At 53.9% G+C, this 138,726-nt stretch overlaps 4 protein-coding genes and 1 long non-coding RNA gene across 7 annotated transcripts in view; 4 read left to right on the top strand and 1 right to left on the bottom strand.

Annotated features, from left to right (window-relative positions):
- Nucleotides 1-2,195, top strand: part of PAM16 (presequence translocase associated motor 16) — a 7,525-nt gene extending 5,330 nt beyond the window's left edge. Inside the window, exons 2-5 of the mRNA XM_028498873.2 lie at nucleotides 154-238; nucleotides 1,046-1,182; nucleotides 1,539-1,604; nucleotides 2,030-2,195. Of these exons, the coding sequence (XP_028354674.1) occupies nucleotides 154-238; nucleotides 1,046-1,182; nucleotides 1,539-1,604; nucleotides 2,030-2,116 (375 nt within the window). The 3' untranslated portion in view covers nucleotides 2,117-2,195. The remainder of the gene's footprint in view (nucleotides 1-153; nucleotides 239-1,045; nucleotides 1,183-1,538; nucleotides 1,605-2,029) is intronic.
- A 52-nt stretch (nucleotides 2,196-2,247) lies between these two features.
- Nucleotides 2,248-24,026, bottom strand: GLIS2 (GLIS family zinc finger 2). The gene is made up of 7 exons (XM_007126502.4): nucleotides 23,947-24,026; nucleotides 9,557-9,801; nucleotides 8,506-8,678; nucleotides 7,791-7,967; nucleotides 7,574-7,707; nucleotides 7,371-7,489; nucleotides 2,248-6,102 (listed from the first exon to the last, which is right to left on the bottom strand). Exons 2-7 carry the CDS (start codon nucleotides 9,726-9,728, stop codon nucleotides 5,303-5,305), a joined length of 1,575 nt encoding a protein of 524 aa, XP_007126564.1. The 5' UTR covers nucleotides 9,729-9,801; nucleotides 23,947-24,026; the 3' UTR covers nucleotides 2,248-5,302.
- A 28,019-nt stretch (nucleotides 24,027-52,045) lies between these two features.
- On the top strand, nucleotides 52,046-63,813 carry TFAP4 (transcription factor AP-4). 3 transcript variants are annotated; one of them, XM_024123571.3, is made up of 7 exons: nucleotides 52,046-52,325; nucleotides 59,526-59,691; nucleotides 59,802-59,900; nucleotides 60,326-60,496; nucleotides 61,100-61,240; nucleotides 61,885-62,040; nucleotides 62,851-63,813. In XM_024123571.3, the coding sequence occupies exons 1-7, from the start codon at nucleotides 52,237-52,239 to the stop codon at nucleotides 63,043-63,045; spliced, it is 1,017 nt and encodes a 338-aa protein (XP_023979339.1). In that variant the 5' UTR covers nucleotides 52,046-52,236; the 3' UTR covers nucleotides 63,046-63,813. The 3 variants fall into 3 exon arrangements, with proteins under 3 accessions (XP_023979339.1, XP_028355190.1, XP_054946435.1); XM_028499389.2 differs by lacking the exon at nucleotides 52,046-52,325 and adding an exon at nucleotides 58,241-58,924; XM_055090460.1 differs by lacking the exon at nucleotides 52,046-52,325 and adding an exon at nucleotides 59,165-59,376.
- A 9,317-nt stretch (nucleotides 63,814-73,130) lies between these two features.
- On the top strand, nucleotides 73,131-109,163 carry SRL (sarcalumenin). Its single transcript, XM_024123702.3, has 8 exons — nucleotides 73,131-73,387; nucleotides 85,737-85,808; nucleotides 96,273-97,253; nucleotides 98,940-99,041; nucleotides 100,151-100,246; nucleotides 102,663-102,779; nucleotides 103,772-104,005; nucleotides 105,911-109,163. The coding sequence occupies exons 1-8, from the start codon at nucleotides 73,327-73,329 to the stop codon at nucleotides 106,720-106,722; spliced, it is 2,475 nt and encodes an 824-aa protein (XP_023979470.2). The 5' UTR covers nucleotides 73,131-73,326; the 3' UTR covers nucleotides 106,723-109,163.
- Nucleotides 109,164-115,163: 6,000 nt separating this feature from the next.
- Nucleotides 115,164-123,852, top strand: LOC114487644 (uncharacterized). The gene is made up of 3 exons (XR_008619424.1): nucleotides 115,164-115,508; nucleotides 116,982-117,224; nucleotides 119,704-123,852. It is a non-coding gene; the product is annotated as an uncharacterized lncRNA (long non-coding RNA).
- The last annotated feature ends 14,874 nt before the right edge of the window (nucleotides 123,853-138,726 follow it).

Here is a 138,726-nt window from a genome sequence, read left to right as displayed (position 1 = left end):
AGGGTGCTTTGGAGGGAAGTGGTCTATGGCTGCTGCTCTGAGCTTCCTTACCTCAGCAATCCAGAAGTCTTGTTGCACAGCCACCACTTCCAGGGTCCATCACTGGGGGCTCTGAGAATGCAGCCTGCTAATAGGTGCCTGCTTTGCTCACAGGCCAAGTACCTGGCCCAGATCATTGTGATGGGTGTACAGGTGGTGGGCAGGGCCTTTGCCCGGGCCCTGCAGCAGGAGTTTGCAGGTAAGCTTGGGCCTCTGTCTCCTTGGGCTGGGAGATCCTGCCTGGCTCAGATTTTCCCCGTAGCTCTGGGCCAATTGTGAATGCAAGGGCCCTCTGTGGGGTGGGGTTCTGGCAGCTCAGGTGGCCTGGGGCACTTCCTGTTGGGGGGCAGTGCTACTGGATCTTGGGACAGTCCCATAAAAGGGAGACCTGATGGGCGTGAGCATCCGGCCAGAAATAGGCACACTGGCCCTCCTGGCTGCCTGTTTTTGTAAATAAAGTTTTATTGGAACAGCCATACCTCTGGCTGTTTTCGAGGCAGAGTCCAGTAATTGCAACACAGACTAATTGGCCCGCAGAACCTAGAATACTTATTTTCTGACCCTTTAAGAAAAAATGTACTGGCTCCTGAATCTAGAGGCTTTGAAAGGGAAGAAGTCACCCAAGGCAGCCTGCTTTGGTGGCCTAGGTAACTGTAGGGCAGAGCCATGCTGCCTCCCGCTGCTTGCAGCTTCACTCTGTTCCCCATAGTAACCTAAACTCCTCAACTTGCGATGCACCCAGGAGGTAGAGGCCAGGGGAGAGAAGAGGGACAGGGTCATCTCATGGTCTAGGTTGGGGACCTGATGCCAGGCTTGACCAGCCCCTGCTCCTGTCCTCACTTTACTACCCCCCACCCCCCAAAAATCCACTCCTGGAGAAGAGATGCCCTCTGGCCCGGCTTGTCTCCTCCCCCACGCCACCTGGCAGCGGTGAGCTGCCCACGTGGAAGGCCCGGGGGAGCTCCGGGCTGCTGAGGGCCAAGTGCTCACCCGTGTGTCCACACAGCCAGCCGGGCAGCAGCTGACGCTCGGGGACGCGCGGGACACCAGTCTGCAGCCGCCTCCAACCTCTCCGGCCTCAGCCTCCAGGAGGCACAGCAGATTCTCAACGTCTCTAAGCTGAGCCCTGAGGAGATCCAGAAGGTGAGGCCACCAGGCCAGCTCTGAGACAAGCAGACCAGAAGTGGGGAAGGGGTGGCAGGCCACCAGCGTTCGGAGGGGGGACGGGGGCAGCAGAAATGGGCAGGAGCCGGGGCTCTGGCTGCGGCCAGCTGGGATTCGAAGAAGCCACTGTCACTTGTCAGTGTTTAGGCCACAGGCAGCGGTGGCAGAGGCGTGGGCCTCCCTCAGTGGGCACCTGTCCGCTTCTCCGCCCCTCAACGGCTCCAGGTGCCGTAGCGCGGCGGAGGGGGCGAGCCCTTTCGCTTTCCTTTTTGTCATCTCCTAGCTTCCCCCACCTCTGTAACCCAGGGACCCTCACCGTCTCCCCTCCTCTGCAGAACTACGAACACCTATTCAAGGTGAACGATAAATCCGTGGGTGGCTCCTTCTACCTTCAGTCAAAGGTGAGTGCTGGGAGGAGGGCAGGCCGCGGGGCCGCTTCTCACTGGGCCTCCCTCATTTCCGGGCAGTTCAGAGCTTGGCAGGAGAAAGGTCCCTGGGGCGCAGGGAGCCCCTTGAACTGCCAGTCCCTCAGGGCTGCCAGCTCCATGTGGCCCAGCCAGTGGGGCTGTGTTGGCCTGGGCCCTGTGTCACCCTGAACAGTGGTGCCCCCAGCAGCCGAGGCTTTGAAGGGCCAGGACTGCTAGCTGGTGGAGTGCTGGAACCAGCTCTCAGCTCCCAGACTCAGTCAGTGTGTCCCCAGGCCCCTCTGTTTATATTCCACTCAGGCTGTTAACCTCTGACCTGCCCACTGCTCTCCAGGAAGCTGGAGCTGGACCGGGGGAGGGAAGGGGCCATCCTGCCTAACTGTTTGTGACTCCCTCCCCAGGTGGTGCGAGCGAAGGAGCGCCTTGAGGAGGAACTTAGAATCCAGGCCCAGGAGGACAGAGAGCGAGAGCAGCCGCCCAAAACGTGACCACTTGGCACCTCCCACCGTGCCCTCCCGCCCCTCCACCCACCTCTAATTTATAAGTCGGTAATAAATGTCTTTTCCGAAAAACAACCCCCAAAACTGATATTTTATGTTTATTATTTGAACTTCTAAGCGCCTTGAGGAGGAACTTAGAATCCAGGCCCAGGAGGACAGAGAGCGAGAGCAGCCGCCCAAAACGTGACCACTCAGTGCCTCACACCCCACCGCCCACCTCTAATTTATAGCTTGGTAATAAATGTCTTTTCCGCATTTCTTGAGTGCACACGTCCAGATTCCAGAAGGCAGGCTGCTCTTCCCGCCAGCCGTGGGGCTGTGCGTGCAGGGGACGGGAAGCAGTGGCATCTGCCTGCCCGTTATTGGGCCTGTGACACCCAGCGGGGCCAGTGTGGGCAAGGTTGGTGAGAAGCCAGCCAGCCTGGCCCTGCTCGTCCAAGGAAGCTGGTAGCGTTCTGTAAAGTACCGGACACAGCCACTCCAAACACAGCCACTCCTGCTGTCGCAGTCCCAATGCCAGGCCCTCCCTCGGCATCACCGCCCTCAGGTCTGCCCCGCCCACTCCGCTGGTGGATGGAGCTCAGGCCCCCGGGGTCTGTCACAGGCCGCCTTTCCCTGACCTGGGTTGGGCTCTAACACCTCAGTAATATGGGGGGAAAGCTCCAGGGTGCGGCCGGGAAAGAGGAGCTTTTGCCAGCCTCTCATTGCACCGAGGCCAGGGAGCCAGGCTTCCCCAGAGCTAAGGCACTCAACAAAGTCATGGCAGGCAGTGGCGGATGAGGACCTGAACCTGCGATGTCTTGTCCAGAACCTTCCGTCTCAGCACCTCCCCCTGCCGCCCTTCCCTTCCAGCTCCCAACAGCAGATAGAGAGCTTGTGTCCCCCGCAGGGTTGGGAGAAAACCCCAGAGCAGGGCCTCGGCACTGCAGTCTGGGTGGGGGACCCCAGAGCCAGGCACGGGCGGTCAGAGGTGGTCTCCTGTGCATGGCCCAGCTCCTGGCACATCCAAGACAAACCGTGTTTGTAACTCACTTTTATTGTTTCTTTATAAACTTCCTCTCACATGGAGGAATATATTGTTATAGTCATTAGCTTATCTCTTTTCTTTTTTTAAAACTCTATGCTAACAGCAATGGAGCCAAGAGGAGGAAAAACATAAGCTACGATAGAAAGGCACTTAGAACCTGTTAGAATACTGATATCCTGGAATGTGCAACAACAAACCGACAACAACGACACGTACACCGGCCCCTTCAGGCCTGGTCTATCACCGAGTCACATGCTGAGCTAATGTCACCTTCCAGTGCCCTGTTCCTCCGCTCCCGGGGCTTGAGTCTCAAACCCCTCACCCCAATGGGGACTTAAGGCCTGGGGCCCTTAGTGGGGGTGGGGGTACCTGGGTCCTGGGTGGGGCGCGAGGGAAGGAGACCAGCTCCCTCCTGCTTTGCTCACAGCCCCTTCAAGGGGCAAAGCCAGTGCTGCCGGGCCCTGTCAGTGGGCCGGGTCAGGGTGACCCCTCTGGGACAGAAGGGCAGTCCAGGAAAGGGCAGGATCAGCAGAGCTGCTCAGAGGAGGGAAACTGCAGGGCTGCTAAGGACCCCCCTGCAGTCCCATAGCTCCCTTGTTCTGCAGCCAGTGACACAGAGGGCTTGGTCACTGTGGCCAAGGGCAGGGCAGGCCTAGGAGCCAGACAGAGCTCCTGACTGCTGGGCCAGCACCTCCCAGACCGAACCAGGCCCCCTACGGGGAGGGAACATGAGGGCTCAGGGCGGGGAATGAGACATGTGCTGCACTGCCAGGGCCTGTGGGAGAGCCCAGCTCCCTGGGCTTGGGCAGCAGTGTGGGCTCTGGGGCACATGGAGCCCCAGCATCCTTCGCTTATTCTGGCCCCCTCCATGGGGGAGCAGAGCAGGGACACCTAGGGCAGGAGCTCAGCTCAGAAAAGCCAAAGGAAGCAGCCAGGTCGCCAAGTCCAGGCTTTTTCGTCTGGCTTTCCCTTCCCAGGCAGAGGGGCGGGGCCCTCCCAAGGGCATCCTTGGCTGCTTCGTGGCCCCACTTCCCCTCCTCAAGCCCAGGTCCTTTCATCCGTGGCCTCTGGAAGCTCCCGTGCCCAGCACCGGCCTGGAACCCTCCCTCACCTGTGCTGGCCTTGACTTGGTGCCCCCAGGACAGGAGCTATATCCCAGCCCAGGGTTGTGCCTAGCCAGCCTCCCCTCCCAACAACACCCTGCAGGCTTCCACAGCCCCTTGTGCAGGGTGGCACCACCCCAGGCCAGGCCAGGCCCAGCCCCACCTATTCCCTGAGCTGGGCCGGCCCCAGGTCCTGGCACCTCTCCCCGCTCAGGGCTCCCTGAGAGTAGAGGGAGGCCCAGTGGTGAAGGGGCAGATGAGTAGTCAGCCAGCCCCCTCAACCTGGAGTGTCAGCCAATCCAGAGGAGGGACTGACCCTCGGGCAGCGTGCTGGCTGCTGCAGATGGTGGGCAGTGAGGGGCAGCTGGCAGAGCGGGCCTCCCTCTCCAAGCTGGGAGGCGCCTTGTCATAAGGTAAGGTGGCTTCTTCCTGTGGCTTTGCCAGGGCCTGCGTCTGTCTTGCTCTCCCTCTGGGGGGTAGACCAGAGGGAAAGGGGTCAGGAGCCCCCAGAGCAGGGGCCCAGTGAGGCTAGGCAGGATGGGGTGGGGCCTCGATCCCAGGGGGTCCTCACAGCTCACCATCAAAGGGGGTAGGGAGGGAGCCTGGCGCTAGTCAGGAGGGCAGATGCCACCCCACCACCCCCACTGCTGGGACAGGGCTGGCAGGTGGGCAAGGGAGGGAGGGTGACCTGCCCGGTTGACCACTGGATGAGGGTGGCACTAGAGTTGGGGGACGGGGGGACTGAGGGCTAGGTGGAGGGTGGGGTGGGGTGGGGCAGAGGTGAGCCAGGCCTCAGCACCCAGGAGCACAGCTCTCCCTAGCTGGCAGACCCAGTTCCTCCCGCCTGGGGTGCCAGCAATGCCCTTCTAGCACCATCCTTGCTGCCCAGCTTATCTGGGGCTGGGTCTGCCCAGGGGACACAGCCAACTGGGCCCTGGGGCAGGAGAACATTATTGCTATTTCGCAGAAGAGTTTCCGTTCGTCGGGGGGCAGGGCTGGGAGCCGCCGGCTGGGCTACAGGTGGTCGGCGTCCACTGAGTGGGTTCAGTTCACCACAGCCGGTTTGAGCAGCACGGAGCCCGGCGGGATGACCACCCAGCCAGGAGTGAGCGCCTCTGGGCTGCTGGCCGCTGAGTTGACGCCTGTGGACAGGTCCAGCACGGTGCCCGGCAGCAGGGGGAGGCCATCGGGACTTGGCCGGGAGCGGCCGCTCTCAGTCCTCTCCAGGGGGGTCTTACGGCCCTCCATGCCCAGGGCCCTGGCCGGCACCGCCCCACGCCCCTTCTCCCCCTCGGCCTTGCCGCCAGCGGAGCCAGCGAGGAGGGAGACCACGGGCAGGCCCAGTCCACCAGCCCCAAAGGGCGAGGGCAGCAGCGGGTTCTTGGCCAGATTGAGGGGCAGGACGGGGCCGGGCAGCCCAGGGCCCATGCCCCCTGCACCCCCACCGCTCCCGCCATTGCCACAGGCTAGGGCGCTGAGGTCAAGGGGGCCGGGGGCCAGGGGCAGAGGCAGGCCGGGCAGGCCGGGGCCTCCGAAGAGGGCAGCCGGGTTGGGGATGATGATCTGGGCCCCACTGACATAGGGGCTGCCGTCAGGGGCGGGCAGCGGTGGTTTGGGGGGCGGGCGAAGTTGCAGCAGCTCTTGCTGCTCGTGCGACACGAAGTGGCCGTGGGCCTTGATATGTTTGCGCAGCGAGCTGGGGTCCGTGTAGCGCTTGTGGCAGCCGGGCATCTTGCAGTAGTAGGGCTTGTCCACGTAGTGGGTACGTGTGTGCTTGAAGCGGTCACTGGAGTTGGAGTAGCGCTTGTTGCAGCCCTCGTAGGGGCACACGTAGGGCTTCTCGCCTGTGGGCGGCACCGGTGCCGGTGTGAGGGGCTCCCGCCGCCCAGGCCATCCCAGCCCGGTTTCCCACCACCCACCACCCACTCGACAGTCCCCAGGCCCCTCACCCCAGACTGAGACCTCCCTGAGAGCAGAGGCTGTCTGATTTGGGGGGCGGTGTCCTCAGCACCGGCAGGAGCTCTGACTCCAGTGGGGACGGCAGGTCGTGGCCGCTGAGAAGCCAGCCTGTGGCCTGGCTGTGTGTGCCCTTGGCCTCAGGCCTGTGCTTCAGACTTTGATGACAGCGACCACTTCCACAGGTAATTGCTTAAAGACCCTGCTAGGGCCTGGCTCACAGTGAGCGCTGCGTGGATGCCCTTGGCCCTGACTCAACACAGTTCCTCCAGATTTACGAAAGGGCTGCTCCCACTGACCAGGGCCGGCCGGAGCCCCGTGAAGCTGTGATCCTTTAAGATGTGCCTCTAGTGTAAAATATACACCGGAGTCCACAGACTTTGTAGGAAATGAAGAATTTCAGTGTCTCCTTGATGTGTGTGGGGTTTTTTTGTTTGTTTGTTTTTTGGCCACGCAGCGCAGGCATTCGGGATCTTAGTCCCCTGACCAGGGATCGAACCTGCGCCCCCTGCATTGGAAGCACAGTCTTAACCACTGGACCGCCAGGGAAGTCCCTCCCTGATGTTTTAATATTGAATTGACAACATTTTGAAGATACTGAGTTCAAGAAAATTTATCATTGTAATTCACCTCACCGTGTATTTCTTTGTACTTTTTTCAATGTGGGCGATTAGGAAATTTAAAATTAAGGGGCTTCCCTGGCGATCCAGTGGCTAAGACTCCACACTCCCAATGCAGGGGCCCCGGGTTTGATCTCTGGTCAGGGAACCAGATCGCACATGCTACAACTAAGAGTTCGTGTGCCGCAACTAAGATCCAGCGCAGCCAAATAAATAAATAAATATTTTTAAAATAAATAATTTAAGTGTGTGGCTCTGCTGGCCAGTGCTGGCCCTATTGTGTGCTGGGGTCCATGAGAAGCAAGCAGACACACTGCAGTCACAGGTGGCATGAGTCGACGATCATACGAACACAATGCCGAGTGTGACACAGGAAGACGAGTCTGTGTCCCGAGAGCACGTGGCAAGGGTCTGACCCACGGGAGAGGATTCCCCAGCAAGTGGCACTCGGAAAGGTACTGCCAAACAGTTGGGGTATGCACCTGTCTCTTGGCTGCGGGGATGGCCCGGCGCCTGCGCTCCAGCCCCGCCCTCACCTGTGTGTGACCGGTTGTGGATCTTCAGGTTCTCCAGGCGGGAGAAGCTCTTGCTGCAGGTGGGGCAGCGGTGCGGCTTCTCGTTGGTGTGTGTGCGGATGTGGATGAGCATCTTGTATCTGCTCCAGGGAGGGCACAGGAGGAGCAAAGCTCAGCCACTGGACACCCAGGCCCCCCTTCCCACCCACCTCGCCCTCCCTCACCTGGCGTTGAAGCCGCGCCCGTGGCGGGCACAGCCCTCCCAGTGGCAGCAGTAGCCTGCGTCCTTTTCGGGCTTGACGTGGTAGTCGTTGACGTGGTCCACCAGGTCTTGTAGAAGCTCGAAGGGCTGGTTACACTGCAGGGCCAAGAGTGTGCTGAGCCCGAGGGGGGCCACCACCTGCCCCGGACCCTGCCCCATTCTTCCCAACCCCCACTCACCTTGGCCCAGCGACACACCAGCTGCTTGGGCAGGGGCAGCTCTGGCGAGAGGCACTTGTCCTTGGGGGCGGTGAGGAATGAGGAAGCAGGCAGGTGCAGGGCCCCCCCGGAGCCTAGAGGCAGGAAGAACTGGAAGGAGCTGGGGACGCTGTCCAGGTAGCGCAGTGGCTGGAGGTCCTGGGGTAGGGCACGGGGCAGAGCTGGTCAGCACCTGCCCATGGGCCAGTGGGCCCAAACCCCACCCCCACACCCCCGGTCTCCCTCTGTCTGGGGGTTGAGCTGTGTCCCACATGAGGACATGTTCCAGCCCCAGCCCCTGGTACCTGTGTGCATGATCTTGTATAGAAATAGGGTCTTTGCAGATGTAAGTTAAGAGGTCAGACTGGACAGGGGCCCTAAACCCAGTCACCATTGTCTCCATAAGAGAAAGGGAGATTTGGACACAGACACACAGCGGGGGGAGACCACGTGATGACAGAGGCAGAGGATGGAGTGACATGGCTAGAAGGCAAGGAGCACCTGGAGCCGCCAGAAGCTGGGAAAGGTAAGGGAGGACTCCCCCTAGAGCCTTCGGAGAGAGCATGGCCCTGTCAACACCTTGATTTTGGACTTTAGCTTCCACAATAATACATTTCTGTTTTAAACTACCCGGTTTGTGGTCCTTTGTTACAGTGGCCCCAGGAATACACCTCTAGAACAGACATCCCCTCCTTACCGGGCCGGTGGGCACTGCAGGCAGGTCCCCATTGCCCTGGCGCTCAGGGGACAGCGAGCTGCTGCCATTGGGCGAGTCCAGCCCGGAGGGCGGCGACAAGCTGAGGTCCACCAGGGGGGCTGCCGAAAAGCGTCCCTCTACCTTCTCGGGGAACTTGGGATTCAGCAGGAAGCCTAAGGGAAAGGCATGATTCAGGGATACTGGAGCCAGGAGTTCTGACGGGCCAGGCCCTCCTGCCCACGACTCCTCCACTGTGACTCTGGAAGCAGACACCAGCCACGCCCTGCCCGCCCCCCTGCACCACCCTGGGACCCAGGAGTCTGAGTAGCAGCCTGTACAGCTGACAAATGTGACCTCTGCCGTGGTGAGAGCTCAGCCACTGGTTAAGATGGGAAGTACCCATTTTACAGATGGGAATGGGCTGGCACACAGGGTAAGTAACTGAATAGGGACTGGAACCCAGGGCCCCTGGTTCCCCATCACAATGTCAGGTAGGGACCTTTCTCACTTCTCTCCGGTCCCTTTCTGCCCCCTTCTGTAACATGAAAGGTTTGGGCTGGGCTTCTTCCAGAGCCTTCCAGCTCAGACGTGGTAGATCTGGTTTTCAGGGTCCACTGGAGATGGAGCAGAAGACCTGAGCCCCACGCACCCCCTGAGAAGCACTTGCTGGGCTCAGTCCCCAGTCTCAGTTGGTCTGGCTGACCAACCACTCTGCCTCAGAGCCCAGACACTGGGCCACGGGGCCTTTTGTTACTACCCATGAATCCCCCGTGCCCCTTACCAGCTCCTCCAAATTCTCCCAGAGGCCTCAGTCTGAATCCTGGCTCTGCTGTGCCAGCTTCAGAAGCTGGGCAAGTCAGATCCCTCCTCCCAGGGACAGTGTCACCTCCAAAGATAAAGTGCTGGGAGGATGGATGGACAGTGTGGAGGGTGCTCTAAGTGAGGCTGTGAGGGGCTGTGACTATGTCCTGGTGGATACACCTGGGACGTTTTTCCTATCGCCAGGGCTCCATCAGGGCTCAGAGACTTCGGCCCTGCCCGGGCACCATACCTGAGGGCGGGGAGCCCGGGGAGCCCGGGGTGGGGCTGTCATCCACCAGGCCGAGCTCCCTGTGCAGAGCTCGGTGCCGCACTGCACTCAGTGTCCTCTCCCGCTTCTCTCTCGCCGCCCGGAGCTTCGTGATGCTCAGCTTCAGGTCGAGCGGTTCGTCCAAGGAGTGCATGGTGATGGGGGCTCGGGGGTGGGGGTTGGCAGCAGGCAGCAAGGGGGTCCCAAGCTGGTATTCAGGCAGGAACCTGGGAGAGGACAGGACCTGTGTTGTGACACTGTGACCCCAGACTCCTCCTCGGGCTGAGCCCATTAAAGCCCACAGGAGCGGAGAGGCAGTGGGTGTTGGGCAGTGTGAAGGCTGTCTCCCCGGGTAGAGAGACCCTCTGAGTGGCTCTGGACAGCAGGTATCATGGTGAGCCAACCACCAACCCACAGCTAACTCCTCCACTTCCCACGAGACTTTTCTGGGAAGCAAAGCTCACAGGGTCCATTCTGCCATGAATGGAGTTTTAGCGACACTGTCTCAGGTTGCAGAGCTAGGAAGTAGCAGAACCATCAGATTCAAGGCCACATCTTCTCCCTGGAACTGGCCAGGCAAGTCCCAAAGTTCATTTCTGACTGAGTGGGAAGTCACGCCTGGGACATATGCCTGGTATGAGCTGGGAGACCCAGAACCAGGCCAGGAGGGCAATGAGTGTCCTCCCAGGTGGCCCTCAGAGGTGCTAGTTACTGACCGCTAGCACCTAGGCAGCTGTGGTCACCTCCAAGGGAATGAGGCTGAGAGCTTGTCCCAGGCAAGCTGTGCGAAGCCTGGCCTAGCCCCAAGGGTTGGGCAGACAGACAGGTGGCCTTGCCTCCCAGGGGCAGTCCAAGGAGAGGGTCCCACAGGCGTGGGGAGCCCGAGGGCTCTGGGCCACCACCAGGGGGCAGCTGGGGACTGTGGCCCAGCCAGGGGCAGGGTAGTGGGAAGTGATCGGCTGTCTAATGGTTAGTAAAACACATACATACATAATTTTTTTTAAATGGTGATGATATTCTTTTATTTTGAGTGGTGAATTTTCACCACTTTGAATTTCTCAATGGTGTAATTTTCTTCACATATAAGTGACCCAAGAGCAAGGGTCCTTTATTCCAAATTCAAACATCATTTTTTACAGCAGCAATCTTTTCACATGCTGGGAAATGGTGTTTCCTTGTGTTTGTTAATTGAGATGATCACACACTGAAAATCTATCTGCCAAACAAGATACTTACTCTCTGTCGTTCACGGAATCTAGCTCTTCACAATTTAATAGGGAACATCCCCGAGACTACCACATGGTTCGTAAAAGACTTTGTGTATTTCACCAGTGTTATGTTTGTAGAGCTGCCTGGAGCTCTCATCACGGAGCAGGACGGGGACCCCACATCCTCACTCATCTTCTCCAGACCAAGCCCCTCAGCAACTTGGAGCTTGCCCCAGCTCCAAGCCCGGGCTCATCCGTCTCCCCAACAAGCTCCACTTCTGCCAAGACCCTCCACACACACAGGTAATAGTGGTCCCCTCCCTCACTTAGGACCCTCTGCTTCTGGGGACACATCCCAAGACCCCAGCACATGGCTAACATTGGAGTCTCTGAGCCTGGGGAGGGGGCAGCATTATCAGAGAATGGGTGGCCACACTTGGCTGTGGGACCGAGATCTGTGACTTTACTTTTCCCTGGTAAACTCCATCAGGTGGGAGCTGGCAGATCTGTTTGGATTAACCCGCAGGCCATGCATGGGCCAGGGGCTCCCAGTGATGCCGGGGGCTGGGACCAGACTGCCACCCTGTCCCCTTAGGAGCTCCAGACCCAGGTGGGCAGGTGACAGTGATGGATGGACCTGGGCCCCCTCCACTCTTCCTCTGGCTGGGCAGGGAGCTGCCCTCTGCCTGACCCACCCCCCCAGTTATGTCTGCCTGTCTGTGTGTCTGCCTGTCCCTCCACCTGTTTATTTTTAGACACAGGCCCAGTCCAACCTCCCTGAAGCTCCTCTGTGCTCGGAGCCTGGAAGGGGAGGAAGGAAGTAAATATTTATGCTGATTAAGAATTCAGGAGCCAGGAAGGGCTGGTGGACTGGTCCTTCAGCTGGCCTAGAGCCACAGGCCTCCCCACAGCCTCTGTCCCCCACCCCCCTACCCGACCTTCTGGAGAAGGGGACCACGAGGGCAGGATGGTTTGGGAACTGGGGATTCAGACTGACACTCTCATTGGCAACACTGCCCAAGTAACATCATTTGGCACCTGCCCGATGCCCTCTCCTAAGGCCAGAGGGGAGCCAGGGAGGAGCCATGGGTCACCTTGTTTTGAAGACTTGTAGGAGATACTGCCTCAGCCCAGAACTAGGGAGGACCCCAAAAGGAGCTTGTCTCCCAGGGTGAGGCTGGGACTACAGCACCCCCCTTAATCAGCAGACCCAGTCCCCAGAGACCCCCCCACACTTCCTGCCACTGGGTACTGCCCTGGGAACAGGGGTTCATTCTGATGAAAGCCAGAGCCCAGCCTGGAGGCCCAGCCTCCCCACTCCTGGGAAAGGAGGAAGGAGCCGCCCCCAAAAGCCCACAGCTCCCCACCCTGGGCTGTCCCCACCGACGGGGAGACGCCTGTGACCCCCACTCCTGCTCTGACCTTGGCCAACCTCAAAGTGTCCCCTTCCACCCCCCCACCCCCAGCCAGCAGTGGCCAGTTCTGGGCTCGGGCTCTGCTCTTTGTTCCTGGGCTGGGTGATGGGGGCAGTCCAGAGCCAGGGTCACATTCTCCTGCGCCTTAGAGGCCCAGAGTGGGTACGCAGCCGGGCCTGGAACCCTGGGACTTGTGCTGTGATCACCTCCGGAGGCCGGCAGCCAGCCATCACCCGATCGATTTGGGGGTGGGGAGGTGGACACTCGGTGTCTGTTTCCCAGAGAAGGAGAGGGACGCTCCGAAGGGTGACCCGCCTCGCTGAGAGTAGAGGCGAGTCTCTTAGCGCGGAGCCTGGTTGCGGAACCCTGGCCTCAGTTTCCCGCTGATCGCGAGGTGACACGACAAGCGCCCCGCTAGCGCGGGGTCATGCGGTCCCCGAGCGCGGGGGTTGGGCGGGGAGGCGGCGCCGAGGTGGCCGCGCAGCCGGGCGCCGCTGCTCCAGCTGCGAAAGGAACTAATTAGGGCGGAGGGAGCGGGAGGAAGCGGCGCGGGTGGGAGCGCGCGGGGGTGGCGCGGGGACCACCGGGGCGGCGGGGGCGGGGCGGGGTCACCCCGAGGGTGGGCCGCGGTGGCCCTCGGGGGCCCGGCCCCCGCCCCGCCGCGCCCGCCTGCTGGCCGAGCGCAGACAATGGCCGCTATTGTGCGCCCTCCGGCCGCGCGCAGACAGCCCCCAGCTGCTGCGCCCGCAGCGCCCTCCCGGCCCTACCTGGCAGCCCGGCCCACCCCAGCGGGTGGCGGGGCCGGCCCCTCGGGGAAACTAAGGCCGGGACAAGTCACCGCCTCCGCCAGGGTCCTGCGGCGTGGGGTGGAACGCACACCCGAAAGCGGGGGTCATTATCCATTAAGCACCTACCATGTGCCAGGAGCCGGCTGTGCACGAATTCTCTGGACCCTCTAAAGTCGCTCTTGTGAGTGACGCCGTTGGTTTCCCTGTGGCACAGATGGGGAAACTGAGGCTCAAGGTCACCAGACTAATGGGAGCCCCCAGCAGGAATCTGCTCTGGAGAAAGCCCCTCGTCCTTGCTTGGGAGAGGGCGGCTGGCTGGGCCTGAGCCGGGAGAGTGGCCTGTGTGGATGGAGGCGGCGGGCTTAGCACGACCCCTGAGAAGCGCTCAGGGTCTCCTTGGCAGAAACATAGGACAGGGCCCCTGTAAGAGGGGCCTCCCTGCCCACCCCACAGCAGCGTGGGACCAGGTGAGCGAGCACCAGGGTAGCAGTGTTGTCAGGGCAACGAGAGGCACACCCCTTATTCCCAGGGGTTGTCCTGAAACTGCCCTTTGAGCAGCCGTGACCCGTCCAGCCTAGGACTTGGGGACCAGGACCCAGGAGGTACCTCTCAAAAGCCCATGTGACTTTCTTGTTATGGAATGGAAAGCAGAAGCAAGTCCCTGGCTTCCCCACATCTGGAAGGGTGCCCCTGCATCTGGTACAGGGACCATCATTGTCAGCACGTGGGTCTTACAGAGGGGGAAGCTGAGGGCTGGGAGGGGAGACCTCTGGCCCAGGTTGCATGAGTGGGTGGCATGCCCACTGTTTAAGGCAGGTGGTGTTTCATCCACATTTACAGATGCAAAAACTGAAGCTCAGGGAGATTAAGTGATCTGTCCAGGGTCACACAGCTTGTCTGTGGCAGAGCTGCGTTTCAAGCCCACGTGAGCCCAGAAGCTGTGTTCACCATTATCCCCTCCTGGGCTCATGCACGTGGGAAGGGGCAGGCAAAGGGGGTCTGGCTTCCCACCCCCTCCCTGCCCAGGGGTTTGTGGGAGCTAGGTGCAGAGCCCAGGAGGGACAGCAGCCTGTGAGTGGATGCTGGAGGGGCTGACTATTGGGGGGGCCCACAGGGAGGCCTGGGGAGCTGAGAGCAGATATGCTACCAAAGCAAACGGCCCCACAGCCCTGCATTCCTGGGAACTGCTGTGGTGCCCTGCTCTGGCCAAGAGCTCCACCCTCCTCAGCCGCGCAGTGGCGGGGGCCGTGGGGCAGGGGCAGGCCTCATCTTCTCAGGGCCCCCCTTTCTGACCAGGCCACAGAGCAGGGCTCCAGTATGGGTCAGACCACCTGGGTCTCCAACTTGGCTCTGCCACTTCCTGCCCATTTGACTTAGGGAAAGTCACCTCCCAGTCTGAGCCTCATTGTTGTCATGTCTAAAACAGGACGATAATCATAGTATAAGACATACACCTCGGGCTTCCCTGGTGGCACAGTGGTTAAGAATCCACCTGCCAATGCAGGGGACACGGGTTCGAGCCCTGATCCAGGAAGATCCCACATGCCGCGGAGCAACTAAGCCCGTGCGCCACAGCTACCGAGCCTGCGCTCTAGGGCCTGCGAGCCACAGCTACTGAAGCCCACATGCCTAGAGCCTGTGCTCCGCAACGAGAAGCCCTAGCACTGCAACAAAGAGTAGCCCCCACTCGCCGCAACTAGAGGAAAGCCTGCGCCCAGCAACAAAGACCCAACTCAGCCATAAATAAATAAATAAATAAATAAATAAATAAATAAATAAATTTAAAGACATACCCCTCATTGGATTTTGGGGAGAAATCAATAAAATGGTGCACATCCAATGATTAGTGTTTCCCGTTAGTACGTAATGTTAAGCACCTAGAACACTGCTGGGCGCATAGTAGGTGCTTAATCAAACTTGTGAATGAATTGTCACCAGCGCTGCTGAGTCCCCCAGTCTTTGGCCAGTTTGGGGCTGCGAAGACAGCTGAGAGGGGACCGGCCCTCCCACTGTAATCACAGACATAGTCTCACCCTCAGCTGGGAGTACCTGTACTTCAGTTGAGGGTGTAACTAAACAAGCTTGTGCCCCTCGGAGGGCCGCAGTCTCTGCTATCCAGTGGAGTGGCCACAGCTAACCCAAGCCACCTTCCAGAGCCCGACTGCATTAAAGAAAGAGCACTGGGAGGCCCTGGAGAGGCTCTAAGCAGCCCTGGAAGAAGGAGGCCTCCTCCCAGGACCCAGGGGGCTTATCCTGAGGCTTCGACCCAAGCAGGTCCCAGGAGAGGGGTGAGTGCCGGCAGCATTTCCTGGAAGAGCGTGGGGTTCGCCTTCCCCAGGAACCTCTTGCTTGACAAGCAGACCCCGCCCCCACCCCAAGATGGGCACTCAGCCAGCATGGGGGTGAGGGTGGGGGGCTTCCCCAGGTCCCCTGGAGGGCAGACCCTGCCCAGGTGAGAGCTCAAGGGCCTCCAGGTGACGCAACCAGGACTGAGCTCTCTGCTTAGCCATGGGGGCCCAGGGAAAGCTCCCAGCTGGGCACCTCCTGAGCAGGGGTGCATGCCGGAACCCCCACTTGGGTACATTTAGAAAGCGCTACCCAGAGTCAGGCTACCAGGTCCCAGTCCCCTGTCACACCTTTGAAACTTGGTTTCCTCATCAGGAATACAGGCCCCATGGATAATGTGCCAGCTCACGGGACACTCCACAGGGTGAGCTTGCCAGGCACCTGGCACACAGGAGGTGCCAGCAACTGGTAGCCCTGAAGATTCTTGTTTCCAGCCCTGAGGTGGGGGTGCCCCACACAGTAACTCAGCCTCCAAGGTCACCCAGATGGTTCAGGCAGCACTGATGCTGGAAGGCAAGCAGCTGGCTTCCCTATGCCCCTCCCCAGCTCCAGCTTCCCAGGAGCTACATTTCCTTCCCCAATGCCAGCAGGGTGACACCAGGCTCAAGCTCAGGGGGTCGGGGGGGAGCAGCTCACACATGGGCCAGGCCTGCATATGCACACTCACATAGACACACACACCCATCCAGCTGCAAGGGCCAGCCTGGCACAGAGGCCTCCCCTAGCCTGGTGGCTCCAGGACCATCAAGGCGGGCTCCCACCCCCTGCTGCCTGCCTGCCTGCAGCCACCTTTGCACAACTATGTCTGGTATTTTCCTGTCTGCCCAGCTTGGTGGGGGGGGTGCGTGGGGCTATGAGCACTGCCTGCACCTGGGCCTCAGCCAGAGGCAAGCCCGCCAAGCAGCCCCCACGCCCAGGTGGCGGGTGGAGAGGGAAGGGCTGGGCCCCCAGGCCGCCCAAATCCCTGGGAGGGGCCAGCACCAGGGGAGCCAGACAGGGACACACACCAGCAAGGCTTAGGCACAGCAGCCCAGGCCCTGCCAGGCAGCACTGCCCCTCGGAGTGGGCGGGCAGGGCTGGGCACTCCGCCAGTGAGTGCTCTCTAGGGCCTGCAGAGGCGTTGGCCAGTGTCCCACAGGACACGGATGGGCATCCATGGCACCCCCAGACATATAGGCACATGCATATGTGTCACACCTGTGCACACACACGCCACACACAGGACACGGCAGGTAACCAGGGTCAGGGTCCTGGACCCAGGAGCCTCGGCTTACGGGTGGGAGCAGGGATGAGGCCCAGTCCCCACAGAGAAGGAAACACTGTGCTTCCCACACTGAGCCTGGCTGCAGGACGAGCCCAGGAGTGCCACCCAAGTCCTGGGGGCCCCTCCTCACAGCCCAACTCTCCCACCACCCCGGGACAGGGACCAGGCCCAATGCGAACAGCCGCTGCCAACTCAAGAAGGCAGGAGGCGGCCAGGCAGGCTCTGGACTTTGGCCCTTCCCTCCACCTCATTTACCAACCACTCAGTTATGCATTCCAACACCAGGCCCTCCGCTCGGTCCTGGGGGCCCACAGATGAATGAGAATGAAGGGCGCCCAGACTCACAGAGGTGAACAATGTTAGGGGTGGAGTGCTCCTGTGTGTGTGTGTGTGTGTGTGTGTGTGTGTGTGTGTGTGTGTGTGTGTGTGTGTGTGTGTGTTGTGGGGGGTTGGATCCAAGTTGGCCACGTGGACATGGGGTGAAGTGTTGGGGTCCTCACAACGAGTGCTGTGGGCCATCTCCATTCATCCTCAGGACCCTGTGAATTCGGTGCTATTCTCCCCACTTTCCAGATGGGGAAGCTGAAGCTCACAGTGGTTCAGTTACCTGCCAAAGTCACAGAGCTTATAAATAGCACAGCTGGGATTCACCTCCAGGATCCAAAGCCCACATTCTTTCTGCGCCCAACACTGCAGAGGCCTGGGAGTGTGGCCCCAACTGACCCACAATGAACCTGCCTGTCATTCAGCAGAGGAGGAAGCCCAAGAAAGAGGCTGGGCCAGGACCTGGAGGGTACTGGGGAGCCATGGACTGCTCTACACAGAAGACTGCCATCTTCCTTTCCAGCCCAATCTCCTGTTCCCAGGCTCTCCCCTTCAGCACCTCCTTTCTCAGGACTCCCTGCCTCCTGCTCACCTGATGCTCTTGGGTGCTAGCTCCTGCCTCACAACCTTCTGCGCTTCCATATTCTCCTCCAGCTGCCACTCCCCTCCGATCTCCTCCTCCAGAGAGTCTCCCCTGATTCACTCTTTGCCTCTTGCAGCCATACATGGCTGTTCTTCCGTGCCTGGGAGCCGAGCAGAGGACCTGTCTCTGTCCCCACACCGCTGAGGGCAGCATCCCTAGCCCTGCAGTGGCCCCTTGCTGCCTGCCACACTCACCCTGGGTCCAGGTCCTCACAAGTGCATCACTAATGCCACTCCTTCCACCACAGTGAACTGAGCAGCAATGGGAAGTGCTGGGGACTCAGAGCCAGACAACCAGGCCTGCTCCGATTTGATGTGAGCAAGGCTCTGGGCCTCAGTTTCCCCATCGGTGAAAGGAGGGGGCTGGCCCAGAGTAGGACCAGAGCTTGAACATCCAAACCACTCCCCTAACGGCACCATCACACCTGCCCTTCCCTTCTCACTCTCTCTCTCTCTTTTTTTTGGCCATGCTGCAAGGCATGTATCTTAGTTCCCCAACCAGGGATCAAACCCGGGCCCCCTGCAGCGGAAGCACGGAGTCTTAACAACTGGAGTGCCACGGAAGTCCCCAGCCCTTCACTTTTCTCAAACACTTGGTACTCAGTGAATGTTTGTTGAATGAATGAGAGAATGAATCCATTGGTGGTACCTACCAGCAGGGGAGGTATGGAGGGGCTTAAGGCCCAAAGAGGGAAGTGGCTTGCCCACGAGGCAGGGCCCTGACACAGATGTCTCCTCCTCCCTGTCTGGGGCAAGGGACCCAGGAGCAGACCTGGGCGGTGAGGGTAAGGCAGTCAGCATCACCCTGATTGGTTGGGATGACCGGAAGGGCGCAGTTCCCCCAGCTTCATCTCCTGCCACTCCCACCCAGCCCTGACACAGAGCCGCCCCAGAACAGCTGGTCTAGACCAGGCCCAGCAGGAGCTCCAGCACAAACTCTGGACTCCACCCCCATGCCCTCTTCCCAGCCACCCCTGCCCCTCCCCTGCTCCCACTCTGGGCAGCAAAGCAAGTCCAGAAGCCAGGGGCATGAACCCAAAGGAAACACCCACTGGGTGGGGCCGTGCCAGGCCTGGCCTGTTTCAGGCCCTTGGGGCCCAGGACCCACGGGACCACTCAGGGTGTCCACTAGGTATCCTGAAGGGGGTGTTGGGGGCCTGGCCTGGAGGAGGTTGGGGCTGGCAGGCAGACAGCCAGCAGCACTGGAGTGGGGGGGTACTTTACAACAGGCAGGATGATGGAGGGTCCCAAAGCCTTGGGGGGAGGTGGACATCGCAGCTCTGGGTCAGTCAGCCCGGAAGTGTGGTGATGGGGGTTGCCGGGGGTCTGGACGCGGGAAGGAGTGGCCCTGGGGAGAAATGGCTCAGGCAGGCTGGGACTTGCCAGGCAGACCCAGGTGGACGATGAGGGGGAGGGAGGGAGGCTTCCTCCAGACACAGTTGTCCCCACATGATGCCCATGCAGAGGATGGGGGGCAGCAGAGAAGCTGAGGGGATTCCCAGGCTGAACTGACATTTCAGGGGCCAGGACCACACAATCCTAGGCTCTGGTTCCCCTCTGACCCTCCCTGATCCCAAGTGACCCTGGGCCAAGCCCTCAAGTCTCTGAGCCTCAGTTTCCTCCCCACCCGCCTCCTTACTCCCAGGGTCCCAGTGGGATGCTACCCTGTGAGTGTGTCAGACAAACAAGACCCTCGGTCAGCCAGGCAGGATTGTCTTCCTGGAGGCTCCCGGGGGCTGACTCAGGCAGCTCAGCAGTCTTCTGGGGCCTCAGCAGGTTCCCACCCACCCTTGGCCATGACTGGAGGAGGGGGCCAGGGGCCGGGTCTGAGTCCTTCTGCAGATAGCCATCTGCCATGACAGGGGTACGTGTACACATGCATGTCATACATGCTCACGTCGGGCCCTCGCTGTGGAGGTACGACCTGGCTTCTCTAGCAGTGAAGACAAAGGACCTGAGGAAGCTCCAGCCACCCCCCAGTTATGGCTCTCGAAGATTCTCAGACCCCCTGCCCATCCCCCACCAGGGGCAACTGGAGCAAATGGGAAGTCCTCCCCCATTGGAATCACCTCCCATCTCTGTGGCCCCCAGGCCCCTCCAGTTACCCAGACCCTCCATCCCATCTGAGAGGGGGAAGGGAGTGGAGAGCCAGAGCACCCTGCCCCCCAAGATGCCCAGAGCACGGCCTCTACCCTGCCCAGCCTGATGGAGCTTGAAGAGACATGTCCCAGGCAGGAGGCAGGTCAGACCTCTGGGGCTCCCGGAGCACCTGGGAGGGGTCCCACAGCCCCAGAGCTGGAATGGGAAAGAGGACCAAGGACCCCTGCAGACCTGAGCCAGGCCTCATCTCCCCCGTGGAGAAGTCTGGAGTTGAGGCCAGGAGGATCAGTGCCAGGGAAAGGATGGAGGCTCAGGGCCCAGTACACACAGCTGCTAGGGCCAGCTCGGGCCCCCCTTAAGAGCAGGCTCCTCTCTTGTGCCAGGCCACCAGACCCCAACCCCATCCTCCCGAGCCATAGCAGACCCAGGAACTCAGGCCCAGATGCCCATCGGCCCTCTTCCACCCTGTGCCTCAGTTTCCTCGTTTGTCAAATAGGGATCAATGAGTCTCTCTCATGAGGCTAATGTAGCAATTTCAGGTGACAGATGTCAGTGCCTGTGATGGCCACTGGAAGGCATCCTTTTGATTTTCTCAGGGAGCTGTTAGAGGCGTTCCTCCCCTGCTGCTCCATCTCCTGACCCACTTCACCACCCCAACCCACCCCCAGCCCCCGGGACCTGAGCTGATATTTTTATTAGTTGGAGAGACAGCAGGGGTTTATAGGGCTAAGTTGGATCTTGGAGAGAAACCTGGGTCTACTCCAGACCATGCCCCTGCATAAAACACCCCCCACCCACTCAGCAAGTCCATTCCTGTCCAGGTGTCAGGGTCACCCCAACCCTGGCTGATCAGCAAAGCACTAGAGGTCCTGGGTGAAAGTGCAGAGTCCCTGCCCCCAGGGTGGGGCTGAAGCGGCCACCCTGGAAACCACTAGGGCAGATGTGTCCCAAGGGCCTTGCAAAAGCTGTGGTGTCTCCCACCCAGGGCTGGAGGCAGGCTGGGGCAAGGCTGGGTATCCCATCCCCGCCTGGCCCTGGCATTCTCAGAGAGGTGAACCCCCAGACTCATGTCTGGACTGTGGCCCATCTCTAGGACCCTTTCCCAGGCCCTGGAAGGAGAGGCAATTTGGGTTGGGGGGAGATCCACATCTTTTGGCTGGCCCCAAAGACCCCCTCGCCAGCCAGGGACACCCCCACCTCTGAGAAGGGTGCTTATAGAGGTGAAGGGAGGACCACCCAGCACCTTCCACGGGTCAGCCCTCTGGCCTCAGTCATCTGTGTGAAATATAAAATGACAATAACCCCGAATAGAGGAGGGCTTCTCAAAGCCTCGAAAAAGGCAGACCCACCCCCGACCTCCCCATTCCACTCAGCTCAGGGCCTCCCCACTGCAATCCGAATTTCCCACTTGGGTGAGGGGCCTCTTCAGCCCTGCCTGGAACACGGGAACCTGGGGAGGCCTCCTGCGCGGGAGAGAGCCAGCAGCAGCCCCCGCCCCAACCCCTGGCGTGCCTCTCAGCGCCAGGGGCCCCACCCCAAACGCCTCCCAGAGAGCTCAACTGCACGCCCCAGCCCCACATCTGGTCCCCCAGCCACAGCTGTCGCCACCCTCCCTCATCCTGGGATTGCCCCAAACTCTGCCTGGCGCCCATCCCCGCCCCCTCGCCCAAGTGGGAAATTCGGATTCCAGGCAAGTCAAGTTGGGGTAGATGGAAATACACATAGGAAAATGTCAGGAAAACACATTCTGCCTTCTATAAGGCAGCTCAGACCCCGGGAGGATTAGGTGGCAGATGACACTCCCACTGCCTGGGCCAAGGCCAGAAAAGGAGGGGAGAAGGGAGAGGGGTCCACACGATGGGGCTGAGAGGGATCCAGGCCCTCTGACAAGCTCCAGAGAGAGGCCCTGGCAGAGCTCTGTCCCCAGACCAGTTTGCCCTTTTGCCCGGCACTCCCAGCAAGGAGGGGAGCCCAGGCAGGAGAAGACATCGCTGGGGCTACCCATTTGCAGCTGGGCTTTTCAGAAACAACAAAAGCTTTGGGGGGGGACTCAGTTCACAGGATTGTTTAAAATGAGGTTTCTGGATGTCTGTGGCATTCAGTTATTCATAGTGGCTCCACCCACGGATAATTGAGAGTTGGCTTTTGTTGGCTTTAGCCCCCTCTTGGCACCCCCCACCCCCAGGTCTTCTCATGGACTCTGCAGGTCAGGAAGCTCACCTTGTCTGACCCCTTGGTTTTACAGAAGAGGAAACTGAGACCCAGAAGGGGGAAGAGCCTGGCCCAAGGACCCTCTGGAGTTGGTGGCACCGCCAAATGTCGAATCCAGGACATCAGACTCCCAGGCCAGGGGCTTTTCCCACTCACCCTCCAGGCTGTGGCCCAGCTCCAGCGAATCCCCCAAAGCCACTGACCCCAAAAGCAGTGGTGCCTGGAAGTGGGGTGACTCACTGTCTGGCTTCCTGGGGCACCTCCTCCCCATCAGTGAGGGAAGGACTGGCAGGTGTCCCTGTGTAGAGAGCCAGGAGCAGGGAGAGGCCCCCCAGGGGTCCTGCATCAGGGTCACTCAGGGGCCAAAGAGCCCCAGCTGGAGGGATTTAACATCAAAGGTCAAAGGTCACAGACAGGGAAGGACAAGCAGGCATAGGGGTCAGAGGGTCAGCGCTAATGGCAGCTCCGGAAAGGAGGGGGAAGGGAAGGGGCTAAGAAAAATGGGGCCGCTTTCAAGGGGTCTTCAACCCCCATAAATGGTGCCCAAGCCCCTGGCACTGCCTCCTGCTTGGCTGACTGCAGACAGGGCCAAGCCAAGCTGGGCTGGGCTGTGAAATGAGCTGGGCTGGAGCTCAGAAAGGGGTGTCCTGGGAGGGGCCCCCAGGTGCAGCCCCTCCCCCAGTGCCAGCAAGGGCCAGCTGGGAGGCCCAGCCTGGGCCCAGTGGGGAGAAGGAGGAGCAGAGGGGAGGTGCAGAGGAGGTCGTGGAGAGGGTTGTGTGAGCTGGGCTGGAACAGCTGTGGCACCGTGGCACTGGTGTGGGGATTGGGGAGGGCTGGGTGGGTGGGCACACTGAAGGGGCCAGTTTTCCCTTCCCTGGGCCAGTCTTCCGTAGCTGCTAGTTAAGCCCCACCTTCCCTCCAGGATGTCAAGACAAGGCATGTAGGACCTTCAGATGGCTGCCTCCAAGGACCACAGCTCAGGCCCTGTCCCTGGCCCAGACCAAGAACCATGGGAGCCCAGGCCTTGGCCAGGTCCCCAGCTGGCCTGGCTGCCCCCTCAGTGTCAAGCGTTCCCTTCAGAGCCAAGATCCTGGGCTGTGATGGCTGGGGGCCCAGGGCTCCTCCCAGGATCCCTTCCCGCTTCCCAGGCCCCAGGGCAGGGCTGGGCAGCTCCCTGCAACCATCACTGCGCAGGGTGGCCGGCCAGGCGGGCCCTCCTGGAGAGGCGGACAGGCCGCATGCTGCCCTGCTGTGGCCTGAGTACCCGGCTGGGCAGGGCAGTGTGCCAAGGCCTCCAGGTGCCAGCCTGGATTCCAGCCCCATCCCAGGGGGCCTTCGGGGAAGCAGGGCGCAGGCATCTCCCTCCTTCGGGATGCACCTGCCTTGCCCCCCTCCTTCCGCCCCCTCCAGACCCTCCCTCAGGCGGGTTGGAAACGCCTGCCCTCCGCACTCTGCCAGACCCTTCTGCTTGCACCCAGACAGCAGGGGAGGAACAAATGTTGGACAGGACACCAGCTCCCAGTCCTGACCCCCGGGGACGCCTCCCTTCCCTGGCCCGAGGAAGGTCGGGGCTAGCCAGGGGCAGCAGGGGGAGACTTTCCTGGACCAGGGAGGAGACACCTTTCAGCCCTCATCCTAGAAACAGCCCCGCCGTGTGAAGGGGCGGCTGCCCGGCTGCCCCAGACAAGTTCGTGCCCGGGCTCGGGGGTAGGGGTGGGGGCCCCTCTCACCCCGCAGCACGCCCCCACCGCGGCCGCCCAACTTCCCCGCCGAAGTTTGCTCCCGCCCGGGGCTCGGCCGCAGCTCGACCCGGCCTCCGGACAGAGGGAGGTAAGGAGGGAGGAGAAAGACAGAGAGACGGAGGGACGGGGCCGGGGAGCCGGCGAGGGAGGGAGCGCGCGAGCCAGCGAGCTAGGGAGCAAGCGCGGGGGCCCCGGCGAGGGCTCACAATGGCCCGGGGCGAGGCGCGGACGAGGGAGGGGGAGGCGACCCTCGGGTCCCGCAGCCCCCGCGCGGCCAGCCCCACCCCCCGCCGGTCCCCGTCCCCACGGAGCGATGCCTGGGGGCTTCCTACCTCGGCGGCGGGGGCGGTCGGGCTCCCGGCTGCGGGCTCCGGCGGTCTGGGGGCGGCGGGAGAGCGAGCGGGGGAGGGGGCCGGGCGGGCGGGGGCCAGGGCCCGAGGCTCACGGGGCGCAGGCTCCCCTGGCACGGCCGCCCGGCGCCCGGCCGCTCCGCCACATCTGCAGCTCCGGCAGGGAAGGTGGCCGCGGCGGCCGGGCCGTGCGGGGATGTCTTAGAGAGGGAGGGAGGAGGGAGGCGGCGGGAGGAGGGACAGGCGGGCCGCGGAGGAGGGGTAGGAGGAGGGGCGCGGGGGGCGGCCTCCCTCCCTCCTCCCTCCCCCGCTGCTTCCCTCACTCCCGCCCTCCCCGCCAACCCCTCTCCCGGCGGGAGGAGGGACAGGCGGGCCGCGGAGGAGGGGTAGGAGGAGGGGCGCGGGGGGCGGCCTCCCTCCCTCCTCCCTCCCCCGCTGCTTCCCTCACTCCCGCCCTCCCAGCAAACCCCTCTCGCCGCCGCGGCCCCAAGTCCGGGGCGCCAGCTGCCAGGCGGGGCGTGCGTGTCGGGGGGAGGGGGCGGCCGGGAGCCGGCGCTGGGCCGGGGGAGGGGAGGAAGGGAGGGCGGCGCGGCCGGAGGAGCGGGCACCGGGAGGGAGGGGGCGCCGGGCCGCGGCCGAGCCGCGCGCGTCCTCCGCGGCCCCATCCTCGGGTACCCCCCCGAGGCCCCGCCCCCGGCCCGAGGGCAGCTCTAGGACAAGGCCCAGGAGGTGGCCTGGGGGTGGCGGGGTGGGGAGGGACGTCCGGCCCTCGGGGAAGCCCGGAGAGGGGGCGGCGCGCGGAGGAGGACCGGAGAGAGGGCGTGCGGGCCCAGAGGAAAAGCCTCAAGACCGGGAAGATGGAGGAGGTCGCGGCGGCCGAGGGGGTGGGGGCCCCTCGCCTCCCTCTCGCGGGGTCACCTTGGCCTGGCCCCCTGCGGCCCCGGGCGGCGGGGAGGGCGGCAGGAATGCTTCTTCGCAGGCCCTGATTTCTCCGCCCAGCTCAGTTCCAGGAACGCGCGGGCAGCGCCCGGCAGGCAGAGGCCCTGGCTCCGGATTCGGGGCGGCGCAAGCCAGGGTTCGAGGTGGGCCTCAGCCCCTCCTTCCCGTCGGACGTCGGGCGGGTCCTCGCCCTGCCCTCGGCCTCAGTTTCCCGTGGAATAAGGAGGAGGCCCCACCGCGGTCTTGGTCCCAGCAGTTGGGACAACCTGCATTGTCTGGCCGAGCGCCGCTGGGGTCCTTGATCGCTCCTGGACCCTCAGCTCCCAGCGCAGTGCCAACGGTTAGGAAGTGAAAGGAGTGGGTACACGCGAATGAGAAAGCCCCGCACCCGCACACGGCTAAGTTGATTTCTACCTCCTGAGATTTAACCCCAGACACGCATTCTTAAGTGTGTTTTGTTTGGGCCAACCCAGAGCCCCCGCCCAATTATCTTCTTGCTGTCTGGTGGCAAATCTTGGTTCAAAAACAACCCTCCTGCTGTTGGCCAACCCTACCAGTTGGCCTTGAGGGGTCCAGGAGAGGAAAAGCATCCTCCATAGGTGAGGCATCTGACTCTGGGCGTAATTTTGCTTTCATTCGTGTAGTTGATGCTGCGGTGCCCCGCCAGAGCCTGGGACAGGTGGGTCTTCATCACGCAGCAACCTCAGTGTGTGGCACTGTGCTTGGAACATAGTAGTTGCTCAGGACATGTTGCTCGTATGGACACAGCATAGGTGCTCATTCCATCTTAACTGAATGTACATATGGTAGTGCTCATGACTTTTGCATGAATGGACACATAATAGGTGCTGTGAGCTGTTATGTGGACACATAGTAGATGGTCATTATATTTCGGGCAAATGGATACATAGTAGATTGCATGAATGGACACGTAATAGGTACTCACGACTGTTGCGTGAATAGACTGAGTAGGCGCTCATGAACTGTTGGGTGATACATGAAAGGCCAGTAGGCCTGGAAGGCAGCAATTTGGGGGTAACCTCCCCTGCCCCCACCCCACCCCAGTTCCCCTCGTGTGGATAATGTGGAGTGAGGCCGGGTTAAACTAGCCGGCAGATGATCCCTGGGGAAGGCCAGCTTCGGGACCTAGCGCCTTCTGGAAGGGGCTGTTAAGGGCCCACTCTCTGGGTCAGCCGACCTACCAGTGCGTGGGGAGGGGTGGAGACCCAAGGCCACAGAGCGCCCCCTTCCGGCATCCCTGATAGCAGAGATTTAGCCCGCAGCGCGGCCGTGAAGCCTGGGGCCTCACTTAGTCCCCCGTTGGCGGCGCTGGGCTCCAGCCCCGAGGGAATGCAGGTGTATGGAAAAGAGGTACACAAGGGGCTAGTTTTATATTTGTTAAAAATGCTTATGGAATGCTTACAGGATGCCAGGCACTGTGCGACAGTAGGGACAGAGAGTGAACAACCCCAGCCATCCTTGCCTTCCTGGGTCTCACAGTTCAGCGGGAACGGATTCAAGTGAAATCCAAAGGTCTCTGCCCCACGAGGGGACCTGACCATAAGAAGCCTTAACCCGGAGGGCCTTTCTTATTTGTTTTTCTACTCCCGTTTGTTTTCATGGACAAGCATGTTGCTCCCAGTGAGAAATCTGACTTGGGATTCCCATGTTTGGATAGTGAATAATAGTATCTCCTTTCTGAGGTTGATGTGAAGATTAAATGAGGTACATTCTCAATACACATTAGTGGTCACTACCAGGTTTCAAGCCTGACCCACTGCTTTTTAATTCCAGGACCCAGCTGGGGTCCCCTTAGCTGCAAATAAACCCCTAAATTTGGCACCTACAAATCCAACAAGAATAAGGAACTTTATATATATTAGCTTGGTGGAGTTGACCCAACCAGAAACCCCTGATTCTCAGCCAGACTAGTTCTTCCTCTGTATGAGATGCTTTACTTTCATTATACTCACAACAACCCTGAGGGTGGGTCCTATTATTATTCCCATTTTGCAGAGAAAGAAACTGAGGCAGAGATTAAGTAATTTGGCTAAGGTCTTAGAAGCTAGTAGGAGGCATAGAACAGATTGCAGTCTCAGTCAATCTGATTCCAAAGCTGTGTTATAACCCGCTACCTCCCTGGGGCATCAGATAAGTGGCAGGATAGGGGTATGGAACATTTCAGAGGGCCAGTCTCTGAGAGGGTTTTTCATGGTATGCTTTTCTGGGAGGCAGCACCTGCTATAGTAGTTAGGCCAGGCGTGGCTTCCTCCTTCTTAGTGAAAGGTGGGTGAAGAGGGATGTCCTCTTCATAAATGCTTCATAAATATTGCTGTTATAGACTGAATGTTTGTGTCCTCCCCCAAATTCATATGTTGAAGCTCTACACACACACACCCCAAGTGTGATAATATTTGCACATGGGGCCTTTGGGAGGTAATTAGGTTTAAATAAGGTCATGAGGGTGGGGTCCTCATGATGGGATCAGTGCCCTTACAAGAAAAGGAAGAAAGATTGGATCTCTTTCTCACTCTCTCTCTCCCTCCCATGTGAGGACACAGCAAGAAGGTGGCTGTCTGCAAGCAAGGAAGAGAGTCCTCACCAGGAACTGAATCTGTCAGCACTTCGATCTTGGACTTCCAGCCTTTAGAACTGTGAGGAATAACATGTTGTTTAAGCTACCCAGTTTTTGGTACTTTGTTATAGCAGCCTGAGCTAAGATAATTGCTAATATATTTGGGGGCTGAATCTGGTCCCCTAATCTTTCATCAATAAACTTTTTTTTTTTTTTTTTTTTTTTTGGTGGTATGCAGGCCTCTCACTGTTGTGGCCTCTCCCGTTCTCCCATTGCGGAGCACAGGCTCCAGACGCACAGGCTCAGCGGGCCATGGCTCACAGGCCCAGCCGCTCCATGGCACGTGGGATCCTCCCGGACCGGGGCACGAACCCGCGTCCCCTGCATCGGCAGGCGGACTCCCAACCACTGCGCCACCAGGGAAGCCCTAGCCGCACGAACCCGCGTCCCCTGCATCGGCAGGCGGACTCTCAACCACTGCGCCACCAGGGAAGCCCCATTTTTTTTTTTTTGGCCACTCTATGCAGCTTGTGGGATCTTAGTTCCCCAACCAGGGATTGAACCTGGGCCCCAGCAGTGAAAGCACCGAGTCCTAACCATTGGACTGCCAGGGAATTCCCAATAAACATTTATTGAACATCTCCTAGGTTCCCATTCATTCAACAGATGCTTATTAAATTGTTATCATGTGGTCATTCAACAACATTTATTGAGGGCCTATTGTGTGCTGGGCTAGCAAACCCAGCCAGGTCTTCAGGGAGATCTGTCAGTCTAGTGGGGACTCCTTACATCAGTACCCAGAGGGGACATGGCTTACTCATTCACACATACATACCTGCCCACTGCAAGGAGGGTTTCCTGCACAACATGATGCTTAGTAAGTAGCTTTTCAATTAACACACGATGCAAGGTCCAGCAGAAACTCAGCTGTATAAGTACGGTTCCTGTCTTTCCAGAGCCTTTAATCTATTCTAGGGGCAGGAAGTGAATAACACAAGACAACACAAAGAAGCGAGCCTGAAGACCTGTGTTACAGATGTATGAGAGATGATAGGAACCGGGACAGATGAATGGCAGCAAATCCCAAACTCTAGTTCTTGACCTTAGCCAAGTCATCGCATCTCTCTTAGTTTCCCTGTGAAATGGTGATCCTCATGCCTGTTATGGAGCTATGTGAGGCTCTACTGAGAGGGCACACAAAGGGCTCCCACCAATGCCGGGAGGGGAGAAAAAGAGTGCAGCAAATGGTAGCTATTATTGTTATTAATGAAGCCTGCAACCCACTGTGAGTGGGGGCCCAGGCACAAGGATGGAGCGATGGCAGGAGTGAGATCAGGGTGACTTATTAACCTTGAGCAGGCAGCCTGGGGAGATCTCTCCCTGTTGGTGCTGGCTTGCTGTGGCTGAGGGCTGGGGCTGACTATGGGTGGAGTGTTTATTCTGGGAATCAGCCCTGACTGTTCCTCACTCCCTGCTCCAGTGAGAAAGAAGGGCTTTGAGTCAGAACTGAGGGCCCTGCTGGGCCCAGCATGTATGACCCAGCCCACCTGCCAGCAGGGCCCCTGGCTGAGAATGCCCAGAGACCAGCAGGGTCATTTGGGTTTGAGACACCCTCTCCCCGTGGGGACTCACCTGACCCCTAGAGGGCCTGAAGTGCTCAGCTTTTGGAGTTCTGGAGGCTGAACTCTGGATGCCAGCCTGGAGTGAGTCTCCTGGGTTGAGGGGGTGAGGGAGGGGGAGATATTGGAGGTGGGGGTGTCTATGCTGTCTTCTCAGCCCCTAGAAGAGCCCCTGGCTCCTTCATCAGGGCCAGCTTCATGGACGTTCACCTGTGCAGTCGCACGAGCCTGACATTTAGCAGGGCCCATGTTTCGCTGAATGTTCTGCCGACGCTATCTTGAGATTCTTAATTATTTTTGAACACACTGTTCAAAACTGAACCAGTGCATTTTCAGTTTGCACTGGGTCCGGCAAATTGTGCAGCCTGTCCTGCCCTCATGCTTTGGTTTCCCCCAGTCTGTAGCTTTTCCCTCGAATGAGGCGTTCAGACCCACCCCTCAGCCACGCCCAGCCAGCCAGGAGTGACTTAAGTAAGCCCATTTCCTGCAAGGCGGGGGAGGGAGGGGACAAGCACCTGCCCTTGCAACCTATTGGTACCTACCTTTCCGGAAAAAGCCCAAGGCCGGCTGTGTGGTGGTGGGTAAGTTACTCAACTTTCTGACCTTCTGGTTCTGACAATACTGTACTTAGCTGAGTTGGACTGTTGGGAGGGTTAAAATAGGTAGTTCATATAACATGCACAGTGCCTGGCACAGAGTAAGCGCTCAATAAATTAGAACTATTATTATGTTTTAAAAATGAAGATTATTACAGGCGCTAACTTGGAGGGAAGGGTTAGCCCCTTCCCTACGGACCTGCCCCAGGAAGGAGGAGCCGCCCCTCCCCTGACCCCGCCCCGTTGTCTTCCGAGGGAGGAGACCCCCCCCCCATCCCAGGCAGGGACGAGGGGGCGGAGGAGCGGGAGCGACACATTTTTGAGTCGTGACCAAGTGGAAACTCCCTCCCCAAGGCGGAAGCCGGGGGCGCCCCACTGGGGCTGGAGCCTCCGCCGAGGCGGGATCCGCAGCTTGGGGGGGGGGTGGGCAGGGCGCCGCTGGGGACCCGGTCCCCTCCCCTCACAGCCTCATGAATATGAATGAGCCGGCGGGGGAGAGCAGCAGTGCTAGGCGGCCCCGACCCGGCTGGCTCCGCCCCCGCCTCGGGCCCGTGACCGGGGGCGTGGCCATGCCGCAGACGCCCCGCCCCTCACCCCGCGAGGGGCCTCCTTCCGGCCGGCGCGCCCCGGACGTGACCTCGCGGGCACGCGCCGGAGCCGCCCTGGGGGAGGTACTCGCACCCCTCTCGCAGGTAGGGCCGCCCTTTGTTCCCGGCGCCGCCCCCCGGAGTCCTGGTTCCCGCCACCCACCCCGGCCCGCGGCCCCAGCGCGCGCTGCTCCTCTTGCTCCGGCCCGGCCTGGAGGCCCCCAGGGCGAAATCTGGCCCCTGAACCAGGCTCCCAGGCGCGCCCGCAGCCGGGTAGACGTGATAGGAACCCTTCGTTCACTCCAGCGCGGGCACCCGGGGTGGAGAGAGCTGTAAAAGCCCTGCCCTCACAGGGCTTGTGCTCCAGGGCGAGAGGCCGGCGGGTGAATCAGTAGAATGTCCACTATGTTGGATGAGTGTCAGGGTGAGGACAAAAGCGGGGGACGGACAGCCACCAGGCGGCTAGGAGGGTCCTTGAGAAGGTGACTTTTGAGCGAAGTCCCGGAGGAAGTGAGGGAACAACCGGTGCCTGGGGGTGTTGGGGGCAGCCGGGCATTGAGGCCGGTGTGGCTGGAGTGGAGAGAGGGGCAGAAAGAAAGGACGGAATCATGACAGCAATGGCTCAGTGTTGAGCAGGTGCCTGGCAAAGTGTTAGGTGCTGTATGCATATTATTTCTTTTAAGTCTCAGGACAGCCCAGACGTGGGCGCTACCATTGTGTGAGAGGAAATCAGGCTCAGGCAGGCTAAATAACTTGCCCATGGTCACACAGCATTGGAGCCCAAGGAGACTGGCGTCATTGCCTGAAACACCCAGGAGGCCCAGGGCAGGGTGACCTTGACCAAGTCCGTTCCTCTGTGCCGCGCCTCAGTTTCCTCCCAGAGTGCTAGAGGGAGAGGGTGTGACTGACCTCCTGAAGTGAAAGATGGGTGGGCAGGGTCCTTTTGATGACCATCTGCCCAAAAGCCAGCTGGCTGTAATTCATACCCAGGAAATGGGGCCCTGAAACCGAGCCTGAAATCAGTGCACTGAACAAGGGCGTAGCAGGAGCCTTCGAGGATGTCTTTTCTCTTGGGAGAGGCTTTTGTTGTCTGGGAAGCACTTGTCCCCCTTTTGGCTCTGGTGCAGGTACAAGTGGCTTTGGGGAGAGAGGGCAGAAGGCCCAGAGCCTGGAAGAGGCTGCTTCTGGGGGTGTTTGGGGGGAGCCCGGTGCGGCTGAGTGCTCCGAGCAGTAACAAAGGTGGAGTCAGCCAGGCAGGCTGTGTGCCGGCCAGCAAGTGCAGAACAAGAAGAATCCCCCAAACATCCCTGTGAGTCTGGAGAGATTCACACACGCACACACAAACACAAAACACACGAAACCCGCCCATGTCTGCACCTGCAGCACATTCTCTGACCGCTGCACAGACCAGAGGGTAAGAGCCTCAGGGCTACCAATCTGGCTCTGCTGGCCATGCTGACCGGTTCTCTGCTTTGGGAAGGGGGAGGAAATGTTTTTGTGCTCCTGTGAAGATCTGCTTGTGCCTCTGATCCCGAGAAGGGCTGCGGGTTTCTAATGGGGCAAGGATGGCGAGTCTTCTGCAATTTGCCCCTTCTCCAGCCTGGCACAGCCTCCAGCCTTGGCCTTTGGGCTGTGGTGTGAAATGTGGCCCTGGGAGGGTTAGGGGTGCGACCCAGCCCCCTGTGTTGGAGTCTCTGGTCACCAGTCAGAGGTCCTGGTGGTACAGGACCACAGCAGAACTTACCGTCAGGCCTGTTTGGTAGATGCTCAGAAAGGTTAAGTGGTTTGCCTGAGCATGCACAGCTGTAAAAGAGCAGAGATGGGATCCTAGTCCAAACCGTTTGACTGCAGAGCCCAAGCCCTGCCCCTCTGGGAACTGATTCACCCCTGTAGAGGGGATACATTTTGTGTTTGGCTTGAAGACCCCCCCCACACACACATACTCTGTGGGGTTGTAGGGGTGGCAGACGGGATGATGACCAAAGGGGATGGAGACACTTTCTGCTTTTCTTCTCAGCCACACCGTCCCCAGACCTTGTCACCAGGCCTTTGTGTCTGGGTCAAATAGGTCAGTCCTTTCTCACAGTGGGACTGGTGCAGGTGGGGCCAGAGGCACCTTGGGGGGCGCCGGCAGAGGGCTTCCTCTTCATGAAGTTTGGGGGTCAGGTGAATGACTCTCACTCTACCTGGGCGCCTAGGACCTCCCGTACACCCTGTCCTTTAACTAACGGGGCAGCTGGAGTTCTGGTCACTGACCAGGTGGGCCAAGAGTGTGGGAGTGTCCAGGTGGAGGTCTAGAGGTCTGAGGCGGCACATGTGAGTCCTGAGACTCATTTGGATAAATGTGGATAGAATGCCGGAAAGAGGTGAGGGCTGGTCTCCTCAGGTGAGTCTCCGTGCATGGTCGCTTACTGAGCTGGTGATAATTCTGAGCCTTACAGCCCCAGTGGATTCTCAAACTGAGAGACTTACAGAACCGGTAAGTCCAGGGTGGGGCCTGGGTATCTGCATTTTTAACAAGCTCCAGATGCATGTGGGCCTCTGACTAAACCTGGAAAACTACTGTCCTGGACTTCCCAGCCAGGCAGCTGTGAGAAACCCTTTCTAGCAAATCAGGAGCCTGGTGTGTGTAAATGCTTTCCACGACTGAATTTAAATGCATTCCACTCTCCGTTGGGGTGCTGTCATCAGCTGAGCTTCTCCCCTGTTGAAAATAAATGATGGACTCTCAAGCGATAGCCCTGCCTCCATCCCTCCCCAGCCAAGTTTCCCCAGAGCGCAGGCCATCCCGATAACCTGCTCAGTGCTGAGCTGTCCCCTCAGCAGCAGTTCCTGTGGAGACCTCCTCTCAGCCGCCTCTCCGCAACAGCCTGTGCTCCTGCTCACCTGAATCTCTCTGGGGTCTGCACTGCCTCCCTTGCCTGTGGCCCCCTAAAACAAGGTATTCCCTAGGGTTCTATCCTTGGGCCTTCTCGGCTTGATGCCTTTGCTCAGTTGCAGAGGCAAAAGTGAGAGGGACCCCATCTCTATTCAGGAGAGTGCCCCAAACTTAACACCCAGCCTTCAGGGTGCACCAGGCCTACATTTTTAGGGGCTAGCTTGATATCTCCCCTCAGCTAGCGCCCTGGAGCTCTTCGACGTAGGCTCTTTGACTTGAGGGGAGTCTGGCCGCACCTGTCACCCTAGAGTGGTCCGGCTGCTGTGGGTTCTGCCAGGCTCCTTCTATGCCGCACACGCTGGTAGAGGAAAGAGTGCCCCTCTCAGTAGCCCGGCTTCTCTTCTGGACACTTCTGACTTCTTTTTGCTTTCCCTGATAAAACTCTTAGTATCGCCTCATCTTCCTGACTCCCCTCATTGGTGTCTGTCCTAGTGCCCCAGGCTTGAAGCCTAGGGGTCTCTTTGCACCTTTTCTTCTCCCCCCGCCCCCACCCCCAGGCACGGTCAACTTCTGCTTTGGCAGCATCTCTGGTGTCCCTCCATCCGTCCACCCGCTGTTAGGGGCCTCTGAACTCCCCAGTGGCCTGCCCACTTTCTGAGAACCAGACTTGGAGCCCAGGGGCATCAGTTGAACAGGCAGGTCCGCCTCCAGACCAGCCCATCTGTCACCTGCTCGGAAGCTGCCCGGCTTCCCTCCATCTGTGTCAGGGGCCACGTGGCATTGGGTCAGTGTCCCTGCCTGGAGTCAGAGGTCTTGGTTCAGATCCTGTTTTTTTGTTTTTTGGCCACGCTGCCTGGCTTTTGGGATCTTAGTTCCCCTGCCAGGGATGGAACCCAGGACCCGGCAGCTGAAGCGTGGAGCCCCAACCACTGGTCCACCAGGGGATTCCCCAGATCCTGGTTTTGCCATTCCCAACATTCTAACTGGACAGATTCCTTGAGCCCCCGGAGTTCCTGTTTCCTGTCTATAATGTCAAAGCTGGTAATAATAGTCCTATCTCACAAAGTTCTTGTGAGGATTGACGTTACATGACCTCGTCTCTAGAAGTCCTTGGCATGGAATACTGCTTGATCTTTATCACCAGTTTAATTCTCAAAACCATGCTATCACGTAGGAAGTCACTGTCAGGCCCATTTTGTAGATGAGGCGGGGGAGGGTCAGAGAAGCCAAGTGATTGGCCCAAGGGCACACAGCTACAAAGTAGCAGAGGTGGGATTCAAGTGCAAACCAGTTCACCCAAGAGCCTGAGCTTCTAACCACTAATCCCCTCTTTGGGTTCTCTTTCTTCATCTTCTGTTTATTCATTCACTCATTCGGCAAATTTTTTTTTTTAAGTTTTTTTTTTTTTTTTTTTTTTTGGCTGCCATGGGTCTTCGTTGCTGCGCGCAGGCTTTTCTCTAGTTGCGGCGAGCGGGGGCTACTCTTCACTGCAGTGTGTGGGCTTCTCATTGGGGTGGCTTCTCTTGTTGTGGAGCACGGGCTCTAGGCGTGCGAGCTTCAGTAGTCGTGGCTCGCGGGCTCTAGGCACAGGCTCAGTATTTGTGGCGCACAGGGCTTAGTTGCTCCTCGGCATGTGGGATCTTCGTGGACCAGGGCTCGAACCTGTGTCCCCTGCATTGGCAGGCAGATTCTAAACAACTGTGCCACCAGGGAAGCCCTTGGCAATTATTTATGCTGAATGAGTGAATGAATGTGTGCCTACTGTCTAGGGCAGTGAAGGAACAGAAGAAGCCCTGCCCTGTCTGTGAAGGCACAGATAGGCTGAGATGCATAGGAACTCCTGTAGGAAATTACCCAAGGCCCTCTTCCTCACTCTGCCCTGGGGTCACAGACCAGGACACCCCACCCCCCATCTCGCCTCCCCACTGCTCCTTGTACCTAAAGGCCTGCAGGCATTGGACTGGATTTGGATCTGACCCTTGTGAAGGAGGAGGTGGATCATAGCAGGACCTGCTGTAGGGCTTGTAAGCCTTGGAATCTCCAGAGGGTGGGGGCAGTGCCGTCATGAAAGGAATCGGGGTGCAGTTGGGTACCCCATGAGATACCACTTCAACCCAGCAGATGGCAGTGACAAAAAAGGAGGGGCAATAACAAGTGTTGAGGAGAAGAGGGAGGAATTGGAACCCTCTCCCACTGCCGGTGGGCATGTCAGGTGGTACAGGCGCTGGCAGTTCTTCAACATAGTCACCATTTGACCTGGCGATTCCACTCCCAGGTGTGCACCCCAGAGAAATGAAAACACATGTCCATGCAAAAACTCGTACACGGATGTTCACAGCAGCATTATTCACAACAGCCAAAAGGTGGAAACAACCCAAAGGTCCATCAACGGATGAATGGATAAACAAATTGTGGTTTGTCCACACAATGGAATATTACTCAGGCATGAAAAGGAATGAAGTACTGACACAGGCTACCATGTGGATGAACTTTGCAAATGTGATGCTCAGTGAAAGAAGCCAGACACAAAAGGCCACATATTGTATGATTCCATTTCTAGGAAATGTTCAGAATAGGCCAATCCATAGACAGAAAGTAGATGTGTGGTTGCCAGGGGCTGGGGGCAGAGGGGTGTGGATGTACCTGCTAAGCAGTGCTTCTTAGCAGTGCTAAGCAGGGTTTCTTTGAGGGTGGTAAAAATATTCTAAAATTGATTGTGGTGAGGGTTGCACTACATTGAAATACTGAAAACCATTGAATTGTATACATTAAAATGGTAAATTGTATACTATGTGAATTATATCTCAATAAAGCTTTTATTAAAAAAAATATTAGCCAGACACCCCTGCATTAATGCTGACAGAAGGCGTGAGCACAAGGACTCAAAAACTTGCTGAGCGATCGGGGATCGGGGGACATTATTTGGGGTTGCTTTGCTGTGGTTCTCGCGACAAGATCGCTGAGAAGTGACCCTGTAGATAAGGTTTCCGTTCATCCTTTAGGTCTCAGCTTCCATGTGACTCCTGAGAGAGGCCCCCACAGCCCTCCCTTTGTCCCTTGTCATCTGTCTCAGTCCCTTCTTTCTTTCCTTTAGAGCTGTGCCCGCACTTGGAATTATTTTCTGTCTGTGGACCTGATTCTGTCTGACTCTTTTGCTGGGCTGAGTTCCGTGAGGTCAGGGACTTGTCTCTATCTTGCTTGCCGCATAGTAGGTGCTCAGTAAATTCCTGCTGTGTGAATGAGCCACATATACTGACAACAGCTGGGGGCGCCCAGGCTGGGGTCCATGCTCGCTGCAGGGGACAGAGTCAGCAGGGTGGATCAGGGTGTCTCCCGGCCCCAGCGGCATTCTTTTTCCAGAATGTCTCTGGAAAGGAAGCCCAAAGCCTGGTCTGGCTGGGAAGAGGCGATTGGGGAAGGGGGCGGAGCAGGAGCTGGGGCCGGGCGGGCCTGGGGAGGAAGTCTGCAGCCCCAGGCTGCCGAGGGCGCGGTGTCTGTGTTTGCACCTTTGGAATGTGGCTGATTCACTCTGGGGGGAGCCAGGCAGCCACCGCTGCCGCCTCGGATCCGACATCTGGAGGCTAAATTCCAGGAGGAGAGACCGAGTCCTGGAAGCAGATGTCAACTTTGAAGGTCAAACTGAGCGATGAGCCAGGGAGGAGAAGGCTGAGAGGGTCCCACACTCCCTGCTCCCCCACCCCAGGATTCTGGGAGAGAGTTGAGGCCCCATCCCCAGCCTTGTCCCAGCTCCTAAGCTAGCAGAGCCCTGACGGGGACAGCGTGGGGCAGGGAAACAGCGTGAGCTCTGCAGTCAGACCTTCCTTCAGAGAGCTCATATAACTGCAAAGGCCGAGGGCCTAGCTGGTCCAGTGCTCAGCAATGGCCCTGGGACACTGGCTTGCATCTCCTGGCCCAGTGTCCTCTGTGTGGGTTTACTCTCAGGCCTTCGCTCCCCAAGGCCTGCGAACTCCTAGCTTGCCTCTCCCTGGGGCTCAAGCAAGACCCTAGGCTTGCCTCTTTTTGGCCCAGTTGGGGCCCAGCTCATCCTGGACACTGATGGGACAGGTCTGGGTCAGGAGCTCGCTGCAGTGCAGGACCGATGCCCCAAGAGCCACACGGAGAAAGTGGGAGTGGGAGGGGTCCCCCAAAAGAGCCAGTACCAGGGGGTGAGCAGAAACAGCACTCTGCTGAGCTGCTCCCACAGAACTGCCTCCTGGGGCTTGTGCCAGGCACTGTGCTTGGCTTTAGGGCTGTTACCTACTGGGGTGTCCCGCTGGCTAAATTCCTTAAGCTCTCAGAAGCTCAATTTCTTCATCTGTGAAATCTCATAGGTTTCTTTTTGGGTTTGACTGAGACAATGCTTGCAAATCCCTTGGCACCTGCCTGGCCTGGAGAAGGCTCTATGCTAACTAGCCTAGGTCCCTTTCTCTTCCCTGTATCTAGGTGCTGTGTGATCTGCCCTGTGGGGTGAAAGGATGATGCGTGTGTGTGTGTATGCGTGCGTGTGTGCACGCTTGCGTGTGTGCAGGCCCCTTTCTCTCCTCCAAGGAGCTTCTCCCAGGAGAGAGTTAGGGACTACATGGGACAGAGGATGGAGGCAGGAGGGACAGGAAAGGGGTAGAGGGAGCAGCGGGTGGGCCTCACCTGTGAGCCTGCAGGCTCAGGCCTGCCTCTGGGAGGCACCTCCATGTGCCCTCAGCTCTACCTGGAGCTGGAGGAGGGGCCCAGGCTCTACTCCTGGGAGTGGCTGCCTCTTTCCCTCCCGTGCCACAGCATAAGCCTGGTCATTTGACATGGGTGTGTGTGTGGGGGGGTGGTTAGGTGGTGAAGGGCCTGACCCAGGCATGCCCATCTCCTATATTCTCTCTCTTGGAACCCTGGAACCTGGGGGGTGGCTCAGAAGAGGAAACTCGGTGCCCAGAGTGGTCCGAACCTCCTGGACACCTCCTGGAAACCTAGAGCTTCTGGGAGGGTGGAGGGCCAGCCTCCTGTAAGCTTTCTGCAACCATTTGTGAACTGAGGTAAAGCCCCTCCCAGAATCTGCTCGGGGCACAGGGAGTGCTCCAAGGAGTGTCCCCCGCCTTCCCCCAGGGCTCAGCACCCTCCACTCCTGCCAGCCCTGCCTGCCAGCATCCCTCTGGGATGCCACACATCTGTGGGTGCCTGCTCATCCCTACCAAACAACCCACATCCTCTGACTCGTAGCCCAAATGCCACCTCCTTGGATTCCTGACAAGACTCCCGCACTCACGGTTATTCTCCTCTGGACGTGGTGGGGTCAGTACCTCTGTGCGGGGCTTATCTCCAGATCCGCCAGCGTGGCGACTGGGGGCTCCTGCATCGGTCACTCGTCCACGTCCTGCACGCCCTGATCGCGACTCTACGACAGTTGTCCCAGGCTGCTGGGACCAGCCTGCCTGGCTCTCTTCTGGGTGTCAAACATTTTTTGATGTGTTCATCTGGTCTCTTCCATTAAATGACAGACTCTCTGAAGTTGAAGGACATAGTAACGAGAGCTACGTTTTCTGAGCTCTTACTAAGTGCTTTTTAAAAATTGAGGTAAAATTCACATCCCGTAAAATTCACCCCTTTAAAGTAATGCAATTCAGTGGGTTTTAGTATATTCACAGAGTTGTGCATCCATCTCCACCATCTAATTCCAGAACGTTTTCATCATCCCCCAAAAGGAACCCCAGCAGATTCATCAATTGTAAGAAATGTACCATTTACATGGGGGATTTGATAGTGTGGGGAGGGGGTGTATGGAAAATCTCTGAACCTTTGCTCAGTATTGCTTAAAAACTTAAAACTGGGACTTCTCTGGTGGTGCAGTGGTTAAGAATCCACCTGCCAATGCAGGGGACTCGGGTTCGATCCCTGGTCCGGGAAGATCCCACATGCCGCGGAGAAACTAGGCCCGTGGGCCACAACTACTCTAGAGCCTGAGAGCCACAACTACTGAAGCCCGCATGCCTAGAGCCCGTGCTTTGCAACAAGAGAAGCCACTGCAGTGAGAAGCCCACGCACCGCAACGAAGAGTAGCCCCCGCTCACTGCAACTAGAGAAAGTCCGCGTGCAGCAACGAAGACCCAACGCGGCCAGAAATAAATAAATTTAAAAAATAAAACAAAACAAAACTTATAACTACTGAACTTAGGGAATTCCCTGGCGGTCATGTGGTTAAGACTCCGTGCTTCCACTGCAGGCAGCGCGGGATCGATCCCTGGTCAAGGAGCTAAGAGGTGTGGCCAAAAAACAACAAAAAAAAAAACTACTGAACTTAAAAACTGCTTTAAAAAATAAAATCGATTTTGGGAATTCCCTGGCGGTCCAGTGGTTGGGACTCCGCGCTTTCACTGCCAAGGGCCTGAGTTCAATCCCTGGTCGGGGAACTAAGCTCCCAAAAGACATGCGGTACGGCCAAAAAAAAAAAAAAAATTGATTTAGAAACAAAACAAAACAAAACAGAACCCTGAACCCATTAGTAATCACTCCCCGTTCCTCCCCTCCCCACCACAGCCACTGGCAATCACCCGTCTGCTTTCTGACCCTACAGATTTGCCTGTTCTGGACATTTCATATATTGGGTTGGCTAAAAAGCTCATTTGGTTTTAAGTAGAAATAAAAGACATTTTTCATTTCCACTAAGAACTTTATTGAACAGCGTATTCATTAACTAAACGAACTTTTTGGCCACCCCAATACATAGAGTCCCACAATATGTGGTCCTTTGTGTCTGTCTTCACCGAGCATCATGTTTTCAAGGTTCATCCATGTTGTAGCCTGTGTCAGTGCTTCATTCCGTTTTATGGGTGAATAATATTCCACTGTATGGATGGATCAGCATTTGTTTATCCATCCATCCATCAAAGGACATTTGGGTTGTTTCTACTTTTCGTGAGTAACGCTGCTATGAACATGCGTGTACAAGTTTTTGCGAAGGTGAAGTTTTTCAATCTAAGTGCTTTTTGACAAATGACCCATTTAATCTTCACAGCAGCCCTCCGTGTCAGTGCTGGCATGATCCCCCTTCTGCAGGTGAGGAAAGCAAGGCTCAGAGAAGTGAGTCAGGGTCACACAAGGTCACAGCTGGAAGCTGTGGAGCTGGGACTTTCCTGCCTCCTGGCCAACAGGCCCCAGTGGGGCCTACTACGGTGCTTCTGTACATTTTTAGCAGAGCCTTGCCCAACGCTCTTAGTTGAAGCATGCAGGATCTTCAATCTTCCTTGTGGCATGCGGGAACTTCAGTTGCAGCATGAGTGCTCTTAGTTGCGGCATGCGGGCTCTTAGTTGCAGCATGTGGCATCCAGTTCCCCGACCAGGGATTGAACCCGGAGCACGGAGCCCCAGCCACTGGACCACCAGGGAAGTCCCTCCCACAGTAAATGTTGCTAACTCTTCAAACAAGGGCCATGCAAACCTCAAGCCCCAGAAGTGCTCTGTGATCTGTCAAGGTGAGTGGTCACCTGCTCAGTGGTGATCCTGTGGCTCCAGGGGATGCATCTTAAGGGGTTACAGGTGGTCTCTACCACCATAGAATCATCATCCACAGATCCAGGCAGGACCAGGCCTTTCCCCTGCTTCCTCTGGATGCCGTTCTCACCACCTCACGGGGTACTAAGACCCAAACATTACTGCCCCTTTTGTTCATCTGCAGCCTCTTTCCTGAGGTTCCTGGGCTGCCTTTCATCTCTTGCCTTCTTGGATTTGGCGCGTAGCCCCGGGTCACCTCCCGGTAGACTTTGTTCCTTTAGCCTTCCTGGGAGCATGGCATGGTGGGTAATTGCTGTCAGACAAGCCCAGGTTCACGTTCACTCTGGCTGTGTGGATTTGGGCAAATTTCTGAACTTCTCTGAGCTTCTGTTTGCTCATCTGTATTGGGGGGCAGATCACACACACACACCCGCCGAAACTCTGATACGGCGGGTGTGGGACTGACTAAGGGCAGGGAGATGAGGGGCTCCCGCAGTGCCCAGCACCTCGCACACACTTGGGAAGTTGAGGTCCGTCCTCACGGCAGAGGCAGGCTGGCAGCGGGCCCAGGGAAGGGGCGGGGAGATTTGTGTCTCCCTGCCTTTGGAGCAGCGAGAGGCTCCCATGACTCAGTTCTGCCCGAGGAGGGGGAAGTCAAGGCCAGACCTCTGAGGTCGGGGCCCGAGGGACCTCCCATCCTCCTCCCCACTCTGCCCTCTGCCTGTCTCCCCACCCAGTGCTTCCGGCAGTGCTGGGCAGGGCCCCACACATACATTCTCTGCTGGTCGCCTGGGCACTCCCTCCGTCCCTTCCCCAGATCTGCAGCCCCGACTTGCTGCTCCATGGCCCAAAGGCTCAGACGCTGGTTGTGACCGTGACCATGGACCACCTTGAGTGGGTACCACAGCCCATGGCCTGAGGCAGGAGGGGCCGTGATGTGGAGGGGACGTGGGCCGAGGATGGGAGGGCCTCCTCTGGCCGCTGGAGCCGAGCTGCAGGCTCCTGCCAGGGAAACCCTCTCTCCTTGCTGCTGCTGCGGTGGCTCAGCTTTTCCCAGCCCTGCCCCTCTCCTCCTGCTTCTCACATTTCAGCTTCTGAGTTACTGGCATCACAGCCTGCTGCCACTGCTGCTGTGGTCACTACACCAGACAGATGTTAACCCCCAGTGTGCTGGCGGGAGCAGCACAGCCACAAATGGGTGCAAGGTCCGGAGGTGTCGAGGGAGGAGAAAGCCGTCCTCAAACTGTAGTTTGCACCAGTCAGATTGCCCTCTGGAGAGCTTCTCTTACCTCCTTCTTCCCTGTCCGCCCAAACTTGAATCCAAAGCCTTCCCTGATCCCTAGGAGTTGCTCCTTCGCTTGACTGTCTGGGCACTGACAGTCAACCACAGAACATGGGTTCCATATCACCGTGAACTTGACCTTGTCATTTCAGCAGACAGGGTTTTCTCCCTCCACATCCCTCAGCTCCCCTCTTGCACCTGGCCATACCTGGGCAGGGCCAGGCCACCGGGACCAGGGGAGCTCTCAGCATGGAGGCTATTCTAGGGGCAGCACACAGGCTGTTGAAGGAGCCAGGTGCTGGCACAGACTGGTCAGGTGACCTTGACAAGTCCCCAGGGTATAACAGGACTTAGGGGCCTGTAGTGAGGATAAAACGGGGAATGCAGGTAAAGCCGCCAGAGCAGCATCTGGCACACAGTGGCCCAGACCGCTCGTGCCCACATACACACGTGCCTCCTGACACGCTAGGGTTCTGAGCTTCCCTCCTCAGGGAGAGCTACTCCCACTTCCTGGCAGCCTCCCCACTCACAGCCCACCCAGGTCTGCTTTCTCATCAGAGAAGGCCTGTGTCCCTCCCCTGGCCTGGCTGGTCCCAGCCCACCCTTTTCCATCCTCAAATGGGACTGGATGTCCCGCCTTGTCTGCCCGCCCCCGTCCACTCCTCCAGTGGGAGGAGAGCCCGCTGCCCAGAGGCACACTGGACAACCTCTCGAGCTCAGCAGCTCCCCAGCTGTCCTCTTCCCGATTTCTCTCCTTCCTGCCTTTCTCCTGAACCCCAAATGCTCCCTCCCGGTTTCTCATGGCGCCTCTGCTGACCCTTTGTCCTATCCAGCAACACCTCCTTGGTGCCTTGGCTGACTTACTCTCTTTTTATGTTGACCAGAGCCTCGGTCCTCCCCTTCCCCCTGCACCCCTGGTTAAAGGGCCCAGGCTGGGCATCATTAGGTCCCCCTTTACTGCTATGCTGTGCCCCAGGCTACTGGGCTGCCTGGTGGGATTGTTATAACCGCCTTGTCAGCTTACAATCAACTGAGGAAGTGGTCACTCAGCCATTTCTGTCTAAAACTGAAAGTCCAGCCAGGGTGGCCATTCGCTGAGTTGTTGTTTTTGTTTTTTGTTTTTTTTTGCTTTTAGTTTTTTGCCACACCCAGTGGCTTGCGGGATCTTAGTTCCCCGACCAGGGATTGAACCCGGGCCACGGCAGTGGGAGTGCCGAGTCCTAACCACTGGACTGCTGGGGAATTCCCTCACTGAGTTTTTATAAAACTCAGTGGGATGCACCCAATCGAAGCAGATAGCCTGGTTCCTCCTTGTCCATGTGTTGAAAATCAGAGGGGCATTTCCCTGGGGGGACTCAATACAGGGCGAGATGGTGGAGGAAGAGGAGAGGGGAAGGCAGGAGCTCCCCCGCCATGGGCTGCAGTGTCAGGTCTGGAAACATGGGGGGCAGGACTAAAGGGGGGAACGGGAGACACGCCACAGGTGGACTCCAGTCCCCTTTCCAAGGGCTCGCTTATGAGCAAAGTGAACCAGATTGGGCTGTTAGAAGGAAGCGGGCATCCAGAGGTCAGGGCCTTTGGGCACCTGACAAGCCTGGTGCCCCAGGATCTGCAGGGCCTTGGGGGTGTGGGGAGCTGGGCGGTCAGTCCTTCCACCCCGGTACCTGCCTTGGGTTCCCCCAATGTGCTCAGGCTCAGCTTGCACAAAAGCATTGTGTGTGCCAGGCTCCCCCTAGTGGTTGGGGGACCCCAGCCTTGTCAGCCCAGAGGTCTCCCTGTGACTAGGGTAAGAAAGGGGACCAGGGCATTGGGGGATATTGGGGTTTGCTCCAATCCACAACAGAAGCATCTGACCCCCATTCTGCCTTCCTGGGAGCATTCAGGATCCTCTCCCAGGCAGGGGCCTTTTGCTTCCCTGGGGCCTCATCCCTGCTCCAATGGCTGTTATCCACAACCCCCCACCACCCTGCCCCCCCTCAAGCAGGCTGGGGTTCCCCATATGCACCAGAGTATGCTGGAACCTTAGAGGTCAACGGGGCCCCTAAAGGCCATCTGGTCCTTCCATCCACCACGCCTGGCATATTTGTGTAGAGGATAAAGCCTCAAATTAGGGTTGGGGCCCTAGATTCTTCTTCAGGCTCCATCTCCAATTCTCTGTACATCCTGAGGGACGTTCCTTAACTTTCTGTGCTTCTCCTTCATGGTCCCCCCTAGGTGGTAGCAGAATTCTTCAATGACCCCCAATGACCTTTGCCCTCGTATACTCCTTCCCCTTGAGTGTGGGCGGAACCTGTGACTATGGCATCACTCCCGTGATTAGGTTATGTTATATGGCACAGTTGCCCTTGAGATAGATTATCCAGGTGGGCCTGACGTAAGCACACAAGACCTTTAAAAGCAGAGTCTTCTCCAGCTGCTTGTGGAAGAGGAAATTAGATTCAAAGCGAGAGAGGGAATCAACGTGTGGGACCCTCTCTGTTCCTCAGATGGTGGGGCCACGGGACAAGGTCCTGAGGATGGTCTCCAGGAGCTGACAGTCCACAAGACAACGGGACGTCAGTCCTACAGCTGCAAGGAACTGAATCCTGCCAACAAACAGTGACTTTGGAAGGGCATCCTAGCCCCTGATGAGATTGCAGCCCCGCTGACACCTCGATTTCACCCGGCAGGACTCAGCCGAGAGCCCAGCCATGCCACACCTGGCGATGATAAACTGTACTTTTTCAAGCCAATAAATTTATGGAAATTTGTTACACAGAAGCAGGAAATGAATACATCATCTATCCAAGGAGAAGAACAGTATTCTTGACACACATGTAGGATAAAAGTTTAAAACTGAGAAAAATGCATCCCCCCTCCCCACGGGGGCTATGTAGAGTGGAAACCTGCCTCGGCCTCTGTGCTGACGGTCTTCCTGGCTGCAGTTTCTTTTTTTTTTTTTTTTTTTTTGCGGTACGCGGGCCTCTCACTGTTGTGGAGCACAGGCTCCAGACGCGCAGGCTCAGCGGCCATGGCTCACGGGCCCAGCCGCTCCGCGGCATGTGGGATCTTCCTGGACCAGGGCACGAACACATGTCCCCTGCATCGGCAGGCGTATTCTCAACCACTGCGCCACGAGGGAAGCCCCTGGCTGCAGTTTAAATCCACATTCTCAGGGTTCCCATCTCTCACCTGAACCTCCAACCAGCCTCAGAGGAAGGCAGGTGTGTTCTGAGAAGGGCAGTGCTGATCGCACCATCAGGGCAGCCAGATCCCACTTTGGCTGAAGAAAGAAGCTCTGGAACCCTCTGCTGCAGGGGATCCTTGTGATTTCTGGGGCTCCCGGGACTTCTGGACATCTTTAGGGTCAATAAAGCTGTTTTTAACCTAACAGCTTTATTTGGCCTTCCCTGGTGGCACAGTGGTTAAAATCCGCCTGCCAATGCAGGGGATGTGGGTCCCAGCCCTGGTCCAGAAAGATCCCACATGCCACGGGGCAACTAAGCCCAGGCACAACTACTGAGCCTGCGCTCTAGAGCCTACGAGCCACAACTACTGAAGCCCTGCGAGCCTAGAGCCCGTGCTCCGCAACAAGAGAAGCCACCACAATGAGAAGCCCGCGCACCGCAACGAAGAGTAGCCCCTGCTCGCTGCAACTAGAGAAAGCCAGTGTGCAGCAACGAAGACCCAGAGCAGCCAAAGACAAAAAACAAACAAAAAAACCCAACATAACAGCTTTATTAGATATAATTCACATACCATATAATTCACCCATCTAAAGTGTAAAAAGTGGGTTTTTTTTGTACAATCAATTTTGTAACCATCACCACAATCAATTTGAGAACATTTTTATCACCCCCTCAAAAGAAACCCCATACCCACTAGCACCCACTCCCCATTTCCCTCTGAACTACCCCTCATTCCTTGGCAACCACTAATCTACTTTCTACCTCTGTGGATTTGCCTATTCTGGACATTTTATAGAAACGGAATCATACAATATGTAGCCTTTTGTGTTTGGCTTCTTTCACTGAGCATCGTGTTGTCAAGGTTCATCCACGTTGTGCCATGTATTAGTACTTCATCTGTTTTTATGCTAAGTAATACTCCATTGGACGGATAGACCATGTTTTTTTGATAGACCAGTCATCAATAAAGCTTACTGCTGATTCTCATTCACTCCTCCCACCTGGAATTTGGGGGTGGGGTTAGGGGAAGGGGAGCAATGGGGAATTTTGAGGAGGGGGGCTGATTGGTCTTGGGTTTGACAACATAGAGGAAGGAAAGCTGTGTTTTCAGGTGTCTGAGGCCACGCTGCCGTCCCTGGCTCTTTCCCCCAGGCCGAGCCAGCCCCTTCTCCACACCCGTTTTCCAAAGCAGTGTCTGACCAGGGTCTCCAGCCTCAGAGTCCTGCTGCAGGTGGGCCAGCTCTCTGCCAACTCAGTACATGATAATCTGCATTTCTAACACCGATCATCCACGGGCAGTTATTTGATGACAGTCTTCACAGAGATTCCCCTTTTAAAGGGCAAACTGTCTGCAGTCTGATTTTCACACCATCGGATCCTACCTGGGAGTGTCTTTACTGTAAAGGAGGGGAGCCCCACATTCAACAGAAAAGAACCTTACAACACGCCTGCTTCCTTTCACTGTGACAAGTTTTTGGGTTTTTTGTTTTTTTAAAAAAAATTTTTGGCTGCGCCACACAGCATATGCAATCTTAGTTCCCCGACCAGGGATCGAACCCATGCCCCCTGCATTGGAAGGTGGATTCTTAACCACTGGGCTGCCAGGGAAGTCCGATCACTGTGACAAGTTTGAGCAGGGAAGGGGGAAAGCTTGGCTTCTCCTGTGCCCCTCCCCTGCATATCACCAAACCCTGTCATTCTCCCTGGGCCCACTCAGATGTCTCTGGCCACTGCTGCCTGTGGCAACTCAGTACCAGTGATAATAGGAAATACCACTTAATGCTACGACATGCCAGGCGTGTCGGCGACTTCTCGTGACAGCCTGCAAGCTAGGTGCTATATGGCCTCTGTTTTACACACCGGGAAGCTGAGTCAGGTCAAGGAACTCGCCCGCAGTCACCCTGATAACACCTGGAGCTGGGGTTCGGGCAGAACCTAGATTCTGAATCATACTGCATGGCCTCAAGTCCTTTCTGGAAGTCTGTTGTCCGAAGAGCAGGGAGTGTGTGTAGACAGAGACAGAGGGCTAAGGACTGTGGCCCTGGGATATCTCGGATGCCAAGCAGAAAAGAACTTCAAGAAGTTCAGGTAGGAAACTCCGTGGTGGTCCAGTGGTTAGGATTCCGAGCTTCCACTGCTAGGGGAATTAAACCGGGTTTAATCCCTGGTTGGCGAACTAAAAAAGAAAAAGATCAGATACAGTGAAGACAGAAAACAGAGCTCCTTGGAGTCACCAGCGAGAGCAGTTTTCATGGAGTCCTGGCTCCAGATGGAGTGAGCAGGATGGGAGAGTGAGGGTAAGTACCCGCTTCTGGGACAGGGAATTTTGCAGTCAAGGAGAGCAGCGTAAGAGTGGTAGCTGGAAGGGGATGTATGACTGTGCCTTTTTTTTTTGGTCGTGCCGAGGGGCTTGCCGGACCAGGATCGAACCTGCGCCCTCGTCAGTGAAAGCGTGTCGTCTCAAACACTGGACCGCCAGGGAATTCCCTTTTGTTATTGTTATTGTTTTTAAATGGGAATAAAGACAGCTTGTTCTCGGTGTGGGAACGACCCAGTAGAGGGCACGAGGTAAGGATGCGGGGGCGGGGGTTGGACAGCCGCTGGAGAGACATCTTTGAAGAATTCACATGGAAGGTTTCTCCGCGCACAGACAGAGCGCGGACACGCATCCAGACACAGGAGACAGATTTCAGGTACAAGGAGGGAGGCAGAGGCGGTGACTGGGAGCCTTTGGGAGGGAGGCAGGATGGACCAGGGCAACATGAAGGGATCGCCAGCTGCACAAATGAGCATCTTGTTCTGGCATTTAAAAGTGAGATTGGTGGGATTTCCTTTTCCCAGCGCTGTTCAGCTCCAGGGGGCAGGGCTGGGGCAAGGCAGGTGGGGGTTAGACTCACAAGGGAGCATGCATGCAAGATGATTATATTGGTGGGCTGTGAAATCTAAGCTGGCAAAGGAGCAAAGTGAGAAGATAAGGGGCTTGCAGCACCCCCGGGATCAATGGGGTCAGGCAAACTACAGCACGGCTCAAATCCAGCCCACTGACCATTTTTTTTTAATACTTAAAAAAAAAGAAAATTTATTTATTTATTTGGCTGCACCGGGTCTTAGTTGCGGCACGCAGGATCTTTTTAGTTGTGGCATGTGAGATCTTTTAGTTGCGGCATGGGAGCTCTTAGTTGTGGCATGTGGGATCTAATTCCCTGACCAGGGATCAAACCTGGGCCCCCTGCATTGGGAGTGCAGAGTCTTACCGCCGGCTCAGCGGCCATGGTTCACGGGCCCAGCCGCTCTGCGGCATGTGGGATCTTCCCGGACCGGGGCACGAACCCGTGTCCCCTGCATCGGCAGGCGGACTCAACCACCGCACCACCAGGGAAGCCCACTGACCATTTTTTTAAAACTTTTTTTATTGTGGGCAAAAACATATAAAATTTGCCATTTTAAAGTGCACAATTCAGTTGCATTAATTACATTCACAGTGTTGTGCAACCATCACCACTATTTCCAAAAGTTTCCATCACCCGAAACAGAAACTCCATACCCATTAAGCAATAACTCTCCATCTCCCCTCCCCGCAGCCCTTGGTAACCTCTAAGCTACTTTCTGTCTCAATGAATTTGCCTATTAGATATTTCATGTAAGTGGAATCATACAACATGTGACTTTTTGTATCTGGCTTTTTTCACTTAGCATCGTGTTTTCAAGGTTCAGCCATCCTGTAGTATATATCAGAACTTCATTCCTTTTTTAAAAAAATATTTATAATTTATTTGGTTTTGCCGGGTCTTGGTTGTGGCAGGCTCCTTAGTTGCGGCAGGGAAATCTTAGTTGCGGCATGCATGTGGGATCTAGTTCCCTGACCAGGGAAGGAACCCGGGACCCCTGCATTGGGAGCACGGAATCTTAACCACTGCGCCACCAAGGAAGCCCCAGAACTTCATTCATTTTTAAGGCTGAATAATATTCCCTTGTTTGAATAGACCACATTTTGTTTATCCATTTATCCATTGATGGACCCTGGGTTGTTTTCACCCTTGGCTATTGTGAATCATGCTGATGTGAATACTGGTATATGATCATCTGTTTGAGTCCTGTTTTCATTCTTTTGGATGTGTACCTAGGAGTGGAATAGATGGAGCATATTGTAACCTCTGCCACGTTTTGTATGGCTCATGAACTAAGAATGGTATGGTAGACAGAAAAATGACCTCCCCAAGATGTTCATGTCCTAATCTCTGGAACCTGTGAATAAGTTACCTTACATGGCAAAAGGGGCTTTGAAGATATAATTAAGTTAAGGATATTGAGATGGGGAAATTATTCTGGATTATCTGCTTGGGCCCAAGGTCATCATATAAGGGTGGGTGGGGGGTCAGGGTCAGAGAAGGAGATGTGATGACCGAAGAAGTTGGAGTGATGCACTCTGAAGATGAAGGGGCGAGGAGCCAAGAAATGTGGGCAGGCTCTAGAAGTTGGAAAAGGTGAGGAAATGGATTCTCCCCTAGAGCCTTCAGAAGCAGTGCAGCCCTGCTGACACCTTGATTTCAGACAAATACAACCCATTTGGACTTCTGACCTCCGGAGAATAATTTTTTTTAATTGGCTGCACTGCGCAGCTTTCGGGATCTTAGTTCCCTGACCAGGGATTGAACCCTGGCCCATGGCAGTGAAAGCACCGAGTCCTAACCACTGGACAGCCAGGGAATTCCCTTGTGTTGTTTTAAGTCACTAAGTTTGTGGTAATTTGTTATAGTGGCAATAGGAAGCTAACACAAATATTAAAAAAAAATTTTATTGAAGTACAGTTGATTTACAATGAGTTAATTTTTGCTGTACAGCAAAGTGATTCAGTTATATATATATATATTTCATATTCTTTTCCATTATGGTTTATCACAGGATATTGAATATAGTTCCCTGTGCTATACAGTGGGACCTTGTCGTTTATCCATCCTATATATAATAGTTTGCATCTCCTAATCCCAAACTCTCAGTCCTTCCCTCCCCATCCCCGCTCCTTTGGCAACCACAAGTCTTTTCTCTATGTCTGTGAGTGTGTTCGTTTCTTAGATATGGTCACTTGTGTCATATTTTAGATTCCACATGCAAATAACTTTTACACGCCCTTCATAGAAAAAGTATGCTGACACCTAACTTAGAGCAAGAAGGTGAGGGGTAAAGTCAGGGACCAAGGATAAAAGCAGAGGGCTCTAGATGAGAAGATGCCTTTGGCAGAAATGGGGAGGCCAGTCTGAGTGACAGTGTGCTCGCAGGAACCGGGCTCAGGCTGGGTCAAGACATTTCTGTAGAAGACAGAGCAAAGGGTGGACACACTTATCCCAGCTCTCGTTCATTCATTCACCCAGGCACTGTGGATGCTGCTCAGTGTACACAGTTATGTGACCCTGTATCCTATGTTGTCCCCAGATGTCATCCTTCCTGTACCCACAGTGAAGCCTCCCAGGGACTGTGATGTTACACGGTCCGGGATCTGTACTTACAGAAACAGCCTGACAGCTTACTTTAAGGATTGGAAAATATTCACGCAAAACTGCCAGGCATCTACAAGGTGCTCCGAATATCTAATAACAATAACATTCCCTAATAATAACAGTAATCCTTGTTACAAGTAGCAGTATTTCAATTAGGAGGCGCGATTTGGTCGGAACCTGGAAGGCGGATGGGATTGGGAAAGGCGGTGGGCAGGAGGGAGGACATTCCAAGGCAAGCGCGGTCTTCCTGAGCCAGGGGCCAACCTCCAGGAGCCAGGGGAGGGGACGCGGGAAGGGCGGACGGAAGCTCGCCGCCAAGGCGTCCCTCCCTCACCCGCTCCAGGCCTTCACCCCTAGTAGAGAGCGCACCCTGACGGGGGAGCAAGTCTCGCACTGGCTTCGCCCTGAATGGGAAGATGCAGCCTTCGCCTGCCCAGGCCAAGCTAGGGCGTGCCTTCTGCTGTCCAGCCTCCCAGCGGAGGGGTAAAGCGAGGGGGGGATAGGAGGCGACCCGGCAGCATCCACCAAACCTCCCAGCCGCGCTGGCAGCCCGCCTCCGGGTCCGCTGCTGTCCTGGCCCGCCTCCACCCTTCCCTCCCCGCCGGGGCCCCTGCTTCCTAAGGCAGCCCCAGGATCCGAGGCGCCCGGCGCGCACCCCTTTGCCCTCCCCTCCCCGGCTCCGGGATTCCCAGGCTCCGGAGCCCAGGCCGGGCGGGCAGTTGCGGGCAGCTAGGCAAGGAGCGAGTGAGGGAGGGGGTTGGCCGGCCTCTGAAGTCGGCCCCAAGTTACATGTGGGAAGCGGTGGCTATGACGCAAGTTTCCAGGGGGCCCTGGGCTCGGAGGGAGCGCGCCAGAGCAGCTCCTCTCTGTGCAGTTGCAACCGAAGAAGAAAAAAGCCCGGAGCAGCACCTCAGGCCGCCTTCGCCTTCGCCGGGCCCAGCTGCGCACCCCCGACCCCCGACGGCTGCCAAGCGCGCAGACCCTGCACGGAGCAGTCCCCACCGGACCCCGGGCGCGCGGGCTGGGTTTCCTCGCTGTGGCTGGCCTTTTTTTTTTTTTTTTTTTTTTTTTTTTTTGGCTACGCTTGCCAACCTGTCAGCTGATGGACCTCATCACCCATAGTGGCGCATGTAGCTCGGCCGCAGCTCGCTCCATTCACGCCGCGCCCTTCAAGTCCGCCCGCGGCCCCCGCACCCGGAGCTCGTGGGGAGGCGCGCAGACCCTGGCCACCACTCGCCCCCGGGGGCCAGCGCCCCTCTCACCCGGGCCTCGCGCCACCCTGGGGGGCGCTGCAAATAGTCCTTTGTTTACATGCAATTCCTTACTCCGCGGAAGGAGGCCGGGGGAGTGCTGAGTTTTCACCAGCTGTTTCCCGCCTTGAAACAGACATCTGATCAGCTGCAAACACACACACACATACACACACACACACACACACACACACACACACACACATATACACACGCCCGGGGAGGCAGGCCGGAGAGACCTCCCTCCCGCCCCTCCCGCCACCTCCCTCCCCTCGCCGCCGCCGCAGCCAGCATCTGGGACCGGCCGATTCTGCACCTCCGTCCGGCGCTGCCCTTTGATTCGGATTTCCATCTTGTATTCTCCGGCGGACCGCGGGACCTGGCTCGTGCAGAGGAGGGGGGCCGATCGCTATGGAGTATTTCATGGTGCCCACTCAGAAGGTGCCCTCTTTGCAACATTTCAGGAAAACAGAGAAAGAAGTGATAGGAGGGCTCTGTAGGTGTGTACTCCTCCTCCCCCTCACCCCCTTCCCACGATTGCAGCCCCCGGCTAGTCCGCCCCGGCGGGCGCGCGTGTGCGCACGCATGGCCCGCGCCGCGGACCCTCTCGCCTTTCTTAGCCGCCGGGGTGGCTGCAGCCCTGCGCGCCAGGCTCGGGCCGCTCGGGGACCCTCCTCCTTCGGAACGTGGGGGCCCCGAGCGGCCCCGGTCACTTTTGTCCGCTGCAGGCGGGCGAGTCGCGACGTTTGTAAATTGCAAACAGACCCACGTGGTTCTGCAGCAGTCCCGGCCATGCTTGGTGCTGGTGGCTTTCCCCCCCCTTCGCTTCCTCCTCCCCCCTCCCGCGGCGGCTTCCTTCCTCTCCCTCCTTCATCGCTCTCTCTGGGCGCCCCCTGCAAGGGGGTCTGGGGGGCCCGGGGCGCGCGTGGGGCCGCGGCGCGGACGGCTACAATGCAGCTAAGCCGTGGCTCCGAGCGCGGGGGGGCGGGCGGGGAGCCGGGTGGTGTGAGTGTTTGCAGGGAGCGGCTGCAGCGGGGTCGGGGGGGCGTGCTGGAGTCGGGGTGCGGGAGTGGGCGGGACCCGAGGGGCCGGCGCGGCCCGCCGGGAGCGCCGTGGACCCGGGCACGTTGGCGGCCACTCGCTAGCTTGCCGCCCGCGCCCGGGCGCTGTTTACTAGCGAGGCCTGGACGTGACTCTGCAGCCCTCTTGGAGTAGGCGGACCTCAGCGCGCTGCCTCGCGGGAGTAGTAGTTCTCCGCGCCGCGTCGGTGCGGCATTGTGGGAGTTGTAGGCGCGCCTGAGCCACGCTTTACCCGCACAAAGCTCTGACCCCGCGGGCGGGATGGGCGAGGCAGGCCGGGTGCAGGGCTTTTTGGAGAAGGGGCAACAGAGGTCGCCCCTAGCCTCACCAGGCCGCTGCCCGCCGCACGTGGGTCTCCGCTGCAAACTTTCCGGTCTCGTGCCCCTCCCCCCAGCCATAAACCGAAAGCGTCCGGTTGCCCAGCAGGCTGAGTGGGTGGATGGGTGGTCCGAGATCCGTAGCCTTCCCCAGGAGGCACTTTCTTAGTTTGGCCCGGGTTGCTCCAGATCTACCCTTTACCGAAGAGTTATGGGTTAGCGGAATCGCCCTGGACAGTTGTTAAAATGCACACGCCCGCAATTCCGATCGCTAGGAGAAGGGCCTGGGCATCTGCATATTGAACACAACCTGCGGGACGGCGATACTGCGTGGGTTGTCCTCTGCGGGTGCAAGTTTGGGACCTGTGGCCCCTTTCCTGCCGTGTTACTTTAGGAGCGAAATGGCTCCCCAGGGCTGGGGCCACGTGCTCTGCGGTCCTGGGCAGGCAAGGCGGGGATTGAGGGAGGAGGAGCCGCAGGCGGTGTGGCCCAGGCTGGTCGACACCAGGGGCTGCAGAAACCAGGTTGGGGGAAGGTTGCTGCACACGTATACACCCCCTACCCCCCCCCCGCCGCATACACCAGGGCTCCCACCTTAACTACTCTTAAGTTCAAGGTGGTGGGCAGTCAGCAGCACCACCCTGAGTGTTGGCCCTTCCCTAAGGACCACCTGGAGGGCGAGATTTTTCTCACTGAATTGTCACAATCTTCCTCTGAGTAAAGTGGCTTTATGATTTCTGTGTGGGCGGAGGATAGGTTTGGGAAGGAACAGGTAGGGCAAGTGGTGGGGCTGGGACTTGAACTCTGATCCTAGACCCCTGCTCTTACCCTGAGCTGCTGATTGCTCAGAGGGGGCCTGGGCAGTGAGGAGGTGGGTTGAGCTGCCCCAGATGCTGGAGTGGACCTTCCGGGCCTGATCCCAGGCAGGCTTGGTACCATAGGACCCTCTGGTTGCCAGGCCTGATCCTTGGCTGCGTCCTCTCTGGGCCCCCTAGGACTCTGGCTTGACCTGTTCCTCTTCCAAGCCCCCCTTCAGAGGAGTCCAGCAGTCCCTTAGGGACCAAGTGCCCCAGGGTTGGGCACGGGGACTACTCAGCTTGTCCAGCTGTGAGGCAGTTGTTGGCCCATGCACTGGGTGTGGATTTGGGGCCTCTGGGTTTTTTCATTTTCAAGAGGAGCTGCCAGGTGAGGTAGGATTGAGTGTGGGTTGGGCGGGGCCTTCTAGCCCCATATACTCGCTTCTCAGGCTGGTGGACTTTGCTCCATCCCTCAGTGACTAGCAGGGCTCCCTGCTTCTCTCCTCAGTCTCCCAGAGGGGACGGTACCGTACAGCGGGGGGCCATACTTGACAGCGGCACGCATATAAGCTGTGTGGTTTTGGACATGTTGCCTAACTGCTCTCAGCTTCCGTAAAATGGAGCACCTGTGAAGTTTGGCCATGTGTGTAGAAAGTGCCTGGTAGCTATTAAGTGGCACTCAGAGTCTTAGAAGCGGGAGCATGGTGGTCTTAAAGAATTTACCTACTGCCTGCCATAGGGGGGAAAGAGACCAGCTTCCCTCAGAAGGAGTTAGAGAACAATTAGGGACTTTGGAGTGTGTTGGGTCCCTGATCTGGTATTTACGAGGCACCTACTTCGTGCTGGGATTGAGGACACCACAACGAATGAGAACTTGCTCCTGTTCTAAGAGCTGGAAGTCTGATGGTGCTACAGGACAAGTCAGTTTCCTTAGAGCCACGGGTTCTCCTGGGATCCTGGGTACAAGGCATCCTGTTTTCCTCAATCTGTCTCCCTTTTTTTTTTTTTCCTCCATCTCTTTTAAACTTCACCACGACCCTATGAAGTGAGGCAGTATTCCCCTGTTTTATAGATGGGGAAACTGAGGCTTTGAGAGACGAAGTGGCTAAGCTTGGGGTTCCACAGCTAGTAAGTGGCAGGGCTGGAATTTCCACTTGAACCCAGTGCAGGGCTCCCTCTGAGGGGCTGGAGAAGCTGTGGGGAGGGGGTGTTTCTGATGGGAACAACCTGGATGTGGTTTGTTCTGGGACTGAGGGCAGGGTGTATGGATAGAAGCAGCGGGGATGGGTGAGGGCCCTGGGCTGCTTCAGTACCTGCTGCAGAGAGAAGGGTGGGGGCCTTGGGCATCCTTGATGAGAGGGTTGTCTTCCTCCTGTCCTCCTTTTGGGGTATGGGAGAAACCCTGCGTGGGCTTTCCCACCTCTGACTGTGTAGACATTGAGTGGTGGGTGTGTGAGTGACTTCGGGGCAGTGTGAAATGAGAGTTCTCAGTGGCTAATTTGAGGCTGGAGCCTGGCAGGGGGGTGTGGGGATTAGGGGATACCAGTTTGCCCTTGGGCTAGGCAGGAAGAACAGGTACAGATCCAGATCTAGAATTGAAGAGCTGGCTTCCTGCCCTTGAGCCTCTGGTTGGGATGTGGGCATTATTCCAGGTGGGGGCTGTCTTGGGGGCACCCTGGTAGAGGGGGGTGGCAGCTCTGGTCTTGGCACTGGAGGCTGGTACGCAAACATTTCCTTGGCCATTGGCTGCCCAGCCCGAGGAGACTGGCTGGCTGAGGCTCTCAGGGAGGGAGACAAGTAAGAGAGAGCATCTGTGGACCAGGCCTCACTGCTCACCTGGGGGGGTCTGAAGTTGATGTGAAGGAGGTGGAGGACCTTACATTTACTGTAAATCATGTTTATTTCTGCAAAACTCAGAAAGAAATGTAATAAACTTTCAGGCGTTTGCAGAAAAATCCACTTTATCTAGTAGAGTAGCAGCTGGAAATGCTAATTAGCCATCCTGTATAGGAACCCCTGGATGGCCATGATTCCACTCATCAGAACCCCTGGTTAGTCTGCATTCTATTAAAGAAACTTTCAGGGCTATTTAGGTGAATTGGTCTTGGTGGCAGCCTAAGTCCCTATGAGGAACTGTGGCTTTGGGGTGAAGTCTGTTTTCTGGGATTTAAGTCTGTACTAGGTTAACCAGCAGCTGGTTCCTGAACCAGGAGGCTGGGCTGATGGACTTGGTGGTAAAGGGGACAGGATAGAACATTTGGAAGAGCCAGGATGAGCAGGCCCTTTCTCCCTGCCTGGACGCCGGGCCCCTTCCTTCTGGGAACTTCTGGGCTGGGGCCTTCAGGCCTGGGGTCCTGTGGTCTCCTTTGGTGTCTCCCCAGCTCGTGGGCATCCTGGGGAGAAGGGAGGGGCTGAACGTTGGCTTCCCTGGGCTGAGGTTTCATGGGCAGATGAGCTGGCTGGTGGGGCTGTGGCAGTGGTGGGGGGCAGTGGGTGTTGAGTTCTGGCTTCAGCCTGAGGAGTTGGTAGGACTTGGGGGCTGGGAAGCGCAGGAGGTGCGTGGCAGCTGTACCCTGCTATGCCCTCTGTCATGGTGTGATCTTGGGCAAGTCACTTCACTTCTGGGCCTCATCCTGTCCCACCATTTGTCAGGAGGGCCAGGGCGCTGCCTCTTGAGGCCACACACAGGGCTCTGGTAAGCAGGGCTATGTGTGAGCCCTCAGTAGAGGGTGCCACCCCTGGGTGGGGGAGGAGAGCATTCATTTTGGCTCCTGCAGGTGCCTGTGGTGCCCTGGTGTGGCTGCCTGACCTTGGACATGTCACTTCCCCTCCCAGAACCCTAGATTCCTCATTGCAACGCAGCCACCCAACTGGGTGTCCATGGGAGTCAGACAGGGAAAAATATAAAAAGTTCTGTGAGTGATAGTAAGAGTTAACCTGATGGCAGTGCACACCCATGCTCAATCCTTTCTACAGGGGTGACTGTCACCTGTCTGTCAGGTTGTCCGGCTCTGAGGGATGGTGCAGAGCCCACTCTGCCCTGTTGGTAAGAGCAGGGCTCTGGGATCAGGGTTCAAGTACCAGCCCCAGCGATTACTGTAGCTGTTCCCTTCCCAAGCGTCAGTGTCCTCATGCCATAAGGCCGCTTAACTCAGAGGAGGATTGAGATGGTTCAGTGAGAAAATTCCAGCAAAGTGAGTCCTTAGCACATTACATTAAGAACTCAAGACTTTTTTATATTTTATTTTATTTTTTTGGCCATGTCCCTCGGCTTGTAGGATCTTAGTTCCCCAACCAGGGATTGAACCCCAGCCCACGAAGTGAAAGCGCCAAGTCCTAACCACGAGACCGCCAGGTTAAAACAGTAACTCTGTTGCTAGGGTCTCCAGGTGGGCCTTCTGGAAGGGCCAGCACTCAGGGTGACCCAGGGCTGGAGGTGGGTCTCCTTTCTGACCCCTTACCACTCTGGTCAGCTCTGGCCTGTAGGCATCACCAGGGAGTACCCAGGGGTGGGGTGAGTGTGGGGGTGTGGTCTCTCCCTGTATCTCTCCGGGGCTGTGATGGGGAAGGTCCCAGACAGATCTCAGTCACTCAGTGGCTTGGCTTCCTAGGGATATTTCTCCCCGTGTCTTTACAGTTTTTTTTCTTTTTTTTGGCTGTGCTGTGTGGCATGTGGGATCCTAGTTCCCCGACCAGGGATCAAACACATGCCCCATGCAGTGGAAGTGCAGAGTCTCAACCACTGGACCACGAGGGAAGTCCCCCCTCCCCAAGTCTTTAATCCACCTGCCGCAGAGGGTCTGGAGGGCACTGCCAGACCCAGGAGCCTGGACTCAGTTCTGATCCACCCCCCCCCAACCCTCCCCCACCTGCAAAGGGGTAGGCAAGCCACTGCGTATCAGGTCTCTGACCTGCATCCTCCCCTTTTCACCATCACCCCCACTCTAGGGGCAGGGAAACTGACAGAAGGGAGGTGCCCCTGGCCCAGAAGTGGGGGAGCCAGATGCCCGGCTGTCTGACCCTAAAATTGTGTCCCTCCCACTCTGAGCCCTAAGTCTCATTTGTAAATGGGGATCGTGGGCCCCCTTTCCAGTGCTGTGAGGGAACTGTATCTTGGGGAGGGTCACAGGGAGATGCTGGGGGTGCTGGTGGAGGACAGAGCTTCAGACCTCCAGCAGCAGCTGATGTGGAGCCTGCTCCCAGCCCACCCCCAGCTGACCACCCTCTCTGTGGGGAGAGGAGGCAGAGACCCAGGAGGGGGCAAGAGCGAGTTTAGGGTCCCTCAGGGAGCTGAAGGGGGACAGGTGGGGCAGGCCAGGGGGCCAGCAAGGCCTCGGTTGTATCTAGCTGTTGCAGATGTGCTCCCCTCCTAGGTTTCCAAGCAAACTCCTTTTTGCCTAGGGATGGGCATGGGGGCCTGGGCACCTAACTCTGAGCCCAGGCTCCCCCACCAATGGAACAAGTCTGCCCAGAATCCTTTCCCCATTCTCCTAGACCCAGAGGTGTGAGCTCTCTTGGCCCAGGCCTGGACCAGGTCACCCCAGGAGGGCCCCTCAGGAAGAAGCCAGGGCTGTGGCTTTGGGTGGGGCCGGTGGCCTCTTCTGGGAGCCCAGCATCTGGAAGCCATCAGTCCAGGGGCGGGGGAGTTGCAGGAGAGGGCCTGGAAGGGGAGCATGCCTCCTCCAGCCCACACACAGGCCCACCTCTCGGGAGCAGTGGCATTGGGCCCACAGGCCCCGCCGCCATCTCTGCCTCCTGCCAATGCCTCTCGGCCGGCAGCCTCGCCCCCTACCGCTTGCTGCCTTCTCTCTCACCCCACTGGCTGCTACTCCTGCAAGATGCAATCACATAATATACAATAACATCGCCTACTGCGTGCTGGGAGCCTCGATTCTCTGGCACAGGGTGGGCTTGCCTTTTGGGATGGGTGGGCTTCAGGGAGAACCGTCCCCAGGGGAGGTTGGCCGGGTTCTCTTCCTGGAGTGAGTGGTACCTGTCTTGTCTTTGAAGCCTTAGCTCAGGTTCGGGCCGGGCTGGGGGCTTATGTAGTAGCTTGTGGCTGTGGGGATGGGAAGGGAGGAGGGACATCTCCCTCAGTCCTCAAGCCTGCGACCTTGAAGGAGGGGGTCCAGGTGCATAGCAAGGAGCTCAGAGGTGTCCCAAGAGCAGGTGTCTCTGATTATCACCTGAGGCCACCTGCATTAGAATCACAGGGATTCTTAGCCATGTGGGTTTCTGGGCCCCACTCAGACCTGCTGGCCAGACACTGGGCTTGGGACCTGGGGTCTGCACGCTTATTTTGACACCCAGGCATCCCAGAGCACGCTACTCCATCAGCCCCCTGATCTACTGGGAGTGTAAGCATCAGACAGAGCTGGTATCTTCTGTAGTGGGAGGGATGCCTGTTACACTTAGGCCCCTCTGGAGATGAATTGTAAAGACAGGGGCCACTGTGGGTAGGGCATGGAGGGCGCCCAGCCTGAGCCTGTCCCTGTCCTCCCCACAGCCTTGCCAACATTCCATTGACCCCTGAGACTCAGCGGGACCAGGAGCGGCGGATTCGGCGGGAGATTGCTAACAGCAACGAACGGAGGCGCATGCAGAGCATCAACGCGGGTTTCCAGTCCCTCAAGACCCTCATCCCCCACACAGATGGAGAGAAGCTCAGCAAGGTGGGCAAGCGCCAGGAGGACTTCCTGGAGGAGGTGGTGGGCTGGAGCAGGGAGATTCAGAAAACACTGTCAGCCAGGGTCCCTGATTTGTCTGTCCCTCCTGCCCTCAGGCAGCCATTCTCCAGCAAACGGCCGAATACATCTTCTCCCTGGAGCAGGAGAAGACCAGGCTCCTGCAGCAGAACACACAGCTCAAGCGCTTTATCCAGGTAGCGCCCTGCCCTCCTCCTGGCTCCCTCTCACTGACATGGGCGTGTCCGGGCCCAACCACTGGCTTGGGACTGTGATGTGGCTGTGGGTCCCTTCTTCCCCACTGACCTGCCTACTTCTGGCACTTGCCTTCCTGCTCAGGCCCTGATTTAGCCAGGGTCAAGTGCGGTGGAGTGGGCTCTGGAAGGAACTGGGTGACTTTTGGGAAGCAAGTCCATTCTGCCTCCTTTCCCATCCTGGCTGTCTGGTGGATTTGCACACTGGGGCTCCCCAGTGCCGGTGCACCTGGGTTTGACAGCTTTGGGAGGCTGCGATGGAGCTCCCCACCCCCACTCTCGGTGGTGGTGGTGGTGGTGGTGGTGGTGGTGGTGGTGGTGGTGTATGCAGTGTCACAGCACACTCACCCACCCCTTGGGGTCCTCAGGAGCTGAGCGGCTCATCCCCCAAGCGGCGGCGGGCAGAGGACAAGGACGAGGGCATCGGCTCGCCAGACATCTGGGAGGACGAGAAGGCGGAGGACCTGCGGCGGGAGATGATCGAGCTGCGGCAGCAGCTGGACAAGGAGCGCTCGGTCCGCATGATGCTGGAGGAGCAGGTGAGGCAGGTGGGCGGGCAGGTGGGGGATGCTGTCCAGCTCTCTTCCTTTCCTCCTGTTATTTATGGGAGCTCCTGCTTTGTGCCAGGCCTAGGAGAGGGGTGTCCAGTTGGGAGCAAACCAGACAGGTCCCAGTCCTTGGGGGTCACCGTCTGCCTGGGGAGAGATGAGTCAAAGGCTCTCACGTCGTAATCATGCAGCTGTGATAAAGGCCACACCAGATGGGTGGGCATCAGGAGGGGGACCTGGGCTGGTTCCATATGGGCCGCCCCATAGCTTCTCTGTGGAAATGACCTGAGCTGAGGGTGGGAGGGCGAGTCTCACCGCTGACCAGGCACAGAGGGGAGAAGGGTGCTCCAGGCAGAGAGAACAGCATGGGCAAAGGCCTGGGGCTGGAGGCAGGCAGGGAGGGAGCATGGCATGAGGGGGGCTGCACGGGAGGGGAGCAGAGTCAGGGCAGGCCTGGCTGGCTACGGTCAGGACTTTGGTCTCCAACCCGAGGGTGGCAGGGAGGCCGACCTCAGCAGTCTGTGGGCCCCGAGCTGGGGGAGGCGCCAGGGTGTGGCCCGGGCCCTACCCCTGAGCCCGCCGTTCCACCCCCAGGTGCGCTCGCTGGAGGCCCACATGTACCCGGAAAAGCTCAAGGTGATCGCACAGCAGGTGCAGCTGCAACAGCAGCAGGAGCAGGTGCGGCTGCTGCACCAGGAGAAGCTGGAGCGGGAACAGCAGCACCTGCGGACCCAGGTGAGCAGGAGTTGCCTGGAGGGGCAGTTTGGGCCTGGGCCTGGGCCTGGGCCAGGGCTCTCAGACTCAATGTGGGTGCCTCTGGGTGTCTAGCAGGATGGACCCCGGGCCTAAATCATGGTAATGCAGATGTTCCTGGCTTCCAGGTGTCTTGCATACATTATTCTGTTGAATCCTTGTTGCAGCCTTTTGAGGCCTGAGCTGTTATTACTCCTGTTTACCGATAAGGAACTGGAGGCACAGAAAAGTTCAGTAACACACTCAATATCTTCAGCAGTTTGGGGCAAGGATTTGAACCCTGGCCATCAAAATTCAGTCTGAACTCCCGACCACCACTGTATTTGTTAGATGTGAAGTGCTGGCTTGGCTCTGGAGAGGGAAGGGCCATGCAGTCTTAGCCTAAAGCCCCTCTCCAGGCCACCTTTTCTTCATTCTTAAAATAAGAGGAGTGGGAGGGCTCACAAACTGGACAGCCCCCAGCGAGTGAAGGAGGCCGATGGGCTGGGGTGATGGGTGGAGGCTCTCCAGGCAGTAGGCATTGGGAGATGGTTTAGGAGGGCCATTCCACACCCTCTGTGGCGGACAGAAGGGAAGGGGCAGCTCCCAGAACCTTCGTAGAAAGACTGAGGGCCTCTGTCTTGCAGCTCCTGCCCGCTCCGGCCCCTACCCACCACCCCACGGTGATCGTGCCGGCGCCAGCGCCCCCTCCCTCCCACCACATCAATGTCGTCACCATGGGCCCCTCCTCAGTCATCAACTCTGTTTCAACATCCCGGCAAAATCTGGACACCATTGTGCAGGTACCTGGCTTGGGGAGGGGGCAACACAGCGGGGGTCGTCCTCTGGGAGTGGGGAGATTAGAAAGTGGGCGACTGGAGGGGATTGAGACAGAGCTTGAGCTTTGTAGGGAGGAAGTCTGGAAGCCAGATGGGTCTCCATCTCTGCATCTGGGGTGAGGGGCAGAGAGGGGGGACTGGATGGCCCGGAAGACCCCATTCCTTCTCTCCACGTGGCATTTGCTGAGGGGGGTCTTTTGTTCCCGGAGCCCCTGCTTTCAGAGTTCCTGCATCCAGCTCTTGGGCTGGTCCAGGACCTGGGATGGGGGTGGAGGTGGCAGTGACCTGTTTGGTGACAGTGAAGCCTGGCTTCACTGTCAGCTCTGAAGGTTGAACCTGAAGTCACTATTGTGCCCAGTCTGGGGCAGACACCTCTTGGGAGGCCCAACAACATTGCAAAGAAAGAAACAATTAACCCAAAACGCCCAAACGGAAAAAAGGCCATCAACCCGCGGAACTTGAGTTGCACGTAAACCCGACAAATTGAATAATAAAATTTATAACAGAGACCTTCCATAAGCCAACAGGCAGGCTTTGAAATATATAAATGAGCGTAAGACGCTTGTGACTTCACGCAGCTGGGCACTGTCTCCCCTTCAAGTCGTTTTCAGCTCAGCAGAGGGCTTCTGAAGTTTGTTTCTCCTGACTCTGGCAGGCTGCCCCTGCTTTGCCAGGCTTACTTCTGGACCTTTCTGGGGGAGGGGGGTGTGCGTGGTGGGGGAGATGGTGGCTGTCCACATGGCCCCGCCATCCTCATGGCAGCCTCTCCCCCAGGCGATCCAGCACATCGAGGGCACCCAGGAAAGGCAGGAGCAAGAGGAGGAGCAGCGTCGAGCCGTCATAGTGAAGCCGGTCCGCAGCTGCCCCGAGGCCCACGCCTCCGACACTGCCTCCGATTCGGAGGCCTCGGACAGCGACGCCATGGACCAGAGCCGGGAGGAGCCAGTGGGGAACGGGGGGCTTCCCTGACCACCCCCCAGCCCTCCTCTCCCTTCTGGGGGCTGGAGGGGGCGGGGCAGCAACTGGGAGAGATGAGGGTGAACGAGTGAGGAATTTTTACAAAATTACGGCATCATTTGGGTCTCTTTTATGACCTCTTTTTCAATACTGTAAATCGACCTTTGAGTGAAGCCACCCAACCCGAGGTCCGGGGCTGGGGCGGCAGGAGCGCGTGGCAGCACCGGGACACCTGGGGCTGGGCCTCGGCCCCGGAGGCTGGGGAAGCGGACACGGAGGTGCCTGGCCTCTCTCCGCCAAAAAGCATTTTTTCATTGAAACATGTTTTTAAGAACAGGGAAAATCAAACAAAACCCCAAGGTATTTCTGCCCTCCCCAGAGCCAGCCGTGTGACTGTCAGTTTTTAATTCCCCCTTCCCTCTTCTTTTTGGTGTTCTTTCTCCTTTAAGCACTTACATGGGTTGGGGGTCTGGCTGGGTCGGGGCTCTCGGGGTCCGGGGGTCTCCGTTGCTTCTCGGTTGGGGTTTGCTGCTGCCCTTCTTCCCTCCCCCTCCCTGTCTCAGCACTAGGAATCGCCACTCTCCACCACTGTCCGGCCCCCACCTCTCCCTCCAGGTTTCCCATCTTCCACCCCAAAAAAGTCTTTGTCTTTCTCTTTTTGTTTTGTTTGTTGTTGGTTCTTTTTTGGTTTTAGTTTTTTTTTTTTTTTTACAATTTTGAGGTCTTTGTGTTCAAGGAGAAGCTATTATATTTTGTTAAGAAAGTGGGGGGAAAAAAACAAGAGGCCACTGTGCCTTTATAAAGAAACAAAATAAAGTTTGTACTTTGTTTTTTAGATTCTGTGTCTCCTGGATGTGTGCTGTCATGAGGAGCTGGCGAAGGCTTCCTGGGGTAGCGTGGGAGGTGTTCTCTGGGCCCACTGGAGGGGATTGGATGTGGGTGAGCGTGATGACTCCCCCAACTTATGTGTGGTGTTATGATGAGAAATTGGCGTCCTTAGATTCCTTGGGTTTATTCTGGGGATTCTGCAAAGATGGGAGATGGTGTTGGGGGTGAGGTGAGTGGCTCCCAACTCCTCCTTGGTGGGAGGCAAGGAGAGAATGAACAACCAAGCCATAGGTTCCTGTCTCCTAGAGAAAGGACACAAGATGCTCAGTGGTCCTGATTGATCCCTAGGCTTTGCAACTTCCTCGGCTTGTGTAACCTCTTGGAACTTCAGTATCCTCATCTACAGACGAGAAGTGAGCACTCCCTTATGGTGTGGTGTTTAAGAGCTCAGGTCCTGGGGTTGGTCTGCTGGTGATCAGATCCACCTTGGGCAAACCACTTGATCTTTGAGGCTCAGTTTTCTCTTCTGAAAGTTGAGAATCATAATGGCACAAGGACATTACATCTTAATTGGTAAGGGGGTGGCCCTTTAAATTCCTTAATCCTCCATGACCAGAGATTGCTTTATAATGTGTCCCTCTTGACCTGCTTTTCCTCAGGTACATGACAGGTACATGGGGACTGAGGCCAGAGAGGAAGAATAGCTTATTCACATCTCACCCCACAATGAATTCCTCCAGACAGGAATTTGTTGAATAGAAAGGCAGGCAGGAGCCTGCATTTTTTTTTTTTAAACTTTTAATACTTTTTTTAAGTGAAATTTGCATAACTTAAAATTAAGCATTTAGAAGGGAACAATTCAGTGGCATTTACTACATTACTATGCTGTGCAACGATCACCTCTATCTATTTCCAAAACATTTCTCACTCCAAAATGAACCCCTTACCCATTAATCAGTCTCTCCCCATTCCTCTCTTCTCTGAGCCCCTGATAACCACCAATCTGCTTTTTGTTTTTTAGTGTTTAAAGAAATTAAAGTGTAATTTAACTTCGGTAAAAATTCACTTTTTAGTTTTTGCTTGTGGGAGTTTTGACAAATGTGTAACCATCACCATAATCAAGATATAGTTTCTTCATCCTTGTGTTCCCCTATGTCCCTTTGTGGTCCACCCAGCCCCTGGCAACCACCGACCAATCTGTTCCTATGGTTCCTATAGTTTTGCCTTTTTCAAAATGTCATATACTATAAATATATTCATTTACAGTATATGACATTACATATTTAGCTTGAGTCTGGCTTCTTTCACTTAGCATTATTACTGTAGTTTTCTCTTTTGGGATATATTTAGATATATTTACATAAATTAAATGCGTGTTTGAGGGAACCGTCTTTGCTAGGATATGGGCGGGGACGCCCCTTCCCAAGGCCAGCAGAGCGACCCCTTTTGGCCAGGTGCAAGGCGCGTCCGACGGGTTCCAGGCAGCTCCTGAGAGGGTCAATAGAGGGCGCTATGGAACCAGGACGTCTGGCCCAGCAAGGCGGAGGCTCCGCCTCCTTCCGGTGTCTGTGGAACTACGCAGTTCCTATAGGCCAGAGGCGCGGCTCAGGGGCGGGGCCAGGGGAATACCCCAAGCCCAGACCTGTCGTGGCGCGCCCAGCGGCCGTAGGCGGTCTCACCAGCAGGCGGCGGGAATCAGGGGCGCGGCCTCCGCCCCGCCTCTTCCCGGACTCGCTCCGCCCCGCCCCTCGGTGCGCATGCTCTTTGGTGCCTCAGGCCACCTCGCGCGCTCCCGACTGCAAGCTCCTCTGGCCCAGGCTCGGCCCCGCCCCGCGCGCTCTCACGCACGCTCCGCACGCAAACGCAGCGAACCCGCGGTTCCTGTGTGTCCTCCGCGTGGAGGCGCTCGCCGGCTTTCCCTTGTACCCGGGGGCTCGGAGGACGCGGCCACGGGTGGTGGCGCCTGCGCTGCCCGGCGGAAGTCCGGCGCGCTGCACACGTGACTTACGACGGTCTAGAGGCCGCGGTCAGAAAGGAACAAGAGACATTAATTTTATTAACACGTTTCCTTTTAACCCACAGTGTCTGAAGCGTTGCCATTTCCGCACAGGTGATGAATGCAAGAAACTACCCACGAAGTATCTCATTCTTTTCTTCCTGCCGAGTCTGGGAGCCCTGTGTGTATCTTGCTCTGGCTACACCTCCGTGGGTACGGCCGCGGGTCCGGGCTTCTGGGGCACGTGGGAGCCAGGCCAGGGGGTCGGAAAGGGCACGGTATCCTGCGGGCAGTGCGGACACTGGCCTGGGAGGAGGAAGAAGTGGAGACGGTATGGGAACCGGATCGTAGAGGACTTCCAAGCCACGCTAAGAAGCTTGGACTTTATTTTTTGTGATGGGAAGGGGTCTAGGAGAGACACGATCAATGCAAAGTTCAACAAAACCTGTCTTAAAAACCTTTTTATTGAAGTACCGTATAAAGTACACTCAGAAGAGGGCTCATAACTGACGTGTTTAGCTCTGTGAATTTTCACAAACTGAATATACACCCGTGTAGCCGGCACCCCACCAAGCCCTCAAGTGGTTTGCTTCTTAAAACTTAATTTTTGGAAGTCTAGAAATGTACAGGGAGGCCCCGTGCACCCTTCACCCCGCCTCTCCCAGTGCTAGCGTCTTGTTTGCCTAATGTATGGTATGGAAACCAGGTGATCGCTGTCAGTGCCCACCACAGGGCTTATTAAGATTTTACAGTTTTACATGCTCTCACTTATCTATGTGTGTGTACAGTTGCTCTGTACCATTTTGCAGCAGCGATGTTTGAGAATTGAAGTTGCTGTGCAACCTCATCAGCACTTGATATTGTCAGATCATTATATTTTTCAGGTTTTTTTTTTCAACAAATTTGGTAGGTGTAGAGTGGAATCTCACCACAGTTTTATTTATTTATTTATTTTTGGCCACACAGCCTGGCATGCGGGATCTTAGTTTCCCGACAAGGGATGGAACCTGCACCCTCCTCAGTGAAAGCACAGAGTCCTAACCACTGGATCATCAGGGAATTCCCCACAGTTTTAATTTCTATCACTATAGATTAGTTTTGTCTATTTAATTAATTTATTTATTTTTAAATTTTGGTCGTGCCACACAGCTTGCAGGATCTCAGTTCGCTGACCAAGGATTGAACTCCAGGACACAGCAGTGAAAGTGCTGAATCCTAATAACCACTAGACCACCAGGGAACTCCCTAGTTTTGCTTATTTTAGATCTTCATACAAATCATACAGTATATATACTCTTTTTGTCTGGCTTCTCTTAATATAATTTTTTGAGATTCATGTATGGTTTTGTGTATATTAGCAGTTCTTTTTTTTTTTTTTTTTTTTTTTTTGCGGTATGCGGGCCTCTAACTGTTGTGGCCTCTCCCGTTGCGGAGCACAGGCTCCGGACGCGCAGGCTCAGCGGCCGTGGCTTACGGGCCTAGCCGCTCCGCGGCATGTGGGATCTTCCCGGACCGGGGCACGAACCCGCGTCCCTTGCATTGGCAGGCGGCGTCCCTTGCATTGGCAGGCGGACTCTCAACCACTGCGCCACCAGGGAAGCCCTAGCAGTTCATTTTTATTGCTAAGACTATTGCATTGTATGAACATACCACAAATTTGCTTAGCCAGTCACCTAACGGACATTTAGGTTGCTTCCAGCTTAACGGCTATTATTAATATATTTTAGTAGATGCTGTCCCCCAAATAGATTGTGCTAGGCTATTGATTCTGCCACCAGTGTGGCCGTGGAGGGACATTCTAAGCATGTGACTCTCTTTGGTGATGGTTTCTTCGGGAGGGGGCTAGGCATTCTTGGTTCCTGGTGGCCTCCCCCACCCTATTTTAAGGTCTTTGTTAGAGATTAAATCTCATGGGAAATGTATGTCTGCTCTGATCTCAAGGATCATTACATTACACCGTGTCCTCTTTGTGAAGATCCTCAGAAGAAATTCCTGTTGAGTCTCAGCAGCAGAAATAATTTCACTTCTCCCGAACAGTTGGCTTGTTCTTATTTTAAGGACACTGTGAATTGGCAAGTGATCAAGTTACACACATGGGAGAACTTACGTATGTAGTGCCGTTTGCTTTTGTATCAGCCTTACAAATGGCTCCATTTTGTGTGCCTGCCTTTGTGTGGTTTTCATCTCCTGTTACATCCAATTCTTGCTTTCTTGGCGTACTTTATGGATATTTGGGACCCTCTTTATGCTTTCCTGGCACAGGGTGGGTTATGATAAATAAATGCTGCTTGTTGCCCTGATTTCGGGGCATCCCTGGCAGCAGGGCATTCGCACCAGCTCTGTGAGATGTTTGAAGGGTTGTCTAGTGGAAAGGGGTGGTGGGGGAGGGGGCTTCCTGTGACCTTGGCAGCCTTAGTGGTTGGTTAACTGGCCTCAGACCAGTACATAAAGCACATGCAAATCCTCTTGGAGCTGGCTGGCCACGCTGTCCTTAGCCTCAGACTTGTAGTCTCTGGCTCTTCTCTATCCCACCCGAGCCCATCCCATGGGCCCTTCTTTATCCGGCTGCCTCTCTGTGCTTTCCTGGATGCTACCATCCTTGTGGCATTTGTCTTTTTCCCTCTCTCTGGAGTTCTGTGTGCCTCCCTTGCCCTGCAAGTCCTGCGCTAGGGGTGAGGTTAGTGCCATCCCCTGCCTTGGTTCCCTCTCTCCTCTTGCCCTGCTGAGTTGCAGCTTCTGGTGTTGATTGATGTGAGCGTGTGCTGGCTGAGAGGAGGGGTAGGACTGGGGGCTGGGGGGCAGGTCGGGCCCTGAATCTGGCAGCTGTAGGAAGGAATGAGCTCCCCAAACCAGCTCTTCCCCCACCACACCCCTGGTGTTGAAAAGGAGCTGAGTGACAGCTGCAGAGTTTTCTGAATTAGGGGGCCTAGGTCACAGGTTTCTGCTGGTATGGCCTGTCTCCGTGGCAGCCTCAGGATCAAGTTCAAGAGGAAACGGCAAAGTGATTGGAGAAGGCTGCGGTGCTGTACACATTTCAGAGATTCGTTGTCTGCCTCACGTTGCCTCCCCTCCTTTGGGAGATAGAGAGGATGCTCTGAAAATTCGGAAAGAGAATTGACGAAAATCTGTTCCCTTGTAGGGAGGAGGAATTGTCTGGGGTGGATGGGCGCAGAGGGTTAGTGGGGGGCTGCATGTTTGAGATCAGGGGAGAGGCGGTCTCCATTCTCTAGGGGACTCTCGTGGTGCGTGTCCCTGGCTTCCTGCGGGAAGGTGCGGTGGCAGGTGAGGAGGAGATCTGGAGCATTGCGGCTGGTTGTGGGCCTCACCTCGTATTCAAAACAGCAGAGTTAGTGCTCTCTGGTAGTGAGTTCCCTGTCACTGGAGGTATTCAAACAGAGGTCTCTGTCAGAGCTATTGTTGGGGGGGATTCCTGCACTGGGTATGAATTTGGGTCCTTCTAAGGTAGACAGCCTCTAATTCCTGAGGTAAATGGGAAGGTTCTCTCAGTGAGGGCTACTTCAGAAGAAATGAAATCTGCTGACACCTTGATTTTGGACTTAAACAGCCTCCAGAACTATGAGAAAATAAATTTCTGTTGTTTAAGTCCCCAGTCTGTGGTATTTTGTTATGGCAACCCTAGCAAGCTAATATACTGTCCTTTTGTGACTTTTGTTTCACTTAGCATAGCATTTTCAAGGTTTATCTATGTTGTAGCATGTATTAGTATTTATTTTTTTAATGGCTGAATAATATCCCATTGTATGGATGGACTACATTCTATTTATCCATTCAGCTGCTGATGGACACCTGGGCTTTTTTTCACCTTTTGGCTGTTGTGAATCATTGCTGGCTGTACAAGGATCTGTTTGAGCTCAAACAGGGCATGTTTAAATCAAATGCAGTCAACCCTTTAAGCAGTGCTGGGCTCACCTTCCCTGTCTGCCTGGCTTGGGTTCCTGTGGTTTCTCTGACTCTCTCTCTGTCCTGCACCCCCACCCCCTGTCACAGCCCTCCACCCTCTTCCCCGCCCTGCTAATTCCTCTCCTCCCCCATGGATGACATTCACTTGATTGATGGGAGAAGCCCCGGGTTTGTGAGTCGGGCAGATCCGGGTTCAGGCCCAGCAGCTCTGTTCTGAGTTGGTGACGTTGAACAAGTCCCTTCAGCCCTGAGCCTCGGGCTCCACTGTGAGGTGGTGACATCCACCTCTCGTCCCTTGAAGCCCCTGGTGGGGCGGGCGCCTCCTTGGCTTGGACGTCTTTTTCTCTCCCGTGACCGAGCGCTGCCTCCTCCCTCACGGGGAGCCCCCCCCAGCCCCCAGCCGTGAACATGGGTTGGAAGACTCAGTGTTGGTGTGTTGGTCAGGGTCTCCCGAGAAACAGCCAAGGGGATATGTGTTTACAGAGGGGTTGTGGGGACCGGAAAGTCGGAAATGCACGGGAGAGGCGGCAGCTGGAGAGTCAGGTGAGTCCACGAGTCCAAGTTGCTGTCTAGTCTGAAGGCAGAACTCCTTCCCCCTTGGGGGACCTCAGTCTTTTCTCTTAAGGCCTTCAACTGATTGGGTGAGGCCCACCCACATTAGGGAAGATGGTCTGCTTGAGTCAGAGGCTGTGGATTTAAATGTTAAGCACATCTGGAAAACACCCACACAGCAACATTCAGACTGATGTTTGACCACACAGCTGGGCGACATGGCCTTGTCAGGTTGACACATAAAGTTAACCATTGCAATCAATAACTCATCAGTTCTCTTCAAACTGATCTATAGATTCATCCTAATCCAATTAAACTCCAAGAAGGCTTTTAAAAAAACAATTGACAGGCTGATTCCAAAATTCATGTGGAAGTGCATGAAAGGGATGAGAATAGTCAAAACAACTTTAAAAAAGAAGATGAAAGTTGGAGGCTTCACACTACCTGTTTTCAAGATTTATTAGGAAGCCGTGGTGATCAAGATAGTGAGGTATTAGTGAGGGGATAGACATATAGATCAATGGAACAGAATGTAGTCCAGAAATAGATTCACACATATATGGTCAATTGATTTTCAAAAAAAGATGCAAAGGCAATTCAGTGGCCATTTTAACAAATGGCCAGTTGTGCTGGAACAACTGGACATCCATTTGTAAAAATCTAAATTGTGCTCCACATCTTGCAACGTATTTAAAAAATAACAGAAAATGGATTATAGGTCTAAATGTAAAACCTGAAACTATTACATTTCTAGAAGAAAACAGGAAAAAAATCTTTTGTGACCTTGGGTTAGGCAAAGAGTTCTTCAGTATGACACCAAAGGCATAATTCATAAAATAACAAATTAATCAATTGTACTTGATAAAAATTAAGAACTTCTGCCATTTGAAAGACACAAGTGAATGAAAAGTTAAGCCACAGACTTGGAGAAACTATTTATGAATGATGTTTCTGATAAACAGCTTGTCTCCAGTGTATGTAAAGAACTCTTAAAACTCAATAAAAGAAAACAACCGGTAAAAAATGGGCAAAAGATTTGAACAGGCACGTCATCGAAGATGCACTGAAGAAGTGGATGACAGGGAATTCCCTGCTGGTCCAGTGGTTAGGACTCCATGCTTCCACTGCCGGGAGCCCGGGTTCAATCCCTGGTTGGGGAACCCGCAAGCCACATGGTGTGGCCAAAAAAAAAAAAAACAAAAGAGAAGTGGATGACAGATATACACATAGGAAGATGCTTAATATCATTAGTCGTTCGGAAAATGCAAATTAAACCTACAATGCAATATCACTACACACCTGTAAGGATGACTAAAATTTGAAAGACTGACCAAGTGCTGGCAAGGATGTGGAGGAAGTGGTGGTGGGAACGTAGAACGGTACAGTCATCTTAGAAAAAATGTTAAGGGGGCGAGGGATAAATTAGAAGTTTGGGATCAACATATACACATTACTATATATAAAATAGATAAACAACAAGGACCTGCTGTATAGCACGAGGAACTATACTCAATACCTTGTAATAACCTAGAATGGAAAAGAATATGAAAAAGAATATATATATATATAACTGAATTACTTTGCTGTACACCTGAAACAATATTGTAAATCAACTATACTTCAATAAAAATTTTTAAAAATTAATTAAGAAAGAAAAAATTTAAACAGACACCTACCAGCCATTCCACTCCTAGGTATTTACCCAAGAGAAATGAAAGTGTATGTCATAATGAATTGTACACAAATGTTCATAGCAGCTTTATTGGTAATAGCCAAAACTTGGAAACCACCCAAAAGTCTCTCAATAGATGATGGATAACAAACTGTAGTCCATCCAGGCCATGGAATCAGGATCAAAAGCAGTGAACTATCCATAAGTGCTGCAATGTGAAGAAATCTCAGCGTAATTATGCTACATGAAAGAACCCAGATAAAAAGAGCACATATGGGGAGATTCCATTTATATCAAAATCTAGGAAATGCAAACAAACGTGTAGTGACAGGAAGCAGATCAGTAGTTGCCTGGGAAGGGGTAGGAGGGAGGGACATGAGGAAAATTCGGGAGTGAGGAATCTTCGTTATTTTGATGGTGGTTATGTACGTGTGTCAAAATGTATCGAATTCTACACTTTTAATACGCTGTTTGCTGTGTGGCCGTTGTACCTCAATAAAGCCATTTTAAACGTGAAGCACATGAAAGATGCCAAACTGACTTTCGCCCTTTCCTCTACAGCCGACTGTCACCCCCACAGGGACCCCCCTCCCCAGCAGGACCAGCCAGTGCTACCCCTCCTAGAAATGGCTTTCAGGGGCCATCATGTGCCCTCAGGAAAAGTGCGTCAAGTAGCACATAGCAGAGGCACCGCTGGAAAGGGATCCGTCCCTCCACTGTCTGACCGACCACACTCAGAGCATCCAACGCGCCTCCTCCCTCCCCTTTTTTCCCTCCCGTCAGCATTCTGTCTCTTCCAGAGGCCTGGGAAGGTGACGCTCCTCGCCATCGACCTCAAAGGTCAGGTCGTGGGGTTTCCTTAACTAACCATCGAGGCTCTCCCCTCCTGACCTTCAGGGAGGGGCTAAAACCTGTGTCAGTGGCTGTCGAATAAGCCCTTCGTTCACAAAACTGAAGCGTGTGAAGGTCACTGATTGCCCAGACTTCAGCTCAAGTTACTGCAGATGCTGGGAAGACTTGGTTCCTGAGTCCCAGACCTGACCCAAAGGACACCCCACGTTTTCTCTGCTACCCTGCCCCGTGACCCCTGTCATGTGACCCCAAGCAGCTAGGGGAGAGAATCCAGACGGGGCCCTGCCTTCCGGGTAGGCAGCTGGTGCAGCAGGGGCAGAGCAGCCTCCTTGCAGCCTCTGGGGTCTGAGCTACTTGCCCATCATGTCCGTCCAGTTGCCCTAGTGACTGTGTGACCCTTCTCCCCCGCCCTGCGCTGCCACCCACCCTATAAATAGAGGCGAGGAGCAGCTGGGCTCTCTTGGCAGTCACGATGAAGGCGCTGGTCCTGCTCTGCTGCTTCGTGGCCTCGCTTCTGCTCCCAGGACAAGCAGGTATGACCCCTGCCCTGTCGGCCAGGCCAGACTGCGACCCCCACTAGCCCCCGAGGTTTTATGTTTACCATGGGGTGGGAGGCTCGGGCGGGAGATGGAGGATGAGGCCTCCGTGATTCCTGGAGCTGATGGCAGACCTTTGCTCCCAGCTGGTCTCACTGAGAAGGCACTGGGTGCAGAGACCTGAGAGCACTTGGGGCTCGTGGGGAGGCCAGAGGGAGCGGAAACCGTGACCCGAGAGGTGCAGGCAGGTGCAAGGCCTGGAGTAGGAGGCCAGGGCCAGAGACAAGGGCTGGCCAGTAGATGTTGTGGAAGAGAACCCCAAAAGTCAAGACTAGAGCCTCCTAGATGGACAGAAGACCCCGATCTTGGAGGTGGAGGGGCCCCTGGAGGTCGTTGAGTTGACCCTCCCACCTGGTGGAGATAGCAGGGGCCTGGCTTTGCATGAGTGAGGGCGGCGTGGGGGGGCACGGCTTGGAAACAATGGGGCAGAGTGGGGGTCAGTTTGGGACGGGATTGGAGATAAAAGTTGGGGATCAGGCTGGAAACCAAATTGGACACAGTTCAGAGGAGGAATGGGACCCACTCGAGTGAAGCTGGGCTAGGCTGGGGGCTTCATCGGAAGGGGGCTGGGGCCTGCGTGCCGTGGTTTTCCTTTGACATCTCAGCACTTTGTGTGGCAGAGGCAGTGGCTCTGATTATGGCATGGGGTTTACTTATAGGTGTGGAAGGGGTACCCGAGCATTTTGCCACCTCTGTTCCCAAGACTCCTGGGGCTGAGTTCCTCTCAAGGATGCTCCAGGGGTGCTCTGGGGACCCCCCAGGAACCCGGACTCCTGCTTTGCCTTTTCACAACGGCTGGCTTCATCTGCGCTGGGGATCGTGGGGCCTGGGAACTTCTGTTTCTTGAGGTCCCAGACCCAGGCAGGAGAGCCCGTGGCAGGCAGGAGAAGCAGCCATTCCCTGGGGGATTAGAGACCAAGGTGGGGGGCTCTGGCCTCGCATATGCCGCTGGGCCCTGCCCTTGTCTGCCCTTGAGTTAATTTGGGCTCCGTGGGGCTGCAGTGGCTGGGGTGGCGAGGATTCCAAGCGGCTGTCAGGTGGCTAAGTATGGAAACAGCCGTGTCATTTGATCCTGAGCTCGGGATCCACTGCCACCCTCTCCCCAGCTCCACCCGGCCCCAGCTGCCACCTCGCTCTGCTTCCACGCCGCTGCCCTGGAACTTTTAGCCTTTTAGGGACATCCTTTATCTTTCTTTCCACGAAGGGAACTGGACATCTGGAATGTTCCACAGGCCTCATTGGGGGATCTTGCTGTTGGGAAAGGAGGCGGGTGGGTGCTTTGTGCAAAAATCCTCTCTTTGCAGGCCCTTTCCTTCCCAAACTCTGCGGTGTGACCCTGATCTGGCTTCCGGGAAAGGGTTGTCCACCAGTGTGCGAGGTTCCCACCCTCCTCACCCCTGCTCAGGACTTGGGCTCTGTGTTCTTCCCGGCGGTGGGCTTTCTCACCCCTCCAGTTGCATATTGCACACCCCAAAGACTGCTTCCTCCTGCGATACCCAGGGGAGATTTCAGCCATAAGAGTGGCTTCCCCCCACCCCCATAAAGACAGTTCTTCCTACTGGTTGACTTTCCCCTAAAATATGCCACCCAGTAAATGCCATCGTGTCCACAGGCAGCAGCTTTGGTCCTGCACTTCCCACCCCACCGCTGAATCCTCATTTCCATTCCCGTTTCACTTGCTTCTCGCTGGTGGCAGGCAGACTTCTCTCTAACTCCCCTTCCTGCTTCCTGGGGGGACCGTACAGAGCTGCCCTTCCTTCTTTTGTGCCCATGTTGCTCCCGTGGCCCTCTGATCTGGGGTGATGGGCTCCACAGCCTCCCCCCCGAACCCTGAGCCACCCCAGTCCTTTGTCTCGGGGTCCTCCTCTTTGTCTCAGTGACCTGGCCTGGGGACAAGCCTGCTCAAGGACAGAGGAGAACAGTCCCAAGAGGGCTTACTCAGTCTGCTCATTGTCCAGGTAAGGGAGCGAAAGCCAGAGGAAAGAGAGCCATGTTCAAGGTCAGACAGCAATTCAATGGCAGGCACACCCAGCCAGGGCTAGTCTTAGCCCACCTGGGAGTTTCTGTCCTCCCTCAGCTGCTCTCTCTCTGACAGGCCTCCTTGGATGCCCCAGTCCCTCTGCCTGTGGGCGTGAGGCCACAGGAGGCTAGCTTCCCTCAGGATACAGGGCAAGACTGATGCCTTTGAACTTTGACTCCTCAGAGAGCATGTGGGGTGGGATGGGGGAGGGGCTGAGAAAACATTGCTTTGGGCTTAAGCTGCTGGCGTTTGTTAGGACGAATTTGGGTCATCCTTGCTTCCCATTACCTGCTTGAGGCAGAGATGGGGGGATGGCAGGTGTTCTGAGTCGGCTCATCTGTTTCCTCCAGCCCAGCCCTGGTTTGCAGACTTGCCCACCTGCTCTGGCCCCACCCTGACATCCAGTGGCGAGAGGTTGGTTCACACTGGGGCTCCCCGGGCCCTCCATGAGCGATGGGGGTCTCTCAGGAACTCCTTCGTGACCCTTCCTCACCCACCCGGAAGGAGGCGGTTTTCATATACCCTCAGCACGGCAGCCCAGATACCACGATCCACCGTGGGGAGGGCTCTGAGAGAAGGTCATGTGCTCAGGGGTCCCGGGGAGATAGCAGACCCCAGAAGCCTCTCCAGCCCTCCTGCAAGTTGTGTTCCCAGCAAGGTCCCCGACTCCTGGCTCAGTGAAGCTGGATGAGCCATAGGGAGCACGTGGTCCACTGTGTGAGGCACTAGTCTGGATTTGCTCAATGGATGCAGCCCTCAGATGTGGGCACCTTGCCTGGTGGCCTGTGGAACCACAGTTTGGGAAATGCTGGCTTTGCCTCCCATCTGGGTGTGACAGTGAAGCTCAGACAGCTAGTTCAAGGGCCAGAGCTGGAATTCTGGACCAGAAGAAGGTCCCGACGAGGCTGGTTGCATCCACCTGGCCCTTTGGTGCTCGCTTAGGTGTGGTGGGCTGGGAAGGAGCCTAATCCCTATGGACACAGGAGAAAGATGGCTGGTCCTCCTTCGACCTGGTCTGAGGGGCCAGTACAGGGCATAGATATGATGCCTCCTGGCCTGGAACAAGGGCGGTGGCTGGGGGAGGGGGAACAGGTGGGGTCTGCCGCTGTGGGATGCCCCTCCCCTACTCCAAATCCAATCTAAAGCTGGACTCACAACCCCTTACATTTAAATATTGCTTGAGGATAGTGTAGGTCACGGCTGGCATGACCTTGCCAGAAAAAAAAAAAGACCAGGATCATAAAAGAACCAATTTTAAAAGTTCATCTGGGGTCCTTATGAATTTTGGGTTCTGGGGGACATCTGGATGGAGGTAGTTAGCTTAGGAGGAAAGTCAGGTCTGGGGATCCAGAGATGAGATTTGTTTGAGTAAAGATGAGGGCGAGGCTGTGAGATTGCCAAGGAAGCTCTTGCAGAGAAAGAGATTCAAGGACCGGTCCCTGGGGAGTGGGAAGAGGAAGAAGATAAATGGATTTCAGGAAGATGGGATGAGATCCAGGCAGAGGTGTGACCTGACAGCAGAGCGGAGGGATGCTTCCTGGAGAGGCAGTGAGTCTCATGGAGAAGCCGTGGAAGGTGAGGCGTTAGCTTGGACACCAGGAAGCCGAGAACTGTCAACGAATGGCTCATGTTATTCAGTGAGGACAGGGAGGCAACACATTCACCCAGTGAGACTTTTAACGTTAAGTCTGTGAAGGATAAATGACCCTAAGAGGAGGTGGCGGTGGGTGGGTTTGCCAGAGGAGGCTGTGTGTTTATGGGCTGGTGGGAGGGTGCAGAGGAGCAGCAAAGGCTGCTGAACACTGGATGCAGTGGCCTGGACGTCAGAGCTTGCGTGGGATGCACAGGTCCTAGGTGGGTCTGAGGGGACATGTCGTGGAGACCTTAGAGGGACACCATACACTCGAGGTCCACTCAGCAGCCCTAGTACCTGTCAGGGAGCTGAACTAGGAAGTGAGGATCCTGGTCTATACTGGGAATTGCTATGGAGCGGGGAGGGCTATGGAGGGGAAGGAACCAGCTGATCTACCCAAGAACCCTGTGGGGTGGAAAGGGAGTCTGGTTGTCCCAAGATGTGTGGACTCACACAGCAGGGCCCAGACCAGAGCCTGGTCTCCAGTCCCGTCCAAGATGAGGCCAGGAGATGGCCAGTGAATCAGCATTTTAGTCACAGTGGATGTTGGTCTCTTGCTGTTGGTTTACCAGCCCCAAAATCCGACCCCAGTCTCCGCACCCGAGGTGTTCATTCCGCAGATGTGCACTGGGCCTGCACCCGAAAGCGCTGTGTTCAGACTCCGGTTAGATTACCTTAGTGGATGCCGCTGGGGGGCACGCGGCCCAGAGGCAGCTGGGCTCAGGTTTCCTCCAGGGTGTTTTGCCGGTGGCTGCAAGGCCTCCCTCTGTGGTTCCCTGGCCCATCGGCGGGACTCATTTTGGGCTGAGGGGATCCACGATCTGCTCTGCGAGGCCAAGCCCCTCTAAGACCGCTCACATTCCTCACCTGCCTTCTCAGGGGCCATCTGGACTCAGGAGCTAGAAGTCTGGCTTCAGACTCCTACCTCTGCCCTGTCGGGTTCCTTTTCTCCCTCTTGGTGTTTCCCTTCTCTCCCCCAACACTGGCCCTGCTCTGTCCCCCCATAAGACATGCCCTGAAACTTGGTCCAACAAGGGCCAATGGCTCAACACTTATACTGTCACTTTCCCAAACCACTTGTTTCAAAAGAGTCAGAAGATTTTACCTTAAGGAATGCATCCCTAACATGGAATTTCTCATTGCTCTGGTGGGCAAGGTCTTACCCAAAGTCCCTAATCACGGCATTGAGGCAATAGATAGTCCATCGATTCTGAGTGCCAAGGGGTGAGCTGTAGAGCGGGGCTTTCTCTACTGGACCCTGAAGGAGGGAGGCAGGGAGTGGACTGGAGCCACGGTGGCCACAGCTGCAGACCTTGCTCAGTCCTCAGGAGGCCCCATCCTCTCTGCTCACCCCCAGCCTTTGTGACCTCAGCTGGAGGCGAAGAGGGTAGCATAATTCAGCAAATGGGATGGGTCAGTTTTAGCTGAGTTTCTGGAGACATCCATTTCCTGGTCTGTGTCACCTGTGCTGTGTCTTTCTCTGGGTTCAGTGACATCCTGTTCCATTTGGTTTTAGCCTCATCCCTCTCCAGCCCCAAAGGAGGATTTGTTCAGAGTCAAGGTCCCAGGTACCCCTCTGCCCCAGGGACAAGCCTGCACTTTTCGCTTCCTTGTCCTTCTTCTCAGAGAGCTCCAGATCAGCCTGTCCTGAGCTGCCCATCCTTAGCGTGAGGGGCTTGGGTGGCGGAATCTGCTTTGAAAATGCCTGAGCTGTTAGGTCAGCTGTTCACAGCCCCAGGCAGGGCCTACAGTAGCTACCTCTCTACCCTCCAGCTCTTCCCAGGCTGGGCTAGTGTGGAGGGGAGCCTGGTTGTGGGTGTGCTCAGAGGCCTGCTTCTGAAGACCAGGAGACCATGGGGCTGGCTGGCAGCTGCTGCCTGGCCCCATCCCAGGAGCCCGTCTTTCCTGGGATTGTGTCATCGGGACCACAGGAAGGCAGAGTCGTTGTTGCTCTGTCCAGCTCTCAGTCCGGGACCCAGAAGGATTACGGGTGGGAGGTTGGCCCAGCTGGGGCAGGTCCCCAGGTTCATTGCAAGGCTGTTAAGTGATCAGATGAGGCTTTTCTCCTCTGGCCCTTGGGTGGGCCCTCCCCCAGGGGTCCTTGTTTTTCACAACCTGGAGAGCACTTGACCTCTAGCCCTCTGTCAACTCAGAGAGAGTGCTCAAGGGCACAGAACGAGCACAGGCTGTGTGGCCAGTCCTGGGGAGAGGAGGGCTCCTCAGAAGCAGAGGGTCCTGAAGAAATGAGTGGTGTGGCCATCCCTGGGGAGCCCACCCTGGGTCGGGAACCAGGATGGACTTGTGATTTGGGGTGACAGGCAGTACATGATCAGCAAGAGGCATGAGGGTGCAATGTGGATTTGGACACAGCAGGAACAGAGGGGAGGAAGGGTGGGGCTGGTTAATCACACAAGGTGGGCACTTGACTGACGGGAGAGGCCGGAAAGATGAGGCTGATGGGGGCCCTTCTCTGAAAGGCCCAGCTCTCCAGCCCCAAGGCCAGGCTGTGCCCATTGTGAGGTCCCAGCTGGCCACACTGTGCAGGCAATAATGGGCTATGGCCCTGCCCCCAGGAGCCACATTCTATTTAGGGAGATGACATGCACTGAAAAAAAATGTAACTAACGCCCGCGGCAGCTCTGGTTGGAGTTCAGAGGAGGGCTGGAAGGTTGGCCTCATGGAGGGGCAGGGTTTCAACTACACTGGGAGGAAGGGGACCATCGCTGGACTGTCAGCTGCAAGAGGACAGGGCTGTGCATTTGTTTAATTTGCTCACCACTCCATTACCAACACTTAGCACAGCACTGCGCTCACTGGAGACACTTGACAATGTCTGATGAATGAGGAGGCAGAGACAGTGGAGTATGGTGATCAAAGCCAGGAGTCGGGGAGCTTGGAGCATTGCGCTGGCAGGGATGGGCTGACACCAGCTCTGGCTAGATTGTGGGGCTCCTGTTTGGGGAGATCAGACCACCCTGATGTGTTGGAGCCCATTTGGAAGGGCCTTTTTTTTTTTTTTTTTTTTTTTTTTTTTTTTTTGCGGTACGTGGGCCTCTCACCGTTGTGGCCTCTCCCGTTGCGGAGCACAGGCTCCGGACACGCAGGCTCAGCGTCCATGGCTCACGGGCCCAGCCGCTCCGCGGCATGTGGAATCTTCCCGGACCGAGGCACGAACCTGTGTCTCCTGCATCGGCAGGCAGGCTCTCAACCACTGCGCCACCAGGGAAGCCCTGGAAGGGCCTTGAATGCCAAGCCAAGTTGCTCTCTCCCTAGCCCTCAGCATACTCTAGCCTGCGCCCCTTCCAGTGAGCCCCTCCCCTTCTCCTCCCTCTCAGATATTTTTGGATCCTTCTAGAGTGGGGACTGCATTGTGAGCTCAAACAGGTGCAGGCAAAGTCTGGCCTGGAGTTCTGGGCCCGCAGGAAGAGGGTTGCACTGGGAGATCAGCCCACAACCAGGCCAGGAGAGAGCCCTGGGGTTTGGGAGCAAACCCTCCCTCCCCCACCGGGTCGCTGCCCAAACTGCTGCTCCTGGTTCTCCTCCAAGTGGCCATTCATCTGCCTCCCATAGAATTTTCCCTAGATGGCAATAGGTGAGGACAAAGCCATCACCTTGATCACTAGGTCTCTGAAGTGCATCTGATTCCATAGCTGCCTGCCCTGTACACCTGCACGCACCAGAGAGGCTTTCAGCCACTGCTGGTTACTTGGTTTTTCCTGAATTTCCTTCTGCCCTTTGTTTCAAGGATCAGGTAATAGAAGATCGCTTATTTCTCTAGCTTATCCCAGGAAGTGAAGACACCAGGAATGCTCCCTGGGACCCGGGAAGGGGTCTGGAAAAACTGGTGCGGGGTCACAGCCCTCGCCGTGGCCTGGGGGGGCCCATCCTGGCCTCAGGCTCCCAGCAGAAGGAGCCTGGGTCCCAGCTGTGACAGGAACAGAAGTCCTGTGGCGAATCCACCTCCTTCTCCTGTCTTTTCCTGCCTCAGTTTTGTTTTTGAGTGGATAGTTTAGGCCAGTGGCCTCTCCACCCAGACCCCCCTTCCCCGAGGCTGCCCACACGTGTGCCTGGGGTGGGGGTGGCATGCGCTCTGGGACTTGAGGACAGAGCAAGCCCTGGCATTGTCACAATTCGCCATCAAGCCCCTTACCATCTCTGCACCTGTTTGCTTGCCCGTAAAACAGGATAATAATACTTGCCCTATTTACAGCATGGGGTTGTTATATGACTAAAATAAGAAAATGGTTATTGGATGCTTAGGATGTTTTTGGATCTCAGACACTTTTTAAGGTTAGAAGGACTGTGACAAGGAGTACAGGGTCTTGCTGCTGACAGTATTCCTGTAGCTTGACATCTGCCTCTGGTTTCCTCAAATATCATGAAACTTGTACAACTCGGGGAATCCATCAACACATCTGCCCCTTCTCAGCACTGTTAATATCCTCAGGATTCTCTGTCCTCAAAAAGCTTACAAACCAGGAGGGGAGGCTGTCCCCGCTTATGATAGGAGTAGGGAACCACATAAGGCAGATGTAATCAGGGGCTAAAAATAAGTAGTCAGAGCTTGCCGGGAGAGGGGGAGCAGGGGACGGGGACAGGGCCCTGGGGCTGGTGAGCATGACCAAGTTAGCAAGAGAGGGGCCAGGAGGCTTTTGTAGGGCTGAGTTAGGTGTTGGCTCCTATATCATTTTCCTGGGGCTGCCATAACAAATGACTCCAAACTAGGTGGCTTCAAACAACAGAAATGTATTCTCTCCCAGTCTGGAGGCCAGAAGTCTGAAATCAAGGTGTGGGCCGCACTCCCTCTGGAGGCTCCTGGGGAGGATCCTTCCTGCCAGCTTCTGGTGGGTCCGCAGGCCTAGGCCTTCCTTGGCTGGTGGGTGCATCTCTCCAATCTGTGCCTCTGTCCTCACATGGCCTCTTCTCTGTGTGTCTCCTCTTTTTTTTTTAATATATATATATATTTTTTAAATTAATTAATTTATTTTTGGCTGCGTTGGGTCTTCGTTGCTGCACACGGGCTTTCTCTAGTTGCAGCGAGCGGGGGCTACTCTTCGTTGAGGTGCGCGGCTTCTCATTGCGGTGGCTTCTCTTGTTGGGGAGCACGGGCTCTAGAGGGCAGGCTCAGTAGTTGCGGCTCCCGGGCTTAGTTGCTCCACGGCTTGTGGGATCTTTCCAGACCAGGGCTCGAACCCCTGTCCCCTGCATTGGCAGGCGGATTGTTAACCACTGAGCCAACGGGGAAGCCCTCTCCTCCTCTTATAAGAGCACCAGTCATTGGATTCAGGGCCCACCCTAATCCAGTATGACCTCATCTTGACTAATTACCTCCGCACAGACACTATTTCCAAATCATATCACATCCTGAGGTTCCAGATGGGACGCTCTTCAACCACTACGGTTCCTTAGCCCTGGACCCAGGCTGCTGAGCAGTTGCTGGCTATGAACAGATTGTTCTTGTCTCTCTCCCAGGTGGTCGCACCTGTTTCCTTGGTCCTCTCTCGGGCCCCACAGCCTATGCGATTGCACCAGCGGCTAATCTGGAGCTCTGCTGACACTCCCTGGACAAGTGTGTTGAATGAATGGATGGACAGCTGGCCAGGGGCAGGGGATTCCAGGAGCAGCACCTAGCCTAGCGGTGGTGCTGGGGAGGACAGTGGGGAGAATTTTCCAGGAATAGGCATGTGCTGAGGGCAGGGGGTCTGGTTTCCTGCTGGTTGTGTGATGGGGAGAGCGGTGAGCTGAGAACCCAGAAACTCTCCTGGGGAGTGAGCGCCAGCACCCAGCCCCTCACTGTCTCCTACGTGCTCGGCAGGGGAGGAGCAGGATGCAGGCCCCTCCTACTACTCTGCAGACCCCACTTGGAGACAGAACTTCCCGGTGACCCTCTGCCGCCATCCACGAGGGGTCCACCTCTCGGCCTCTGCCTTCCTATGCTCTCCTTGCCGGCAGGAACCCCTAGCTGGAAGGTGTCTGGGTCTCCTCACAGTGGAGTTAGGGGTCCCCAACCCAGAGACTGGCGTGTCGGCCAGCTCTGGGAGCTGGTGACTGTGGCTCTGTGGCTCTCTCTGTGGTTTGTCCTGGCTCTGGAGGAGCACAGGGGTGGGGGCAGGTCTCCAGGGGCCCCTCGCCTTTCCAGAAATGCTCACCAGTGAATCCAGTTTGCACCCAAAATGCCCTAACCCCCCTACCCCAGGAGCTCCTACGATGAGCCCCCGGGGTCCACATCCCTGCCTGGCACTGAAAGTCTGCCGCCAGGAAGCGGGTTCTCTCTTCCTGCCTGCCCGCCACCCCTCCAATTAGCTGCTATTTCTTTAAGGGGAGGATCTTTATATTTAGGAATCCAGATGGTGGTTATCACAGCAACCTCCTGAGCTGGTAAGGCAGATACTCCTAGAACCCTTTGATCACAAAATAATAGGACTGGGCAGGTAAAGTGACCCCGCCCATGGGTACTTCTCTGGTTCTGAATCCTGGTCCTGAATCTCCTGTCTTCTGGAACTTTGAACTTTCTGAGTTAAGGGAAGGCCTCATGTTTTGCCACCATCCATCCATCCATCCAATGGCTGTTCAGGTGCTGGGATACAAAATTCTCTGATAGACAAGAAACCAGATAAGTAAGTTATCTAGTTCATTATACATTTATAGGTGCAGCTGAGAAAGAGACTAGGATGGAAAGAGGGGAAGTTGGGTTGGGAGGTAGCCTCACCAGGGTGGCTGGGAGGCCTGGTAGAGAAGGTGACCAGAAGCCACGACTCAGGGAAGGAGGGGAGAGAGCTAGGCAGTTATGTGGGGAGCATTCCCAGCAGAAAGCACAGCACAGGGAGGAAGGGGGGCCTGACACTCCCCGGAAGAGCGAAGCAAAGAGACAGAGACGGGTGGGGGTGGGCAGCGTTGGAGGGTGTGTGCAGAGGGGGGCAAGGGGCTCAGGAAGGGGCTGTTCCACAGTCCAGGAGAGAGACAACAGCACTTGGGGCCAGGGCTGGTGGGGGTGGGTGGTGGGTGGGGGAGAAACAGTTAAATTGAGGATAGATTTTGAAGGTAGACAACAGGTTCAACTAAGGTTTTGGAGAAAGAAAAGAATTGTAGATGCTTTATATGTTTTTCTTTTTTTTTTTTTTTTTTTTTGCGCTATGCGGGCCTCTCACTGTTGTGGCCTCTCCTGTTGCGGAGCACAGGCTCCGGACGCGCAGGCTCAGCGGCCATGGCTCACGGGCCCAGCCGCTCCACGGCACGTGGGATCTTCCCGGACCGGGGCACAAACCCGTGTCCCCTGCATTGGCAGATGGACTCTCAACCACTGCGCCACCAGGGAAGCCCATATGTGTTTTTTTTGGGGGGGGCTGAGCCCTGGGATCTTAGTTTTCCGCAGTGAAAGTGCCACATCTTAACCACTGGACCTCCAGGGATGTCCTAATACTTTATCTTTTTTTAAAAAAAATTATTTATTTATATTTATTTATTATTTTTGGCTGTGTTGGGTCTTCGTTGCTGCGTGCGGGCTTTCTCTAGTTGCAGTGAGCGGGGGCTACTCTTCGTTGTGGTGCACTGGCCTCTCATTGCGGTGGCCTCTCTTGTTGCGGAGCACAGGCTCTAGAGAGTGAGGGCTTCAGTATATGCAGCACATGGGCTCAGTAGTTGTGGCTCGCGGGCTTTAGAGCGCTGGCACAGTAGTTGTGGCGCACAGGTTTAGTTGCTCCGCGGCATGTGGGATCTTCCTGGACCAGGGCTCGAACCCGTGTCCCCTGCATTGGCAGGTGGATTCTTAACCACTGTGCCACCAGGGAAGCCCCATTTTTGGAACAGCTTTATTGAGATATAATTAATACACTCTACAATTTGCCTATTTAAAGTATACAATTCAATAGTTTTTAGTATATTCACAGAAATGTGTAACTATCAGCACAGTCAATTTTAGAATATTTTTCTTCACCTCAAAGAGAAACCCTCGTGTCCATAAGCAGTCACCCCACCCCCTACCCTGTTCCACCCCTGCCCAGCCTCCCATCCCTTGGCTGCCACTAATCTGCTTTCTGCCTCTGTGGGTTTCCCTGTTCCAGACATTTCATGTAAATGGAATCGTGCAATATATGGTGTTTTGTGTCTGGCTTCATTCACTGAGCATCATGTCTTCAAGCTTCATCCACCATGTAGCCTGTGTCAGTGCTTCATTTATTTTTATGGCTGATAATATTCCACTGTATGGATGGACCACATTTTGTTTATCCATTCATCCATTGATGAACATTTGGGTTGTTTCCACTTTTTGGTTATTGTGAATAATGCTGCTGTGAACATCGGTGTATATGTTCTTGTGTGGAGATGTGTCTTGGTGAGAGTTTATCCTACCAATAGAAGTTCCGTATACTTTTCTAGTAGTATCTGGCTTTCAGAAGTCCATCACATGTCATTTAAGCCTCCCACCCTCTGACACGCAATAGGTGCTTCATCAGTAGCAGTGGAATGAAGGCAGAACGAATCTGGAGGTGGGGAGGGTGCATATTTTTCTCTTCTGTCTTATTACTGATGAAACAGGGACAGAAAGCTAAAATACTTGCTCGAGGCCCAACTGCTGATTAGTGGAGCAAATTCGGGTCCTGACTCTGTCCTTCTCTTTTCTTCTTCCTCCCCAGAGTCACAGAGTTTCCAGGGCTTCCCCCCCCGAACCTGCAGCTCTGCCTGGCCACTGGGGTTCCATCCCAGGGGTAAGGACTTCCCACCCTTTTGTGCTCTCCTTCCAGAAATATCCCCTGGAAGGGTAGCAAGGCCAGTTAGACCCCAGACCCACGATGTTCTTGGAGGTCATGGGCATCAGCCCTGCTGGCCTCCTGTGGCCTTGGAGATGGGCCGTGGCCTGGGATGGGGAGCCAGGGGCAAGCCTGCTACAGCCTCCTGCAGGGAGGCTCCACTGCGCCTCCAGGGAAGTCCTGAGCATGATTTCTTAAAGAATGCCGCAGGCATCTATTGTGTGAGTCTTGGTGCTCAGAGCTTTCTCAGGCTCTTCTGTGGGGTGTAAAGAGATAATGGGCCTACCTCCTGCCCTGGAGGGGATGACAACCTAGAAGGGAAGGAAGGACACCCTCCTCTGCCCTGCCAACACACACAGGTCACAGCCACACAGGGCAGGGGCTGCGTCACCTGGCTCAGTGTGGACAGTCGTGGACACTGAGTCAGCTGAGGTCAGGGGGACCCGTGTAGCCTGGGGTAGTGAGGCCCGGGAGGTGTTGTGGGGAGGTGGGACATAGCTGGTTTGAGGGACCGGGTGCGGCTGGATCTGCAGGAAGCAGAGGGCGACCCAGGCATGTGGTGATGTGGCTGTCAGCAGACCTGTTACAGGTTGGATTGTGTCTCCCGAGAAGATATGCTGAGGTCCTAACCTCAGCATCTCAGAATGAGACCTGTTTTGGAAATAGGGTTGTTGCAGATGTAGTTAGTTAGTCTGACTGGTGTCCTTAGAGGAAAAGGAGAAGAGACACAGAATAGAGGCACAGGGAGAAGGCCATGTGTGATGGAGGCAGAGATTGGAGACACCCGTTAACAAGCCAAGGGTTGCTGGGAGCCACCAGAGCTGGAGGAGACAGGAAGGCACCTCCCCTAGGGCCTTTGGGGGAAACAGCGCCCTGCGACACCTTGATATTGGACTTCTGGCCCCAGAACCAGGAGAAAATACATTTCTATTGCTTTAAGCCACCAGGTTGTGGTGCTTTGTTATAGCAGCTTCGGGAAAGGAATACAAGACCAGGCTGAGGCTTCAGTGCAGGGATTTGGGACTTCTATCCGGCAGGAGCGGGAGGCCCTTTGGGCAGGCAGCCTGCTGGATCCTCAGGTGCGGCCTGGCAGAGCCTGCGTGGGGCCCATGGTAATGACCAGGAAGGGTCACCCTGGGGACAGCATGTGCGGAATGTCCACTCGCTCTTGCCCTGCTCTCCATCCTGCCCTTGGCTTTAACCTTCCTCTCTCCAGAGGAGCCACGAGAACTAAGGAGTAGATGGCCCATCTGCATGGCCACCAGGTGCCAGAGGAAGAGAAGGCTCATGCATGGTGAGAGCCTCGTCTGGTTTCAGTATTTGAAGAGACGAGATGGAGAACCCAGGGCCTCGGTGACGCTGAGCCCACCCGAGAAGGAAGCTGCTCTCGGGTTTAAATGCTTTAATGATTCTTCCTCAGGGTGGGATGTCCTGAGAGGGAGCCCCCCTGGAGGGCTGAGAGGCCTGGCCTGCGGGAGGGATGGAGCCCGGGCTCCCCAGGAAAGTGGGGCCCACATGTCTGGGGTTCAGGTGTCTTGAGGATACAAACCGGAAACCAGTCTGCTTCCAGAGGAGATGTGAGATCTCTAGGACATTCCACCAAAGAGCAGCCTGTGTGTTCTAGCTGTCTTTGTCTGTGGTGTCCAAGCTCTGGAGCCATAACTGAGGGTAATGGATGGATTTGCTCCAGAGGCTTTGGAAGTTTGTACCGTTCAAGGAGCAGCAGGTGGGAGGTGGTCTTCTGCCCTTTCTCTGTGACCTGGATGCTGGAAGACTCCTCTGGTCCAGTCTTGTGACCTCTGCTGTCCTGAACTCAGAGAACTAAGAGCTGGTCTCACGCAGCTTCGCGACAAGAGAAGCCACTGCAATGAGAAGCTCGCGCACCACAACGAAGAGTAGACCCTGCTCGCTGCAACTAGAGAAAACCCACGCGCAGCAACGAAGTCCCAATGCTGCCAAAAATAAATAAAATAAATAAATTTATATTTTAAAAAAAGCATAAAAAAAAAGATGAGGACTTCCCTGGTGGCGCAGTGGTTAAGAATCCGCCTGCCAATGCAGGGGACACGGGTTCGAGCCCTGCATCAGGAAGATCCCACATGCCGCGGAGCAACTAAGCCTGTGTGCCACAATTACTGAGCCTGAGCTCTAGGGCCTGCAAGCCACAGCTACTGAAGCCCGCGTGCCTAGAGCCCATGCTCTGCAACAAGAGAAGCCACCGCAATGAGGAGCCCGCGCACCACAATGAAGAGTAGCCCCCGCTTGCCACAACTAGAGAAAGCCTGCGCACAGCAATGAAGACCCAACGCAGCCAAATAAATAAATAAAATTTAAAAAAAAAAGATGAGGTTTGGGGAGCCCGTCTGTCTCAAATTTGGGGAAGCCCTTTGTGAGAGAAGGTGGAAAGATCTGGCATCTTGGCGTCTGGGTGGCAGTTTTTCTGGAAGGGTCCATGGGCCAGGCACACAGGGCAGAATATTCGTGTGTTATTGCTGCCCTACCCTCTCCCCTTGGCTTGACCTTCCTCCCTAATCCTCTGAGCAGACCTGGTGGCGGGGGCTCCTGGGGGTGAGATCTGCTAAGGATGACGCCTCACCCCTGAGCTGGCACGGTGTGGGGAGAGCTGTGGAGGTGGGCAGAGCTGCTGGCGGTGCCAAGGTGAAGGGGCTGCGGTGGTCGGGGCATGCCGGCCAGTGTGCGAGGCCCTTGCAAGCCGTGGAAACATCAGCTCTGATTGCTGGACAAGCGAAGTGCCTCTGAGGGGTAGCTGGAGCTGCTCTCCCTTGCCTCTGGGGTGGCCAAAGCAGTGTCCTCGAGACCTGAGTCGTTCCTGAAGGGCTTGCTGTTTTGCTCCGTGTGCTCACTGGTCTTAAGGACAGCGGTGAGGCCACGTGGGCAGCTCGAGTGGCCTATCTCCCATCGTGCTGCCGGTTCCCAGAGCAGGGAAGGGCCCTCACCCGTTCTCACACAGATGTGGCCCCTGATATGCCTTTGCATTGGGGCGAAGTGCAGAGTCACCTCACTTCAACAGCTGGATGGGAGGGGCCCGGGAGGCAGAAGACAGAGGGGGAGGCGAGTGTGGCCACGGAAGTTTCTGGGTGACTCAGGGCTGCCTGGAAGTGGGAGTCAGTGGCCGCAGGAGTTAGCCTGGGGCGGAGGAGGCCAAGGTCTGGGCCCGGGAGTGTTGGTAGCTCAGGTCTGTTCCTGACCCAGGCCAGCGGGAACCACAGAGAGCTGGGCCACCCCCAGGCGCCCACAGCTCCTTGTCTGAGCTGCTTCCAGCTGGAAGAAGGGGAGAAGGACCCCAGGCAGAAAGACCTTGCCTGGCCCACTGACTGACCCCCAGAAACAGGGGGTTGAGGGGAGTAGGGTGCAGGTGAACCAGCTTGGTTTCTGTCCAAAGCTCGTTCTGTTTTTGGCCTGGCATCTTTGCTATTCTAGGAAATTATTATTATCATACCTGACGTTCATAGAATGCTTTTTTTTTTTCCTTTGGCCATGCGACTTGCAGAATCTTAGTTCCCCGACCAGGGATTGAACCCAGGTCCCGGCACTGAAAGCGCCGAGTCCTAACCACTGGACCACTGGGAAATTCCCCGTAGAATGTTTTTAAACATCGTCTGATGTTTAAAATACTCCGCAAGGGTTGGCAAAGCAGGTATCATTCTCTGCGTTTTATGGTGAATGGAGCTGGGTGTGGGGAGTGAGGGGCAGCCCATATACTAACCTGCATGGCAGTGAGGAAGGCTCCAAGGAGCAGAGCCCAGCTCTCCTGGCTTCTAACGGTGTCCAGAGAGACCAGTCTGGCTCTGGGTCTCGCGGCAAAAGAAAGCCCTGAGATGTGGGCCTGGCCCAGAAAGGTGTCAGATCTGGTTCCTGAGCTTGAGAACCAAGCCAGCTTCCTCCCACTTCCCTGGCTCGGGGAGGAGGTGGGTCTGTGTCTTTACTCCCCCACACCTGCCAAGCCCATGACGGCTCTGACCTGAACCCAAGGCGTTTATCTGACCACGACCTTGGGAAGCCACACTCCTTTAGCCCCTAGTGGGTTGCTCCCTTCCTGGTACCCCAAAGTTAGACTATCAGCCCTCCCAGAGGTGGTCCTCGAGCTCCCAGGGAAGTTGTTTCTTCGGGTGAGGAGGTCGAGGTGGGGGAAACCACCTGCCTGCCTCAGCCTGTCTCAGAATCCAACTTGCATCCTTCCCTTCTTCCTTTTCCTTCCCACCCACCTCGGCCCCTCTGAATGGAGGAAGTATCGCCAACGACTCCTGCAAGGATCTGTGCTCACTTCAGGCAGGGAAAGCTGAGCATCCCTTTAATGATCAAATCACACCCAGGGCTTAGGGCTTAGTGTTTTGCTTCTTCCAAAGGTACTTGCCTTTTGAAAGTGAGTGCTCACCCATGTTCATGAATCCTCCGGGCGTCAGTGCTGAGCACGTGTGTACACCATGGCTGTGGGATCCCGGGCGATTTCTCTGTGTACCTCCCAAACCAGTAATTCCCGGGAATTAGGGGTGGGGAAGGGGGATGGAGTTATTCTGTCAATCTCTGGACTTTATGGGTTAAAAACAATTGTCTTGAAGTCTTGAACATCCTTTTCAAAGGGAGGAAGAAGAGGGTAGGCAGAGAAGTCGCTGTACGTCTGAGGCTGACTCACCCCCTCTCATTTCGGGGTGGGTGGGGGAGTGGCCAGATGCTGGGACAGCTCAAGAGACCTGGAATTGGTGGAGAGCTGGGTTCCAGAACCAGCCCACTGCTAACTAGCCTAACTAGCCCTGTGGTCTTGAGATAATCACTTATCAGAGTTTTAGGATCCTGATCAGTGAAATCAAACCAGTTTGTCTGTGAGGAGGTCCCTTTTGACCCCCATCCCATGGTTCCCACTGACTGCTGCCACATCATTGTGTCATATCCCCTGGGTGACTTTTTTGGGGCTAGAGTCCAGCCCGGGACAAGCTGTCCTGGTGGGATTAGCCTTGACTTTAGGAGCTTGGCCAGGAAGCCAAAGAACCTTCCGCAAATGGCTGCCTGGTCTCCTTGTCTGGGGGGAGGAGAGAGGGGCCCACAGAACGGTGAGGGAGAGGGTCTCAGGGTCCCAGGAGGAGGTAGGCACTTCCCTCCTAAGTTTCTTTTCAGCATCAGCGTCTGTAAAGCCATCTGAAGACTCATCCAAGAGGTGAAGAAACAAGGAACCCTGAGCAGTGAACATTTACTCTATAAATAAGGTCAAGAAAAAATGTGATGCCAGAGGGTTCGCTGCCATTGGCTCGGTCCAGGAGTGCTCAGGGACAGGATCTAGAACACGGAGGGGTTGGGCTGCCGCTCTGGCCTCGTGAACTTTGATTCTGAAGTGCCCTCCGCTGCACCTCAGGCACTGCAGATGAGACGTCCAAGTGTCTGGGCAGAGGACAGCCTGGTGAAAGACGGGGGACTCCCTGGACGACCAGACCACTATTCCTGACTCCCAGGGACAGGTGTGTCCAGAGGTAGAAGTGGAAAGTGATTGTACCACCAGGACTTTTTTATTTTTTTTTTTTACTGATGATGCATCTGCATCATCATGTATGAGTAATGGTGTATTCTACCTGTGTGTGACTTTGGACTCAATGGTTTCAGTTCAAAAGGATGAGAAGTCACGTCGACAGATGCTTGGAAACATGTGCTAAGGAGACTTGGAAGGCTGGAACTGAGTCTACATTCTGGTCCGTGAAGAGGTCGGCCAAAGCAGGTCAACCAAACAAAAGATCTTGGGTGTTGACCTCTCTTTTCCCGAGGTCCAGTTCCAAACTCGAGACAGACTCCCTGACACTTGGTACTGAGGGTGACCCAGAGCAGGGATTCTCAAACTTTGGTGTTCATTAGAATCAACTTGTGAAACACCCAGATTCACACTGACCCAACTCTGGAGATGGGGCATCTGTGCTGGGAAAGCCCTGCAGGGCTCGATGCCACTCGCTGTGGTCCAGAGAGCTCAGCTTTGTTTCTTGGCCTGAGTGCTAGCCCAGCCCTGGATGGCCTGTTGAGCCAACACTTGACTTTGCTGTGTCTGCTTCCTCATTTCAAGAGAAGTTAATAATCTTTGCTTTCCCTGCTTCAGAGGACTGCTGGGGGGGATGAAGAACATGAAGTTACTTGGGGAAGTATGAAGTTCTGTGTGAAGGTCAGATGTCATCTAGCTCTGTGCCGGGTGCATGTTGATCAGCAAAGTGAAAAGATGCTGTGACGGGGGGCTTCTTGGGCTGCTGGAGAAAATGATCAAGAGGAGGAATTTTTAGGGAAAAGGCAGGGGAGGCAGGAGAGTGGTTGTCAACCACCCCACCCCACCCGACTTAGGCAGTGGGACAGACAGTCCCAAGGAGAGCTGCTGGGCAGGAAGTACTAAGGCGGTGGCTGAACCCCAGCTCCTTCATCTCCCCTCACCCACTAGGCCCTTCCATGGAACCCTAGCATCTCATGGGACATGGTTTGCAAACCATGTGGGAGCAGAAAGAACTCTAGACTGAGGGCCATGAACTTGGGCTCTGTCCCAACTCTACCCCTGATCTTGGGCAAGTCTCTAAAGCTCCCCAGCCAGAGCTTCCTCCTCTGCAGTGGACTCACCAAGTCCCCTGGCAACTCCGCAGTAACCTGAGTCTGTACAAAATGTTTGGGAAGAGTTAGGAGCTGGAAAAAAGTCCAGTGTTTGGTGCTGGAGAGAGGAGAGAGGAACTGAGCCTGGGGTTCCCGCTAAGGCTGTGGGAGGGTGGGGGAGCAGCTTTCTCCCCAGAGAAAGGCTGATGGCAGAGGGGGCGTCAGGAGAGAAAGCAGAGCCAGTTTATGCCGTGCTTTGCCTGGGGCACCAGCCTATCAGGCTCAGGGGCCTTCCCATGATCGCCGAGGCTGAGCTGGGGACTTGCTATTCACGTACCCTGTCCAGGGCCTGGGCGGCTGCCTTGACATTAGCACATACAGTGCGGTACTACATGTCCTGGGGTAGACTGAGACTCATCTTACCAGGCTCTCACACTGGCCAGCATGTCCTGGGTCCTCTGCGTCCCCCACCCCTCCTCCAGGGCCGCTAGGGGGCTTCAGCAAGACCCTAGGGAGGCCAGGGTGGGTGGTAAGACACTGGGTTTGATTTCACAGAATTGAACTGAGTTTAACTGGAGGATCTTGAAGCCTCTGATTGCCTCCTGGAGGAGAGATTGGGCCCAATGGCACAGCTGCTTCCTGGGGATTGAGCTCTGGGGACCCAATGGCATGGCTTGTTCCACTGAGAGACTTTCTGTCAGAGAAGTTATTTTTAGCCTGGGAAGGAAGGTCACAGGGCATGAAACCATCACCCTGGGTTTTTTTTTCACTCCAAATTGCTTAGCGGAAGGGCAAGGGCAGCTTGGCACTAAGTCATAAAAACCAGGGAAGAGTATGGATGTAAATGTGTATACAGACATGTACCAACTTGACTTCCTGTCCAGGGCCCAGGCGTGGAAATACACAACAGTGCGAAGGTCACGTATACCTCCAAAGTCTGGGGTCCTTATCTCCCTTCAGAGGATGCAGCTCTCTCACCCCCACCAGGACAGAGGGTGTTTTGACAATATTAGAAATGCCACAGGCAGTCAGACCCACAGTCTGTTCAGTCCGGTATCACCACCGTCAACAACACCATCAAAATCACTATCACCATTATCATCATCACCACCATCATCACCATAATCAACACCATCAAAATCACTATCACCACCATCATCATCACCATCATCATCAACAACATTAATAGTAGAGGGTGACAGGGCCTGTTGGAAAGGGCTGGATTCCCTAGAGGAGAATCCTTGACCACTGCTATTTCAAGGTCAAATGCAAAGCCCCGTTGACCCATCCAACTTGGGAGCCTCCAGTGGGCACGTGAGTGCGGAGGGGCCAAGAGCAGAAGCCTTGGTGTCAGGATAATTTGGCTGAGCAGAGGTATGCAGCTTTGGCTGCATGTTAGAATTACTCCCCAATTTTTTTTGTTGGGGGGTAAAGTTCTGTTGCTGGGGCTACACCCTGGACTAATTCAATCAGAACCTCTGAGGAGGGGGAGAGGCGTGGGATCAAGAACCAAGTGATTCCAATATACAGCCAGTGTCAAGAACCACTGGTTCACAGGCAGTTTTCTGAGCTCATGTAGACTGTGCTTCTCAAAATGTAATATGCAACAAATGAATTGTTAAAATGCAGATTCTGATTCAGTGGTTCTAGGCTGGGGCCTGAGATTCTGCATCTCTACCAGGCTCCCAGGTGATGCTGATGCTGCAGGGGCCTGGACCACACACTGAGTAGCACGGGGTGGTGGGGGGGGAGCGGGGGCGGGGAGTAGGATGGGGTAGGGGGCAGGGTAGAACCCTTCTGTAGGGTCAGGCAATCTCCTTGACAGCTCTGGAGTTAAATGGCCTCAGCCAGTTGCTAGCTGTGTGATGTTGGGCAAGGCATTCAGTACCTCTGATTCCAGTCCTCTCATCTGTAAAATGGGGATGAGTAAGACTTGTTTTACAGAAGTAAGCAAGTTGAGTAAGATCAAGTAAGTTCATGTTTTATACATAAAGTGCTCAAGCATTCCTGGCACACTGAATAATTGTACAAATGTATCTCACATATATCTTGCTGCTCAGAGGCCTGTCAGTCTGTTGGGTTAAACCAAATTCCTGCCATAGGATTTTTTTCCAGAGGTTGTCGGGGGTGGGGGTGGAGATAGAGATGCAAGCAAAGGAATCAGGACTTACAGGTATTCAGGTGGTAATGAAAGAAAATTTTAATGAGTAACCTCCAGCTCCCCCACTAAGGCACCAGGAATACCTATTGTACCCAAATCTCCCCATGGACCTCTTCATAGCACTTTCTGGGGGTCAGGCAGGATCCCACCTCTGGGAACAGAGGGAGGATTAAGCCTTGGTTCCTGCAATCCAGGAGCCAGAGAGGGCGCATGCAGGGAGGGGCGAGGTACCAGCAGGAAGGGGTTCCTCTATGCTCCCCTCAACACAGCATAGCATGGAAGGCCTGGACAAGGAGCAGGCAGTTCTGGGTTCCACTTGCCCTCTAGATGCCTGGTGTCTTGGGCAAATCAGACTTTCTCTAGACCTTCACCTCTGAAACCTGGCTGACAGTAATAAGGGAGGTGAATGTGGTCACAAATGTGAAGGCTGTTGGGGGAAGTGTTATATCAACAGGTGGGCTCCTTTATACTAAAAGGCACCCAAACTTCCCATCCTTCTGAATTTGATAGCAGGTTGTATCTGTGAGGGTTAATGAGAAAATATTTGTTCCTGGCCCCTGGAGGCTTCCCCAGCTTTCAGGGAACAAGGGGGTGGGTACCCGGAGGCAGAAGGGGTAGGTACCCCCAAGAAGTGGCTTTTCTTTGTGGGAGGCAGAGCTGGGCCTGAGAGAGGAGGCGCTGTACCCAGCAGGGAGGAGGGATGCTCCTTCCTCTGAAAGAGTCCTGTGAATCAAGGGAGACCAGGAGATGTCTCAGGTACCCTGAGGCAGGGCACCCACCGTCCCGTCCCCTCATCCCCATGTGTCGGCGATGTTTGCCCTCTGTGGGTCTCCTCCTTAAACAGGTCCCAACCTGGGTGGGAGGGGGCAGAAGGGTTAGGTCCCACCCTCCCTTTTGACCCATTGTCCAAATAAATCACACTTGTCCCTTGACAGAGGCATCTGACACAGACTGGGCCCCTTCCTGCCCTCTGCTTTGCTCTCCCAGTGCCCTTGGCTCTCCTGGTAAAGCTCTGGGCCCTTAGAAGGGGATCCCCTCAGGAGGGGTTCGCTAAGGCCACCAGGAAGCCCAGGCCTGCCCGTTTTGTGTATCTCTTCCTCCTCAGGCCATGTCCCCTCTAATCTTAGGTAGAGAGGCCAGCAAATGCCTGCCCTTAAGGGGACAGAAATGGATGTGTGACTTAATGTTGAGAGCCACAAGTAATCCCCTAAGTGCTCTGCCCCTTAAGCTAAGAGGATCTGGCCAGCACACACCTGTTTTCACTACTTTGCTGGTAGCAATATAAAAAGCACGCTGGTTAATGACTCTAGGAACTGATAAGGGGTGGGGTGGACATGCATCTGTCCTATCCTGGAAAGATCTCCGGGTAAGCCAGGCTGCACATGCCTGCCAGCAAGGCTGAGGAAGGGCTGGAAGGGCTCGCCCAACTTCCATCCCCTCGGGGAGGCTGGAGAGGCAGGGTCAGGGGCGGGGCTCGGGATGGGTCAGCTGCTCGCTCTGAGCCACGGCTCCCAACAAGAGGGAGGCTCTGCCGGCCACGCAGGGCGGTTATGAAGACCAGGGAGGGAGGAGCCCCACAGTCCCGCTGGTCCACACCGCTCTCCTGGAGACAGGAGCTAGACTGAGTTAGACTTTTGAGAAGCAAAGCGAGTGCCAACCCCTTGACATTTACCAATCGTGTTCTAATCATCTAGAACTGCAAGTTTCCGCTTCGGGTGGCACAGAAGATGTTGGCAGTTTGTTGGAGAATCATTTCTCTGCTGGAGACGCAAGTCTAGAGGAGAAGGAAAGGGCGCTTCAGGCAGAAGCGGCCCCTGGAGAGACGAACCTGCTCCTTCACCCCACAGATGGCAGGGAGGCTGGGGGCTCGGAGAAGACAGCCGCCGGGGCCCCCGCCACCAACGGCCTGGGGTCTGATCCCGAAGCCAGCCTCTCCAAAGCCTCAGCCTCCGAGTCAGCTCCCCCCGGGGAACCTGCGAGGTCCGGGGAGGAAGATACGGGCCCACCTGGAGCAAGCGCCCTTCCCCCAGGAGGGGAGGGGGCGCCCGGGGAGGACGGGGCGCCAGAGCTCAGCTCAGGAGAGGGCCCAGGACAGGAGGCGGAGGGACAAGCTGGGAGTGGCGAGGTCCCCGAGGAAGCCGCGGAGGCGCTAGGGGACGACCCCGCGCAGGGAGCAGCAGCAGGGCCCCAAGAGCCTGAAGACTCAGGGGACTCTCCCAGCAAGGAGGTCGAGACAGGAGGGGAGGGCAGCCCAGGGCCCGGTCAGGAGCCAGAATTGCCAGATGGAGTCGCGGACTTGAACGCAGAAGCCGCGGAGGGGGCGGAGGACCAAGGGGAGCCCAGCTCCAGCCCAGCGTCGGACGCGCGCGCAGAGGTGGGGGGCGCGCAGGAGGACCGTCCCGCAGAGGGGATGCCCGAGGACCATGAGGACGCGGCCTCCTACGAAGAAGAGGGGGGCGAAGAATCCGAAGAGGACAGCAGCGACGGGGCTAGTTCGGAAGAAGCAGGGAGCGCCTCGGAGGAGGAAGAAGCCGGGGAGGAAGTCGGGGAAGGAGCCCAGGAAGCGGCGGGAAGCGCGAGCAGCGGGGAGGAGGGGGCCCGACCAAGCGCTGAGGAGTCGCACGCGGGGCCCGAGGGGGCCGAGGCGCAGGAGCCCAAGGAGGAGGGGCCTCAGGGTAGGGGATCCCAGGGCTGCTCCGGGCACCTCCGCGGGGGTGGCGGGGTGGCGGCGGCGTGGCGGCTGCTCCGGGAATTGGGGAAGCTGCGGTCTTCCCGGAGGTCTTGTGTGTAGGGGCAGGCAGGAACCCACAGGGCGGGAGAGCCCCCAGCCAGCCCCGGGTTCGTGGGGTGGAGGCCCCATGGGGGTTGCCCGGCCCTCGGGGTGCCTTCGGGCTGTTCATTAGCCACTTATCCTCATTTCAGAGGGAACCTTGAGAGCCCAGAGGAACCTGATCACATTATAGGCCATCAGAAACTTACCGGTTAAGGTCCCTCAATGCACTTTAACACAGACCAGTGCCTTAACCCAAAGGACGGGGTGGGGGTGGGGGGCATAGTGTCAGGATTTGAGGCCTGGAGGCAGGCTGGTGGGTGTGAGGGGGCACTGCGGGACCATGTTGGTGGGCTAGCTCCTGGGGTCTCCCCTTGAAGACTAGGCCATGTCAGGATGGTGATAAGAAACCTCAGGCTGTCTGTGACACTAATGTCCCAAAGATGTCCGTCCACCTGGAGCAGCAGCAGCCTTGCTTGCTCTCAGGGCCGGGGAACAGGGAAGGGGGCGTGGGCAGGGCCAAAGCTGCTGGGCAACAATGGAGGCTGTAGCATCCTAGGGAGGTTTGGCCTCATCCACCAAGTACACTGACCTGGACCAAGAACTGGCTTGTAGGATGGAGGCACTGGGGTCAGTCTTCACTTTCCAACACAGGTTTCCTTGCAGAGCTTAGTTTCCACACCTGTCAGGTACTCGCACTGGGGGAGCAAGCCCCTCCCCTTTCCCTGGCCTCCCAGTTCTGGATCCGATCTCAGAAAGAATCACTCTCTTGAGGTGCTGCATGAGGCACATTGATTCTTCTCTTCTCCCTTCCCTCCTGGAACTGGTCTCCCTCTGCCCCACAGGCCAAGTCTATCCTCCTTCTATCACCTAAAATCCTTTGTGCAATCAGCCCCGGTAGAAACAGCTGTGATGTTAGAGGCCCAGGAATGTGAGCACCCCTCCCTGGAGCCTCAGGTGGTCATGGACATCTCTTGCTGGGTCAGAAGCAGCAGTGCTCCTGCCTCTCCCTCCCCCCTCGCCACTCTGCTCCCCAAGACTCCCTGTAGCAGCTCTTCCTGATAAAATGCTCACTTGACCAGGCCAGTGGTTCTCTTAGAACCCAAAATGCAGACTCCTATAAACCACTCCTCTCAGGAAGTTTTCTAACTACCCCTGCTAAGACTTTGTAGGCACACTTCTTAGGCCCTCCTAGCTTCTGGAATCTTTCCTTCCGTACCCACATCGCTGTCTGTAATTATATTACTTTCCAGGTTATTTCACCCCCTCTCCCCGCCAGACTGTAGAAAACTCCGCAAGGGCAGAGCTGGGTCGGTTTTGGGCACCAAGGCATTCACAATGCAGTACTCCGTGCTTGGTGTAGGTAGTAGGTGCTCAATCAACAGTTGTCGAATACCTAAAATGGATCGAGGAGCTTAACAAGTTGAGTTTGAATTTTAAAACTCCCTCCTAGAAACAGGGCTCCTTGCAGTTGAACCTGGCAAGGTTTGGTCAGCACTTGCTCACAACCCTGCCCTTGCCCGACTGGAGGGAACCTAGAGCCACTGGCTCTTAGTTCTGCCCTAACCCTGCTCTCTGCTTCTCTCCCCAGAAGAGGCGGAAGATGTGAGTGAGGAAGCCCCGCTGAGGGACCGCTCCCACATTGAGAAAACTCTGATGCTGAATGAGGACAAGCCAACTGATGATTTCTCTGGTAACCAGGGGCAGGAACTGGGAGGTGGGGGGGATGGGGTGGTAGGGGTGGGGCGGGGGTGGGCTGTGTGGTGTGTTGGTGGGGACCTGGGCTGGGCTGGGAGAGCCCCGTGGCCAGCGGCCACGCAGCGCCTGGCAGGGCATGACTGCAGCTCTGAGGCCAGCAGGCACCCCAGGGAGGAGGAGCACCCTGGAGATGGGGTGCTTCATGGAGAAGCCTCCGTGAACAGCATCCAAGGCTAGGGGGCTCTGGGTTGGCGGGGAGGAGGAAAGGCGATCCAAGCAGAGGGACCAGCGAAAGGGTGGAAGGCAGATCCCCGTGCTGCTGCCTGGGGACGGTGCAGCCTCCAAGTCATGGCCAGGGAGGGTTGTTCAGCACTTTGGCTTTGATTTTTTCAGTTAATAAAGCCCTTTGGTGTCCAGTATTTCATTTCATTCTTGTAATAACCCAAGGCTTTCAGCAGGGCTTACTGTCTCCTCTTAATCGATGAGCTGGTGAAAGCTCAGAGCAGGGCAGGGCTTTTGCTTTGGCACACAGCTGGAGACGGGCAGGGTCTGGAAAGACTGACCCTCGGTGGCCCCATGTTCTTCCCTCCCTGTGCCTCACCCCACGAGCCCCTTCTCCCTGGAGCCACACTCTTCTCAAGAAGATACTTGGGATGTCTGAATCCTCCCAGGGGCACCGAGGATGCGGCGAAGGGTGCAGGGCTGGGGCAGCCATGCCTCCTTGCCCTCTAAACCTAAGGCAAGCATGAGTACAGTTTGCGGGGGCAGAGAGAAGGAGATGGGGTTCCCATCTGCCATAGGAAGGGCCTTCAGGTAGCTGCAGGCTGAGGCGGTGCTTCTGGACACACTGTTGAGGGGAAGGAGAAGAGGGTTAGGTTAAAAAAAAAGTTCTGGAGGCTTTCAGGGGTTGGGGGGATGCCTGTCTGTTTAAAGATTTCTGAGGGTTGGGATGTGCACCAGCTCCCCCCAGGAACACTGATGTACTGCACGGCCCCTGCTCCCCACCAGGCGGGGCCAGAGCCGCCCTGGGGAGTGAGACGGATCCACAGCAGTGAAGCCGCCTGGTGAAGCCCCTGCCTGACCCTTGCCCTTCTCTGCCCCCAGTGGTGCTGCAGCGGCTTCGAAAGATCTACCACTCATCCATCAAGCCCTTGGAGCAGTCTTACAAATACAATGAGCTTCGGCAGCACGAGATCACAGGTACCTCTAGTGTCCGGAGGTCGGAGGTCGGGCCTATACCTCTGACTGTCCACACTTCCCTGAGCCCTCAAGGGGAGTTCTCCTGAGTTCTCAGGGAGGGGCAGAGACCTCAGTGGCACGAACCATCCTTTCCCAGCAGGTGTGCCCCTTAATTTTCACAGGGCTTTATGGGAGAGCAAGTGTTTCATCTGTGAGCATTCATGCAGGCAGTTTTGGTTTCCAAGGATGGAGATGCCAACTTCCATCCCTCCTGTGCTCAAGAGCCACGAAGGGCTCCCCATTCACATACAGGTCACGTCTTCAGTCCCCTGATTGGCCTAGAATCCTTCCCTCCTCCTAATGGCTTCTCAACTCAACTTCCCTTGGGTCTGGATTCTTTCAAAAATTGATTTTCAAAATCATAAAAATAAGATATACTTGTTGCCAAAAAAGTTCTGTGCAAAATAGTATAGATTGAAAAATAAAAATCTCTTTCTTGATTTCCAGCCTCTCTAATCCACTCCCAGAGGCAGCTGCTGCTACAGTTTCTCATGAATACTTCCAGATATTGCTCTGCTTACATGAGCATATCCAAGGGTGTCTTTTCGTTTGTTTTACAAAGATGGGATCGCACCACACAGCTGCTCTTTCTGGTCCTTGTGAACCCCCCACCCTAAATAACATACCCTGCTGATGGACCACGGGGTGTTTGCCATGTTCTGTTTTTAAAGCGTTACAAACACTGCTATAAGTGTTATGTATTTCATGCAAGTATATTTATAGGATACATTTTTTAAAGAAATGCTGGAATTCAATATTTTGATAATTGTTTCTCAATTGCCTTAGGTTGTCCTCTGTGTACCCACAACAACAGGATAGTGTTCTTGCTGCCCCACGGCAAGGCCATTTTTAAGTGTCGCTTGTCTTGGAAGCCTGTTAACAATGGCATCTAATTGCCATTTAATGGCTAGTGGTTTGCACGACTCTTCCTATGTTAGTTGGCTGTTTCTGTATCATCTCCGTGATGTTCCCAATGGCTCTACAGCAGATGGGGTGTTGTAGGGCCTACATTATTCCTGCTTTACAGAAGGTGGACCAGAGGCCCTGGGAGATGCTGGGCTACTCAGACCACACAGCTGGAATTAGTAGTGGTAACTTTCTCCTTCTTCCTTTTTCACAATTCCCTTGTAATCTTCTTCGGCAGGTGGCCCAGGGGGATGGTTTCTCTGTGGGGAGAGCATCCCAGTGTCCTGATCTCACTTTCCAGGCTCCCTCCTCTCCCCTCATCTCTCGCCAGTGCCAGGGCTCCTCTGTGCCCCTGAGCAGCCTCCTGTGTGACCTCCCTACTGGGTCCCTCACTTGCAGCCTCCTGCGTGTGCCAGTGCCGCCCCCTGCTGCAGATATCGGGAACAGCAGCTGGGAAAGCCCGCTGGGGTGGTCTCGCGGGAGAGCTGGAAGGCCCAGTTTCCCTTGGCGTGGCCTAGGCCTGGGGAAAAAGGCTTCTTGTAGGATCTCTGTGGCTGTAACTGGGGACTCCTGCCACCCCCAACCCCCAGCCTGCCAGTCCTTTCCTGTCCCCGAGCCGGGGGTTGACACCCAGCAGTGCGAAGGACTCACTGAGTGTCTTAACCAGCAGGGAGGAAGGGGCATGGCCTGGTACCAATTTCAGGTAATAAATATGTGCTCTCCCCTCACAAAACACCATCTTGGTCTAAGGGCTCAAGGAGGGGCTGTAAGTCAGCAGGAAGAAGCCTCTCACTACCCCTTCCCCGAGCCCTGGAGAATTCTGCTTTTCCTGCTCAGGGACCCCAAATGGGGAAGCCCAGGCAGGGTGTTCTCCCCAACATGGGACAAGAACCCGAGAATTGCGGAGTCAGAGCTTGGTCTCGGACACTGGCAAATGTGCCGTGGACTTTGGAGACTAATATTTGAGACTGGCCCTGGAGCCTGGCTTGGGCTGAGCCTAAGGAGGGGTGTCGGGAGGTGCAGTTAAGGGGAGGCAGGCAGGGGACAGGCAGCGCTCGAGTCCAGACCATCCAAGGGTGTATAAGCCTCTTCTGTGTCCTTTGTTTGGTTACCAATCCAGATAGCAGCATTTCAGCCTCTCCCCGCATGGCTGCTCTCTCCTGCTCCTTTTATGAACCGTTTGCCCCCAGATCTGAACCAGGAGGAGTTGACTTCAATTGATCCCTCCCACTCTGGGGCCGGTGTGCTGTGGATCTGTGCATGGCCCAAATGCTGTCTTCCCATGTCCTCTAACTGGGTCATTGCACTAACATAGCATGAGATGTGCCCCTGATGGTGACACGCTCTCTGGTCCAGGGTAGAATCCCACAACTCAAGATGGACTGTCTGGGATGCAGAGTGAAGAACCCTGTCCCTCTGCAGTAAGGAGCTTTGTGAGTTCACCTCCATGTCTCATCCCTGCTGCCCACAGATGGGGAAATCACATCCAAGCCAATGGTGCTGTTCCTGGGACCGTGGAGTGTTGGCAAATCCACCATGATAAACTATCTCCTTGGGCTGGAAAACACTCGCTACCAGCTCTATACAGGTAACAGTGAGACTTTCTTGTGTGATTGTTGGTATTTTAATGTCATATGTAAAAAGCATTTTGAAGAATGAAAACATTCAGGGGATGTAATGTACAGCACAGGGAATATAGGCAACAACAGTGTAATAAATTTGTGTGGTGACTGATGGTAGCTAGACTTATTGTGGAGATCATTTTGTAATGTATGAAACTATTGAATCACTCTGTCACACACCTGAATCTAACATAATATTGTAAGTCAATTATACTTCAATTAAAAAAATAAAATATGACAGATTAAAAAAAGAAAAAAGAAAAATTAAAATATTCATACATGTCTTCAATATAATAATGAAGATTACATGCAAGAAACCAGCAGTTACGCCCATGTTCACAGAGCATTATTCACAATGGCCAAGAGCTAAAAACAACCCAAACGTCCATCAATGGATGATGGATAAAAAACATGTGTTCCATCCATGCAGTAGAATATTATTCAGCCTTGAAAAGGAATGAATTTCTAATACATGCCACAGCATGGATAAGCCTTGAAGACATTATGCTAAGTGAAATAAACTAGACACAAAAGGACAAATATTGTATGAGTTCACTTATATGAGGTCCCAGAGTAGTCAACTTCATAGAGACAGAAAGTGCAGGAGAGATTCTAGGGGCGGGGGGTGGGGGAATGGGAGTTAGTGTTTGATGGGGACAGAGTTTCAGTTTGGCAAGATGAAAATATTCTGGAGATGGATGGTGGTGATGGTTGCACAACAATGTGAATGTTCTTAATCCCACTGAACTGTATACTTAAAAATGGTTAAAATGGTACATTTTATGTTATGTATATTTTATCACAATTAAAAAAAAAGAAGCCACTAGGTTAGCAAACATAGTATCCAACGCCTGTGGCAAGCCCTCTGTGAAACATCTTGCTTGTCCATGTCCTTGGTGGTGGATCGCTTCCCTAGAGATGACTGTTGTTCCCTCTAACCCCATGCCTGTGTGTGCAGGCGCTGAGCCCACCACCTCCGAGTTCACGGTCCTCATGCACGGGCCCAAGCTGAAGACCATTGAGGGTATCGTCATGGCTGCTGACAGTGCCCGGTCATTCTCGCCCCTTGAGAAGTTTGGCCAGAATTTCCTGGAGAAGCTGATTGGCATTGAGGTTCCCCACAAACTTCTGGAGCGGGTCACATTTGTGGATACACCAGGCATCATCGAGAACCGCAAGCAACAAGAAAGAGGTAATTTAACAATCATTTCTGAACAGCATGAGTGCTGTCTTAGAAAGCTGTTAATATTTTAGACAGTGGATGGTAGGCAGACGTGGAAGAGGCTAGTGTTGTCCAAGACCAGGGGATGCATTCTTTGCTTCCAGCCCCTTCTTGTTGTCACTGTGGTGCCTCTTAGGTGTGGGGTACCTCATCCTTTTCCCTTTCCAAGGACTGATCAGGTTTGGAGGCCATCAGCATTTTCCCAAGGGGAAGTCTAGTCTTCTCTGTCAGGAGCTCCTTGAGGTCTGTGCTGGGGCTGAGCTATCTTTGGGAGGCCCATGGTGTCTGGGTGATCAAGAGCCTGGACTCATTGGATCCCAGTCCACATGTACTTGACCTCTGGCTAACTTGGATCTGGGTTAAACCTGACCTTCAACTCTTCCTAGTCCCAGTATCTGCTTTACCAGGCCTGCTTCAATAGAAGCCTGTCTCAGACTTTCCAAAGCTCTGCTTGCCTTCAGGTGGCAGGGGAGTGCCACTTAGTGTCACTACGATGCAGGGCCGTCTGCAGAGATGAGTCATAACGGGGCATTTGTAGGAGTATATGACCAGATGGTGGATCTCAGTTTATGGTTATAACTCTCATTTTGGTTATAACCAGAACCCTGTTTCATAGCTAGTAATAATATTATCACTAATAATTATAATAATAAATTAATCTTTATTGCGCTCCTACAATGCATAGGATAATTTTATGCATTACTGATTGATCATTGTAGAAACATTTCAAGACAGGTATTCCTAGTCCTCTCATTTTGGAAATAAATTAAAGGAATTAGAATGTATCGAGCTGGCTGTATGACAGGCTGGCAGTTTTAGTTTGGTGCTTTCCTAAATTTATAGCAACATCGTAATCTTTATATCATCTTAGGTGTTATTGTTCTTCTTGTCATTTTGCAGCTAAAATGCTAAGGCTTAGAAGCATTTAATATTCAGCTGGCCAGTGGCAGAGCCCAAGTTCTAGTCCAGGTCTTGATGGCAGGTCCATGTTTCTTTCCCCTAAGTAAGGTACCTTCTCTTTCATTCCTTCTAATTCCCTGACTTTTTTCCTTCAACATCTTTGCCACTGCCCAGATCTTTGCAGACAGTGGGAAAATCTCCATTTGGAAAAAGTGTTTTGGTTTCCTGGAGCCTTGGATTCCATTGTGGATTAAAACAAGGATCAGGCCGTTCTTTTTTTTTTTCCGGCTGTGCCACGCGGCTTGTGGGATCTTATTTCCCCATCCAGGGATTGAACCCTCAGCCTCAGCAGTGAAAGCACGGAGTACTAACCACTGGACTGCCAGGGAATTTCCCAGGCCATCCTTTTTTTTATAAAAATAAATAAATTTATTTATTTATTTATTTTTGGCTGCGTTGGGTCTTCGTTGCTCCCAGCAGGCTTTCTCCAATTGCAGTGAGCGGGGGCTACTCTTCCTCATGGTGCACTGGCTTCTCATTGCGGTGGCTTCTTTTTGTTGCAGAGCACAGGCTCTAGGCGCATGGGCTTCAGTAGTTGTGGCATGCGGGCTCAGTAGTTGTGGCTCACGGGCTCTAGAGCCTGTACAGGCTCAGTAGTTGTGGTGCACAGGCTTTGTTGCTCCGTGGCATGTGAGATCTTCCTAGACCAGGGCTCAAACCCGTGTCCTCTGCATTGACAGGCAGATTCTTAACCACTGTGCCACCAGGGAAGTCCCCCCGCCCAGGCCATTCTTGATTGAGGGTTGACAAGGGACAGGAGATATGTAATTAATTCTTTAAAAGTCTTTAGAAACCCAGAAACTCCCTGATGCCGTTACTCCCTTCGAGCCACGGAGTGTTCTGGTTCTGGAAAGAGGGGCGAGGGGCTTTGGGGTGGGGCCTGCTCAGCCTGACTTCTCGCTCCCTCTCCCCAAGGTTACCCGTTCAACGACGTGTGCCAGTGGTTCATCGATAGAGCAGACCTCATCTTTGTTGTCTTTGACCCAACCAAGCTGGACGTGGGTCTGGAGCTGGAGATGCTCTTCCGCCAGCTGAAGGGGCGCGAGTCCCAGATAAGGATCATCCTGAACAAAGCCGACAGCCTGGCCATGCAGATGCTCATGAGGGTCTATGGGGCCCTCTTCTGGAGCCTGGCCCCACTCATCAACGTCACGGAGCCCCCAAGGGTGTACGTCAGCTCCTTCTGGCCATATGACTACAAGCCCGACACCCACTGGGAACTGTTTCTCAGGGAAGAGATCTCCCTCCTGGAAGACCTGAATCAGGTGATTGAGAACAGGCTGGAGAACAAGATTGCCTTCATCCGCCAGCATGCCATCCGGGTCCGCATTCACGCCCTCCTGGTCGACCGCTACCTGCAGACGTACAAGGACAAAATGACCTTCTTCAGTGATGGGGAACTGGTCTTTAAGGACATTGTGGAAGACCCTGATAAATTCTACATCTTCAAGACCATCCTGGCAAAGACCAACGTCAGCAAATTTGACCTTCCCAACCGCGAGGCCTATAAGGACTTCTTTGGCATCAACCCTATCTCCAGTTTCAAGCTCCTGTCCCAGCAGTGTTCCTACATGGGAGGTTGCTTTCTGGATAAGATTGAGCGGGCCATCACCCAGGAGCTCCCCAGCCTCCTGGGAAGCCTTGGGCTGGGGAAGAATCCAGGTGCTCTCAACTGTGACAAAACAGGGTGTGGCGAAACCCCAAAGAATCGCTATAGGAAACCCTAGGTTGCTGTGTCGCCATTCTCAGGCTCCTGTTGGTGAATGAGCTTGTGTCCTAACTGTCTGAGAAGTCCTGGTTTATTAACCCTTTGAGCCACACTGGCAGGAACTGTTACGCATTGGAGATTCGGGAGTTAATTGAGGCCAGTTGGTGGGGTAAGGGGTGGGTCGAGGGGGGAGAGTGGAAACTGTGAATTGTGGCATGCTTGTCTTGTTGCTTCAGTTAGGGACCTGACTGAGGCACGTCAGGCCACACCTGCTTTTCCTGGATCCCCTCTTGGAGGGATAGGGAGCAGCTAAATTCTAGTGTAAACTGGATTAACGAGCATCACACGAGCTAAAAGCAGCTGAAATTCCTTTTTCCCTGATAAGCTGGGAAACTAGAGGAGATTTGAGTTCCGTAGGGCTGTCTGCTCTGTCCACGTGGCTGCCTTCCACACACAGTCTTCTGTTTGTCCCCAGCCCTCGGCTGCCCCCTGAGCTTGGGTTGCTTCAACAGGAGACAGTCTCTCAGGGTCTGAATCAACCTGGGTGTTGAGCCTACCCCCAGGCCTCTCCCCTGTTCCCCCAAGGGGTGTGGAATGATTCAGGATACCAGAATGCTAAGAGAGAACAAGAGTTCCCGGCTAGAAGGATCTGCCTCCCCCAGGCCATTTCTCTGGCATTGTTTTCTAAGCCAGCCAGGAAGCTCAGTCCCTTCCTTGGCCCCAAGAGGAGGGTGACTGTTCCATGCATTCAGGTAATTTACTTGTTGGAAGTGACTTCAGTGAAAGTCCCGGCAGGGCTCAGAGGGTTAATTGGTTTGCAGTGTGTCTTTGTCTATTGCATGTCTTGGAAAACTCAGACCCCAAAGGCTTTGGGTTTCACAGGGGACAGTGGAGAGCTTCTTGCTGTTGCCACAGCTTCTCCGTGGAGACACTTGGCAGAAGATTCGTTCCTTCCTGGTTTTCATCACATGGCTTTTCCTTTCCCTTCTTCTCCATTCCCTGATGCGCTGACACTTGAAACTCGGAGCAATTTCCCAGGAGTCAGAACCAGCACCAGCCACTTGGTGCTGGTGGCAACCTAGGCCTGACCTTCAGTTTCCCACCTGAACTTGATGCCGATACCCACCGAGTGCACATGGTAGGGGAGCCTGGCCTTCAAATACCAGTGAGTGTGAATGTGTGTGTATTACATTGTCCAAGAGAGATTAGAGAGATAACAGATGCCTGAGGGCACAGAGGAGGAGCTAGCTATGAGTCATGCCTTCCTGGCGAGGGCAATGGGGATGGGGGATGGAAGGAAGAGCCTGGAGGGGACAAGCCTCTTGATGGGAAGTGGGTGGGTGAAGAGTCTAAGTCCAGGAGACCCCGGCCTGGCCTGGCTGCCCTGAGGGCCTCCTTCTGCCCAGTGACAACTGAGCTGGGCCCTCCTGGGAGTGACCTGTCTCGGGGGACTTCACCAGGAGGACCCACCATCACCAGGGGGTCACCTGGACCGGAAGGACAGTGAAGACGAAGCAGAGGGAGAGGCGCCCTGAGGATTAGGCAGTGGAGGCAAATTGGCAAATTGGTGATCAGATTAGGCCCACATGGAGAACTGCAATCCTGGAATTCCTGTTTCTCAGTATGATTAGCACTCCAGCGAGTGCTGCATCAGAGGCTGCCTCTTTTGGCTTTTTGGAGGACCCGGGACCTCCCACAACAAGACCAGAGGCCCCACCGCCACCAGGACGTTGTTTCTAAGGACAGAGCCAACCAGAGAAGCAAAGTCTGCCAGGGGCATCCAAGGAGCCTGGTGACCAGCACCTGGGGAGCTGCTTCCTTCTCATTAAAAAACAGCCCTGGCTTCATCTTGCATCCTTTGCACTGTCAAGGGGCTGCCCTCCCACTTTGCTCCTTAATGCCCCGTCCTGCCCTCGGCTACTCTTGGCATATCTGTTTTTCCCAGTGAAGAAGGGGAAGAAAAAGTGGAGAACTGGGCATTGTCATAGCTGCTGAGGTCACCACTGCTTTGGGGGAAGCAGCTGAAATGAGACGAACACATTCATACAATATTTATATTTTCTCGGGGGGGGGGGGTGACATCATCAGCGATCTTTCCCCCCTTTTCTTTTCTCCATCCAGCTAACTTTTCTTACTCCTTCTGTTCCTCTGTTCACCCCTTGACTTCCCTTCTTTCTAACTTCCTGCAGACTTGTCAACCAGCTGGGGCTTTAAGTGCTGTTTTGTGCCCCGCTCTGTGGAGGTGGATTTCGAGCAGAATTCTGACTCTTTGGGTGGGGGTGGGGGATAGTGGGGAACTTGGGGGGGATTTGGAATCCAGAGATTCCCGCAGGAGGAGTATCTATGAACATTTGTGCCTGAACAGTTGCTGTTTCTCTCAGAAGCAGAACCTTTCCAGTGCTCTTTCCATTCTGAGTTCATCAGGGAGAAAGTCTCAATAAAGTTCCAATCTCTCTTTAATGCCTCGTGCTTTCTCGTTGCCTCCAACCAGTGTAATCTCTTTTTCTTCCTTTTATCTAGTGGAGTGTACTGATTTTTATTGACTTTAAGTTTTTTAAAGAGCAGTTTTAGATTCACAGCAAAATTGAGAGGAAGGCAGAGATTTCCTACATACCGCCTCCCCACACAGCCTCCCCCAATATCAACACCCCATCAGACGGTACCTTTGTTACAACTGACGAACCTACATTGACACGTCATAGTGACCCCGAGTCCAGAGTTGACATTAGGGTCCCACTTGGTGTTGTACCTTCTATGGGTTTGGACAAATGTACAATATGTGTCCATCTCTGTAGCATCATATGGAGTAGTTTCACTGCCCTAGAAATCCTCTGTGCTCCACCTATTCGTTCCTCCCGTCGCCTCTCACCCCGTGTACTAATTTCTCTTTTTTTTAAATTTAATTTGATTTTTGGCTACGTTGGGTCTTCGTTGCTGCGCATGTGCTTTCTCTAGTTGTGGCTAGCGGGGGCTACTCTTCATTGCGGTGCGCGGTCTTCTTATTGCGGTGGCTTCTCTTGTAGTGGAGCACGGGCTCTAGCACACAGGCTTCAGTAGTTGCGGCACGTGGGCCCTAGAGCATGCCAGGTTCAGTAGTTGCGGTGCGCGGGCTTAGTTGCTCCGCGGCATGTGGGATCTTCCCAGACCAGGGCTCGAACCCGTGTCCCCTGCGTTGGCAGGCGGGTTCTTAACCACTGAGCCACCAGGGAAGTCCCCTGTGTACTAATTTCTACGTTTCTTGGGGATAGACTGAAAATGTATAAGTTGCCCACCCTTGATTGGGATGCCCTCCCAGCATCTTCTGGAACTCCCTCCTGCTTCTAGCCTCCCGGTGTCAAAGGTGACTTGTTCCTTCAGCCGGCTCTGAAACTAAGGCTGTTGTACAATTGGAAACTTGAAGTAATACTCTCTACTATCACCTTGAATTTGTCATTTTCCCTGGCCTCTGTGGCAGTAGCCCATTAATAGGAGTTATTGAAGCTTCTGTCCCACAGAGCTGGCCCAGGCGGTCACAGCATTTGGTCCATGCCCTCAACCACGCGGCTGTCCACCTGGCACCTGAGGCTCAAGTGGAGATGCTAGAGGTCAGGCCTGAACGTAAGGATGGTGCCTCCCCTTGGCTTCTGCAGAGAGTGGTGCCCCCATGGCGTGTCACACTCCTGCTGGTACCCACCTTCACGGAAACCCAAGCCGGTCCTTGCCTCCCCGAGCCTGTGCCCTTCCCGCCACACCTTATTGTCCTGGCGTGAGCATGTTCCCAAAAGGAAAAGAACCAGGCCCTGGGATGTTGGTGGGAGGTTGGGGATAAGCAAAAGGGGAGTGTGAGAGCTAACCCACGCCAGCACTGATGGGCTCACACTGGAGAGGATGCTGGACTCAGTGAATTCAGCGCGAGGCCGTCTGCTCTGGCTTCTCCTGAGGTGGGGGCTGATCTTAAGGCAATGCCCTCCTCCCCTTGGCCTCCTCCCGATTAGGGGGCCCACATTCCACAGACTGATCAGCTGAGCAAGCTGCTCTAACTAAGGCTGCTGCTGTCACCCACCCCACAAAGTCACTGGCCCTGCCCGTAACTGCAACCAGCGTTTTCCCACGAATGGAAGAACATGGAGCTTTTCCCAGGAAAAGGCAAGGTAGGTGAGGTCTGTTCTGAAGATAAATAAAACACATCAGACCCTGCTGGCATGTTCAAAATTGTGCTGTTTCACAAGCCTCATCCTACTACATTTACGTTAAGTCGGCCGTTAGGATGATAGGGAAACAGAAGGGCAAAATGCAGAAAGCAAAATCAAAAACCATTCTAAACATAGCCTGATGATATGAGGGATGTTGTGGATGGAGAGTCTACAGCTATGTGTATGTGTCCCCTGAAGATCTGGGGGTTACAGGGGGATCTATAAGGAGCATGCAAATGCATGCGTGTAAAGTCTGTGTGTGGGTGTGTGTTCGGCAGCAGGTGCAGATGTTGAGAGGGTATGCATTGTGTGTTGTGTGGAGAAGGTCCATGGGCAATGGGGATGTCTGAGGTGGGGAGGTGGGCATGGCTGTGAAGTAACTGTATGAACAGTGTGTGGATTTCAGATCATGGGAGCATGTGTGCAGGCAGATGTGTGTAGGGGGTGCCCAACCCAGGGTGGAGACCCAGGAAGATTCCACCTGAGGAGGACATCCTAATGGTCCCTGGGCTTTTCATGTGTCCCCCAAAGTGTGAGCCTTCAGACAACATTACAAGCCAATTCCACTTTCTGTGACATTCGGCTCAAGCTTTTCCCAATCCAGGGAAACTTAAATTTTTCCTTAGAAGACCATAAAGGCAATAAAAAAGAAGCATAAGAAAGACAAAAAATCGGGGTTTCCCTAGTGGCGCAGTGGTTGCGCGTCCGCCTGCCGATGCAGGGGAACTGGGTTCGCGCCCCAGTCTGGGAGGATCCCACATGCCGCGGAGCGGCTGGGCCCGTGAGCCATGGCTGCTGAGCCTGCGCGTCCGGAGCCTGTCCTCCCCAACGGGAAAGGCCGCAGCAGAGGGAGGCCCGCATACCACAAAAAAAAAAAAAAAAAAAAAAAAAAAAAAAAAGAAAGACAAAAAAATGAGAGTAGAGCAATGCAGCAAAGGTGGATTCAGTAGGTTCTGAGGTATCCCCTGCACCAACCTCTTATCCAAAGCATACAAAAATGACATGCATAAATGAGCATATTCTGTGTGTGCTTGCACTTTGGAACCTGTTCTCTGTTTTCCCATAAAGTCAGTGGGGAAGGGAAACAACTTCTAGAGCACTCCTTCACGCCAGGAACTGGTCTATAGACCTATAGACATTACCACTCTTATACCTTAAGATAATGCAGTAATTCTGACAGCTATGTGCCAGGCCACACTGAGTGCTTTATGTACTTTATTTCTTCTCTTTTCTTTCTTTTTTTTTTTTTTGGCCAGCTGCTCGGCTTGCGGGATCTTAGTTCTCCAACCCAGGCCACGGCAGTGACAGCGCCGAGTCCCAACCACTGGACTGCCAGGGAACTCCCTGCCTTATTTCATTTAATCCTCAAAATAACCCCACAGGGAAGGAGCCATCCAGCACAGACACGAGCACAGGCTCTGGAGTCGGAGTGCTTGGGATTCGTCTTGGGCTCCACCACTTACTAGCTGGGCAGCCCTAGGCAAATGACTTAACTTCTCTGTGCTTCAGTTTCCTCACCCACAAAATGGAGATATTAATAGTCCCTCTCTCATGGGTTGTTGAGGGGATTAAATGACTTAATAATGCAACATGCTTGAAATAGTACAGAGCCCACAGAAAGCATTCAGTAAATGTTATTACTATTATTAATCATATTTTACTAATGAGGAGACTGATGGTCAGAGCGTTTGGGATGATGGCCTGTGTATTTGGGAGGGCCAGAATTCTATCTGAAGTCTGACTTACCCTACAGGTCATGTTAGGTTACTTGCCCAGGGTCACATTTGGTGACACTGTTCTTTCTGATCCCTTTCCCTCCTCTTTACAAACTGGCAAGAATTGAGCATTGTCTGATTTTTTTTTTAATGTTCAGTCAGCACCTTGAAACTTGTTAATAACAAAAAATATCATTTAAAAGTAATTTTCATTTAAAAAGATTATTGAGGATTATTTCCTGAGCAACAACAAAAAAATCTTAAAAGAAAAAAACCAAACCCTTAATTCCATTTCAATTTGATCTCTACCATGATCATCTTGTAAAGTAGATGGGGCAGGTATATTTTTTATCCTTAAATCCAAATCCAGCATGGGGAAACTGCATATCCAGAGAAGTTAAGTCCAAGTTCACCCTGTTAAAACATGACAAACTGGGCTTCCCTGGTGGTGCAGTGGTTGAGAGTCTGCCTGCTAATGCAGGGGACACGGGTTCGAGCCCTGGTCTGGGAGGATCCCACATGCTGCGGAGCAACTAGGCCCGTGAGCCGCAACTACTGAGCCTGCGCGTCTGGAGCCTGTGCTCCGCAACAAGAGAGGCCGCGATGGTGAGGGGCCCGTGCACCGCGATGAAGAGTGGCCCCCGCTTGCCACGGCTAGAGAGAGCCCTTGCACAGAAACGAAGACCCAACACAGCAAAAATAAATAAATAAACTCCTACCCCCAACATCTAAAAAAAAACATGACAAACCAAACTAAAAGGCCAATTTTCTGTCCATCCCATTATTCTTTCTACTATAGTCTATCACATCGACTTGTGCTAATCTGGAGCACAGGCGAAGTTATGATAGTACATTTTTCTGACACGCTAAAAAGAGTGATTTTGTCTTCGTGAAGAGTGCAAAAAATATTTGTTCTACTTCCATTTTCTCCAGAATTCTGGATTTTTTTCCACCGCAACTTCAAAAGCCTAGGAATTCTTACATATTTATTCAGGCATAGTCTCTGCCCTGGGGAGCTAACAATCCAGTTAGGGATACAGTCATGGAACCCGAGTGACCAGGGGAGTCCTCTGGGATGAAGCAACCACATTTTCTAAATCATACATGGGGATACATGGTCTGACAGAGGATTTTTTTTCTCATTTGCAAATGTAATTATTTGAAAAGTCTGACCAATGCATATAGACTGTGTAATTTACTTAAGCATTTAATAGATTTCCTTTGTTGAGAATTCGTCTCCTGAGAATACTGAGACAGCCAGGGGGTTATGGAGCTTGGGAAGGGAGTGGAACGCTAGTTACACTTTGAAGGATGGGAATTCTAGCTACACTTTGAGGGATGGGCAGGTTTGGAAGGTCAGAGGCCAGGGGGGTGAATTTTAGGGGAATATCAAGGACCCAAACCCACAAAAAGGAAGACATCTGTGTGTCCAGTGAGGAATCAAGGTGAGATGAGGTGAATTAGGGAAAATTAGCACTTAAATGGAAGCCCAAGGAACCTGGGTTCGAGGCCACTCCATTTCTGAACAGAGAGGGCCAAAAGAAGCAGGGAAGTCTCTGCAGGCAGCAGCACTGGGGCTGACTGGAAAGGTGAGAGCTTAGCACCAAGGAGCCTGTTTCAGCTACCCAGATAGTGTCCCACGGGCAATGCTTCTCTGACAGTGATCCATGGCCTGATGGGTGGGGGGGTACCAGGTTTCTGTCCTCCCTCAATGCTGACCCACTCCTAGGAGCTGGGAACTAGGAGCTGAAGCCTGGTAAGGAGGTGGCGGGAAGGAGCCTACCCCATCATTCTGGCCCTACTTAGGAGCCCCTGTTGGGCCCTGGGCCCCTACCAACCCCGAGGCAGAAGCAAATCTGTGTTCCTTCTCTGGACCCCTGTGACGTTTCGGTCACTGCAGCCCAGGTGACCAGGGCCAGCAGACAAGAGGACACGCAGGTCTGTGTGACCCGGGCCAGACGACGACATGGGTGCTCCTGGCCCGCGGCCTCGGGTCTCGGATCATCCAGCGAGACGGGCTCCTGAGAGGGTCAGGGGCGGCTTCCTGCGCGGGCACGTGTCTCCCCGACCAGCGACCTCCGCGTTTGGGGGCCTCGGGCGCTGTGATCCGAATCCTCACCGCGGCCAGGTCCAGTCCGAGGTCAACGCCGCGGCCGGAGGGCCTCAACCTTCGTCGGTGCACGACCCCCACCCCCCACCTCCGCCTTCCAGGGGAAACCGAGGCCCGGAGCAGGGCATTTCTGGACCAGGGTCGTGAGGGTGGGGAAATTCGGTTCCCGGCGCCGGAACTTGGCCTCGCTCCTCAAGCCCGGCTCTTGACTCGCAAATTGTTGTCCCCGAGAGGCTCCTCACCGCGACCCTGCGGAGGTACTGCCCCCGGGCACGGAGCCCGGCTCCGGCTGAGCCTCGCTCGCGGGAGCGCGCCCCGCGCACGCGCCTCCGCTCGTGCCCGCGGCCGCGCCCCGCCTCCTCCAGGGCTGCGAGCTCCGGACAACGCTCCCGGGATCACGCATGCGCAGGCGCTCGGCGGCCGCTTCCTGGGAACTTGGGCTCGGCTGAGCCGGGGCGGCCGGTGACTCAGCGCCGGGGGCGGGGCGGGGTGGGCAGCGGGGTCCCCTCCCCGCGGGGCGCAGGAGCTTCGCCCTGTCGGCCTTACTGCCTTTTGAGCGGAGGCCGACCTTGGGCCTGGCTGCGGTGCAGGCTCGCCCACCCAGCCGGCTCTGTGCGCGGTCCGACCGCTGGAATCCCGGAGGGGCTCGGAAGTTTTCATTTGGGGTCGGGAAAGGCCTTGAACTTGCTCAGAGTTGTGGGGTGAAGCCACAGATTTCTGGAGGCATTTGGGGGACGTGAAGAACGTCAAAGGCAAATTGGTGCTGGCAGTTACTATGTTGTGGTTTTCACCTGCGGTCAAACCTCAGGTAAAACAGGAACTGATAATTTTAGGAGGTTATTCCACTTCCCTCACCCCTCCAGAAATTGAGAAGCTGGTAAAGCTAGATTCCACACTGCCCTCTCTTCCTGTCCTTTAGGACAGAAACCCAGCCTTACCTTGCTCACTTCTATTTCTGGGTGACCGCAGGTGCGAAAGCACTTAGGGCAAATGAAACTTCAGATAAGGGGGCCATGGAGGATGATATTATTAGAATGTCTTTCTTGTGGCTCCTGGGTTTTACTGAGTCACTAATTTCAGGAGCTAAAAAGGACTTCAGAGATTCTGTAATATCTCATCAAGTGGTCGTTAGCCTTTACTTGATGCATGCCCAGCGACAGGGATTGCTATCCAGGGTCTTCAGACAGGATGCTGGTTTAGGTCCCTCTGTCCCAGATGCCCCTTCTTTTGCAGCCCTGTGGGCATCAAGTGTTTACTGGCTTCTGTGCTTGGACCCCTGTGTACACTAGAAATTGGGAAGGGACCTCTGTGGCTAAACCAGGGTTGGCCAGCTGCTTACTGAAAGTAAAGGGAATTTCTTTTAATTTCCTGAGTTTATTTGGCTGTTGCTTTGGAGCGGAGATCATGTGGGTATCTGGTACCCTGGTGGCCTGAGAGGAAAAGGAAAGTCCTTGGAAAGGGTTTAGGTGATTCCTGGGGAAGAATGCGTTGGTTTGGGGCTTAGCTGCCTCACCTGCCCTCTGCCCAAGGCAGCTCTACTTCCTTATATGCATCCCTTTCCTGGGTTTAACTTCACAGAATGCCCAGTGGTGGCGGGGAACTGTAGGACAAAAGAGCTATTCTTTTTATGAATGAGGAAGCTGAGGCTTAGGGAAGGAGAAACTGGCTTAGGGTCACAGAGCCAGTGAGGAGGAGAGATGGGACTCAAATCCAGGTCTCCTGATCCCCAGGCCTTTTCCCACACTCCTTCACCCTGTATGTCAGGGGCCAGTAGAAAACAGACGGCATATTTCAATCGCGTAATTTGAGGCAGAGTGTAGGGAAACAGCTATGGAGGGTGAAATATTCTGGGGCTAGTCACAGTGGGATCTTACCACCTGTATGCCTGGAGGCAGGGAGGCTGTGTGGAAGGTCATTTTCTTAGAGCTGGGACTTTGGGTCAAGGGGCTCAGGAAGGGAGTTGGGGGAATAAAAGCCTTGTATTCAATTTCTCCCTCCCTCTAATCTGGCTCCCCATGGACCAAACCCAATGGGAAGTCAGGGGCAAGGGAGTCTTGATTAGTCCATACAGAGCAATTCTAGGGCACTGCACAGGGTGGAAAAAGATGTAGAATGTACGGGGGTGGGGTGGGGGGAAACAAATGAAAGATAACCAGCATAACATGCAATCTTGCTTCTACCAGTATAACAATAGTTTACATTTCTTGAGCACTTACTCTATGCCAGGTATGTTCATTATCTCATTGCATCTTGCCATAAACCCATTTTCTCCATTTGACAGATAAAGAAACTGACTAGAGAAACAACTCGAGGGATGGAGGTGTGGACAACTAAGCTGACATCTGCCTCTCCAGGATCTTATCTTGTGTATAGTAGTTCCTCTGTGGATGTTGGTGGGATGAATAAATGAAAGAGGAGCACATAGATGCTGGATTCGATGGAGAATCGCCCTGAAGATCCTTAGCTGTGCCTCTTCTCTCTGGGGCTGGGGCGCAGCTGGAGGGACTGGAGGCTGTCTGCAGAGGTGAGTCCCGAGCCTGTTGGTGTCTCTCCTGCCGCTTTGTGATAAGCCAGGTTATTCAGGTTAAAAGAGTAGGTATATAGATCTGAAAAGAAACACCCCCAAACCTTGGACATTTTGCCTTTCCTAGTAGAGGATATCTTTGGAGTTAAAAACATTTCACTTTCTGCAGCCAGCCTTACCTCCTGATTTCTGGTCCCCCCACCATCTGGACAGGGGCCCAGGTGCTGCCTCTCTTCCCTGCTCAACTTCTGCGCTCCACCCACAAGCTCCGTTCTGCTAACTGCATCGCTGTGCTGTTCCTGGAACACAGGGTTCTTTGGGGATGAACCAAAGACCAGTGTGGCCGGGAGCATTTTACCAGCACCCCTAAAGTGGCCTCTGCTATGGAGCAGAAACCTCAGCTCAGAGGCACTGGGCTCTTTCCTGTCTGCTTCCTCTTCCTTCAGCACCCCCTTCCTTCAGAATCCTGTTTTATTGGCCTCTTCCTTCCTCAAGGGTCCCCCAGAGTCTTTCATTTGCTGTTCATCATCCCAACACCTCAAGCATGGAGGCGGAACCTGAGCTATATTGAGCACCTGCTGTGTGCCTGACGCTGCCAGGTGCTTCCTAGCCATGATCTCATTTCGTTTCATCGTGATCTACTCGGTAGGAAGTATTAGGGAGGGACCTCGCACAAAAGCAAGACTGGTTAGGTAACGTGTCCAAGAACACACAGCTCTTAAGGGTAGAGCTGGCATTTGAACTGTGGTCTAATTCCCAGGCTCATCCTGGCCCACTCCTCACCCAGGATAAACCCTGCTGCTGCAATATTTGCGTTCCTATTGCACTTTGGCTGTCCAGAGCCTTCTCCGGGTGCCATAGCCTGCGACCCTGGGGCTTGGGCATGTTGAATGCACTGTTTCAGCCCACCCTTGTGGGTTTCCGCGTGGATCTGCCTCACATTTGATTCCATCCATAGTCCGTGGATCCTCCTCCAGTCCTTTGCTGATGATGCCTCCTCCGTCTGGAGGGCCGTTTTACCTATTTCTGAATGGCACATCCAACCTGTTCTCTAAAGCCCAGCTCATATGCCACTTCCTTCAAACTCGTTCACCTCCAGATTCCCAAACTCACCTTGGTGAGCCTCCCCTAGAGGATTTATCGCATTGTCTCCTGTATGTGCCCTAATTTGGATATGCAATTTATTTTCTTTGCTGGGGGCAGGGATTATCCTTATACGCAGTAAGCCACCAGTGAATGAATGCATCTGGGGAGCTTTTTGTGGTGAAAAGAGTTAAGTGAAGGTTTATGCCACTAGTTTACATGCTAACTTTGCTTGATACTTTTTTTTTTTTTTTTTTTTTTCCCACTGTTGTGGCCTCTCCCGCTGCGGAGCACAGGCTCCGGAGGCGCAGGCTCAGCGGCCATGGCTCACGGGCCCAGCCGCTCCGCGGCATGTGGGATCCTCCCGGACTGGGGCACGAACCCGTGTCCCCTACATCGGCAGGCGGACTCTCAACCACTGCGCCACCAGGGAAGCCCGCTAACTTTGCTTGAAACGAGGTTCAGCTGTAAAATGTCCTGGTTGAGTCTGGGGGATGGGTGGTGGAGGATGCCTTGTGGTTTCCACGGGGAGCCTTGAATTTGGGGAAATGAAGACACACCAATGAGGGCAGGCAGTGGAGAACAAGCTGCTTAGGTGGAAAGCCCTACACATCTGTCTCTCCAGATGGGGCCCAAAGAGTGGTGAGCTGAGTCCCTTGACCTTTATCACGGGTTGCAGCTTTTCTGAGGCCATTCCCTGTACTCCCTGAGTCCCTTTATGTTTGCTTCGATAGGTAGAGGCCATCACTCCCGCTTTCACCACCGGGGGTGGGCACAGTGACAGCTCTCCCTCCCTGGAACCAGAGTTGGCTCAGAGCACCATTTCCCGTATCACTCAAGACAGACAGGTGACAGGTGCTGGGGCCCTTGAGCAGAGAACAGGTGTGGGCTGGGATGACTAACCTGCTCTGTCGCCGCCTACAGCTTGGTTCAAAGCCCCTTGGCATCAAAACAGTTCCCTAGGAGGAGCACAGAAGGCTCTCCTTACAGATGACAGCTTGGGTTCCTGCTTCTGCCAATGTCTGTCGCTGCCCCAGTGCTTCAAAGTCCAGATCAGTGAGGAGCATCCAATGGGATAGGCATGGAAAACAGGTAGAAGAGGCAACCTAGGAAGGAGAGGCCTGATCTGGGCATCAACAACCTAGATTTTAATTGGGCTCTGCCAGGAACTCACTGTGTGTTTGTAAAGGAAAGGGGTTCATTCTTTATAAGTCAACATTTTTTTGACCACCTGCTCCTATCATGCTAACTAAGGGCAAGGAGGGCTGTGAGAAGTCAAAACCCATCCCTACCCGGATGGTCTCTTAGTCTCTGTAAATCAGTACGAATCACAGTAATAAATGCTATACAGAGGTGTTTTTGGAGCACAGAAGAGAAACTCACTTATCCTTCCTAGGGGACGTGAGGGGAGATTTAACTGAAGAGGTGACACTTGAGCTGGACCTTGAAATTGGAATTCTCCTGGCAGATGGGAGTAAGTCAACTGCATCTTTGGAGAATGTTGTGCAGTATTTTGTCAGTGGAATGAGGTCAGTGGAAGGTGGAGAGGAGTAGGGTAAAGACAGGAGATTGTATGTGAAGGTCTATCTGTGTTTAGCAGAGAAGGGCCTTCTTAGGCCGTACGGACTTTGGACCTTATCCTGAAGGTAGAGGGACAACTTGAACCGACTGTGTTGCAGAAAGACCACTCTGGCAGCAACCTGGAGGATGGATTGGAAGCATCAAAGATGAAGAGAGACACTGGGTGGAAATGGGTTAGACTGTCACAGGAGGGAATGTTTGAGGACCTCAACTGTGGGATTAGAGAAGAGGGTTGGACTAGATAATCCCTAAACTCACTACCTAGGCCTTTGGTCCTTTTTGCACCTGCCCCTCTCACCCTGTTCCTACTTGGTTACCTTGATGGACCATCTCCCAGGGAGATGGAGCATGAGCTTCCCCATTCCCCCATGGGGACCTGTTTGGATTTTGACCCTATCCAGTGTGCCTGTTTGTCAGTTTTGTCCTCCCAGTAGAAAGCTGTACTCTGTCTTGGGGTCCTTTCCACTCCCACCTCCATCCGGCCCTGACTGTGCTCTCTCCTCCGGCCTTGGACCGTGGGTCTCCAGACTGGCAGTGACAACTCTGCTGTCCTTCCCATTATTCTTTCCAAGAGGAAGGATGAGACGCCATGTCTCATTGGAAGATGTTGACAAACAGGAACTAGAAAAACAGATTAAAGGAACCTTGGGACTTGGTCAGAGAGCAGAAGTGAAATACAGGAAATGCAGGGCAGTCCCACAGAATGACCCAGCAAGTCTGAACCCCTTGATTTAAATTCAGCTCAGTTCTATAAAAGGTAACCCTAAAACCAGAGGTACATGTCTTCTCCTAATCACTTCACTGTTATCCCAGGTGAGGGTTACACATGCTACCCTTTCTTGTTCACCTTGTCTGTGAAGCTGTCATCTCATGATTCTTGGGCCTATAGACTTCAGCAACCAGTCAACAAAGAGGTTTTTGGTACTTACTGTGTGCCCAGCCTCACGCTGGCTGGGATAGGATACAGACGCCCCCTGACTGTGTTCCCAAGGAATCTGGTGTTTTAGTCTAGTTGGAAAAGCAAAACAGACATAGAGAACAGAAAAGGTGAGTGGTTAAGAGGGCGGTTAAGATTGGGTGGGACGTGCCGCAGATACCATAGAACCTGAGAAAGTAAGAAGCAGATGGTCTGGGTCTCTTGGGTTCCCTCAAGTTGGGGGCAAGATCCAGCCTAGATCTAGCTGAAGCTGGATCACAACCAGCCTCAGGGTAAGATTGGGGGCCGAGCAGACTTCAAGGTGCTCTTACACGGGCTTCGTCCCTGTTTCCCAAATGTTTACAATGTTTCTGTAGTCTGCACCTGTCTGCTTCTCCACATTCTCCATTGACCCTTCAAGGCCCAGCGCAAATGCTTTTTTTTTTTTTTCTTTTTCAGGACGACACTTTCCTTTTTTTTAAAAAAATATTTATTTATTTGGTTGCACTGGGTCTTAGTTGTGGCAGGCGGGCTCCTTAGTTGCAGCACCTGGGCTCCTTAGTGGCAGCATACGAACTCTTAGTTGTGGCATGCATGTAGGATCTAGTACTCTGCCCAGGGATCAAACCCGGGCCCCCTGCATTGGGAGCGTGGAGTCTTATCCACTGTGCCACCAGGGAAGTCCCAAGACACTTTCCTTCTTAACAGTCGGAACTGTCGCTGATCCTCCGCAGCCCTTTGCTGATAATTCTGTTGTGACATTTACTCCATCTTTTTATATGTTTGTGAATGTCACGTATCTGGTTACATATTTGTGTTTTCTTCACTTCCACTAGATTGTGAGCTTCTCATTAGCAGGGAACATGTCTGGTTCATTTTTCTAACTCCCAGGGACTAGCCCAGAGTGGTGCCCTGCTCAAAAACATCTGTTCAATGAATGGACAGCAGTTTGACAGGTAACCTTCTCCGTGGTGTATCAGTTATATAAAATCAGTTGTGTAAAATAATCCTAAAACCAGAATGGGGAGGTGCCTGCTTTCCGGGGACAACTTCTGGCAGAGGAACAGCAAGATGAAAGGTCATTATAGGGAATTCCCAGTGGTTAGGACTCCATGCTTCCACTGCAGGGGACCTGGGTTTGATCCCTGGTCAGGGAACTAAGATCCCGCAGAATGCACGGGCATGGCCAAAAAAAAAAAAAAAAGAGAAAGAAAGAAAGAAAGGTCATTATAGGTTGGACTTGTGTGGATACACAAGAGAAGGGTGTCCAACTGTCTCTTGGTCTTGACCCTCAGGACCAAAGGGACAAAAGCAGGGTATGAGTGTCAAGAATGCCCTCCCTTAGGTTATGGAAAGTCTTGGAATCAGAAGTGTTAGGGATTAGTTCTGAGCCAATCTCTGGTGACAATATACTTGCTTTATTAACCTTTATGGGATTGTTCTTTGACCCAAATGAGGTAAGAAATATGTGACTTCTTTGAAAAATGTAAAGTATTACTGGAATATCAGGCATCCTTGTATTCTCCTCTTACTCCTGATCCTTACTTCTCTTTCATTCTTTCGGTAACAAAATTCTCAAATCAGCAGCCACTAAGGCCAGCTGGGAAGAGCTTAGGCAGTCTCCCTTTGAGTTCCCATTTAGGCCCAAAGACTAGATCCAAGGTGGTAGAGAGGGAAGAACATGGTTTTTTGTCTTCTAAACCAGGTGACCTTGGGTAAATCACTTCAACTCTCTGAGCCTCAGTTTCCTCATCTGTAAAGTGGAGATAATAATCTTTACCCTGCCCACTTTCTAGGGCTCCTGGGAGGGTCAAATGAGACAATGAACATGACAGTGCCTTGTAAACTGTAAAGGTCTGTTCAAATGCTATGGATTTACTTTTTAATCTGTGCTGGAGGGCCCTAGATAAAATTTGCCGGTTGTAAGATGGTTGTAAGTTTAGACAGTGACATCATACTGGCCTGTGATTGGAGTCCAGGGTGGGGCAGAGAAGGCGGGCCCAGAGTCACAGGGGTGGGTAGAATGCATCAGGGACCCCACCCACTGCCTGCTGGAGAAGACCTGAGTCTGCTGTCACTCGTTTTAATGACGTGAAGAAATTCAGTCTCCTGGTTTCCAAACTGTCAAAGGCTCTGCCGTGACCACTGTGTTCAGGAGAGACTTGGATTCAAGTTCAAGGATTGGGGCCACTCTGATTTGGTTCTCTGTCTCCAGGGTCTTTCTTAGCTTGGTGCCCGTGATAAAGGTAGAATAGGATAGTTTACAGGTAGTTGTAGAAGTCCCAGTAGGGGACTATAGATAGAGAGGGAAACCTAGGAAACTTTGGAAGACCACTGTAAGTTAATGATCACTCAAGAAAGCTACTGGAACATCCTGGAACAGGCAGACTTGCTTAACTATGAAGCCATAAATAAAAGCACGAGATATGCCCTAGGCCATTAAGTGGAAGAAAAATGTCACCACCCTTCTACTGATTTGAATAAGTGCTATGATAATCCTAGTTTGACCTCATGGGGTCAGACACCCTCCTGCCTGATACAGAGGAGGAACTAGTGATGTAAGCCTCATGTCTACCCGAAGGAAGGCGGTCTCTTCCCCACCCTCTTTCCCTTGACTATAAAACTGTAGCCCACTTAATCCTCAGGGCAGAGCTCCCTCACCTCCCCACTTGCATCTCTTACAAGCATCTTGTATTAACAGATCTGCTTCTTGCCTATCACTTTTCCTCTTGCTGAATTCCCTCTGCGCTGAGACACAAAGAACCTGAGCCTCAGTAAGTCCAGATACGAGGTGAGTGATTCTAATTAAAAGACCGTGGGTTCAAGTCCCAATCAGGGTTTTGGCTGGGTTCGAGTCCTGGCACGTGGGTTCAAGTCCCAATCTGAGGTGTACTGTTTTGCCCAGACATGGTGGGCATCCAAAATAAACCTGTTGTTGAACAAAATACAGGTAGTGCATTTTGTGAGATCTCTCATCCTCTTTATTCTCACTTCCTTTGTGTTTGCAAATTCCAGGTGTAGGTAAACATTAAAACACACACACACACACACACACACACACACACACACACACAAGACTATGATTCAGAGAAATGGTAGCCTGACTCATGCCTGAAAATGTGACTGGCCAGTGTTACTGAAAGGTCAAGGTGCAGAAATGGGTATCCCTATCTTGGCGCTTTGTTAATCCCAGAAGGCTGTGAGACCAGAGTCTCCTGGGAGAGGCTCTCTGGGTACCTGTGGCTGGCTAGGTTTTGGATCCCTTCGTCGGCCCTGCTGGTTACTGGAGCTGAAAGAAATCGGCTTAATCCAAAAATATTTGTGAGTGTTTATTGTATGCTTGGCCCTGTACTGTGTGCTTCGGGGAATATGAAAAAGGTCCGGTTGTGACTTCTGTGTTGGAAGCACTCAGCCTACAGTTGAGAAGATGAGATAGCCTGAGAGGAGCAGAGGCTCCCCACTGGCAGGCAGTGTGTGCCCGGGGCTGGGGTGTGGTGGACAGTCTCTGACATGGGAGGGCAGAGTGGGGGGTCCTCAAAGACTCGAGAGGAGGTGGAAATAGGTGAAGAAGACAAATTCAATCACTGAGATTCATTTCTCCTCTCAAAATGTCTTCTCTCCTTTCCTGGCTCCAATTAGGAGATTGTATAAGTTTTCTGTTTCTGCCTAACAAAAGCCCCACAAACGTCGCAACTTAAAACAGTGCCTATAAGTCCAGGCAGGACTTGCTGGCTGTCAGCTGGGGGTCACTTTCAGCTCCTAGAGGCCACCCTCTTACCTTTTCCATGTGCCCCCTCCCCCTCCCATCTTCAGTCTAGCAGCAGTGCCTCAAATCCCCCTGGTGTTTGGAATCTGTGACTTCCTCTTCTGCTACCAGCTGGAGAAAACCCTGTGCTTTTAAAGGACTCATGTGATTGGGTCAGGCCCACTTGGATAGTTTCCTTTGAATTAGTTCAAAGTGAACTGATTAGTAACCGTAATTACATCTGCCGAATGCCCCTTGTCATGTGCTAACATAATCACCATCCTGAGGATTAATGTGGGAAATAATGTGGGAGCAGGGGATTTTAAGATTCTGCCAACCACAGATATGTTAGTAGAAAGGAAGTACCGAGGGGCTGACCTCAGGCCTTGGCGGTAGGGATGGAAGAGATGAAGGAAGCTAAGGTGTGGGAAGAACTTGTTCTATGGCAAACGGTGTACCAGGCATTGTCACAAGTGTCATCCCCCTCCTCATATCGCAGCTATATAGTAGGCATTGTTACCATTATCCTCATTTTATTAGTGGGAACACTGAAGCTTAAAAGAAAAAAAGGCACAGCTACTCAATGGCAGCTCCAACTAATTCCAAAGCCTCCTCTTTCCACTCTGCCATCTTGGGAAAGAGGAGGAGGGTAATGCAGCAGATTTTGGGGAGATAAAGTGCAAAGCTCTTGGCATCTGATTTGCTGTGGGGCAAAGGAAAGAGAAGAATCTGAGTCTAGGGGAGGGGGGAGGATGGTGGCGTCATTAATAGAAGTATACCTAAGGGCTAATTCAGTGGTGTGGAGGAACGACACTGATTTCTGTGTGGATTTCAAATATTCAGGATCCCCAGGCTCTGTGAATCCATACCTCTTGCCTTCAGAGAATCTGGTTCTTTCAATAAGGAGGGTGCAGGGCCACCAGTCTTAATACCCGGTAACTGTTTTAAGGCCTATAAATAGCTGAGAACCCTGCAGGTGTGAGGTTCAAGCAGGGGAGGGGGAGGGGGTAGGAATCACCACCAGCCAATGGTAACATCAGTGCTGATTACAGGAACGCTTCTTTGCCAAGTGTCTGGGCAGCCTTGGTGTTCAGGCTGGCCTGGCTCTTTTGGACTCTGACGCAGAGATCACACAGATGGGTCCTGCTGTGAAATTGGTACACTGACTGGGGGAAATCACAGTGCCTGCCCCTGGTACTCCTCTGGACCATTTCTGATAAATTAGATCATGGTAACTCATATTTTTGCTTCCCTGTCTTTCTTTCCCCATTCTGTTTCCAATGGATGATGATTACAAAGGTGCTTTGATGGAAAATACGGGATCTCTGTAAGACCCCTCTCTGTGAACGTGGCCTGGAGTATTAGGGCGTGCATATGTCAGTGCTGCTGAGTTGCCTCTTCACCCGGCTTTCTCCACACTGCTGGGACTCTACCACTCACAGCAGGATGAGGCTTCTCCGTGGTTTTGTCCTTGCCCTGTTTTGGGAGACTTACAATCTCAACAGTACTAACACACTCAAAGAAATGCTTGTAATTAAGAACTTCAATGGAAGGTGTGACTAAGTCGGATGTTTTCTCTGAGGTCTGTGCCAGCCGTGGTTCTGTGCCCTGGGAGTTTGGTCAAGGGGGACATCTGGAAGGACTGGCGCTGACATGGCAGGTGACGGGGAGGAGGGGCCTCTACTGCAGGGCATTCGAGGATGACCAGGGTTGGGTTAAGTAGACAGGAGAAGGGAAGGCCTCCTGGGCAGGGAGAGAGCTAAGCACAGATGTGCAGGTCTGAACGAGCCTGGTTTGTTCATGGACGTGAGCCCTCCGGTCTGAACCGAGGGAGGGAGTGCTACCTTCATCTGAGAGCATGACTCTCTGTCCTCTTTCCTCTCTCTCTAATTAAGACTATGAGGTGATCATCCTAAGTGAAATAAGTCAGACAGAGAAAGACAAATACCACAAGTTATCACTTATATGTGGAACCTAAAAAAATGATACAACTGAACTTATTTACAAAATAGAAACAGACTCACAGACAAACGAATTTACAGTTACCAAAGTGTAAAGGGGGTGGGGGAGGGATAAATTAGGACTTTGGGATTAACAGATACTACTATATATAAAATAGATAAACAACAAGGACCTACTGTATAGCACAGGGAACTATATTCAATATCTTGTAATAACCAATAATGGAAAAGAATCTGAAAAAAGTTATATAGTATAACTGAGTCACTTTGCTGTACACCTGAAACTAACACAACATTGTAAATCAACTATACTTAAATAAAAAAAAAAGACTAAGGATTTTAAAAAAATTATTTCTGGCTGTGTTGGGTCTTCATTGCTGCACACGAGCTTTCTCTAGTTGATAGTCTTCATTGCTGTGCACGGGCTTTCGCTAGTTGATAGTGAGCGGGGTCTATTCTTCATTGTGATGTGTGGGCTTCTCATTGCCGTGGCTTCTCTTTGTTGTGGAGCACAGGCTCTAGGCACATGGGCTCAGTAGTTGTGGCCCACAGGCTTAGTTGCTCCGCGGCATGTGGGATCTTCCCAGACCAGGGATCAAACCCGTGTCCCCTGCATTGGCAGGCGGATTCTTAACCACTGCACCACCAGGGGAGTCCCAAGACTAAGGCTTTTTTTAGCTTTCCTTCCCTGCCCTAGGCATATGGATGGATGGATAGGGGCCGTCCCTTCCCGCCCAGTCTCAGGGGCATGCGGCAGGATAGTTTTCCTCTTAGGTTTCTTCTGCCTCCCAGTTGGTGTCCTTTCCTTGGCCCGACCCTAATTGTTTTCTTTAAAAAGTCCTGATTTTGTTTTTTTACCAAGAAACTTGACTTGCTTTGTTTTCATTTTTGCAGATAACCGCAGTATTAAAGTTGAATGCATTTAAATGTCATTCTGTAGTTTATCTAACATTATTTTACCTCTTTCTGGCAACCACGACTCTGTTTCATGTTCAGTTATTGCACGTTTTCTAGCGGCACCTAGGAAGATGGGGGCCTGTTTTTGGTCCTCATGGTGTGCAGAACTTTCCTCTTCAGGCAGGGCCGGAGATGCCTTTCTCTTCTTTGAATCTGACAATGTAGGAAAAAATAAGCCCAGTGATGATACAAATTGTGAGGAAATGAGTCTACTATCGTATCAGGTTTCTGTTATCACATGCACGGAAATCAGCTGGAGTTAGTTTACAGCAAAGAGTAGAATTTCTTTGAAAGATTCAGAGATATAACATGAGATTGAAGGACAGGAGCAGACTGGGTCTCAGGAAGGGACTTGACCCAGGGGCTGGCTGGCCATCAAGAAGCGAGGCAGCATCTCGGTGTGCAAGGTGGCAGGTTGGCTGTCCCTGCCTCCAACCCATGCGTGAGGCAGAAAAGGGCCATCCCGATCTGTTCAAATATAGTTCCCTCCCCTCAAGAGGCCAGCCAAGACTCAATGAGGATTTGTTACTCCTGATTCCAAATACGTTCTGGAGAACCGCCCTTAGTCCAAACAACAGAGACCAGTTGGGTTCACAGAACACAAACCCCGGATGTTGGAAGCCTGGCCTATGGAAGGGGCCAGCTTCATCAAAAGGGGCTTCCTCCAAATGTCTCTCCTGCCAAACCAGACAGATGGTCAACATCTCGTTGTTACCGGAATGCTTTTCATGTTTCACAATGAACTAGAGACATTGTGTAGAGACGGTGGAGGTGATGGAGATTGAGTGACGGAAGGAACTACATAAAAGACCTGAATCTGGCTTGTTTTCGGTCCTCAGCTCTTCATGGGCTGTCCAACTTTCCAGTATAGGACTTGAAAGATGTGGGACTTAGCTAAGACATCATCATATGCATTTGCTCCCAAACCTCATTTCATTAAAAAAAAAAACAAAACGCTTGACTGAAGGTTTTGAAGGTTTTTGTTGTAAGGGACGCAGGCTTTTAAAAAATTATTCTTGGAAGGTAATTGGTAAGCTATTGGTAGAGAATTGCTAATAAAAAGGTTTTTGGGGTGGATTTGTTTAAACAGGCTCCTAACTGATGAGAGAGTAGATGTTTTCATGCTTGTTGAGAACGATTGTCCTTTAATAGAAATAACACTTAGTACTCGTCTTGAATACAGAAGACTCGACTGGGTCTCTGGGCAAGTTCTTTAGTATCTCTGAGCCTCAAGTTTTGCTACTGTGAAATGGGATCAGTAGTCGGATCTGCTTCTTAGTATCGGAAGGGTACGTGAATTAACGCATGGTGTGTGCTTGTCATCCTTCTTCGTATATAAGGATTCAGTCAATGCAATCTTACAAAATTATTGATTAAGCCTGTGCTAATAGTTAAGGATTAATGAGAAAGGAACAAATTGTGCTTGAGTGTTTGTTTTTTAAAAAGCACACTCTGTGAATAACAGTTTAAAAATATTTGCTAACATTGCCTATGTTTAACTGTGTAATAAAACGTTATATTTTATTTTTAAAAGGAAGAAAAGTAGGCTTTTGTGTGTCACAAGAAAGGCATCCCTGGCCTAAGCCTTTTGGTATCAGTCATGAGATTTTTTTTTTTAATTTTATTTTTTTTGTTGAAGTATAATTGATTTACAATGTTTCAAGTGTACAGCAAAGTGATTCAGTTATATATATACATGCATACATATATATATATACATATACATGCATATATATTCTTTTTCAGATTCTTTTCCATTATAGGCTATTACAGGATATTGAATATAGTTCCCTGTGCTATACAGTAGGTCCTTGTTGTTTATCTATTTTATATATAGTAGTGTGTCTGTTAATCCCAAATTCCCAATCTATCCCTCCCCCAACCTTTCCTCTTTGGTAGCCATAAGTTTGTTTTCTATGTCTGTGAGTCTAGTTTTTTTTTTTTTTTGGATTGGTTTTTTTTTTTGTTGTTGTTTTATTTATTTTTGGCTGCGTTTTGGGTCTTCTTGCTGCATGTGGGCTCTCTTTAGTTGCGGTGTGTGGGCTTTTCATTGCAGTGGCCTCTCGTTGCGGAGCACGGGCTCTAGGTGCATGGGCTTCAGCAGTTGTGGCCTGTGGAGTCAGTAGTTGTGCCTCACAGGCTCTAGAGCACAGGCTCAGTAGTTGGGGCGCATGGGCTTAGTTGCTCCGCAGCATGTGGGATCTTCCCAGACCAGGACTGGAATCTGTGTCCCCTGCATTGGCAGGTGGATTCTTAACCACTGAGCCACCAGGGAAGCCCTGTGAGTCTGCTTCTGTTTTGTAAATAAGTTCATTTGTATCATATTTTAGATTCCACATATAAGTGATATATGGTATTTGTCTTTTCCTGTCTGACTTACTTAGTATGTTCATCTCTAGGTGCATCCATGTTGTGCAAATGGCATTATTTCATTCTTTTTTATGGCTGGGTAATATAGTCATAAGATCTTTTTGTTTTTAATTGTTAAATATATATGACATAAAATTTACCATCTTAACCATTTTTAAATGTATAGTTCAGCGTTAACAAGTACATTCATACTGTTGTGCAACCACCACCACTATCCATCCCCAGAACAATTTCATCCTCCCAAACTGAAACTCTGTCCCCATTAAATACTAACTCCCATTCCCCCTCTCCCAGCCCCTGGCAACCACCCTTCTTCTTTCTGTCTCTATGAATTTGACTCCTTTAGGTACGTCATATAAGTGGAATCATACAATATATTTGTCTTTTTGTGAGTGGCTTATTTCACTGAGCATTATGTCCTCAAGGTTTATCCATGTTGTAGTGTGTGTCAGAATTTCCTTTCTTTTTAAGGCTGACTAATATTCCATTGTATGTATATACCATACCTTGCTTATCCATTCATCTGTCAATGGACACTTGGTTGGCCTCCACCTCTTGGCTGTTGTGAATAATGCTGCTAGGAACATGGGTGTGCAATTATCTCTCCAAGACCCTACTTTCAGTTTTTTGAGTATATATCCAGAAGTGAAATTTCTGGATAGTATGGTAATTCTATTTTTAAGTTTTTGAGGAACTGCCATACTGTTTTTCATAGTGGCTGCCCCATTTTACATTCCCACCAGCAATGCACAAGAGTTCCAATTTTTCCACATTCTCATCAACATTTGTTATTTTCTGTTTTTTTGGTAGTAGCCTTCCTAATGGGTGTGAGGTAATATCTCATCCTGGTTTTGATTTGCATTTCCCTAATGATCAGTGATTTTAAGTATCCTTTCTTTCTTGGCCATTTTTATGAGTCATGAGACCTTGATTAAGACATCACTACCATCTGTTGTATGCCATATCCTGACTGTAGGAAAAGTACCTAAGGGGGCAAAATGCAATCTTTTAAATCTACAGAGACAGAAAGTAGATTAGTGGTTGCCTCTGCCTAGGAAGTGGGGAGGGGCAGAATGGGGAGTGACTGGTGATGGGTATGGGGTTTCTTTCTGGGGTGATGAAATATTCTAAAATTAGATAGTGGTGATGGTTTCACAACTCTGTGACCGTACTAAAAACCATGGAATTGTGCAATTTAAATGGCTGAATCTTGTGCGTACTAGCATATCTCAATAAAGCTGTTTTTAAAATGTTGCCTTTTGAAATTAGAACTAAAGCAGTAACAGTGAGTGGAGTGTGTGGGGGAGGGATGGAGTGGGAGTTTGGGGTTAGCAGATGCAAACTATTATATATAGGATGGGTAAACAACAAACTTCTACTGTATAGCACAGGGAACTATATTCAATATCCTGTGATAAACCATAATAGAAAAGAATATAATGTATAACTGAATCACTTTGCTGTACAGCAGAAATTAACACAACATTGTAAATCAACTATACTTCAATTTAAAAAAGGAAAAAAAACCAGTAATAGTGATAATAACAAATGTCACTACTTCATCACTCTACTGAGTGAGAGTGAATGTTACAAATTTTGGGTGAATTTACATTCCTACCCACCCAGAATTTCAGTCACCCTCTCCCTCCCTCCACTTTCTCAAATCAGTTCCTCTTCCTTCCTTCTGATTCTGTCTTACGAGTCTTCCTTAGGTTTTTCTAACCTGGGAAACTTCCTTTTTTTTTAAATTTTGGCTGCACCGCGTGGTGCAGGAACTTAGTTCCCTAACCAGGGATCGAACTTGGGCCCCCTGCAGTACAAGCACAGAGTCTTAACCACTGGACCGCCAGGGAAGACCCAACAACCTGGGAAACGTCTTCATTTCATCTGCAGGGGCAAGCAGGCCTGCATGTTTGGCAGAAATAGAAAGTTAGGGAAGAGTCAGCCAGCCTGGGGTATCTCTGGGTCTCACCCCCCACCCAGGGAGAATGTCCTGGTTTGAGGGGGAGAGTCTCTTTAGGAATGGGTTAGGCAGAGGCCTCAGCTGTGTTACACAGGGCCTGGAAAAGTGCCCTCCTGATTCCCACATGTCTTCAGAGGCCTGAAGTCATGCCATTGGTTCGTCCTATTTGTCCTGCAAGTCTAACTGGAGCAAGGCTTTGAGGGTAAGAGTCAAGGTTTAGGTGCCATGGAGGAGAAGACACCCGAAGTGGTGGGCAGCCCTGGGCATGTCACCGTGGCATGAGGCCGGCCCCCAGGCAGCCAGCAAAGCCCACCAAGACCCTGGCTTTCTCAGGCTGAGTGCCTTTGGGCATGAGTCACAGACCTGCATGTGTACGAGGAGCTTTCCAGGCATGGCTCTGCATGTATCCAACTCCACAGGTCTTCCCTGGTAAATGTGGAGGGTGCCCCCTTGCAAGCTTACTTTCTTGCCCAGGAAGAAGGAGAAGGGACTAAGAAAGCTGGAGGAGAATGGCAAATAGTTGAAGGAGGGAAGTGCTAGAGACATATTTTGGTAGAGTTTGGGGTAGAGGGCTGTCGAGTCTCTCTCTTCCTACAGTGATGCTTCTGCAGGTCTTAGACATCAGCAGAAAAGCCTGTCACCCCTCCACCTGCCATTCTGTTCAGAATGAGGAAACGGGTCCTGAGAGAGGAAATGCCTGGCCCAGGGTTGCCTGGCCAGTTCATAGCAGAGCCAGAGCCCCCAGCTCCCCAGCCTGTGCAGTCCACTCACACGCCACATGGCTGATTTAGCCTAGCCAACAGCCAGGGTGTTCATTGCTAAGGAGGAGCCTCTCCCAAGGGCCTCTGTCCACCTGGGCTGCATATGTGCGCCCCTTCCCATGTGTGGCCCCGGTGGCTTTCTTTGGAGCGGCCTCCTCTCCTGGTTTGCCTTCTGCCTTCTCCGCTGCAGCCCCCTCAGTCCCCACTCCTGGACTGTCTGGAATCGCAGCTCTGCTGAGGATCCCCGCACCTTTGCCCACCCCCTCTGACATGTTCTGCTGCCTGTGGGCCCACACCAACACGGATTTACCAGGTACAGAGAGTTCTCCTCTTATTTGTTTCTGATTGCTTAGGGAGAATAAAATGTTGCTTCTCAGACTTCAGAGTCTTAGCCCTTAAGTAGTGACAATTGAAAACAATTATTTGCAAAATCTTCCCCTTGGTGTTTATTATAGTTCCTCATGCTCTCCTGCTCTGATATGTATCCAGGACAAGGTCTGTGGCTTAAAGGAGTTAGATACCCAGGCCAGGAAGGGCGATTCCATCCCCTAGGCCTCACAGTCTGTTCCACTGCCATGGCCCAGATCATGTTCTCTGGGGTCAGGAGTCCTAGGAAGCTCTCTGTGTCTTGGAAAGTCTGGCCTGTACTCCTTGGGCAAAGGGGCGATGCCCATTCCTCCTCTGCTCCAGCTCTGTCTCCCTTTCCCCTCTCTTTCCTCCTTCATCCCTCTCTCCTTCCCTTCCTCTCTTCTTCGTCTTCTTTTCATCTCCAGACTTTCTCACCCTTGGGACCAAACGTCATCCAGTTACTACTGGTGTGTAGTGCTGTCTCAATGATGTGGCTGTTTTTGCATATGGATATGATACTGTGGTTGGCTCATTCATTGTCATTTGTGATATCAACCATCGGGGAATGGCTCAGGCCAGAAACCAGTTTGAGAAGCCAGGCTGTTTCCAGGGAGGGAATCTCTTCCTTTCTGTTTCACTCCTGGAGGTAAACCCTGGGGAGATTTTGTGGCCTCTTGATGCAGGGTGTAACCGGGAAGCAATGCATCCTGCAGTCTGTGTGTGTTTCCACCTCTGCGCCTTTACTCCAAGAGCCTTGCTTCTCTGGAATGTCCTCCGTGGACCCAGCCTGTCTTCTATTAAGGTCCCCCCGACTCTCAGGCAGAAGCCCTAGATGAACTCCATTGTATAACTCTGTTGTAACGACTCCCACAGAGCATCCCAACTCTTTGTTTACCAGGCAGTCTACGCCCCTAGACAACACGGGAGGGAGTATCTTGGAGGTGGGGCTACACTGATTAGCCATCGCATCCCAAGCCTGGGTGCATGGCACGTGCGGACAGAACAGTGTAAAGTGGCCTCTCCGCTACTTGAACTTCGCGGTGCTGCACTGGTACAGCACTTGGCATCATCTTACTCGTTGTTTTTTCCTGCATATACACTGCTGCCCACCCCTGCACCCCCCAGGGCTGGACAGAGGTGTCCAGCCCTGCAGGCAGAGTCTTGCTATTATTGACCAGGGTTCTTGGCTCCTTAATCAACAGAAGTTGATCAGAGGCCAGACAAGAAATTCAGGCAAGGCTCTATTGGGACCCCTGCTGCAGGGGGCTGGGTGGGGGGGGCGTGCAGGGGAGCAAGAACAAACAACAGGTTTCCTTGCTCCCTCCCTCCCTGAGGTGGCGTGAGCTGGTTCCTTATATGGAGTGAAGGTAGGGTGTGTCCAGGGGTCCAGCTGGAGGGGAGGCTTAGGTGATTTCCCCACCCCTTTGGTGATGTTGTGTGCAGGGGCCGTGCGCAGGACCCTGCTTTTTCTCCCAACCCCCTGCTTTTGCTCCTGGTTCTTCAGAAGTGGCAGTTGGGCTTTTTCTCTGTGTATCTTTTTGTCCATAATTTGCCCTAACTGCCAAGCACGCAGTTATTTTTAGTCTTATGGTTTCTTTGTATTTTGTTGCTCCAGGAGACGTTTGGCCAGGTGCAAGCACTGCACCAAAGGGTCCCAGGTCCCAGCCTGTCTCATTGCAACCACTAGATGCTCTACAGGTTGAGCTAAAGAAAATGCCACTGCTTGACCGTTTTAAACCTGCGGAATCCTAAGTGTCCTTTGACGAGGAGACAAAGTATTCATTGCCTGGGGTGTCCTGATGCAATTTGTGACTAAGTCCTCAGGCACCTTCCCTGCCTGCCAGGCCTTCTTTCAGGTGTAAAAAAAATATTAAAAAAATGTCAAATTCATGTCAATTTATTGACTTATATTAGAGCTAGAACTGCCAGGCTAACCAGTTACATCTCCCTGTTGCAGCAGGAAAATCTCCCTGGGAGGACGACTTGGCTTCACAAAGTTGCCTGGTGAGCAGAGAACTCAGATGATCTCAAAAGGGATTGAAGGGGCGCGGGGGCCTGTGCGGGGGTGGGCCAGCCCAAAGCAGACTCTGCAAATTGGGTGCAGAAAAGGCGGGTTTTCTCTGCAGTAGAATGTGCCCCGTGAAGGCAACAAGAGTTGATTGGTGAGAACGCTCAGATAATCACAGGGTCGTTGGGGGGATCCCAAGCACAGCTTGATCCCCACTGAACGCAGTTTGCTACAGCCCACCGGGGAAGCTGGCAGGGGGTGGGGGTTGACGTCAGTGATTTCCCACCCTTCAAATAACCCATGAGGGTCGTGGCTAAAACAAGGAGGAATTACCTCCCAGAATATATTTTCTTTTTCCTTTCTTCCTCCCTCTCTTCCTGCCTCCTTCCTTCTTCCCAGTTTTCTTTCTTTCTGTCTTTCTTTATTCTTTTCTCTCTGGGGCCTTCTGCTTTGAATTATAGTTTATTTACAATAAAATGCACATTATTTTAAGTGTGCAGTTCAATAAGTTTTGACAAATATATATACTCAGGTAAGTGCTATGTCACCCTGGAAAGTTCCCTTGTGCCTTTTCCAGTCAAGCTCTTCCCCAAATGTCCATCACCTGAAACGATAAAGGAGTGGATAAACACAATGTTGCCCATCTACACAACAGAATATTACTCAGCCATGAAAAGGAAGGACGTTCTGATTCATGCTACAATGTGGATGAACTTTACTCGCCTAGGTCTTTTTTTTTTTTTTTTTTTTTTGCGGTACGCGGGCTTCTCACCGTTGTGGCTTCTCCGGTTGTGGAGCACAGGCTCGGGATGCGCAGGCTCAGCGGCCATGGCTCACGGGCCCAGCCGCTCCACAGCATGTGGGATCTTCCCGGACTGGGGCACGAACCTGTGTCCCCTGCATCGGCAGGCGGACTCTCAACCACTGCGCCACCAGGGAAGCTGGATGAACTTTAAAAATGTGATGCTGAGTGAAGGAAGGCAGATCAAAAGGCCACGTATTATGTGATTCCATTTATATGAAATGTCTAGAATAGGCAAATCATGGAGACAGAAAGTAGATGCATTGTTCAGGGGTGGGCTAGGGGTGGAGGGGTGCTAATGGATATCAGGTTTCTTCTGGAATTAGTAGTGACAGTTGCGTAACTCTGTGATTATACTGAAAACTACTGCATTGTACACTTTAAAAAGGTAAGCTATATAGCATATGAAATATATCTCAATAAAGCTGTTATTAAAAAAAAAATATGGAACATTCCCATCACCTCAGAAAGTACCTTCATGCCACTTCCTGGTCAATTCCTACATTAGCCCCCCAGAAGCAACAACAGTTGTGTTTTTTTCCAACGTAGATTAATTGTGTCTGTTCTAGAACTTCATATAATTGGAATCATATATTAGGTACTCATTTCTTTCACTCAGCATAATGTTTCTGAGATTTGCTCATATTGTTGTGACTGTGCATTATGCCTTTTTTTCCCTGAGTAGTGCAACTTTACCATAGTTTCTTTTTTCTTTTCTTTTTAAAAATATATTTATTTATTTATTTTTGTCTGTGTTGGGTCTTCGTTGCTGCGTGTGGGCTTTCTCTAGCTGCAGCGAGCGGGGGTTACTCTTCATTGTGGTGTGCAGGCTTCTCATTGCGCTGGCTTCTCTTGTGGACCACGGGCTCTAGGCGTGCAGCCTTTAGTAGTTGTGGCTCACGAGCTCTAGAGCACAGGCTCAGTAGTTGTGGCATATGGGCTTAGTTGCTCCATGGCATGTGGGATCTTCCTGGACCAGGGCTTGAACCCATGTCCCCTGCATTGGCAGGCGGATTCTTAACCACTGTACCACCAGGGAAGTCCCCGTAGTTTCTTCTAGATGGACATCTGGGACATTTCCAAGTTTGGGCATTATGGATAAAACTGCTATGGATATTCTTGTAAAAGTCTCTCATGGACACGTGTTTACCTCTTTCTTAGGTAAATACGTAGAAATGGAGTTGCTGAGTCTATGGTTTTATTTTTCGTTTTATAAGAAACTGGAAGACTTTTTTCCAAAGTGGTTTTACCGTTTTACACTCCCATCAACAACATTTTAGACTTTTGGTTGCTCCATATCCTCACTAATATTTGGTGCTGTCAGTCTGTTTAATTGTAGCAGTTTGGGTTGGTGTGTTGGAAATTTAATATTTTTATGAATTCCAGTTTACTAATTTTTTTGTAGCTAGTGCTTTTTGTGTTTTGCCTAAGAAATATTTGCCTACTTCAAGGTCATGAAGATATTCTCCTTATGTTTTCTCTTAGATGCTGTATGGTTTTAGTTTTTCATTTAGGTATAGGATTTATTTCAACGTAATTTTTTGGTGTAATGTAATAAGTTGTGGTTCATTTCTTTTTTCCCTTTTGGGTAGACAGTTATTCTAGCTCACTTTTTTTTTCTTTAAATATATTTTATTTATTTATTTATATTTATTTATTGGCTGCGTTGGGTCTTCTGTTGCTGTGTGCGAGCTTTCTCTCGTTGTGGTGAGCAGGGGCTACTCTTCCTTGCAGTGCGAGGGCTTCTCACTGTGGTGGCTTCTCTTGTCGTGGAGCACAGGCTCTGGGTGCGCAGGCTTCAGTAGTTGCGGCACACGGGCTTCAGTAGTTGTGGCTCGCGGGCTCTAGAGCTCAGACTCAGTAGTTGTGGCGCACGGGCTTAGTTGCTCCACGGCATGTGAGATCTTCCTGGACCAGGGCTGGAACCCGTGTCCCCTGCATTGGCAGGTGGATTCTTAACCACTGCGCCACTAGGGAAGCCCTCTAGCCCACTAGTTGAAAAGATTTTTCTTTCCCCATTGAATTATCTTGGTACTTTTGCTGAAAATCAATTGGCCATATATATGTAGGTCTATTTCTGGACTCTATTTTCTGTTCCATTGATCTATTTGTGTATCCTAATGCTAATACCAAACTGTCTTAATTACTGTTGTTTATAGTAAGTCTTAAAATCAGCTACTGTAAGTCCACCAACTTCATTCTTTATTAAAATCATTTTGACTATTGTAGGTCCTTCTCGTTTCCACTTAAATTTTAGAATCTGCTTGTCAATTTCTAAAAAAAAAAGCCTTCTAGAATTTAGATTGGGTTTATATTGAATCTGTAGATCAATTTGGGGAGAATTGACATCTTAGCAATATTGAGTTTTCTAACCTAGGGGTCCCCAACCCTCGGGCCACGGACCAGTACAAGTCTACGGACTGTAAAGGAACTGGGCCGCACAGCAGGAGGTGAGTGGCAGGCAAGAGAGTGAAGCTTCATCTGCTGGTCCACATTGCTCCCCATTGCTCGTATTACCGCCTGAACGATCCCCCTACCCCCCGCCCCCCACCGTCTGTGGAAAAATTGTCTTCCACAAAACCAGTCCCTGGTGCCAAAAAGGTTGGGGACCACTGTTCTAATCCATGAACATGGTACATCTCTTTATTCATTTAGGTCTTTCATTTCTCTCAACAGTGTTTGGTAGTCTTCACTATAAAAGCCTTGCACATCTTTCATTAAATTTATTCCTAAGCAGCATTTTTATTTTATTTATTTTTTAATAGTTTTTAAAAAATAAATTTATTTATTTTTATTTATTTTTGGCTGCATTGGGTCTTCGTTGCTGCGCGCGGGCTTTCTGTAGTTGCGGCGAGCGGGGCCTATTCTTCCTTGTGGTGTGTGGGCTTCTCATTGTGGTGGCTTCTCTTGTTGTGGAGCACGGGGTCTAGGCGCGCGGGCTTCAGTAGTTGTGGCACGTGGGCTCAGTAGTTGTGGCCTGTGGGCTCTAGAGCACAGGCTCAGTAGT

The sequence above is a fragment of the Physeter macrocephalus genome, chromosome 14 (assembly GCF_002837175.3).
Source record: "Physeter macrocephalus isolate SW-GA chromosome 14, ASM283717v5, whole genome shotgun sequence".
NCBI classification, from domain to species: domain Eukaryota; kingdom Metazoa; phylum Chordata; class Mammalia; order Artiodactyla; family Physeteridae; genus Physeter; species Physeter macrocephalus.
This window is presented reverse-complemented; position numbering and strand designations above follow the sequence as displayed.

What these genes read in the sequence shown, in the direction of transcription:
- SRL (XM_024123702.3), top strand. Translation starts at nt 73,327, where the DNA reads ATGAAGGCGCTGGTCCTGCTCTGCTGCTTCGTGGCCTCGCTTCTGCTC. An exon ending in CAAGGAGGAGGGGCCTCAGG is followed by an intron (nt 97,254 to 98,939) that starts GTAGGGGATCCC and finishes TTCTCTCCCCAG; the next exon opens with AAGAGGCGGAAGATGTGAGT. An exon ending in TCGCTACCAGCTCTATACAG is followed by an intron (nt 102,780 to 103,771) that starts GTAACAGTGAGA and finishes CTGTGTGTGCAG; the next exon opens with GCGCTGAGCCCACCACCTCC.
- TFAP4 (XM_024123571.3), top strand. Translation starts at nt 52,237, where the DNA reads ATGGAGTATTTCATGGTGCCCACTCAGAAGGTGCCCTCTTTGCAACAT. An exon ending in GTGATAGGAGGGCTCTGTAG is followed by an intron (nt 52,326 to 59,525) that starts GTGTGTACTCCT and finishes TCCTCCCCACAG; the next exon opens with CCTTGCCAACATTCCATTGA. An exon ending in AGCTCAAGCGCTTTATCCAG is followed by an intron (nt 59,901 to 60,325) that starts GTAGCGCCCTGC and finishes TGGGGTCCTCAG; the next exon opens with GAGCTGAGCGGCTCATCCCC.
- GLIS2 (XM_007126502.4), bottom strand. Translation starts at nt 9,728, where the DNA reads ATGCACTCCTTGGACGAACCGCTCGACCTGAAGCTGAGCATCACGAAG. An exon ending in GGGCGCGGCTTCAACGCCAG is followed by an intron (nt 7,490 to 7,573) that starts GTGAGGGAGGGC and finishes TCCCTGGAGCAG; the next exon opens with ATACAAGATGCTCATCCACA. An exon ending in CCACAACCGGTCACACACAG is followed by an intron (nt 6,103 to 7,370) that starts GTGAGGGCGGGG and finishes TGCCGCCCACAG; the next exon opens with GCGAGAAGCCCTACGTGTGC.